The sequence below is a fragment of the Pseudophryne corroboree genome, chromosome 2 (assembly GCF_028390025.1).
Source record: "Pseudophryne corroboree isolate aPseCor3 chromosome 2, aPseCor3.hap2, whole genome shotgun sequence".
Lineage (NCBI taxonomy): Eukaryota > Metazoa > Chordata > Amphibia > Anura > Myobatrachidae > Pseudophryne > Pseudophryne corroboree.
The window spans coordinates 423,019,079-423,163,257 of NC_086445.1; positions in this window are offsets into that span (position 1 = coordinate 423,019,079).

Sequence of the window (144,179 nt, forward strand, 5' to 3'; positions counted from 1 at the left end):
GTGGTCACTGGTCAGCAAAACTCTGCACTGTACTCCTATAATACTGCTGGTCCCCAGAATAAAGATATTTGCACTGCAGCCCCCTGAAACAAAGTGAGAGGATGCCAGCCACGTCCTCTCACTATCATTTCCAATGCACGAGTGAAAAATGGCGGCGACGCGCGGCTCCTTATATAGAATCCGAATCTCACGAGAATCCGACAGCGGGATGATGACGTTCGGGCGCGCTCGGGTTAACCGAGCAAGGCGGGAGGATCCGAGTTTGCCTCGGACCCGTGTAAAAAGGGTGAAGTTCGGGGGGGTTCGGATTCCGAGGAACCGAACCCGCTCATCACTACTAATAATTTGTACTAAGGATTAGTAGTATCTCTCAGTTTTAAACCAATACTTTGTAATATGTCTCGCTCAGATAATCACTAGTATTACTGGTACAGGGCTGATATGTACCAATTCTTAAAACTGTTATTCTCACTTAATTATGGTCAGCTATTTTCCATATCTGTCCAAAATGTTGCCTTCACAGTTCCTGAATAATCCAATAAATTATAAATCAAAAAGACAGTCATTTAACATTTTACTCCAAAAATTGTATGTTGACCGCTCAGTTCACCATGGTTTTTTTTCCCTACTAGTTCTTTATACAATATCTCAACTTTCCTCTCTTTTTTATTGGTAATACCAATTTAGTTAACTTAAGTATTACTCAAGCTATAATAGAAAATATAAATCGCGAGAGGCAGACGAATGGTCCTCAATTTATTCTAGGGTGGCCTCTAGTTCTGTGTGTGTGAGATTGAAGGAGAACGCCTATAAACTTTTTTATAGGTGGTATTAACAAAATGTATCCTGAGATTTCCCCACTGTGCTGGAGATGTAAAAATATGGACGGCGCATTCTTTCATATATGGTGGACATGCCCAATTCTTCCTCCCTTGTGGAGGGAGGTGGCGACATTGGCCTCTGCAGTCCTATCTGTTCCAATTCCTTTTAAGGCTGGCTGTTTCCTTCTGTCAATGAACATCCCCGAGATTACATGCCACCAGCACAAATTATTCACTCACATGGTCCTTGTAACCAGATGTTGTATAGCAGCACAGTAGCGGTCCTCGGGGGTCCCCAAGATAGATGAGATAATAGCTAAAATATGGCATATTTACTCAATGGAACATGTTTCAAGTATCCTGAAGAACTCTTCTGCTTCATTTATAAAGGTTTGGAACCCATGGTCTTTATTTTTTAACTCCCCTCTCGCCTTTACTTAAAGTGATGGCAAACTATTTAGAGTATATGGACCAGTTTTCAGTATCCAATTCACCGAGCTAATCGGTTGGAACCTTGGATGACCTGTCGGATCGTTCCCTCCCATCCCATTACCTCCCCTACGCTTTACCTTCTCCTCTCTTTGGTCTTTTCTGTCTTTTTTTTTTTTTTCTAACTGTCATCGTCACCTTGAGTTTTAGTTTCTCTAGTGACTCCTTTTCTTTAACTGTTTTTTATAATATTAAAACAAAATGTGAGAGCGACTTTAAAAAGTATTACCTACAAGTTTTTTTATTGGATCTGATATAATTTGAGTTCTGTGCCCAATTGGCCTACTAGATTATTCCATTTAGGCTTTGCTGTAAGCTGTTTGTTTGCATTTTCAATGGCCTCTGTGTAGGTCATGTGTGTTTTTCAGTTCTGTACATGTCCTCTCACGAATAAAACTTATATTTAAAAAAAGAATAGAAAATATAAATATTACAGAAAATAAAACTATTTTTAACTCTTATGAAGGTAACAGAGATCAGTTTAATTCCTGTGCAGGGGCTTCAAAAGGTGGGGTAAGCCCAGGATAGCCAAGGAGAAATATTTGTTGGCCACAACCCCTCAGGAGTCATGTCACCGCTTCAGCAGGCATAATGGGGCAGATGCAGGGGCGTAGCCAAAACTTTTTGGGCCCCATAGCAACAATTTGTAGGGGCCCCCGTCCCAATGCTTTTAGTGAAACAATTCTCTGCAGCAGTTGTTAATTGTATGCCCTATATTAGTTACCTAGTTCATTGTCTGAACCATAATAGAGCCTTATTTAATGTTATGCCCCATAGTAGTGCCCTAGTTTCTTTTATGTATCGTAGTAGTGCTTAAGTTCACCCTATGTCACATTTCAGAGCTGCCAGTACACATTATGCAGCACAGTACCCCCAATTATATAGTGCTCCCCGTTCATATTGTGCCTCATTACAGTGCCCCAATTAATATTATATAACATTAAAATTCCCTCCAGTTCATTTTATACCACACTACAATGAGCAGGTCTAGGGACATACCTAGATATATTGCAGGCCCCAAGGAAAAAGTTTGAAAGGACCCCTATGTACCACCCAATGACGAAAAATGTATATAACACATGTAACTGTGACAGGGAAGGTGACCCCTCTCAGCTCTGGGCCCCATAGCAGCTACACTCCCTGCATCTATGGTAGCTATGCTCCTGGGCAGATGTATTAATCTAGAGAAGGGATAAAGAAGTGATATAACCAGTGATAAGTGCAAGGTGATAACACACCAGCCAATCATTATGGATTTGAAAAATGACAGTTAGGAGCTGCTGGCTGGTGCGTTATCACCTTGCACTTTATCACTTCTTTATCCGTTCTCCAGGCTTAATACATCTCTACCCCAATGTCTCCATGGAGGCCTTACAGTTACAGTTGACTATGCCCATTGAATACAATAAGACCCAGAACTTGTCATAGCATCCTGCTACTGTGCCCACATTTCACTTAATTTTATTCATTTTATTAGAAACGAAACTAGGATTTTCATCACCCAGGGCAAGACAGTAATTCGACACCCCCCCCCCCCCCCAAAAAAAAAAGAAAGAAAAAAGAAAAGACAAACCGCAAACAAAGAAACCCTGTCAGACTAAAATATTCAGATTTTCAAAAATTTTGCAAAAAAGGGATACTATTAGACAATTTTCCCCTACATGCCCCAAATGCCCTAACCGTCACATCCCCCCCCCCCCCCCCCCCGGCAGCGTGTTCCACTACATGCCCCCCTGTGTGTCCCCATACATTGCACTATATCATAACACTTCATCACTGCACTACATTTCCCTATCCACTGCACTCATAGGCATCGGAATCAGGGGGGTGGGGCAAGGAGGCAGCATGCCCCCCCAAAACATGACGGAGGCGCAGGCGTGGGGAGTGCTTACCCCCCAGATCACAGCGGAAACTGTGACTTCAAAACTCGGCGCCTCAGCGTGCTGCCCCGTGTCCTGTCCAGCCGGCTCTTCACAGAGGCATTACTGGGAGGAGGCGGGGATGTCCTAGCAAGCCTAGCATGGCCACGTCTCCTCCCAGTAATGCATCTGAGAGCCAGCTAGGACAGGAGGACGCGGGGCAACATGCCGTGGCGCCGGAGTTTTGAAGTCAGAGTCTGGGCGGTAAGTGCTCCCCGCATGGGGTGGGGTGGGGGTGGATAATCATGGGGGGAAAGCGCAATTTTTTTTTTTATATATATATGCCCATCCCCCCACCACAACACGTTTTGGCACCCCTGACTGCACTACATCACTATACTACATCCCCTACATGCTGAACTACATCACTACACTACATATCCCTATACACTGCACTACATACCCTAAGGGGTGTATTCAATTCCTGTTGGATCCTTTCCAACGGAAAGGATCCGGCATGTGAGTATTCAATGCCTGGCCAAACCCGACAGGTCTGGCCCATTCCCTACAATGCCAATCCGACTTTTTTTAAAATCGCATTGAAATTGTCGGAAATGGGGCTAAAGCCTGTTGGGTTTGACCACGCTTCCGACAATACACGTGGAACGGCGGCCGCGTGCTTTCCAACAAGTCGGATTTCCCGACTTGTCGGAAAAAAAAAAGGGGCATTGAATAGGTCTGAACCCCTTTCCGACCTAAACCTGTCGGAAACTGCTGTCTTTCCGACAAGACGGCAGTTTCCGACCAAAATGTAATATCCCCCTATATGCTACACTACATCATTATATTACATCCCCTTATATGCTACACTACATCAGTGCACTACATGCCCCTATATACTGCAATACATTACTACACTACATAACCTGTATGGTACACTACATCACTACACTACACCCCCCTATAATATAAGCTACACCAAATCCCCCCCCCCCCCCCCCCCCATCTGGGAGGTAAAGCGGAGGTTGATACTGCTAACTGGGCGCACAGTGCAGATAATAAATTCTGTCTTTTAAACTCATCACAAAGCTGCTGTAGTGACACTCAGTGAGAGTTGGAGGCTGTCCAGGCTCATAGTTTCCACTGTCAAGTGGATAGCTAGCAAAGTGAGCCTTCCAGTTCTGTAACATCGGTGACTGCACCTTTTAACAAGCAAAAGCCTGGGGCAGAGTGTCCTCTCAATGGTGTGTGGCCGGCAGCTTGTTATCAGTTGGTGCTAGGCAGCCGGGATCATAGCCTGCTAAAAAACACAGCACCAACAGCTCGCTTCTATAGTTGCATGGTGCACCGCACGCTAGTCGCAGCACTGCATGGCAAAAAAGAGAGTTTAAGACAGTAGCCGACATAGGAGAGATCCCAGGTACTGGAGCTCACCCGCACAGTGTCGGAGCCAGCTGCGGGCAGACAGGTGGGTCAGAGACACTGCCACGGGAGCTGTCTGCTGTCTCACTGGAACAGCACAGCACTGCCGGTGAAAAAACACTGCTCCTGTGTATCTCCTTGGCACCCCCTCAAATCTTGCACCCTGGGCGAATGCCTTTCTTAGCACACACCACCACCACACACACACACACGCACACACACCAGTTGCGGCCCTGATTTTATTCCCCTTTGACTCCCATACAGTATATAATACTACTGGTGGTCATATACCATTATACCCTACTCCTGTAATCCATTCATTATATTCTTAAAATCAGGCCCGGTGCTACACGCTCAGCAAAGGGATGCAGTGCAAGTAGGCGCCAGGCTGGGAGGGGCGCTGTCCCTTCTCTGCATCCCTGTGCTGTGCCTGTCCCCCTGCTGCTGCCATACTGCCCCCCCTACTCCGCACCACTGCTGCCATACTGCTCCCCCTGCTCCGCACCACTGCTCCCATACTGCCCCCCCTGCTCTGCACCACTGCTCCCATACTGCACCCCCTGCTCCGCACCACTGCTCCCATACTGCCACCCCTGCTCCGCACCACTGCTCTCATACTGCCCCCCTTGCTCTGTACCACTGCTCCCATACTGCCCCCCTGCTCCACACCACTGCTCCCATACTGCCCTGAACTACTGCTCCCATCCTGTGCTATAATGCTATACCATGTGCGATAATGTGAATTTTGCCTCATTCTATGTGCTATAATGTGAATTTCAGCTCATTTTATGTGCTATAATGTAAATTTCGGCTCATTCCATGTGCTATAATGTAAATTTTGGCTCATTCTGTGTGCTATAATGTGAATTTCGGCTCATACCGTGTGGCATAATGTGAATTTCGGCTCATACCATGAGGTATAATGTGAATTTCGGCTCATACCGTGTGGTATAATGTGAATTTTGGCTCATTCTGTGTGCTGTAATGTGAATTTCGGCTCATACCGTGTGCTATAATGTGAATTTCGGCTCATACCGTGTGCTATAATGTGAACTTCGGCTCATACCGTGTGCTATAATGTGAATTTCGGCTCATACCATGTGCTGTAATGTGAATTTCAGCTCATACTGTGTGCTATAATGTGAATTTCGGCTCATTCTGTGTGGTATAATGTGAATTTCGGCTCATTCTGTGTGGTATAATGTGAATTTCAAAATTTCCACTTCGACCACTGGGGCATTATATGTAACCGGCGCTACTATAGGGGCTATTATGTGTATAACCAGCGCTACTACAGGGGCTATTATGTGTATAAGTAGCGCTACTACGGGGGCTATTATGTGTATACGCCGTACTGCTACAGGGGGTATTATATGTATAAGCGGTGCTACTAAAGGGGCTATTATGTTTATAAGCGGCACTACTACAGGGGCTATTATGTGTATAAGCGGCACTACTACAGGGGCTATTATGTGTATAAGCAGCGCTACTACAGGGGGTAGTATGTGTATAACCGACGCCACTACTGGGGACATTATGTGTATAAACAGCACTGCTATGTACGGGGTAATGTGAATAAGATTGTGCTTCTATGTGGCGTAATTTGAAATGGGGGTACTATTGTGTGGCCATGCCCCTTCCTTGTGAAACCACATCCCTTTTTGCCGCACACTGTCCCTTTGTAAAATATGGGAAGGCGCAAATTTATAGTTTGCAGGGGGGCGCCGAACACTCTAGCACCGGCCCTGCTTAAAATATTTGGATATTTATATATACATGCTTTTATTAATAATAATAAAACTAATAATAATAATAATGATCATTATTTCTCATACGTCCTAGAGGATGCTGGGGACCACATCAAGACCATGGGGTATAGGCAGTTCCGCAGGAGCCATGGGCACTCTTAAGACTTTTCAATGGGTGTGAACTGGCTCCTCCCCCTATGCCCCTCCTCCAGACCTCAGTTTTAGAAATGTGCCCAGGCAGACTGGATGCACTCTGAGGAGCTCTACTGAGTTTCTCTGAAAAGACTTATGTTAGGTTTTTTATTTTCAGGGAGATCTGCTGGCAGCAGACTCCCTGCTTCGTGGGACTGAGGGGGCAGAAGCAGAACCAACTTCCTAAAGAGTTTCATGGCTCTGCTTCTGGCTGACAGGACACCAATAGCTCCTGAAGGGTACTGAACGCTAGCCGTGTCTAGATGCTCACTCCCACAGCACGCCGTCACCCCCCTCGCAGAGCCAGAAGTCAGAAGACAGGTGAGTATAAGAAGAATGAACTTCTATCAAGTAAGTGACGGCTGAGGTACGGCGCTGCTGGCGGGAGCGCAGCACGCCATTGCTGCCCACACACACAGGCACTGCAGGGTGCAGGGCGCGGGGGGGGGGGCGCCTGGGTAGCAAAAATATACCTCAAAACTGGCTAAAAGGGAGCATAAGGTGCCACTGGCACAGTCCTACTCCCGTCCAAGTATAAATATTACAATGATTACTGAGTGTAAGGACGCGCCATTGCAGGGGCGGAGCTTCTTCCTCAGGCAGCCAGCAAACTGCTCAGCGCCATTTTCTCTCTCTCCTCAGGCTGCAGAGAACACGCTGGTCCTCTCCTCCACTTCTGACAAGTACAGGGTGATATTTGGGGGGGCACAAGGCGTTGTGGTGCATTTTATAGTGTGATTATCTGTATAAAAGCACTATTTGGCTGTGGGCATTCTGTGTTCACACTCATTACATATTGGCGCTGTGATTGTGAACTGGCTGCTCCTATACTGTGTCCCTCTGACAGATTTTACTGTGGGTCTGTCCCCAAATAAGTCCCAGTGTGTCTGTGAGTGTGCTGTACATGTGTGAGGCATGTCTGAGGCAGGGAGTTCCTCCCCGGAGGAAGCCATTTTAGGGACACAGAGTTGTAATGTGGTGGCGCTGCCGGCACAACAAGAGCCTGCATGGGTGAAAGAGATACGTGACAGTATGCATCTGATTAACCAAAGATTAGATAAGTCTGAATCTAAGGCTGCATGCTGGAGAAAATCTGTGGAAGATGTGATTTTTCAGGATTCTGTTATTCCTTATGCAGGCGGCCCCTCTGGGTCACATAAGAGACCATTTGCGAATGTTGTAAACACTGATACCGACACGGACTCTGATTCTTGTGTCGAGGATATTGACTCCAGAGAGATAGATCATAAATTGGCGAAAAGTATACAATATATGATTGTGGCTATAAGGGACGTGTTGGAGGTTACAGAAACCACTCCTGTACCTCAGGAGAAGGCTTATTTTTATAAGGAAAAGAAATCCAAAGTCACGTTCCCTCCTTCCCACGAACTAAATGCTCTCTTTGAAGGGATGTGGGTGAATCCTGATAAGAAATTTTGTATTCCCAAAAGGATTCAGATAGCTTACCCTTTCCCGGCTGAGGACAGGGAAAAATGGGAATCACCCCCTGTGTTAGACAGTGTACTTTCCAGGTTGACAAAGAAGGTAATTCTCCCTGCACCTGGCACGGCTTCACTTAAGGAGCCGGCAGACCGTAAAATGGAAACGACATTGAAATCCCTTTATGTAGCCAATGGTACACTGCTCAGGCCCACTATTGCCTGCGCGTGGGTGAGTCGCGCTATTGAAAAATGGTCAGAAAGCGTGTCATCAGAAATTGACACGATTGATAAAGATGAGATACTCCTTAAGTTAGGGAATATCAAGGACGCTGCCGCCTACATGCTAGAAGCAATGATGGATATTGGACTCTTGAGTTTACAAGCTGCTACCATGGCAGTATCGGCTAGGCGGGCGTTGTGGATTCGCCAGTGGAACGCGGATGCAGATTCCAAAAGAAACATGGAGGCTCTCCCATATAAGGGTGAGGCCTTATTTGGCGATGGCCTGGATGCGTTAGTCTCGGCGGCTACCGCAGGTAAATCAACATTTTTGCCCTCTGCGCCTACACCGGCAAAAAAGACCTATCACCCGCACAGGCAGACCTTTCGGCCCAATAAATACAAAAAGACGAGAGGTTCCCCCCTTCTTTGCAGGTAGGGGAAGGGGAAAGGGAAAGAAGTCCGCAGCGGCTTCCGGTTCCCAAGAGCAGAAGTCTACCCCTACTTCTGCCAAATCTTCAGCATGACGCTGGAGCTCCCTTGCGGGAGGCCGCTCGGGTGGGGGCACGTCTCAAATGTTCAGCCAAGGTTGGATTCTGTCTGGCCTGGATCCCTGGGTATTGCAAATAGTATCCCAGGGATACAAGCTGGAGTTTCAAGACGTTCCCCCATGACGATTTTTCAAATCGACCTTGCCAGTTTCTCCGCCAGAGAGAGAAGCAGTAATAGCGGCAATCCAAAAATTATGTCAGGACCAGGTCATAGTCCTGGTACCGTTGTCACAACAAGGGCGGGGTTTTTATTCAAGTCTCTTTGTTGTTCCGAAGCCGGACGGCTCGGTCAGACCGATCCTAAACCTAAAAGATCTGAATTGCTACCTGAAAAGGTTCAAGTTCAAGATGGAATCACTTCAGGCGGTGATTTCCAGTCTGGAGGAGGGGGACTACATGGTGTCGGTGGACATAAAGGATGCTTAGCTGCATGTTCCCATTTATCCTCCTCACCAGGCTTATCTGAGATTCGCGGTTCAGGATTGCCAGTACCAATTCCAGACGTTACCTGTTGGCCTCTCCACAGCGCCGAGGGTATTCACCAAGGTGATGGCGGAGATGATGGTCCTCCTTCGTCAGAAAGGAGTCAATATAATTCCTTATCTGGACGATCTCCTGATAAAGGCGAGATCCAGGGAGCAGTTGTTACAAAACATCTCTCTCTCTATGTCAATACTCCAACAACACGGGTGGATCATAAATTATCCAAAGTCACAGTTGGAACCGATGACAAGGTTGTCTTTCCTCGGGATGATTCTGGACACAGAAGTTCAGAGATTATTTTTGCCGTTGGAAAAGGCTTTGGAAATACAGAAAATGGTAAAACAGATACTGAAACCATACTGTGTGTCGATCCATCAGTGCATTCGGTTGTTGGGGAAGATGGTGGCAGCCTATGAGGCCATACAGTTTGGCAGGTTCCATGCCAGAGTATTCCAGTGGGACCTGTGGGACAAGTGGTCGGGGTCACACCTGCACATGCACCGAAAGATAATCCTGTCGTCAAAAACCAGGATTTCGCTCCTGTGGTTGTTACACAGCTCTCACCTACTAGATGAACGCAGGTTCGGGATTCAGGACTGGGTCCTGGTAACCACGGATGCAAGTCTCCGAGGCTGGGGAGCAGTCACTCAACAAGTGGTACATCTTCTTCAAGACCGTCCCGTGCAGATCCAGGGGCACAATGTAACAGCAGTCGCGTACATAAACAGGCAGGGCGGAACGAAAAGCAGAGCGGCAATGGCAGAGGCGGCAAAAATCCTCCGCTGGGCAGAAAAATATCTACAAGCTCTGTCGGCAATATTTATTCCGGGAGTAGACAACTGGGAAGCAGACTTCCTCAGCAGACACGATCTCCATCCAGGAGAGTGGGGCCTCCACCAAGAAGTCTTCGCAGAGGTGACAAGTCTTTGGGGAGTTCCTGAAGTAGACATGATGGCATCTCGCCTCAACAAGAAGCTTCAGAGATACTGTTCCAGGTCGAGAGACCCTCAAGCAATAGCGGTGGATGCGCTAGTGACCCAATGGGTTATCCCGTCAGTGTATGTCTTCCCTCCACTTCCGCTGATCCCAAAGGTACTCAGGATCATAAGAAAAACAAGGGTTCGAGCAATCTTCATTGCCCCAGACTGGCCAAGGAGGTCTTGGTGCCCAGATCTTCAGCAGTTGCTCATAGAAGATCCTCGGCCTCTTCCTCCTCGCGAGGACCTGCTGCAGCAGGGGCCATGCGTGTATCAAGACTTACCACGGCTACGTTTGATGGCATGGCTGTTGAGCGCCGGATCCTAGCCAGGAAGGGTATTCCCAAGGAAGTCATCCCCACTCTTATTCAGGCCAGAAAGGGAGTAACGTCGAAACATTACCACCGTATTTGGAGAAAATATGTGTCTTGGTGTGAATCCAAGAGAGCTCCTAAGGAAGAGTTTCACTTTGGACGTGTCCTCCATTTTCTACAGGCTGCTGTGGAAGCGGGCCTCCGATTGGGATCAATCAAGGTCCAGATTTCGGCCTTGTCAGTGTTCTTCCAAAAACAATTGGCCTCTCTTCCAGAGGTTCAGACCTTCGTGTAAGGGGTTCTGCACATCCAGCCTCCATTCGTGCCTCCAGTGGCACCATGGGACCTTAACATGGTGTTGCAGTTCCTTCAATCGGATTGGTTTGAGCCTCTACAAGAGATAGAGTTGAAGTTTCTCACTTGGAAAGTGGTGATGCTTTTGACTTTGGCATCTGCAAGACGGGTGTCTGAATTGGGGGCTTTGTCTCACAAGAGCCCTTACCTGATCTTCCATGAAGATAGGGCAGAGTTGAGAACTCGACAACATTTTCTTCCGAGGTGGTTTCATCTTTCCACATAAACCAACCTATTGTAGTGCCAGTAGTTACTGACACATTCACTGAATCAAAGTCTCTAGATGTGGTTAGAGCTTTGAAAATCTATGTTGCTAGAACGGCTCGTATACGGAAAACAGAGGCCCTGTTTGTCCTGTATGCTCACAACAAAATTGGGTGTCCTGCTTCCAATCAGACTATTGCACGTTGGATCAGAAATACGATTCAGCAAGCTCATACTACGGCTGGATTGCCATTTCCGACGTCCGTAAAGGCCCACTCCACTAGGAAGGTGGGCTCATCCTGGGCGGCTGCCCGGGGGGTCTCGGCATTACAACTGTGCCGAGCAGCTACTTGGTCAGGGTCAAACACATTTGCAAAGTTCTACAAGTTTGACACCTTGACCGATGAGGACCTAAAGTTTGGTCAATCGGTGCTGCAGGGTCATCCGCACTCTCCCGCCCGTACTGGACCTTTGGTATAAACCCCATGGTCTTGATGTGGTCCCCAGCATCCTCTAGGACGTATGAGAATTCAGGATTTTAATACCTACCGGTAAATCCTTTTCTCCTAGTCCATAGAGGGTGCTGGGCGCCCGTCCCAGTGCGTACTTTACCTGCAGTTTAGTTATTAGAGTTACACAAGTTGTGTTATCTTAGTTCAGCATGTTGCTGCAATTGGTTCATGCCTGTTGGCGTGTGTTATGTTGAATGCCATGTGTGCGGCATGGTTGAGGGTGTGAGTTGGTATGTATAGCACCACATAGTATTAAAGTAAGTCCTTCCCTCGAAATGTCCGTCTCCCTGGGCACAGTTCCTATAACTGAGGTCTGGGGGAGAGGCATAGGGGGAGGAGCCAGTTCACACCCATTGAAATGTCTTAAGAGTGCCCATGGCTCCTGCGGAACCGCCTATACCACATGGTCTTGATGTGGTCCCCAGCATCCTCTACGGACTAGGAGAAAAGGATTTACCGGTAGGTATTAAAATCCTGTTATTCCATTATAAATTGATTTATCACAACTGTGAACTCTCATTAAAAAATACATAACTTGCTCACCATTGCTCCTTGTTTGATCTAACTAACATACTGTATGGAGGAGGTCATTCTCTCAGCTCTTTTCTGTTCCATACAGGTCACTTCGCTTGTGTCTCCCAGTCTTACAATATATATATATTATTTTTTTTGAATTAGAGTCATATTTTATTGTTTTTCTACTAAGACAAAATACATACATTAAAAATTACATACAATCATAGTTACATGTATATATTCAACAAGCCAGTATACTTTATTGTATATTCTTACTTAAAGCTACAAATTGCTTGGGCTACATGCTTGGGCGCCACTGTCACCGACCCCGTCCACACCGATCACTCCTCATTTATACATCGTAACGCATTACTATCCCATCTTATTGATTTTATTTGTTTAATTGCCTCATCTTTTTACTTTCTTTAGTGACATCAATTACTTCCATTCTTCCAGTGTATATATGTCTATCTTTTTACTTTTTTTTTAATTTTTTTTATTATAATATAGATTGTAAGCTTGCGAGCAGGGCCTTCCTACCTCTATGACTGTTATCACCCAGTTTGTTATTGTTATTTCAAATTGTAAAGCGCAACGGAATTTGCTGCGCTATATAAGAAACTGTTAATAAATAAATAAATATAATGTGATACATGTGAATTCCACCCTGTGCCTATGTCCTTTTTTGTTTAATGAAGTGTCTCATGTAGGTCGCTGCCAGTGACAGCGGGCGCCCCCGCACTCACTAATATCTGCTCGACTATTTTGATTTTTATCTATTTAAATCTACCAACTTTTATACATTAACCATTACATACATACATACATAAATACATACATACATAAATACAAAATATAATATGCAACTGTCAGGAATCGGCGGTCAGCTGCGTCTCACCTACCAGCGCGCTGGTGTGCAGGTCTCCGGAGGTCATGGCCCCAGTCGCGGCTGCATGGATGCGCTGACCGCGAGCGTCATCTCCCGTGTCGCTGAGTACCCCTGAGTCTGGTCCTGCGTTTGTGTTCCGCTGTGTGCCGGCATCTGGTCTGTATGGATGCTGCTATGACACCTGCACTCAGCTAATCCCGGCATCTAATCCAGCCCTGTGTTTCCAGCCAGAACACTGCGACCAATCACTGCAGAGCAAGGGGTATAAGTTCCTGTCCGGGGCTCACTCTCATCGCCTCGGACAACGAGTCACATACCCTGTGTCTAGTTCTCCCAGTTCCTGCGTTCCTGTTTCCAGCGTTCCCCTGTGGTTACCTCATTTGTTCCAGTTTCCATTTCTACAGCTCTCCTGTTACTCCGGACTTCAGCTACATCCAGCTTCAAACCCATCAGCAGTAAGAGACTCTCCTCAGGTGTTCTTTCTCATTACTTACCTGTGCACTAATTGTCAGCATACCATCTGTGCAACTCAGCCGTATAATATCTACTGGCTTAGAGACTGTCTCCTGCTTTAGCCTAAGTGTGGCTATATGGACTTGTGCTTTACAGCGACTGTGAGTTGCTTATATATCCCGGAGTTCTGCTTTCCTAACCATTATCAGTTTACCCTGTGTTATTCCGAGACTGTTTATTTCCAAATACTACTGGAGTTCTGTTATTTCACCTGCATTCATTATCAAGTTATTTTACGTTCTGCTGCAAGAGACTTTTATGTTGTTTGGATTCAGTTACCTGTCATAGTTTTCCACATTACCGGTTTCCATTGTATTCAGTATTACACCATCTGCTTTGCATTAATAAATATCAGCACTTATGCGCAGGACTTTCATATTGCCTCCCCGCTTTGTACATCGCACCAACACTGACCCACTAGCGTCCCCGCCGGGGACAGACAAAACCAGGGACCTGACAGATTGTACGAGGCCCATGGACCCGAACGGTGGTCAGAGTGTGGGGTCAGGGACACTCCAAGGCTTAGTGTCACGACTAGATGGTCAAGAGGCTGCGCAGCAGCAGATTATACAATACCTGCAGGAAATGTCTTCTTGCTTAGATACTCTGCAACAGTCATTTCCAACTTCAGCTCCTCCAGTGTCCCCATCAGTTTCTGCTCCTGTTCCTAGTTCCATAGTTTCTAGCTCTCCAGTTGCTTCTATTCCAATGTCTCGCATCCATCTTCCTACACCAAGTAAATTTGATGGTAATCCTAAAATGTGTCGTGGATTTTCAGAGCCGGCTCTAACCAATATGATGCCCTAAGCAAGATTTTAGCTGGTGCCCCCTAGCACCACCGCTGGTTCCGCCTCTGACCTTGCACCTCTATCCCAGCACCATCACCCCTCACCCATAGCAGTCCTTATTTTGGTGTTTGTACCGCCCAAAAAGGGGTGTGTTTTGCTGGCAAGCGGCATGGCCACACAATAGTAACCCCAATTCCAATTATGCCACACAGTACTGCAACTTTATTCACATTTTATCATGCGATAGTGTCCCTTATTCACATTACATCACACAGTAGTACCACTTTACCTTATAAACGTTACTCCTCACAGTAGAGCCCCTTATTTATATTACATCACACTGAATTGCTCCTTATTCACATAACACCACACCATATTGCTCTTTATTCACATTAGACGACACAGTAGTGCCTTTTCTATATGCAACGCCACATAGTAGAGCACCTTATACACATAATGCCACACATTAGTAATGCATTTATTCACAATTTCACACAGTAATGCCCCTTACACATATGAGACACATTATTAATGTCCTTATAAACATAATGCACCTTACACATTATGACAACCTTTATTAATGCCCTTTTACACATAATGTCCCTTACACATATGCCGCACATTATTAATGCCCTTATACACATGACAGACATAGTGCCCCCTACACATTTGCTGCACATTATTAGTGCCCCTATACACATAATGACACACATACAGTAGTACCCTGTTACATATATGCCGCTCATTATTAATGCCCTTATACACATAATGACACACATATTGCCCCTGAACACATATGTTGCACATTATTAATGCATTTTTACATGACACACATAATGCTCCTTACACATATTCCGAACACTACTGCACAACTAACCCACTCACATGCACTCAGCACTCACATTGCCACTAACACTGTGACCTCTGCCTCTGCTTGGATACAGATGTGTCCTCATAAATCTTGCCTCAATGCTAACGCCAGGCATACCTTTTTTTTATGAAAATGCATCTTATTTGCATTGCTATGTGGCTAGGATACACAAGCAGCTTCTGCTGATTAAAATTATATGCAGCATGCCTATATACTGTGTGAGACTGTGGCTGTATCTGCATATGAAATGCTACACACAGAATATAGGCATGCCGCATATCATTTTAATCAGCAGAAGCTGCTGATGCCCCCAGGCATATCAAATGCCCTAGGCAATTGCCTAGTTTGCCTATGGCCGGCTCTGTGGATTTTTGAATCAATGCGAAGTCCACTTTGAATTGCAACCACAGAACTTTCCAACACCTAGAGCAAAGGTTGCATATATTGTCTCTCTTTTAGCTGGTTCTGCTCTGAATTGGGTCTCTCTGCTGTGGGAGCGAGCAGATGCATTGCTGAATAATTATACAGAGTTTGTTGCCGCATTCCGACGCATCTTTGACGAGCCTGGGCGTACGACTTCTGCTTCCTCAGATCCGCCAGGGAACACGTACTGTGGGTCAGTACGTCATTCAGTTCCAGACATTGGCATCAGAGGTGAAGTGGAACAACCAGGCATTGGTTGCCGCCTTCTGGCATGGTCTGTCTGACCGCATAAAGGATGAATTGACTACCCGAGATCTACCATAGCAACTGGAGGCCCTAATCTCTCTGTGTCAAGTTGGATCTACGTTTACGCGAGCGAGCCTGTGAACGCTCTCGGGGTAATCTTCGCAAGCACCGAGTTATGCCTTCTGTACAGGCTCCACCTATTACTGCTAACGAACCTATGCAGGTAAACAAATTTCGTTTAACACCTGAGGAGCGGTCCAGAAGATTAAAGGTAAGACTGTCTCTATTGTGCTGCTGATGGTCATCTAATTGGTTCCTGCCCTGCTCGGTCGGGAAACGCCAGGTCCTAACTTGCAAAGGAGGGGTCAAGTTAGGGACCTTGAATAAAGCTCCTTCATCTCAAGACCTAATATTGCCTGTCACTTTGGAAATGCCAGATGGACTCCAGTCTTTGTCCGATTTAGTGGATTGTGGTGCTGCTGGGAATTTTATCACACAAGCTACAGTGGATAGACTTTTTCTCCCAGTGTCAAAGCTGTCTCATCCGGTTTATCTTACTGCCGTAGACGGAAGCCGTATTGCTGAAGGATCCATCACTCAGCAGACCAAGTCGGTAGTTCTGGGAGTGGGCTTCCTGCATTCTGAGCTCATCAAATTCCTGGTCATACCAAAAGCTACCTATGAGATTGTACTGGGTATGCCTTGGCTTCAATTGCACAATCCACAATTTGACTGGTCTACCTTACAGTTGACGGTGTGGAGTCCCTCCTGTCTCCATTCATGCTTAGCTCAAGTATGTCAAATAAAATCCACAAGTGTAAAACCTCAGTCTGGCCTTCCAGAGGCCTATCAGGAATTCACTGACGTCTTCAGTGAGAAAGCTGCTGATGTCTTGCCGCCTCATCGAGAATGGGACTGTCCCATCGATTTGGTTCCAGGGAGCAAGCCACCCTCTTTCAGTTCCAGAGACTCAAGCAATGAGCGAATATATAAAGGAGAATTTACAGAAAGGGTTTATCCGTCCATCTTCTTCCCCGGCCGGTGCGGGATTCTTCTTCGTTAAGAAGAAGGATGGAGGACTACGCCCCTGTATTGATTATCGGGGTTTAAATGACATTACGATTAAAAACAGCTACCCGTTACCTCTCATCACAGAGCTGTTTGACAGAGTCAGAGGTGCCTCCATCTTCACGAAACTGGATCTTCGCGGGGCTTACAATCTTATCAGGTATTCGAAGTGGTGTTGAGTGGAAAACCGCCTTCAATACTCGTGATGGCCACTACGAATATCTAGTGATGTCCTTCAGTTTGAGTAATGCCCCGGCTGTGTTTCAAAACTTTGTCAACAAAGTATTTAGAGATCTCCTGTATAAGTGTGTGGTAGTTTACCTCGATGACATCCTGATATTTTCCCGTGATTTAGTTTCTCATCGCCAACAGGTAAAAGAGGTTCTTCGACGTCTTCGACAGAATCATCTGTATGGCAAACTATCTAAATGCACGTTTGAAGCTTCTTCAATATCTTTCCTGGGATGCATCATTTCCGGAACAGACCTTCAAGTGGACCCGGCTAAACTAGAAGCCATAGAGAACTGGTCTCTTCCAACAACACTCAAGTCAGTTCAACGTTTTATTGGCTTCACTAACTACTACAGGAAGTTTATTAAGGGCTTTTCCACATTAATAGCCCCAATTACCTGCCTAACCCGAAAAGGGGGAAATCCTTCCCAATGGTTTGATGAAGCGCTGTCTGCTTTTCATAAAATAAAACAGGCTTTTATTTCAGCTCCCGTGTTACAACAGCCAGATGTCAATAAGGCCTTCATCTTGGAAGTAGACGCCTCAACGGTTGGCGTGGGCGCAGCCCTGTCCCAGGTGGGCGTTGATGGTAAGACTCACCCTTGCGGGTTTTTCTCTCGTAGATTCTTGCCCGCAGAAATGAACTATACCATCGGTGACCAGGAGTTGTTGGCAATCAAATTGGCCCTTGAAGAATGGAGATATCTGCTGGAGGGTGCGAGATTCCCTATTACCATCTACACGGATCACAAGAACCTTCTTTACTTGAAGGCAGCACAGTGTCTGAATCCCCGACAAGCAAGGTGGGCCCTATTCTTTTCTCGTTTTGATTTTAAGTTGATGTTTAGACCTGGCTCACAAAATGTTAAGGCAGATGCATTATCTCGCTCTATGAGTTCAACTGAGGAATCATCAGAACAAGCTGCTCGACCTGTATTAAATCCTGTGGTGTTCACAGCTACAGGGGTATCCCAAGTTCCACCTTCAGGCAAGATGTTTGTCTCTCCTGAGCTTCGTCCAAATCTCCTGTCCTGGGTTCATACGTCTAAATTTACTGTTCACCCTGGAGTCCTAAAAACTTTCAAGTTTCTGTCCCAAACTTATTGGTGGCCTCATATGAAAGTAGATGTTCAAGAATTCATAGCTTCATGTCCCAAATGTGCTCAGCACAAAGTTCCTTGTCAGGCTCCTGCAGGCCAATTGCTACCAAATTCCATTCCCAAGCGCCCCTGGTCTCATTTATCAATGGACTTTATTTCAGACCTTCCTCCCTCTAATGGATATGATACCATCTGGGTAGTGGTTGATAGGTTTAAAAATGGCACACTTCATCCCACTCATGGGGTTACCCTCTGCTCCAAAGCTGGCACAGTTATTTCTTCATGAAATCTTTAGGTTACATGGACTTCCAACAGGAATAATATCTGACCGTGGTGTACAGTTTGTGGCAAAGTTTTGGAGGGCTCTGTGTTCTGCGCTACAAGTCAAACTTAAATTCTCTATGGCCTATCACCCTCAAACAAATGGGCAGACGGAGAGGGTAAATCAAGAGCTTGAGACCTATCTAAGACTGTATATTTCCTCTTCACAGGATGACTGGGTAGATTTATTGCCTTGGGCGGAGTTTGCTCATAATTGAAGTTATCATACTTCTACAGATACAACTCCTTTTTTCGCAGTTTGTGGTCAACATCCTAGAGTACCGGATTTCCAAGATTTACCCGTCATAGACATGCCTGCAGCTGCTTCTGCTCTTCAGTGGTTCTCTCAAATTTGGAAGAAGATTCATCTATCTCTTAAAAGGTTTCTCAACGGTATAAAATGTTTGCTGATCGAAAGAGACGAGCAATTCCTAGTTTAAAGCCAGGTGACAAAGTCTGGTTATCTACTCGGAATCTCCGTCTCAGAGTTCCTTCGATGAGATTTGCTCCACGGTTTATTGGACCATTTCCAGTAGAAAGTGTTATTAATCCGGTGGCTTATAAGTTAAAACTGCCTTCCTATTTGAAAGTTCCCAACTCATTCCATATTTCTCTCCTCAGACCACTAATTCTTAATCGTTTCCAGAGAGCGCTTCCAGTAGCCCCAAAGGTACAAACTCATCGGGGCGTGGAATACGAGGTGGAAAAGATCTTGGACTCTCGTCATCGCTACGGTCATTTGCAATACCTAATTGACTGGTCTGGATATGGTCCTGAAGAGAGGAGTTGGGTAAACGCTACGGATGTGCATGCTCCACGGTTGGTACAAGCCTTCCACAGACTCTTCCCTGCCAAGACTCGTGGCTGTTCGGTGCCCACCCATAAAGGAGGGGGTACTGTCTGGAATCGGCGGTCAGCTGCGTCTCTCCTACCAGCGCGCTGGTGTGCAAGCCTCCGGAGGTCATGGCCCCAGTCGCGGCTGCATGGATGCGCTGACCGCGAGCGCCATCTCCCGTGTCGCTGAGTACCCCTGAGTCTGGTCCTGCGTTTCTGTTCCGCTGTGTGCCGGCATCCGGTCTGTATGGATGCTGCTATGACACCTGCACTCAGCTAATCCCGGCATCTAATCCAGCCCTGTGTTTCCAGCCAGAACACTGCGACCAATCACTGCAGAGCAAGGGGTATAAGTTCCTGTCCGGGGCTCACTCTCATCGCCTCGGACAACGAGTCACATACCCTGTGTCTAGTTCTCCCAGTTCCTGCGTTCCTGTTTCCAGCGTTCCCCTGTGGTTACCTCATTTGTTCCAGTTTCCATTTCTACAGCTCTCCTGTTACTCCGGACTTCAGCTACATCCAGCTTCAAACCCATCAGCAGTAAGAGACTCTCCTCAGGTGTTCTTTCTCATTACTTACCTGTGCACTAACTGTCAGCATACCACCTGTGCACTCAGCCGTATAATGGGGGTAATTCCAAGTTGATCGCAGCAGGAATTTTGATAGCAGTTGGGCAAAACCATGTGCACTGCAGGGGAGGCAGATATAACATGTGCAGAGAGAGTTAGATTTGGGTGTGGTGTGTTCAATCTGCAATCTAATTTGCAGTGTAAAAATAAAGCAGCCAGTATTTACCCTGCACAGAAACAAAATAACCCACCCAAATCTAACTCTCTCTGCAAATGTTATATCTGCCCCCCCCCCCTGCAGTGCACATGGTTTTGCCCAACTGCTAAAAATTTTCCTGCTGCGATCAACTTGGAATTACCCCCAATATCTACTGGCTTAGAGACTGTCTCCTGCTTTAGCCTAAGTGTGGCTATATGGACTTGTGCTTTACAGAGACTGTGAGTTACTTATATATCCCGGAGTTCTGCTTTCCTAACCATTATCAGTTTACCCTGTGTTATTCAGAGACTGTGTATTTCCAAATACTACTGGAGTTCTGTTATTTCACCTGCATTCATTATCAAGTTATTTTACGTTCTGCTGCAAGAGACTTTTAAGTTGTTTGGATTCAGTTACCTGTCATAGTCTTCCACATTACCGGTTTCCATTGTATTCAGTATTATACCATCTGCTTTGCATTAATAAATATCAGCGCTTATGCGCAGGACTTTCATATTGCCTCCCCGCTTTGTACATCGCACCAACACTGACCCACTAGCGCCCCCGCCGGCAGTGGCGCACGCATGGGGGGTTTCCAAGTACCTGGAAACCCCCCCCCCCCTGATGAGTTGAATCTTCTGTTCTTGAGATGGAGAAACAGCCACCATAGCTCTCTACTATAAACAGTCCGGAGGGGTGAAGGGGGAGCTGCTGGCTGCGCAAGTTCCCTCCGTCCTCACACTGCTGCTAGCGCCTGGCGGAAGGGTAATCACATACTGTAACTGTTTGTATTTGTAGTAATTTATGTATGTATGTGTGTATGTATGTGATTGTTTGTGTATGTATGTTTGGGTGTGTGTTTGTGTGTCACTCTGTGTGTATATGGTGCAATACAGCACGTCCCTGGTGCAGTAGTTCCCTGGGTGGAGACTGGCATGCACCCCTCCGTGCAGTGGAAACCAGGTGGCACTTAGTAGTCTTTGTGAGTAAATCAATGTATTAAAGTACAAAAGGCATAGTGTACCGATCTTACAATGGGCGTTTTTTTCAAGGTGCTTTACTGTAGGCTTGAAGGGAAAAAAAAACGCTTTATGTGGCGTTGAAACATCTGTACACTATGCCTTTTGTACTGTAATACATTGATTTACTCACAGAGACCGCTGAGTGCCGCCTGGTTTCGACTGCATGGGAAGGGGGGGGGGGGGGGGGGGCATGCCACCTATTACATATAAGGAGGGCACCTCGGTATTAAGCAACATCTACAGTGAGTGCCTACTTTTTGTCATTAGATATATATATATATATATATATATATATATTATACACACACACACACACGTACGTGCACACGTACGTACGTACGTACGTACGTACGTACATACATACATACATACATACATACATACATACATACACACCCACATGGAAACCCCCCTCACTAAATCCTGCGTTTGCCCCTGGCCGGGGACAGACAAAACAGGGACCTGACACAACAGGCCAGTACTCCTTATTATTTACACTTATTTATAACCACAAAATTACATTGCAGGTCTGCTTACCTACTGTACCTGGCAATTACAATCACCAGCACCGTCCACACCAACAATTCCTAAGTTATATTCTATATCGTGTTACTAACCTTACCCTACTATATTAATTACAATTCCTGTTTTATAACACATCTTACTTTATACTTCAACATAGTGTGCACAAATCTAACCCTTTACTTGTGTGATCCTCAATTTAATTTGAATGTATCGTGTGAGACGGTAGCAGTAGCTGCAACTCCCCAGGATTTCACGGTCCCCATCCTGACCTGTTTAGTTATTTTCCCAGATGTTTCCTCATTCTCCCTCAGTGCGACGTGCTACAGTACTTTCCCCCCTTTTTATACGTAATCGTATTAATATAAATCGCCTAACCAAAATATCTATTAATTTGCCTCCACCACCATGTCATACTATCTTGACTGGAGCCATTTATTCCATATCATACCATATCTAGTCTCTGCATTTCTAGACAGGTATATATATTTCTCATGGGCAACGCTTGTATTTACCAAAATTTTCCAGAACCTGAATTCAGGGCCCTCCGTAGCCATCCATGCCCTAGCGATAATCACTTTTGCTATCGAACATGTATTGACCAGATATTCTTTGGTATATCTATCAACCCCAGTCCCTTCATTTATACCTAGCAAGAGATATTCTTAATGAATCATAGAACTTGTTTTATAAACATTACTAAAATACAAATTAACCCTCGTAACTGTGGCAGCGATAAGCCTACTGTAATATATATATATATATATATATATATATATATAAAGTTGCACTTATAAGATTTAAATAATCCACAACAGCTGGGGTGCTTGTATTGAGAGACTTTCCAGCGAGGTCCCACTAAGTAAAATATATATATATATATATATATATAGAAAGAAAGTGGAATGGCTGGCACTCTTAGCTGTTACCAGTTAGGCCCAGGTGCACACCCCGATGTAAAGACACCAAAGTATACTGTAGAGGCGGCGGGCGGCACTCACAGGACTTCATAACAGCCGGATCACAGATCAACGTTTCGATTTTAATAAATCGTCATCAGGATCAAACATGAACAAGACAATACATTACATACCTTTATACCTCACCACAAGTGCCAGATCAACATCTCCTACCGTCGCCAGGTCTCGTGGACCGGCCGCCTTCTGATGACGTCACCACCAGGGTGTCTCGGCCGCACTGCTCCCCGTCACCTAGCAACGCTAGGACACAAATGAACAAATGTGCATTACAATTAAAATACAAAAGCGGACCTTGGTACCGACAAGAAATAAGTGAATATACACTTCAACAATACAAGTAATTTAGCAGCATATGGCCAAACACAGTTTGACACATAACAGATTATATTATATAACAGGATATAGTATGATTACAAATAAAACGCTCTTATCAATAGCTTAGAGAACCAGCGATAGGACCATTCTTCATAACTTTAAAGCCCTATTGCAGAAAATTATTATAGAAAACAATTTAGCCCAACATTCTCATTAAATCCGTGCGGGGATACAGAATTAAGGCGATGTATCCACCTTGCCTCACATTGTAACAGGGCTCTATCCCTGTTGTTACCCCATAATCTATTCTCCACCTGCTCAATGATTTTGTAACGTAATGTCGCCAATCCATGCTTATATTCTCTAAAGTAGCGTGCCACCAGTTGTTCCTGTGCAGTCACCTGACCCTCTATGGCTTTACGAATTGACGACCTGTGCATATATATGCGTTCCTTAAACTGCCTTGTGGTCTTTCCTAAATAGAAAAGACCACAAGGTAATAGAAAATAGAAATAAATAGTAAATAAATAGTAAATAGAAAAGGACCACAGCAGATAAAATATGACACATGAGTACTTGTACAGATGAGAGCCTGGAGTATGGGGATCTGTTTACCCATATGAGGATGGGCAAATGAATCTCCACTCTCAAGAAAGCTACAAGTGGTGCAACCAATACATCGGTAGCACCCAGTTTTCTGCCTCAAAAAGTTCTCAGAAGGGAGTACCGACTTATAGCCAGAAATATCATTTCTGACAAGCCAGTCTTTCAGGTTTTTATTCCCTGTAAAACTAGGCACTCCTGACGTGTTCTCAAATTTTTTTAATCTGGATATGTCGAAACCAATGGCCACAATTGTTTGGTGTTTCTCACCAACTGGTCACTGTTGGAATTAAATCTCTGCACATAAGTAATTATGTTAGTTACAGCTAATTGGTTTGATTTAATGGGATTCAATGTCTCAGCTGTAGGGATGGCAAGTACCCTCTCCTTGATCTTCAAAAGATCCAGATAATTATAGCCCCAGGCAACAAATTGTTTAATCATTATATCAATATCTCTCCTTGTTACATCGATGTTATCTGAGATCCGATGTACCCTCCGAAACTGCAAGAAAGGAAGACTTTTCTTAGTAGCCACAGGATGCTGACTAGAGAAATGTAAGACATTGTTTCTGTCTGTAGCTTTTTTATACAGAGAGGTATGTATTCCATCAAACTCAAGTGAAATTGAAACATTCAAGTAGTTCACCCATTCACTACTAATCAAGTATGTGAACTTAATGTACTCATTGGATCGGTTGGCTGATGACATAAGATCATGAAATTCAGACTCCACCCCTAGCCAAATGACCAACAGGACATCAATATAGCTCAAAAACAACAACATTTTTGACACAATATTGGAGCCAGAGAAAAAGATGTTATACTCTACATCAAACATATAGCAATTAGAAAATGCTGGGGCCACACAGGACCCCATAGCACAACCTTGCTGTTGTAGGTACCAGCGACTATGAAACAGAAAATAATTCCTCTTTAGAGTTAATTCAAGCAATTGAACAAAGAAAGATACATCTGGACCAGTATATTATGTGCTCGACAGTAATAATCTTTTTGTAGCCAGTAATCCCGCTTCAGGCGGAATACTAGTTTATAAATTCACCACATCCAGTGTGCATAAAAGACAGGTAGGTAATGGTGATGGCAGCATCTCCAATTTACGCAGTAGGGTTGTCGTATCCTTAAGGTAATTACTTTGAGCTTGAATCACAGGCTGAAAAAATGTATCCAAATATTTGGACACCTTGTAATATATGGAGTCCCGGCAGCAATAATAGGACGGCCAGGTGGCCGTATGGCATCCTTATGTACTTTTGGGAGGGTGTATAGCACAGGTGCCACTGGGTAATCTTGCATCAAGGTATTCTTAACAGTGACGGTGATGATATTCTCATTCACAGCATGCGCCAATACACCTTTCAACTCTTTCTTAAAAACAGATGTGGGGTCAGTCTGCAATTCCCAATATACCATGGGATCTCCAAGCTGTCTGTAAACTTCGGTCCGGTATTGCTCTACGTCCTGAATCACAATACCACCCCCTTTATCCGTGGGGCGGATGACTATAGTTTGATCTTTACTCAATCGATCTAAAATAGCAAATTCCTCTTTGGACATGTTCACACCTCTTGATATATCAGAGCATATTTCCTGTTGATCCAGGCATCGCTGGAAACATTTAGGAGACGCATTTGTGGTATAAGGGTCGAATTTTGAACGTGGTTTAATAGAAGATGGTAACATATCAGGGCCCGATACTTGTGGACTAGATTGAAAAAATTCTTTCAAGTTCCTATTGAACTTGTAGGAATCTATTTTCCACTGAAGTTATCCATTGCACGCAAGGGAACAAAGGAGAGTCCTTTATTTAAAATGGCCAATTTACTGCTTGTCAGCTGTCTTTGTGATAGGTTGAATACTAAGTCTTTTTGGACTTGTTTGTATTCCCTTTTGATGATACGGGACCACTGTCTCCCTCTTCTCATCAGGAATTGCCTCTGGCACCGCGCTGAGCGCAGGTGCTCACCCCTAAAGGGTGTTTCCCAGTAGTAGCAGTGCTGGCTTCCTCAGACTCACTCCGTGTGGATGCCCCTCCACTTGAGGTATCCCTATCGCCCAGAAATATTTTAAACTTTCTCTGTTTAGGACGAAAAGAGCGTTTGTTTGCAGAGTTGTATGCCCAGACATAGACTCTATTTTCAGCATAATCACGCTGCACTGTAACCAATTTTTCTCTTTTAAATTTTACCAAGTTGCGTCTGTATGTGTCAATTTGTGTGGAAAGTTTTTCAATCCACTGATTGGAATCATCCAATGTCAATTTGGTGAGATGTAAATCCTCAAAGGTTTCAATCTTGGATTTTATAGATTGTAGCTCACGGACAGACTCCTCAATGACCAGGAGGATTAAGTCCAAACTACATTTGTTTAAAATAGTAGCCCATTTGGGCAGAAGTCAGTACTGAATTTTCCAATTGTTGGGGAATTCCTGATCTGAAATCCCCTAGGAATATGACCACTGCGATGGTAGTTGGATAAGGTGGCTCCATGCAGGAGATAATCCACCTCCTTTTTCTTAAGCCGCAATAGCTGAACAAATAGTTGCTCATTAGATTTGTCCCCGCCCGTGACTAACAAATTTTCCTAGAATCTTATTGACTCAGCGTCCATGTCTGAAAACTCCAGGTCTCTCCCACAGGGAGTGTAATATTTCTGAAGCCACTTGATTCAGCCATATCGTCCCTGTATATAGTAAATCCAAGTGGAATAAATTGTCAGTGTACTGTCCACAAAAGATAAATAAAATCAATGCTGGAATACTTCCAACACAAATATCTGGTCACTGAGAAGATAAGTTAATATCTTACTGTTGTAGCAGATGCCATACCCAAGTCACAAGACAACCGTCTTCCTCAAGAGGTGATCTGAGTCAGTGTCCTATAATATAGAAAGTGGAATGGCCGGCACTCTTAGCTGTTACCAGTTAGGCCCAGGTGCACACCCTGATGTAAAGACACCAAAGTATACTGTAGATCGACGGACGGCACTCACAGGACTTCACAACAGCCGGATCACAGATCAACGTTTTGATTTTAATAAATCATCATCAGGATCAAACATGAACAAGACAATACATTACATACCTTTATACCTCACCACAAGTACCAGATCAGCGTCTCCTCTCGCTTTTGTATTTCAATTGTAATGCACATTTGTTTATTTGTGTCCTAGCGTTGATAGGTGACGGGGACGCTGGTGTGCGTGCTTCGCCAGTGGTGACGTCATCCGAAGGCGGCCAGCCCCGGGACCTTGCGGCGAGAGGAGACGCTGATTTGGGCACTTGTGGTGAGGTATAAAGGTATGTAATGTATTGTTTTGTTCATGTTTGATCCTGACGACAATTTATTAAAATTGAAATGTTGATCTGTGATCCGGCTGTTGTGAAGTCCTGTGAGTGCCGGCCGCCGCCTCTACAATGTATATATATATATATATATATATACCTATGACTAAACTCAGGTCCCCTCCCCTTCTTTATAAGTGACTGTAAACAAAGATTGAGGACCCCCTCCAAAAATCAATGAACACGTGTTTCATATGTACTAATGTCTAATTGTTCTTATTCCAAAATCTAAGGATCTCATGGAAACTATACTACAGTATACGGCGGCTCCTAATTGTTGTTTCCAATGATATTAAATCCATGAAATCCTTTGACTGGCTAGCCTTGTGGTATTAATATCACTTGGCACTATTTTGTTTGCTCATTCTTCTTAGAATAATTGTGTATTATCATCTCTTGACAGCATCAATGTGTTTTATAATGTTACTAATAGAGATGAGCAGGTCCGGGTCTCCAAGAACCAGCTCCACCCAAACATTGCGATCTGACCCAGGATCCTTGTCCGGCCTGGGTTTTCCACCGTACTCAGATCCATAATCGAGGCAAAACGTAATCCTCCCGTTAACGGATTCTTGCGGGTTTGGATTCTATATAAGGCCCCTGGTGATCGCGCCATTTTACTCCATCAGTGGAGGTTGTAGTGAACGGACATGTCACTGCTGTGTCCGTCCAGGGGTGCTCTGTTTTGTCCATAAAGGGGCTGGGGTACCTGTGTCCTCCAGGGGTGCTGTGTTCCATCAAGCAGCTGGGGCTGCTGTGTTCTCCGGGGCTGCTGTACAATCATCAGTGTACAGTGTACTATAATACACGTATTATGAGTGACACTGTAGACACGCCATGCTTTGTTGTACATAAAGGGGTCCTCTGCCAATCTAGGGGTACTCTGCACCAGTTAAATAATATACCAATTTAAAAATACATATAGATTTTTTTTTTTGTGCTAAACCCCAATGTACTATACTATTATTGTTCTGTGACACTGACGGGCTGCTCTGTCAATCTAGGGGTGTTTAAACAAAATAAAAGCTAAACATATAATTAAAATATATATATATATATATATATATATATACAAATATATATATATATATATATATATATATATAATTTTTTTTGTTGCTAAACAGGAGTGTACTATACTATTTTTTATTTTTCTGTGACACTGTCGGTCAGACCGCAATGTATAATCATACACGTATTGTGACACTGTCGGTGGTCCGTACTTTGCAGTACATAAAGGGGTACTGTGTCCATCCGTCAATGGGCTGCTCTGTCAATCTAGGGAAGCTTTGCCAATCTAGAGGTGCTCTGCACCAGTTTAAACAAAATTAAAGCTATTTTTGGTGCCATAGCCCAGTGTACTGTACTATTATTTATTTATCATAAACCTACGGATAAAAACACTCTTCTCCGAGCCAACAGCCATAACCCCCGGTCTTTGAAGCAGGGACTCCCTAGGTCCCAAATGATCAGGGTAGCTCGCATACACAGCCAATTGGAAAACTTGGAGGGCGAACTTGACAAGATGATCCTTGAGTTCATCGCCAGGGGCTACGAGTGTTCCTCTCTAGAGGCCACCAAGAGAGAGGTGTTAAAGATGACTCGCAGTGCTCTAATGCATGGGTCTTCAACCTGCGGCCCTCCAGCTGCTGTGAAACTACACATCCCAGCATGCACTGCCTCAGTTTTAGCATACCTTAATAGCAAAACTGTGGCAGGGCATGCTGGGATGTGTAGTTTCACAGCAGCTGGAGGGCCGCAGGTTGAAGACCCATGCTCTAATGCAATCCAAGTCCAGAACATTGGAGAACAGAATTCCTTGGATTACGTCTTTTGACACCTCCAGTCCTGTATTGAATCGTGCAAATAGGGCCCTTTGGCCCCTAGTCTCTACAGATTCGCAACTTCCCTTTAGGCACAAAACCCCTATGATGAGCTACAGGAGGGGCCGTAATATGCGAGACATGCTGGTACATACCGACATCTCAAATTTTCCTAAAGTTCCTGATATGCCCCCGATGGACACGTTTATCACTAAGAAACCCGGCTGCTACCGCTGTCTGGGTTGCACAACGTGCACCCACATGTTGACAAGTTCAGTGTTCACACTACCTTTATCCGACACGAAGGTTCGCATTTGTCACACGGTGACTTGTACATCTACGTACATCATTTATCTGATAGTATGCCCGTGTGGCCTGTGCTACGTAGGCAAGACCATCAGATCTCTACGTGAACGCATGGCCCTGCACCGTTCCGCGATAAAGGCGGCGATAGCTGGCAAGGTATCTGACCAACCAGTGGCCAGACATTTTTATGAAGCCCACCATACTTTGTCTGGTCTTAAACACATAATAATTGACCATGTTCCCAAATCTTTGCGAGGGGGCGACAGGGAGGGCCAGCTTCTTAGGAAAGAAGCGACTTGAATTTTCAACCTTGGCACTATCCATCCCTCTGGCCTGAACGAGAGGATCGCATGGAGCACCTTTGGCTAATTTACATCCGAGCCTTAATGATGTCAGCCTTAATGACTTTATTTTGAATAGTGCGATGTTCCTACCAGATTTGATCATATTGGTCATTATCGTCAGCTATTGGTTCTATCTAAATTCAGCCTCTAAACTGTAGTTCTTGTTTTCTTCCTCACTATGCTGGCTTTTGATACCCTGTAGGCACTGCCCCCCCCCCCCCCCCCACCCACTACACGAGTAGGAGGGCTCTCCATCTATGTCACCTATCTGGGTTCGAACCAAACACAGTTTATATGCTTCAGTATATTGCATGTTTCTGGTACCTCAGGTCCCCACTGTCACCTTCATACAGTATAACTATATGCCTGTAACCTGTTTTTGTTTCTGTGGCTCTATCGCACTTATTTTTTCTATTTCCAGACGCACGATCCCGGGTGTTGATATCTCCCGGCGTTGCTTAACAACAAGCCGGCTCTGACACTGCACAGACGCGCTTATGCGTCATCATTCAGCGCGGCACAGCGTCCACGGCGGGTTCCTGAGCGGCTGCACGCTTTCTGTTTTTCAGGTCTCCTTCTTCTTAAGGTGAGATGTTTTACCCTTACACATTTGCACACATCTTGACAAAGGGGTTGAAGTCCCCAAAACGTCGATGGACATTATGTTGATGTTTTAATACAAACTACGCTTTCACAAGACCTTGAGTGCCGCAGACTTTCTGTTCATTGTTTGATCTCACACTGAGGGCACCGTGGCATTTTGGACATCTAGAAGAGTGCCGGGCTGTTCCCATTCGTTATATATATATATATATATATATATATATACATGTACAGAGAGGCGGCACTCACGGCTGGTAGTTTCAAGGACAAAAAACGCCACACAGAGGGCTTGTTTCAACGTTTCAATTCGACAGAATTTTCGTCAGGATACATCGTTGAAACAAGCCCTCTGTGTGGCGTTTTTTGTCCTTGAAACTACCAGCCGTGAGTGCCGCCTCTCTGTACATGTGTGTTTACTTTATTGTAGTGGAGGGCACCGGGCCCATTGAAATGCTTATACGAGTGCCGGTCCATTTTCTCATTCTATATATATATATATAATTTTTTTTGCTGCTAAACAGGAGTGTACTATACTATTTTTTATTTTTCTGTGACACTGTCGATCAGACCGCAATGTATAATTATACACGTATTGTGACGCTGTCGGTGGTCCGTACTTTGCTGTACATAAAGGGGTACTATGTCCATCCGTCAATGGGCTGCTCTGTCAATCTAGGGGAGCTTTGCCAATCTAGAGGTGCTCTGCACCAGTTTAAACAAAATTAAAGCTATTTTTGGTGCCATAGCCCAGTGTACTGTACTATTATTTATTTTTCTGTGACACTGCCAGTCAGACTGCAGGGTATAATCTCATTGTATTGTGGGCCTAATTCAGACCTGATTGCAGCAGCAAATTTGTTCTCTAATGGGCAAAACCATGTGCACGCCGGGGAAGGGGGGTTTGGGGAGGGGTCAGGCAGATATAACATGCAGAGTTAGATTTGGGTGGGTCATATTGTTGCTGTACAGGGTAAATACTGGCAGCTTTATTTTTATTTTTACACTGCAATTTAGAGTTCAGTTTGAACACGCCCCACCAAAATCTAACTCTCTCTGCACATGTTATATCTGCCCCCCCCCCCTGCAGTGCACATGGTTTTGCCCATCTGCTAACAAATTTGCTGCTGCGATCAACTCTAAATTGCCCCCTGTGTGGCACTGTGGGTAAAAGTGGTACCACAGTAATATATTTTATATCGTACTCATACACGTATTGTGCGACACTGTTGGTGGTATTAAACAGCAGTGTTCGACTACTATTTCTGGCTAATTCACATATTGTGTGACACTGTGGGTGACGGTGGTACCACAGTAATATATTTTATTTTGTACTTATACACGTATTGTGTGACACTTGGTGAAATTAAACGGCAGTGTTATATTACTATTTCTGACTCATACACATATTGTGTGACACTTTAGGTGGTACATTTTTTCGTGTTTGTTGATAGATATGGAGGATAAACAATTAAGAGGAGAGCAGAAGGCACATACTAGTGCTGCAGGTGCTGCCACCAGTCATGATGATACAAGTCCGTCAATGTCATATAGTAAGGCCGATGCACAAGGGCATAGTGGGCTTAAGTCAGGGCATGTAAAATTAATTCAATTAATTAATTCATTCAATTCAAGCTTCTCACACTCACCTACAAAGCCCTCATCCACTCTTCTCACTCTTAAATCTCTGACCTTATCTCTCTTTACATTCCCACCCGTCCTCTTCGCTCTGCTAATGCACGCCGTCTCTCCTGCCAACTGATTACCTCCTACCACTCCTACCTACAAGATCCTGCACGTGCTGCTCCCTATCTCTGGAATGCTCTACCTCTCCCCATCTGACTCTCCATCTCTCTACAAAACTACAAACTGGCTCTTAAGACCCACTTCTTCACAAAACCCAGCCAACTCTCCTCCTAACCCTCTTGTCTATGCTCACTGTCTACCCCTTCTGTGTCACCCCGGTCTGTTAGCCCTTCACCTTTTAGATTGTAAGCTCGCAAGAGCAGGGACTTCTTTCCTCATGTGCCTTTTCTTACTTACACTATCTTATACTCCATACTCTCTCTGATGGCACCTAACCCCGGGTTTTCTATACCTGTCCTACATTGTCTTGAACTGCAAGTGCTGTTTTCTTGTTTGCTCATTTGATTGTGTACTGTGTAATGGGTGCTGCGGATCCCTTGTGGCGCCATATAAATAAAGGATAATAATAATAATAGTGGTAAAGAAAAAAAACATCAAAAGGAAAGTTAGCTGCAGAGAAACATGAAAGTGACAAGGAAAGTCTCAGGTCTTGGCCTTTAAGTGGTGGTTCTCTAACTGTCAGTGAGGCATCTTCTTCTACATCTCATGATGATGCAAGAACTTTACACCCAGAGTCTAGAAGAGGTGTCAAAAAAATGAAAACCACTAAGGCAGTAGCACAAACTGTGTGTTCAGAAGTGCCACACATTCCTGAGGAACGTTTAAGGGTGTCCACATCAACTATGTGTGAGTCTCAAATTTCTCACACTGTCCTCCTAGAGAAGCCTTCTTTCACCTCATTCCACCATTTTTACAACAACTACACATGTGGGTAGCAGTACAAGTAAGGATGCTGATAATGAGGGCATAATAGAAATTGAGGATTTGTGTGTGGAAGTGGGACAGGATGAGGGGGATATGTGTGTACTGCTACTATCTGATGATGATGATGATGATGATGATGTTGTTTGTGTAAGTCAGCCACCAATGGCTGCAGTTCTTGCCCGTGATTTGTGATGCCTGGGCATTAGACCAAAAAAGCCACCTCTTCGGTGTGGGATTATGTTTATCTAAAGCCTGACAATGTTTGTGAAGGCATCTGCTCCATTTTTTAGGCCAAAGTTCGTAGAGGTAGGGACATCAGCTATCTAGGAACTCCTCCATGTTGCGTCATTTGCAGCGAATTCATGAAATTTATTGTACAAGATTATAATGTAATTAACACCCTCATCATCATATTTAAATATGTAAATCATTTTGTATTTAAATTCTTATTTAGTAAATCTGTTGCTTCCAAGTATATACTGTATATTACATCAATTTCAAAGTTCTGTTGCTAAATATATTGGGGGTGCTTTCTGATAACCTGTGATGCAAGTAGAAATATTTTCTTAGTGATACTGAGTGTGCCAAAAAATGGGCGGTGCTATGTGTCATGAGGGGGTATGACCACATGACACTAGGGGGAGTGGATGCATTACACTAGGGGTGTGGCCATACAGCATAGTCCCTTTTCTTTGCACTCTGGGGGCAAGGCTAGAAATATATAGTACTGCCTCCAGTCAGTGGCAAATTTCCCATTAGGCACGTAACTGCAAAATATTTCCACTGTACTGTACCATGTGCCATCTTGATTGGCGTGTAAATGGGTAGGACATGCACATACTGCCCCTGTAAGCTGTCCTACTTAGTAAATATGTATACATACAGTAAAGAAAATAAAAAAATGTCATAGTGGCTTTTTTATTATTCTATTAAATTGAATATCATCAAATGAGAGCTTCTAACCAATCAATGAAAATAATAAAATTAGGCAAAAAGGGTGATGGTAAGGGGAGGGGGGCCGGCTGTTACTGTTGTGCCTAGGGACGCCCTCACACCTAAATCCACCCTTGCCTCCAGCATAATAGAAATATATAGTAATAACCCCAGTATAATAGAAATAATAAGAATTTACTCACCGGTAATTCTATTTCTCGTAGTCCGTAGTGGATGCTGGGAACTCCGTAAGGACCATGGGGAATAGCGGGCTCCGAAGGAGGCTGGGCACTCTAGAAAGATTTCAGACTACCTGGTGTGCACTGGCTCCTCCCACTATGACCCTCCTCCAAGCCTCAGTTAGGATACTGTGCCCGGACGAGCGTACACAATAAGGAAGGATTTTGAATCCCGGGTAAGACTCATACCAGCCACACCAATCACACCGTACAACTCGTGATATGAAACCCAGTTAACAGTATGAAACAACTGAGCCTCTCAACAGATGGCTCAACAATAACCCGATTTAGTTAACAATAACTATGTACAAGTATTGCAGATAAACCGCACTTGGGATGGGCGCCCAGCATCCACTACGGACTACGAGAAATAGCATTACCGGTGAGTAAATTCTTATTTTCTCTGACGTCCTAGTGGATGCTGGGAACTCCGTAAGGACCATGGGGATTATACCAAAGCTCCCAAATGGGCGGGAGAGTGCGGATGACTCTGCAACACCGAATGAGAGAACTCCAGGTCCTCCTCAGCCAGGGTATCAAATTTATAGAATTTTGCAAACGTGTTTGCCCCTGACCAAGTAGCAGCTCGGCAAAGTTGTAAAGCCGAGACCCCTCGGGCAGCCGCCCAAGATGAGCCCACCTTCCTTGTGGAATGGGCATTGACAGATTTTGGCTGTGGCAGGCCTGCCACAGAATGTGCAAGTTGAATTGTACTACAAATCCAACGAGCAATAGTCTGCTTAGAAGCAGGAGCACCCAGCTTGTTGGGTGCATATAGGATAAACAGCGAGTCAGATTTTCTGACTCCAGCCGTCCTGGAAACATATATTTTCAGGGCCCTGACCACGTCTAACAACTTGGAGTCCTCCAAGTCCCTAGTGGCCGCAGGCACCACAATAGGCTGGTTCAAATGAAACGCTGACACCACCTTAGGGAGAAACTGGGGACGAGTCCTCAATTCTGCCCTATCCATATGGAAAATCAGATAAGGGCTTTTATAAGACAAAGCCGCCAATTCTGATACTCGCCTGGCAGAAGCCAAGGCCAATAACATGACCACCTTCCACGTGAGATATTTCAGATCCACGGTTTTTAGTGGTTCAAACCAATGTGATTTTAAGAAACTCAACACCACGTTGAGATCCCAAGGTGCCACAGGAGGCACATATGGGGGCTGAATATGCAGCACTTCCTTTGCAAATGTCTGAACTTCAGGTACTGAAGCTAGTTCTTTCTGAAAGAAAATCGATAGAGCCGAGATCTGTGCCTTAATGGAACCCAGTTTTAGGCCCCTATTCACTCCTGCTTGCAGGAAATGCAGAAATCGACCTAGTTGAAATTCCTCAGTTGGGGCCTTTTCGGCCTCACACCATGCAACATATTTCCGCCATATGCGGTGATAATGATGCAACATATTTCCGCCATATGCGGTGATAATGATTTGCTGTAACCTCTTTCCTGGCTTTAATAAGCGTAGGAATGACTTCCTCCGGAATGCCCTTTTCTTTCAGGATCCGGCGTTCAACCGCCATGCCGTCAAACGCAGCCGCGGTAAGTCTTGGAACAGACAGGGCCCCTGCTGTAGCAGGTCTTGTCTTAGCGGCAGAGGCCACGGGTCCTCTGAGATCATCTCTTGAAGTTCTGGGTACCATGTTCTTCTTGGCCAATCCGGAACCACGAGAATTGTGTTTACTCCTCGCTTTTTTATTATTCTCAATACCTTTGGTATGAGAGGCAACGGAGGGAACACATAAACTGACTGGTACACCCACGGTGTCACCAGAGCGTCCACAGCTATCGCTTGAGGGTCTCTTGACCTGGCGCAATACCTCTCTAGTTTTTTGTTTAGGCGGGACGCCATCATGTCCACCTGTGGACGACCCCACTGATGTACAATCATTTGGAAGACTTCTGGATGAAGTCCCCACTCTCCCGGGTGGAGGTCGTGTCTGCTGAGGAAGTCTGCTTCCCAGTTGTCCACTCCCGGAATGAACACTGCTGACAGTGCTAGTACATGATTTTCCGCCCATCGGAGAATTCTTGTGGCTTCTGTCATTGCCATCCTGCTTCTTGTGCCGCCCTGTCGATTCACATGGGCGACTGCCGTGATGTTGTCTGACTGGATCAGCACCGGCTGGTGTAGGAGCAGGGATTTTGCTTGACTTAGGGCATTGTAGATGGCCCTTAGTTCCAGAATATTTATGTGAAGGGAAGTCTCCTGACTTGTCCATAGTCCTTGGAAGTTTCTTCCCTTTGTGACTGCCCCCCAGCCTCGCAGGCTGGCATCCGTGGTCACCAGGACCCAGTCCTGAATGCCGAATCTGCGACCCTCCAGAAGATGAGCACTCTGCAGCCACCACAGAAGAGACACCCTGGTTCTTGCAGACAGGGTTATCAAGCGATGCATCTGAAGATGCGATCCGGACCACTTGTCCAACAGGTCCCACTGAAAGATTCTGGCATGGAACCTGCCGAATGGAATTGCTTCGTAAGAAGCTACCATCTTTCCCAAGACCCGCGTGCAGTGATGCACCGATACCTGTTTTGGTTTCAGGAGGTCTCTGACTAGAGAAGACAACTCCCTGGCTTTCTCCTCCGGGAGAAACACTTTTTTCTGGACTGTGTCCAGAATCATCCCCAGGAACAGTAGACGTGTTGTCGGGACCAGCTGTGACTTTGGGATATTCAGAATCCAGCCGTGCTGGTTCAGCACTTCCTGAGATAGTGCTACTCCCACCAACAACTGTTCTTTGGACCGTGCCTTTATTAGGAGATCGTCCAAGTACGGGATAATTAAAACTCCCTTTCTTCGAAGGAGTATCATCATTTCCGCCATAACCTTGGTAAATACCCTTGGTGCCGTGAAGAGTCCAAACGGCAGCGTCTGGAATTGGTAATGGCAATCCTGTACCACAAATCTGAGGTACTCCTGGTGAGGATGGTAAATGGGGACATGCAGGTAAGCATCCTTGATGTCCAGGGAAACCATGTAATCCCCCTCGTCCAGACTTGCAATAACCGCCCTGAGCGATTCCATCTTGAACTTGAATTTTTTTTAATGTACATGTTCAAGGATTTCAAATTTAAAATGGGTCTCACCGAACCGTCCGGCTTCGGTACCACAAATAGTGTGGAATAGTAACCCCGGCCTTGTTGAAGTAGGGGTACCTTGATTATCACCTGCTGGGAATACAGCTTGTGAATTGCCGCTAGCACCGCCTCCCTGTCTGAGGGAGCAATCGGCAAGGCAGATTTTAGGAACCGGTGGGGTGGAGCCGCCTCGAATTCCAGCATGTATCCCTGAGATACTACTTGAAGGATCCAGGGATCCACCTGTGAGCGAGCCCACTGATCGCTGAAATTTCTGAGGCGGGCCCCCACCGTACCTGGCTCCACCTGTGGAGCCCCACCGTCATGCGGCGGACTTGGAAGAGGAAGCGGGGGAGGACTTTTGTTCCTGGGAACCTGCTGTCTGTTGCAGCCTTTTTCCCCTACCTCTGCCTCTAGACAGAAAAGACCCTCCTTTTCCACGCTTGCTTTTCTGGGTCCGAAAGGACTGAACCTGATAAAATGGCGCCTTCTTAGGCTGTGAGGGAACATGGGGTAAAAATGCTGACTTCCCAGACGTTGCTGTGGAAACTAGGTCGGAGAGACCATCCCCAAATAATTCCTCCCCTTTATAAGGCAAAACTTCCATGTGCCTCTTGGAATCTGCATCTCCCGTCCACTGACGAGTCCATAAGCATCTCCTAGCAGAGATAGACAATGCACTTACTTTAGATGCCAGCCGGCAAATTTCCCTCTGTGCATCTCTCATATATAAGACTGAATCTTTTATATAGTCAATCGTTAGCAGAATAGTGTCTCTGTCTAGTGTGTCAATATTTTCTGACAGTTTTTCTGACCATGCAGCGGCAGCACTGCACATCCAAGCTGACGCAATAGCTGGTCTAAGTATAATGCCTGAGTGTGTGTATACAGACTTCAGGATTGCCTCCTGCTTTCTATCAGCAGGCTCCTTAAGGGCGGCCGTATCCTGAGAGGGTAGTGCCACCTTTTTTGACAAACGTGTGAGCGCTTTATCCACCCTAGGTGGTGTTTCCCAACGTGACCTATCCTCTGGCGGGAAAGGGAACGCCATTAGTACCTTCTTAGGAATTACAAATTTTTTATCAGGGAAAAGCCACGCTTCTTCACACACTTCATTTAGTTCATCTGATGGGGGAAAAACTACGGGTAGTTTTTTCTCCCCAAACATAATATATAATACCCTTTTTTGTGGTACCTGGATGTAAATCAGAAATGTTTAACACCTCTTTCATTGCCTCAATCATACAGTGAATGGCCCTGACAGGCATTAGGTTTGACTCATCGTCGTCGACACTGTTATCAGTATCCGTGTCGACATCCGGGTCTGCAAACTGAGGTAGCGGGCGTTTTAGAGCCCCTGACGACCTCTGAGGCACCTGGACAGGCACGAGCTGAGATCCTGGCTGTCCCACATTTGGCATGTCATCAAATTTCTTATGTAAAGAATCTATACGTGCACTCATTTCTTTCCATAAGTTCATCCACTCGGGTGTCTGCCCCGCAGGGGGTGACGTCCCTTCAAAATGCATCTGCTCCGCCTCCACCTCATTATCCTCATCAAACATGTCGACACAGCCGTACCGACACACCCCACACACACAGGGAATGCTCAACAGAGGACAGGACCCACAAAAAGCCCTTTGGGGGGACAGAGTGAGAGTATGCCAGCACACACCAGAGCGCTATATATATACAGGGACTAACTGAGTTATGTCCCTAATAGCTGCTTTTCATATAATATATGTATATATACTGCCAAATTTAATGCCCCCCCTCTCTTTTCCCTCTTACTGTTACTGTATATTGCAGGGAAGAGCCAGGGAGCTTCCTTCCAGCCGAGCTGTGAGGGAAAAATGGCGCCAGTGTGCTGAGGAGATAGGCTCCGCCCCTTTTTCGCGGCCTATTCTCCCGCTTTTTATGGAATGCTGGCAGGGGTATTTACCTCATATATAGGCTCTGGGGCTATATATTGAGGTATTTTAGCCAGCCAAGGTGTTATTATTGCTGCCTCAGGGCGCCCCCCCCCCCAGCGCCCTGCACCCTCAGTGACCGGAGTGTGAAGTGTGAGAGGAGCAATGGGGCACAGCTGCAGTGCTGTGCGCTACCTTGGTGAAGACAGAGTCTTCATGCCGCCGATTTTCCGGACCATCTTCTTGCTTCTGGCTCTGTAAGGGGGACGGCGGCGCGGCTCCGGGACCGAACACCAAGGACTGGGCCTGCGGTCGATCCCTCTGGAGCTAATGGTGTCCAGTAGCCTAAGAAGCCCAATCCGGCTGCAAGCAGGCGAGTTCGCTTCTTCTCCCCTTAGCCCCTCGCTGCAGTGAGCCTGTTGCCAGCAGGTCTCACTGAAAATAAAAAACCTAAGTCTATTCTTTCTAAGAGCTCAGGAGAGCCCCTAGTGTGCATCCAACCTCGGCCGGGCACGAATTCTAACTGAGGCTTGGAGGAGGGTCATAGTGGGAGGAGCCAGTGCACACCAGGTAGTCTGAAATCTTTCTAGAGTGCCCAGCCTCCTTCGGAGCCCGCTATTCCCCATGGTCCTTACGGAGTTCCCAGCATCCACTAGGACGTCAGAGAAATATTGTAATGGCCCCAATTTAATAAAAATACATAGTAATGTCCCCATTATAACAGGAATATATACTGTAGTAGTGCCCCCAGTATAATAGAGATATATAGTATGTCCCACATTACAATATAAATATATAGTAATGCCCCATAATAATAGACATATATAGTAGTGTCCCACATTACAATAGAAATACATAGCAATGCCCCTGTAATAATAGAAATATATATTAGTCTCAACATTACAATAGAAATACATAGTAATGCCCCATAATGATAAAAATATATATTAGTGTCCACATTATATAAAAAAAAATGGGATCCGGTCTGAAGATCGATACTGTCTAGGTCGACAATGTTTAGGTTGACCACTATAGGTCGACAGTTACTAGGTCGACAGGGTTGGAAGGTCGACAGTGTTTCTAGGTCGACATGTGCTAGGTCGACAGGTCAAAAGGTCGACATGAGTTTTTCACAATTTTTTTTCTTTTTTTGAACTCTTTCATACTTAACGATCCAGGTGGACTACGACTGAAATGGTAATCTGCCCACGAGGGGACACAGTGCACTAATTGGGGTTCCCAGTCACTCTACGAAGAAAGCGATAAAAAAACCTCATGTCGACCTTTTGACCTGTCGACCTAGCATATGTCGATCTAGAAACTCTGTTGACCTTCCAACCCTGTCGACCTAGTGACTGTCGACCTATAGTGGTCGCCCTAAACATTGTTGACCTACACACTGTCGATCTAATGATCCACACCCTAAAAAAAAAAAATTACCACAGTAAAGCAAGAAACATACCCAGCAGCCCAGCCTGTGAAGGACAAAAGCCGCTCAGTGCCGATGCGTCACTCAAGCCGAGTGAAGGGAAACAACTGGACACTGCGGGAAAAGGCACCCAGCCCAGTCCCCAGGCTCCTCTTTTCGTGCCAGCCGTGGCTGCCAGGCGAAAGTGAAAGAAAGTGGGAGATGCCGTCATGCTGCCGAACACTGTGGTCCTGTTGCTCGACAGCGCATTATAATTGCGGTAATGGCAGTCACAGGTGCAAAGTGTGCAGTGGGTGGTACTGCGTACCTGCTGCCAAATTCTTAAGGGTACTCCATACCCGTGTGTACCTGCATACTTGCACCACTGCTGGTAACATGATAACATTTTTACTCTTCCTAACTCCTCACTGTTCTGTCTATGCAAATGTTTTATTATCATCCTCAAATTCTAACATCTTGCTCCTTACACCCATGGTACAGGGTTAGGTTAAACACTGCTCAGTGAACGTTATGTGTAATATAAATGTACTCCTCTGTGCATTTATTTAGCCTTGGTTATATGTAATAAGCGATTTAATTATTATATTTTGTAAGCAATGTCACCAGTAGAGGGCGCTAAATGAATAAAGTTCATAAATTGAGATTCAGTTACTTAGAATGGAAACATTTGTTATATAGAATATATATTTATTTAGTAGCAACAAATTCACTCCAGGTAAAGGATTTTAATCCCAGAGAGAATTAAAAAAAACAGCATGTCCAAGGAAGGTTACAACCTAAAATTGCGTGTTTGCGCAGTCCAATACATACTGGTAGGTTAATCGGCTTTTTGCAAAAATGGAACCTAATGTGTGGGTGTATGTGGTTTTGGGAAATTAGAATGTAAGCTCTACTGGAGCAGGGACTGATGTGTATGATTAGATATTCTCTGGAAAGTGCTGCGCAATATGGTGGCACTATACTAAAAACCTTAGTAAATAGAAAATGCATAGAAAAATTGTTATTGCATGTAGACAATTGTATGTGGTGAAGGTAATATAGTTTTGCTTTAAATATATAAATAGGAAAAAGAATATGAGAGGCGGTATGAAGAGAATTTTATGTTTTGTGTAAGTATATTGATGCAGTTGTTGTTATTATTATTATTATTATTATTATTATTATTATTATTATTATCTTTCACTTATACGGTGCCGCAAAGTGTTCGCAGAATCACAGCGATAGGAAGTTGTCAGTGACAAGAGGACTCAACAAGAGCAGTGATATTTGTGTTTTCCTTATTTTCTGACAAGCTCTCTGGAATGTATTTAATCAAATCATTGAAAAAGGAAGTTGTTTCTGAATGTTACTGTCTCTTTGAAAGCCTACTTCAGTGTCAGAACTCCCAAAGGTACATCAACAAAGTACTGAGCAAAGGCTGTGAATACTTATGTACATGTGATTTCTTAGTCTTTTATTTTTAATAAACTTGCAAAAAAACAAAACAAAAAACTTTTGTTGCATTGTCATTAAAGGGTATTTTGTGTAGAAGTTTGAGGGGGAAAAATTAATTTATTGCAGTTTGGAACAAGGCTGTAAAATAACAAAATGTGGAAAAAGTGAAGCGCTGTGAATACTTTCCGAATGCACCGTATAGTACAATTTTCTTTATGTTATTAAATGTACCAACTACGAACATCCTCCCTTATTCTCCTTTATAGTAATATATCAATTATTATGCAAAAGTCACTTGTGTAGCAGATATCCTTAAAAAGGACAAAAGGATTTTTTTATTTTTACATTTTTTCCTGTCTTCCTATCCTGAATAATCTTAAGAATTATCACGTGAATAAATATATCAAAGCATTTGTGAAATGTAAATTGTGCATTGCAAGAGATTCAGTTGTATTATAGCAGTATTATTGTGCTTTTGAGGACTACATGAATTTGCATTGACTTGTAGTCAATGAGTTTAGTCTCTTTTCTTTTACAACATGCAACAACAATGGCATTTCCTGTATCTGTTATCTCAGGTATATCAAAAAGGCATTTCATCTCTCCCATGACTGCATTCTCGGGCGAGGGGTTTTCTGTCTGTTGTGGGAAGAAATTCTTGCTTTTACATGTTCTACATCAAGGACTCCTTGGTCAGAAGAGACAAGAATCTGTAATAATCTAACAATAGTGAAACAGTATGAATTGTACCTACAGTATGCTGTATATCATAGTTTATTTCCAGGTTATATTAACTCTGGTATAAACTGTGAATACTTATGAGGAAATACTGATCTTATAGTGACCAACATACTGTATATATTTAAAAACTTTTTTTTAAATTACTTCTCCCACTACTCCATACTTATACCCATTTTAAGTACACCTAATTTAATGCTAGCACTTATTTTGCTGAAATACAACAGCTTTATATCATTTTTTTAACATTGTATTAACAAAATGCATATAACAACCATTTGACCCAATTTAAGTACACCAAATAGTTTTAGTATGGCCACTAACAGACTTCTATAATGCTTTCCTATATTAGTTTTGCTTTTTTGGGGGTGCATGGAGATTTCCCCGTTTTCTCCTATGCTTATATAGAGTTTCTCCTATACTTATATAGATTTACAAAGTTTTTATACAGAGTTTTGCTGGCTAGAATTAGTGAGCAAATCCCAATTTCGTATTTTTGCAATAGGAATTAGGATAGGTGCAAAAAACGGGAGCACACATACCTGTAATAAGCCATTTTTGCAGTACTTTTCATGTGATAGCCGCCATAAGTGCAATCACGGTGAATTACTGTGTTTTTGCTGCTAATTGGATAATCCCATAATCATTATACAGGTTGACTATCCCGAATCCAAAATGCTTGGGACCAAAAGTATTTTGGATATGGGATTTTTCCGTATTTTGGAATAATTGCATACCATAATGAGATATCATGGTGATGGGACCCGAGTCTAAGCACAGAATGCATTTATGTTTCATATACACCTTATACACACAGTCCTGAAGGTCATTTTTGCCAATATTTTTAATAACTTTGTGCATTAAACAAAGTTTGTGTACATTTACACAATTCATTTATGTTTCCTATACACCATATACACACAACCTGAAGGTCATTTAATACAATATTTTTTATAACTTTGTGTATTAAACAAAGTTTGTGTACATTGAGCCATCAGAAAACAAAGGTTTCACTATCTTACTCTCACTCAAAAAAATCCATATTTCGGAATATTTGGATATGGGATACTCAACCTGTAGTTTTATTATATCATAAGTACTCACCTTCTTTATTGGATATTTGGAAAATATTCTTTAGGAACAATTACAGATGTGAGTCTAACTAAGTTACAAATGGACTCTGCAAAATTTACCATTTCTTCTTTTCAGTATTGGGCAAGTGCCATTGGGTTGCATTGGGGTAGTTGGGGAACAGGAATATTCATTCCACAAATTCTCAATGGAATTGAGCCCCGGAACTTGCTAGAATTCCTCCCAGATATTGAGGTTTTTCCAAATTAGAACCAGTAAAAAATAAGATTTTAAACCTACCGATAAATCTTTTTTTCCTAGTCCGTAGAGGATGCTGGGGACTCCGTAAGGACCATGGGGAATAGACGGGCACCGCAGGAGACATGGGCACTAAAAAGAACTTTAGATATGGGTGTGCACTGGCTCCTCACTCTATGCCCCTCCTCCAGACCTCAGTTAGAGAAACTGTGCCCAGAGGAGACGGACAGTACGAGGAAAGGATTTTTGTTAATCTAAGGGCAAGATTCATACCAGCCCACACCATCCACACCGTATAACATGGATATACGAACCAGTCAACAGTATGAAACAAAACAGCATCATCCCGAGACTGTAACATAACCTTTATGTAAGCAGAAACTATATACAAGTCTTGCAGAATTTAGTCCGCACTGGGACGGCGCCCAGCATCCTCTACGGACTAGGAGAAAAAGATTTACCGGTAGGTTTAAAATCATATTTTCTCTTACGACTCTGCAGCACCAACTGAGCAAACATGAGGTCCTCATCAGCCAGGGTATCAAACTTGTAGAACTTTGCAAAGGTGTTTGAACCCGACCAAGTCGCCGCTCGGCAAAGCTGTAATGCCGAGACACCTCGGGCAGCCGCCCAAGAAGAGCCCACCTTCCTAGTGGAATGGGCCTTTACAGAATTTGGTAACGGCAATCCAGCCGTAGAATGAGCCTGCTGAATCGTGTTACAGATTCAGCGAGTAATAGTCTGCTTAGAAGCAGGAGCGCCAACCTTGTTGGCTGCATACAAGACAAACAGTGCCTCTGTTTTTCTAACCCGAGCCGTTCTGGCCACATAAATTTTCAATGCCCTGACCACATCAAGGGACTCGGAATCCTCCAAGTCCCGCGTAGCCACAGGCACCACAATAGGTTGGTTCATATGAAAAGATGAAACCACCTTGGGAAAAAATTGAGGACGAGTCCGCAACTCCGCTCTATCCACATGGAAAACCAGATAGGGGCTTCTGTGAGATAAAGCCGCCAATTCCGACACTCGCCTTGCCGATGCCAAGGCCATCAACATGACCACTTTCCAAGTGAGATACTTTAATTCCACCATTTTAAGAGGCTCAAACCAGTGAAACTTAAGGAACCGCAACACCACGTTAAGGTCCCAGGGTGCCACTGGAGGTACAAAAGCAGGCTGGATATGCAGCACTCCCTTCACAAAAGTCTGTACTTCCGGAAGAGAAGCCAATTCCTTCTGAAAGAAAATGGATAGGGCCGAATCTGAACCTTAATGGAGCCTAATTTTAGGCCCAAATTCACTACAGTCTGTAGGAAGTGAAGGAAACGGCCCAGATGGAATTCTTCCGGAGAAGCATTCCTGGACTCACACCAAGATACATACTTCCGCCATATACGGTGATAATGTTTTGCTGTCACGTCCTTCCTAGCCTTTATCAGAGTAGGAATGACCTCATCCGGAATGCCCTTTTCCGCTAGGATCCGGCGCTCGACCGCCATGCCGTCAAACGCAGCCGTGGTAAGTCTTGGAACAGATAGGGCCCCTGTTGTAACGGGTCCTCTCTGAGAGGAAGAGGCCACGGATCTTCTGTGAGCATTTCCTGCAGATCCGGATACCAGGCCCTTCGAGGCCAATCTGGAACAATGAGAATTGTCTATACTCCTCTTCATCTTATAATTCTCAATATCTTGGAGATGAGAGGAAGAGGAGGAAACACATAGACCGACTGGAACACCCACGGTGTCACCAGGGCGTCCACTGCTACCGCCTGAGGGTCCCTTGACCTGGCGCAATACCTCGGTAGTTTTTTGTTGAGACGGGACGCCATCATGTCTATCTGAGGCAGTCCCCACTGACTTGCAATCTCTGCGAAGACTTCCTGATGAAGTCCCCACTCTCCTGGATGTAGATCGTGTCTGCTGAGGAAGTCTGCTCCCCAGTTGTCCACTCCCGGAATGAAGACTGCTGTCAGAGTGCTTACATGATTTTCCGCCCAGCGAAGAATCCTGGTGGTTTCTGCCATTGCCACTTTGCTCTTTGTTCCGCCTTGGCAGTTTACATGAGCCACTGCTGTGATGTTGTCTGACTGAATCAGAACCGGTAGGTCGCGAAGCAAAGTCTCCGCTTGGCGAAGGCCGTTGTATATGGCCCTTAATTCCAGTATGTTGATGTGAAGACAAGCCTCCTGGCTTGACCAGAGACCTTGGAAGTTTCTTCCCTGTGTGACTGCTCCCCAACCTCGGAGGCTCACGTCCGTGGTTATCAAAACCCAGTCCTAAATGCCGAACCTGCGACCCTCTAGAAGGTGAGCACTCTGCAGCCACCACAGGAGATATACCCTGGCCCTGGGGGACAGGCTGATCATCTGATGAATCTGTAGATGTGACCCGGACCACTTGTCCAGAAGGTCCCACTGAAAAGTCCTCGCATGGAACCTGCCGAATGGAATGGCCTCGAAAGACGCCACCATCTTTCCCAGAACTCAAATGCAGTGATGCACCGACACCCTTTTTGGCTTCAAGAGGTCCCTGACTAAATTCATGAGTTCTTGGGCCTTTTCCATCGGGAGATAAACCCTTTTCTGGTCTGTATCCAGAATCATGCCTAAGAAAGGCAAACGAGTCGTCGGAAACCAACTGTGACTTCGGGATATTGAGACTCCAGCCGTGCTGCTGCAACACCCTCAGGGAAAGTGATACGCTGTTCAGCAACTGCTCTCTTGATCTCACTTTTATTAGTAGATCGTCCAAGTACGGGATAATTGTGACACCCTGCTTGCGCAGGAGCACCATCATTTCCGCCATTACCTTGGTGAAAATCCTCGAGGCCGTGGAAAGCCCAAACGGCAACAACAATCCTGTACAGCAAATCTCAGGAACGCCTGATGAGGTGGATATATGGGGACATGAAGGTATGCATCCTTTATGTCCAGGGACACCATATAATCCCCACCTTCCAGGCTGGCGATAACCGCTCTGAGCGATTCCATCTTGAACTTGAACCTTTTTAAGTATAGGTTTAAGAATTTTAAATTTAAAATGGGTCTGACCGAACCTTCCGGTTTCGGGACCACAAACAGGGTTGAGTAATACCCCATCCCCTGCTGAAGCAGGGGAACTTTGACCACCACTTGTTGAAGACACAATTTTTGAATTGCATTTAAAACTATCTCCCTCTCTGGGGAAGAAGCCGGTAGGGCCGATTTGAAAAACCGGCGAGGAGGCACCTCTTCGAATTCCAGCTTGTAACCCTGGGAAACAATTTCTGTTGCCCAGGGATCCACCTGTGAGTGAACCCAGACGTGGCTGAAAAGTCGAAGACGTGCCCCCACTGGGGAGGACTCCCTCAGCGGTGCCCCAGCGTCATGCGGTGGATTTTGTAGAGGACGGGGAGGACTTCTGCTCCTGGGAACTAGCTGTAGTTGGCAGCTTTTTTTCCCCTGCCCTTACCTCTGGCAAGAGAGGAAGATCCCCGTACTCTCTTGGGTTTATGCGACCGAAAGGACTGCATCTGATAATGTGGCGTTTTCTTAGGCTGTGAGGAAACATAAGGCAAAAAAGTTGATTTACCTGCAGTAGCTGTGGAAACCAGGTCCATGAGACCTTCCCCAAACAAGGTCCCTGCGACATAGTAAAAGGCAGGGCTAGACTCCCTGTGCATTCCCTGGACTCTGATTTGTCCAACCTCTTGTGTAATAAATTCACATTTGCATTTAAGACATTCCGCATATCCACCCAGTTAGGTGTCGGCGTTGCCGACGGAGACACCACACTCATTTGCTCCACCTCCTCCCTAGAAGAGCCTTCCGCTTCAGACATGCAGACACACGTGTACCGACACCCCACACACTCAGGGAAATCTCTAATCTGGAGACAGTTCCCCCACAAGGCGCTTAGGAGAGACAGAGAGAGAGTATGCCAGCACACACCCAGCGCCAATGACTTTGGAAAAAATTCCCAGATAGCGCTTTTTATATATATATTGATTGCGTCAAATTATGTGCCCCCCCCCTTCTTTAAACCCCTCTGTCACCGTGTTCAGCAGGGGGGAGTCTGGGGAGCCAGCTTCTCAGCGTGTGCTGTGGAGAAAATGGCGCTGGTGAGTGCTGAGGGATCAAGCTCTGCCCCCTCAGCGGCAGACTTCAGTCCCGCTCGAATCCATTCATAAACTGGCGGGGGATACTCATATACAGCCAACAGAGCCAATATATCTATTTTTACCAGTCCTAGAGGTGTAAATTGCTGCCCAGGGCGCCCCCCCCCCCCTTCCTGCGCCCTGCACCCTCAGTGCCTGCCGTGTCTTCTGTGTGGGAGCAATGGCGCGCAGCGTTACCTCAGTGAAGATCTGTAAGTCTTCTGCCGCCTCTGAAGTCTTCTTATCTTCTTATACTCGCCCGGCTTCTATCTTCCAGCTCTGTGAGGAGGACGGCGGCGCGGCTCCGGGACGTACAGCGAGGAGAGACCTGCGTTCCGACTCCCTCTGGAGCTAATGGTGTCCAGTAGCCTAAGAAGCAGAGCCTAGCATTTAAGTAGGTCTGCTTCTCTCTCCTCAGTCCCTCGATGCACGGAGCCTGTTGCCAGCAGGCTCCCTGAAAATAAAAAAACTAACAAAATACTTTCTTTCAGGAAACTCAGGAGAGCTCCCTGTAGTGCACCCAGTCTCCTCTGGGCACAGTATCAAACTGAGGTCTGGAGGAGGGGCATAGAGGGAGGAGCCAGTGCACACCCATATCTAAAGTTCTTTTTAGTGCCAATGTCTCCTGCGGAGCCTGTCTATTCCCCATGGTCCTTACGAAGTCCCCAGCATCATCTAGGACGTAAGAGAAAAAACATTTACCTGAATGCTTTGGCTCCTTGTCCAGCTGGAATGTAACGCTTCCCCTAAGCTGTAGACTGCAGCAGGTTTATTGCAATATATGTTTCTATGTTTCTCCATTCATGTTGACCTCTATTTTGAAAATTTTCCCAAAGCTTCACCCACCATACCTTATGGTAGTAATAATGGGGGTGATTCCGAGTTGTTCGCTCGCTAGCTGCTTTTAACAGCATTGCACACGCTAAGCCGCCGCCATCTGGGAGTGTATCTTAGCTTAGCAGAATTGCGAACGAAAGATTAGCAGAATTGCCAATAGAAATTTCCTAGCAGTTTCTGAGTAGCTCCAGACTTACTCAGCCATTGCGACCAGCTCAGTCCTTTTCGTTCCTGGTTTGACGTCACAAACACACCCAGCGTTTGCCCAACCACTCCCCCGTTTCACCAGCCACTCCTGCGTTTTGCAACTCGAACGCCTGCGTTTTTCCGCACACTCCCATAAAACGGCCAGTTTCCGCCCAGAAACACCCACTTCCTGTCAATCACACTCCGATCAGCACAGCGATGAAAAAGCTTTGTTATGCCGTGAGTAAAATACCTAACTTTTGTGTTAAATAACTAAGCGCATGCGCTCTGCAAACCTTGCGCATGCGCAGTAAGCGACTAATCGCAGTATAGCGAATATCGGCAACGAGCGAACAACTCGGAATGACCCCCCATGTTTTTGGATTAATGTGCAGAGATAGACTTTGGTGAAATATATCTCCCAGCTTTAGAGGCCACAAAGCTCTCAGCTGATTAGTTCAGTAAAATCATAAAATTATGGCAAATTTTCATCTGCATCAGGCCCCTGTTCTGAGAGGGCAGTTTAAATGTGTGGTCTGATACAAGAGCGGCTTCACCCGTGCTTCTGGATGTAGTATGGTTATTTCTGAGGTGTAAAGAGGACACTTCATTATGATAAGACATGACAAATGGCTGTCTTAGGAACACTTTTATGTTGCACTTGTGCACACGGAGATTGAAAACTTGGACTTTTTGTAAATAAAAAGTAAAAATGGAAATTACATTTGAGTGTACCCATTTGTCAAAGTGATGGATGAGATATGTAAAATCTTTTTAAAACCTTTTCCAAGGGGAAAATTAACTCTACTGAAAAAAATGTTCCAAATATGCTATTTTTACAGTATGTCTGTGTCTTCAAAGATTTTATCCATCTCAGCCCCTTTATGTTAATGCATCATAATAGTAAACAGTACAGAATACAAATGGAGGAACTCTAGTTTAGGCAGAGGCGGATTGTCCATAGAATGCCGGGGGGGAGTGTGAGAAGATCCCTGGTGGGCCGATGCACATGTGGGGCCTGTTTTGTTTGTTGACATGTGAGGGGTGGTGCTGCCGCCATGGTTACATGGTATAGCTCTGGTGCTGCCCATGTGAGGCCACTTATACAATTTTTTCCTAGTGTACTATCAGTCCCCAATCTGCCCGTACCCAACTTTGAAAGTGCAATGGAATATGCTGGCGCTACATAAATGTTAATAAATTAATTAATACCGGTATATAGATGTTACAGCCAAGAATTATAAAACCTTTTGGTGTGACTGGGCATTCCAAACAGCAATGGCAATTTGAAACAATTTGTAATACCAAAAGCTATATTATACATTTATTTATTTTTTCCCTGTGGGAGCCAATTTATTTTGTTTTCTATGGGAGCCAATGTGTGTGTTTTTCCTGTGGGGCCCATTAGGGCTGCTTCCATAAATTTCCCGGGCTGGTTTTCCATCCCAATCCACCCCTGAGTTGAAGACATACATTTGCTTTTGTCTCTATCAATATATTATCAAACATGAATCAATAAAATAATACAAAATAAAATGGTGAACACATACTGTATGACCATATGTAATTATTTTCTGTAGTACTCTTTAGGAATGAAAGCACACATAGTTGCAGGTATTTTCAGAATCAAGCAGAATTACTCCTAATGCTAAACCATTATACATATTAACTGGGCTTTCTTATCTTCAGCGTCTGGTAGTGCTTTATATGATCTCTATGTGTTACTTTTCCTTATATTTATTTATTTTGAAAACCATTTTAGTGCCACGTTTCCTTACATCCTCTCCTCATGGTACATCTTTGTTGTGCAGAAAGCATGCAGTTTGCCTAAAAGAGGTAGGGTACATTGTGTGCAGATGTTCTCAAATATAAGCTATAGTAAAGGGCCCCATACACTAGTACGATATGTCTAGAGCAGTGGCGGAACTAGCGAGCAGTGGGCACAGGTGCGACAAAATGTTTTGCCCCCCCCTCTACCCCTCATCCCATCCAAGTCCACTTCCTCACCCCTGGAGAGGATCTGGTGAGGGGGACCTGCTCAGGGCCAGGGAAATGGATACCTAGCAACAGTGCCGTAACTAGACATTTTAGCGCTGTGTGCAAGAAATGGCATTGGAGTCCCCCCCTTCTATGCAAAACAGGGACAGTGCGCGCTATAGGTGCATGCAAAAAATATAGGGGCATGGCTTCGTGGGGAAGGGATGTGGCCACAAAATAATACCAATTAATATAACGGTGCACAGTAGTCTCCATTATTCAAATTACGCCGCACAGTAGCACCACTACACCAGGTAGAGCCCCTTTTACACCTTACGGCGGACAGATTCCCCTTTTTACACATTACGGCAGACAGCGTCCACCTTTTACCCATTATGGCAGACAGCGTCCCCTTTTTACACATTACGGCAGACAGCGTCCCATTTTTACACATTACGGCAGACAGCGTCCCCTTTTTACACATTACGGCAGACAGAGTTCCACTTTTTTACACATTACGGCAAACAGCGTCCTCTTTTTTACACACAACGGCAGACAGCGTCCCTTTTTTACACATAATGGCAGACAGCATACCCCTTTTTACACATTACGGCAGACAGTGTCCTCCTTTTTACACATTAAAGCATATAGATAGATAGATAGATAGATAGATAGATAGATAGATAGATAGATAGATAGATAGATAGATAGAAAGAAAGAATAGATTATACTTACTGTCTCCGCTGGCAGTCAGGCTCCTCGGTGCTGGCAGATCCCGGACAGGGGAGAAGGAGGAGGGAGGGGGACTCGGGAGCCGTAGCAGCGCTATGTAATTGGTGGAGGCGCTGCTGCAGCTGTCCCTCTCCTTCACCATAGGCTGTCCTCCGCCGCTGTGATGAGGGAAGCGCATCCCAGCATTCACAACGGTGGAGGACAGCCTATGGTAAAGGAGAGGGACAGCTGCAGCAGCGCCTCCACCAATTACATAGCGCTGCTGCGGCTCCCTCCTCCACCTCCCTCCTCCTACTCCCCCCCTCTCCCCCGTGGCCACTGTGCTCCTCCCCTCGGCGGGCGGCGGTGGCCCGCAGCACACAGCGGCATGTAATGAGTCAGTTTGACTCATTACATGCCATGCTGCTTTGGGCCCCTTGACAGTGGCGGGCCCCAGTGCAAGGCACAGCTTGCACTGGCGGTAGTTCCACCACTGGTCTAGAGGCTGAAGTCAGGGCGATTTCCCTTGAACTCTCCCGGGAACTTCCCGGGAGTGGTTCCATACGATTCCAAACGATTTGGAACATGTGTGACCTCTTTGCATGCGATATATCACCTGCGATATGTCACACGGCAACATATCACAGGCGATTTATCGCAATGCATTCACAAGTACCATAAGATATATTTGATGGGCTGGATTAGGGTGCTAGGGGGGCTGGGCCAAAGGCAAACTAACTAGCAGCAGCCATTAGCTATGTGGACACTGCACCTATCCAATATGTGATTGGCTGGATTGGTGCTAGGGGGGTGGGCCGAATAGGCATATAAATAGCAGCAGCCATTTTAGACATGTGCACACTGCTGCTCTGTGATAATTGAGGCTGGTTTATACCTTCCGAGCGTTCCACATTGCTAGTTTACTTTGCTTTGTTTCGCTTGTTTCAACAAAGTGCTATACCCTATTTTGTGATGGATTCCGACAGGTATCAACCTCTGTTAGCCTATGGCTATCTGAAGCGTGACAGGGATCTGAAATGGAAGAGAGTTTGGAGCAAGGAGTGGCTGTTGAAGAGGGGGACTCTCTCTCACATGTCGCTCCTGACCGAGATTAAGGATAATAACCCAGGAGATTATCTGAACTACCTGCGAATGGATGATGCTACCTTACAGGAGTTGCTGGGCCTTGTGACTCCCTACATCGAGAGGCAGGACCCCAAGATGTGGAGAGCCATCACTGCTGAGGAGAGGCTGACTGCTACGCTGAGGTTCCTGGCTACAGGGCGGTCATTGGAGGACATGAAGTTTTTGACCCTCATCACCCCCCAGGCTTTGGGCCGGATAATCCCTGACACCTGCAAGGCCATTGTGAATGTGCTGCAGGACCAGTATTTAAAGGTAAAGAAAAGACACCACACCTGTTTAGTTACTTAAACTGATTATAGAAAAAAAGTTGTGTTTTTTGTTTTTTTTTTTTTTTTACCAACTGTGCAAATTTATGCAATTATTTGCCAACATGGCACATAGAACTTTATGCAAATAGTTGCCAACATGGCACATAAAAATGTAAAAAAAACAGCATATCACAATTTAGATATATTTATAAAATGAAATAATTAAAGGGATTAAATAATAGATTATTTTACTTTTCATTCCCAATAAATATGGTGCAGTACTTTAATGGAGGGCTATATGGTGTTTTGGGCACAGATTGGATTGGGTGAATAATACCCACATACTGTAAAGTGCAGAATGAATGGTCCCGGCACCATTATTATGCACCTACAGCATGCGTGTATCCTATCCCAAAAATCTGGGCCCAAAACACTGTATAGCCTACACCGCACCATATTTATTGGGAATTACAAATCTTCAAATATGGACATGTCCTCCTCTGCCTCCAACATAGCAGAGTATATGGCTGTGGAGCAGGTGGGTGGGGAAGTAGGCTGTGGGTGAGTGGGCAGAATGAGATGGGGTTGAGTGGGCAGAATGAGATGGGGTTGAGTGGGCGGAATAAGATGGGGTTGGCTGGGAGGAAGAGAGAGAGAGTACAGCGGTCAAATAGAACTAAATCTTGATGTAGCTTCGATTGGCGTGCTTTGTTAATCACTTTAAGGTTTAGCCTCTCAATGTACTCTGCTTGACCTGGGGGTTGCTGGCGCATAGAAGACGCCAAAAACTCTACAAAATTGGGGTAGTGGTCGGGGGGGGGGGGGGGGAGGGAGTTGGGGCAAGTCTTGCCTCAATCTCCTCAAAGAGAGTGTCTTCACCCTCCTGTGTGGTTTTCTTTCTTTTTTGGGCTCTCTTCCGGGGGCGTGGCGAAGGAGCTGTTGATGCAGGGGTATCCGGGGTAGCAGGTGTTTCAGGGGTAGGAACTTGGGGCTGGGATTCCTCTGTATCGTGGATGATGCTGAGGTCTGGGGTGGCGGGAAACTCCACACTTCCAGTCTGTAGTAGATTTTCTTTTTTTTTTAAAACACTGTCAAAATACATGTTTTATTATTTTTTATTTCTATTTTTTTATAGGCCCCTACAAGTACATCTGAATGGCAAGCCATGGCAGAGGAGTTTGCCACCACCTGGCATCTCCCAAACTGTGGTGGAGCGATAGATGGCACGCACGTCCGCATCAATCCTCCTGCAAACAGCGGCCCCCTTTATTATAATTATAAAGGGTATTTCAGCATCGTGCTGATGGCAGTGGTGAATGCCAACTATGAATTAATCTTCATTGGCGTTGGCAAAAACGGACGTGCATCAGACGGTGGGTCGCTGAAGAATACCACCTTCTACGAGTGGCTCACCACAAAGACCCTGAATTAGCCATCTAGGGAGCAAACCCAGCACGGCCTCAATTTTGTTTTTGTGGCTGATGAGGCATTCGCACTCCACGAGAACATTATGAAGCTGTACCCCCAAAGGCACCTGACAAGGGAGAAGCGCATCTACAATTTTAGGCCATCCCAGGCACAGTGAATTGTAGAGAACACTTTTGGGATCCTTTCTAGCCGCCTCTGCATATTCTTTACGGCTATCAATGTGCAGGTGGAGAAGATTGATTGGGTGGTGACTGCATGCTGTATCCTGCATAACTATTTGCGCAGCAAAACTACCCAGCATAGGACACAGCCCAGGGGAGCGCCAGGAGACCCAGACCCAGAACACCCAGAGGAGACTTCACCATTTCCCTCTGTGGAACCACCTCCACTCCAGTCGAGTGTATGGGCAAAACAGGTCAGGGACAAGTACTTGGCCTGTTTTAATGGGGTGGGTGCAGTCGATTGGCAGGAGGCCCACATTTAATTAGTGTACTGTGTGTGTACTGTGTTGGACTGATGGTGGAACTTTGATAAACTTAAAAACAAATTTAAAAAAATATACTTACATATGCCGAGAGAGAGAGAGAGGCCACCGTCTTCAGTCTCTGGTGTGGCAGTCCGAGGGAGGGAGGTGAAACCTGTTCGGATATGCTCCTGGTCCAGGACAAACTCCAGCATGCTGCAGTACCAGAGCGAGGTTTTGTAAATCTGGGCTGAAGCTGCTCCAGACTTTTTAGACTGCTCCATTTTTTTGTGTTCTTTCAGGAACACCGTGCAAAGGTTCTGGATCTTTTTCTTGACCCATTCTTTGTCAGCAGTGGACACAGAGGGCCTGCAGTAGTCCACTAACTCCTCCAATGCCGCATTATCGAAATACCTCTTGGCCTCAACCTTCCAGAGACATTCATGCATACCTCCCAACTGTCCCGATTTTCGCGGGACAGTCTCGGTTTTTGGGGACTGTCCCGCTGTCCCACGCGCGGGCCGCAGTGTCCCACAGTGGGGGGGGGGGCAGTCGGGAGGCTCCTGTCATCGCTGCCCTGCTTAGCAGAGCAGCGGTGAATAGACGCTGTGCGCGTGCGCACAGCGTCTATTCACTTGAGACAGGAGGAGAGGGGGCATGCCAGCAGCTCACGGAGCGCTGGGCATGCCCCCTCCAAAACGGGGGCGTGGCTTGCGATTGCGGGTCCTCCGCAAAGCCACGCCCCCTTCCCAATAAACCACACCACTTTTCGGGAGCGCGCGCGTCTTTGCCGCGCGTGCGTCCCTCTTTCAAGATTTAGAAAGTTGGGAGGTATGTTCATGTCCACGGTACATCTCCAGTAGGCCGGTGATAAAGTCGATGTCACTATCTAGAAACATATCTGTAATGATAAAAAAGTGGTGCACATATTTAGTGTGTTACAAATGGTTTATGGTTAAATGTTTTTATGGTTAAATGGTTTTTAAAATAATTTGTATTATTTTTTTTTTAAATAAAGTTGTTTTTTTTAGTAAATACAGTACACTACTTTCCTCATTACACAAACATCAATAGAACATCATGGGGGTACAGTGGCGGTGAAAACACATGGCTATAAGGGGGTTAAAATGACTTTGGGCACACAGAAACACATGGTACAGCATTGGGGTACAGTGGCGGGGAAAACACGTGTCCATAAGGGGGTTAAAATGACTTTGGGCCCACATGAAAATACTAAAATGTGAACAATTATTTATAATACATTAGAGGTCAGTGTGATTACATTGGTGGTCAGTGTGATAGGTGGACATTGATTGGTGGTCAGTGTGGAAATACATACTTGGGGCAATGAGAAATCCAATCAAATCAGATATATCTGTGTGCTCTCCTCCTGCTGCGTCGCTGCTGCTGCTGCCGCTGATGGGAGTGTCCTGAGAATGGCAGTCAAACTTCCTACGGCATATCGCAGGCGATATATCGCGGGCACAAAAAAACACATCTTTTTTCATACGATTCCAGGCAATCACGATATATCACGAGTGCAGCACTAGCGACCTGGAGGATCCGATCCCACGCTCATGGGGCCGCGCATCGGATCGGATCGGAGAGACACACCCAAAATGCCCGATTTCACCCAATATATCGGCCCGAATGGCTGAAATCGGGCATAATCGCTCTAGTGTATGGACCCTTTACAGGGAATGATGATTAAATCTGATTTTATTTATAAATCTTAGTTTACATGACAAGTCAATGCTGAACCTATTCATTCAGGTACACTGGGTTATTGCAAAAGAATCAGCCACATCTACGGAAAAATATTACAGCTTTCCTGTGTAAATCAATAATACTATAAACAAACCAGAAGTAATATTTCAAAGGGTTCTCATTAATTCAGGAAGGAATAGTGATGAAGGGAACATTAGCTAAGCCACTCCACCCAATGTAATTTTCAGGAAGTCACCGCGCCTCACAGAACAGAACAATGATTGAAATTAAGAAAGGTACAAGACCTTGAATTACGTCATTTCTTTTAGGTAATTTTCAGATTTTTAATCCACTTACAGCTACTTAGTTGGTCTTTTTAGTAATATCCGCAAGAAAAATATTTTAATGTCCTCACTTCTCTTATTAGTAGTTTTAAATCTCATCTTGAATGTTGTTTTAGTAATCTTGGTGGTGGGACCAGCTATTTATTAAGTTCCTGCTCTGATTCCAGGGTTTCGGGTAGTTTAGTGCACCTGGGAGTGCAGAGCCAAACTGTGTTCAAGTGCAAATTTAGAATCAGATCCATTTAAATGTCTATGACTATGATTATTGTTGTAGCAACATTTTATTGTGGCCTGGGGCTAATTACTTTTATCAAATGTGATTGCACTTTGTCTGCTTGCTCACCAATTTACTAACTGATTGTTAAGGGCAGTACACACGGGGAGCGATGTGTGCTGAGTGATCTGTCACAGATCGCTCAGCAGACATCTCTCCCCCCGCTCAGCACAGCGCGATGTGTGCTGAGCGAGGGGGGGGGGACACAGGGGGGGGGGGGGTGAAATGGTGAAATGAGCGATGTGCTAGATTGTGCCTGCATGCAGACCAATCTAGCACCGGCGATAGCAACCTCGCTGTGGGGCATACATACTGAGAGATCCATGCTTAGAATCTAAGCAATCTAGTCAGATTGCTTAGATTTTAAGCATGGATCTCTCCATGTGTACTCCCCTTTACTGTGGCACCACTTTACTAGAGGCCAGTAGAATCTGAGATAAAGCAGGGCAGAATTAGCCTCAGGGGTTTTAACTAGAAGTAGTGCCAGAAGGATAGAACTATACCCGACTGTCAGAAGGGCACCCAACATAATTTTCTACCATAATTATACAAGAAATAAAAGAAGCGTTGGCTGTCTGAAATATAGTTTAATAAAAAGATAAAAATAAATAACAATGAACAACACACAGCCGGTGTAATTAAAACTTAACTAAATATAATACTGACACAAAATAGTCACACAATCACTGCAGTTTAATATTAACAGATAACTATCCATGCACAGGAACGTTAGGTACAGTAGATCATGAAACGGGTTAATTCCACTAGCTGGAATACCCGGCATTGCCCAGGTTGAAGAATAGACCTTGAAATATATCTACAGCCTTCAGTTTATTATATTGTCCTCACCTATAATCCCATTCCATTGAACCTACAAAGGACCCCATTGATGGTAAAGTGGTCCTCATTGATGCAGATGGTTAAAACTTGTTGATGTTATCATTAACCTATAGGCATAGAAATGCATTAATGCAAGCTTGTGACCCCAATAACCTGAAAATTGTACCCATCCTCTCCCTGTCAAAAAAAAACAAAAAAAAACAATGGATATTGCAGTGCATCATATGCTCTGTTAGTTTCTGCAATTGAAATACATCCCCTACATGTCTTTTGGAGTACGACGTCCCTGCTTTGACACTCTTGGCCAACAGTACCGATTGCTACCTTATTGGTTATTGGGGCATTGAATTGACCTTGATGTTCACAAGCCGGTGTCCTGTCAGCAAGAAGATCACTGTAAGGTCATCTGATGGCATGTTTTCGACGGCACTCTTAAAGCTCTTGATGTAGTTATTGGTAGCATGCAATATTCCCTGCAAGTTAAAGACTATGGGGTATATTCAATTCAAGTCGGATCCTTTCCGACAAGCATTTTCAGAAAGGATCCGACAATGTGAGTGACAATTCAGTGAGCGGCCAAAACCGACTGTCGGATTTGAGCCAAATCTAACTGTCGGATTTGCCCGTTCCCGATGTCCTGTCCGTGCTGCTACTGTCAGCAGTCAACTGCTGTCAGCTGCTGTCCCGTCCTCCTCCCAGCTCGTCCTCATCCGTCCCCGTGTGTGCCGGGAGAGAGGAGCCTGACCAGGGGGATGCCCATTGCTGCCGGGAGAGAGGAGCCTGTCCAGGGGAACACCCATTGCTGCCAGGAGAGAAGAGCCTGGCTGGGGGGATGCCCATCTATCTGTAGAGGCATGTGTCTATTATGTGCCCTGTTGCACCTATAGCCCGCCACCCAGCTCCCCAGTCTTATCTCCTCAATCCAACTTTTGTAAAAGTCGGATTGAGATTGTCGGTAACGGGGCCAAAACCTGTCAGATTTGGCCTACGTTTCCGACAAAAGCACGTGGATCCGTGGCTATTCCGCCAATCCACGTGTTTTTCCGACAAGTCAGATATTCCCGACTTGTCGGGAAAAAACAGCCCCTATTGAATAGGTCGGAACCCCTTCCGACCTAAATCGGTCGGAAACTGCCGTCTTGTCAACAGCATTTGAATATACCTCTATGAGGAAATCAATGTCAGGAATTTTCACATTGTCTTTTAGCTTCCTGGTTCCCATCTCCAATTAAGTACATTTGAAGGAAATGATGATTCTCATTGGGAAGTGGCAGCAGTGATCCTACTCGAGGGTAGACTTGACCCTGAACTTTAACTTTTCCATAAATGTATGTTGAATCATCCACTGGACCTATTGTTTCAAAGGATGTCATTTGGAGAGCAGAGTTACAGTATATTTTCAAATATCTGAGCAAAACACTTTTGATTTATTGCATGTTACAGCAACCAGAGTCTAAAGTGACTCAGGTGGGTCCAAGAGTGGTGGTAGGTTCACCTTGCCTCCACAGCAACACATACTTGGTGCTACTCTGTCCCATGGCTTAGCACTGCAGTGCATGCTTTGCCTGGACATGTTCCCAATATTAACCTTAGGGTGCATCTCCTACTGGATATTTGCATCATAGCGAAATGCAGCATGTTTAAAGTCTTGCCATGGTTTTAATCGAACTGCGTTCTTGCAGCATTAGCAGATTGTCAAATTTGTGTTTCTACTGGAGACTCCATAGCTCTGGATTCTGCGGTTGTACAGCATTAGCTGATTGGCAGGCTTGTCTTGCAGCTGGGGACTCCATGGCCCCGTATGTATCAGTTTGTGCAGCCTCAGCTGACTGACATGTTTGTCTTGCAGCTGCCAACTCCATGTCCCTTAAGGCTGCATGTCTAGCAGCATCGGCTAACTGACATGTTTGTCTTGCAGCTCGGGACTCCATGGCCCTGGACACTGTGTGCATCAGACGCAGCATCAGCAGATTGGCGAGCCAGCCTTGCATTGAATGATTCTCTCTCTCGAGTGGCTGTTTGTCTGTCTTGTCGAGCTGCCAAGTGTGATTGCACTTCCTCTGAAGTCTCCTCATGTCTTGCCACTCTTTTACTTCTAGCAGCTAGGAGATGCGACCTGGAATGGATCGTTTTTTTTTGTGGCATGGCTTTTATGAAACCTAGTCTATGGTTGTGCTTTGACACTGCATGATCCTGAAAAGAACCACACTTTTTAAGGGTGCAATGTGAAAAGGTACACATTTAGTTTGAATGTGGTATACTAAAGGGGGGAAGCTTTGAGAAGGAACACAAATATCATTCACACCTGGATAACAATACAAATTAGGAGTAAATGACAGTGCAGGCATGCATATTCTCTGACCGGAATGGGGTATATCAGGAGAACAGAAATCAGTATAGTTTCCAAAATCACTGCGGTTTCAGAAATCGCTGCAGAACAGAAATCACTGCCAAGCAGAAATCTCTGCAGCCTACATTGGAGACAAAGGGGGTCATTCCGAGTTGATCGTTCGCTGCCGATTTTCACAGCGCAGCGATCAGGTACAAAAATGGCAAAACTGCGCATGCGTATGCACCGCAATGCGCAGGTGCGTCGTATGTGTACAAAGAGGATCGGTGCTGGGCGAAAGGATTTAACAAAGAATCCATTCGCACAGCCGATCGCAAGGTGATTGACAGAAAGAGGGCGTTTATGGGTGTCAACTGACCGTTTTCTGGGAGTGTTTGGGAAAACGCAGGCGTGCCCAGGCGTTTGCTGACGTCAATTCCGGCAACAAAAAGACTGAAGTGATCGCAAGGGCTGAGTAAGTCCAGAGCTACTCAGAAACTGCACAAAATGTTTTTGCAGAGCTTGGCACACTTTGCACGCTTACAAAGTGAAAATACACTCCCTCGTGGATGGCGACTATGCGTTTGCACAGCTGCTAAAAGTAGCTAGCGAGCGATCAACTCGGAATGAGGGCCAATGGCTAGTAACTTTCAGTGCAGGTGCAGTGTGACAGTTGATCATCCGATTCACTGGTCTTCTGTTGGAGCTCTGCCTGCCCTCACTGGTATATATCAGCCTGTGCCTTCAGATCAGTGCATTTTTCGGCACACTAATTAGCCAGTAAAAGGGGACAATCTAAAAATCCCTGGAGTATAGACATAAGAGATGTTTTGTTTTATTTTCCTTTTGTCATAATGGTTTTATATTTATATGCAATCTTATTGTGATCTTTTATAGGATTATACATTGAACTAATAGCAACCAGTTGCAAACTTTATATTGTTATATTGTGCAATAAATAATTTTGTATATATATATATATATATATATATATAATTATTTTAGAGTATTTGAGTGTTCAGTTCACATGCCAGACCTCTTAATATATAGCACAAAAACTAATATATATTTATGAACTACACCACCATGCCAAATTTGGCACTGCTAGGTACAAAACTGTTCAAATAGAAAAATAGTGGTACTTTCAAATGAGCGCAGTAAGTAATAAAATGCTGCCCAGGTTCAAAAACAAAGGAGATAAACACAAATCTCCAAACATGGAATTCAAACAAAGAGAAGAGAAGATGTGATTGAACCCCTGGCGCACTGTGTTACTAGATGCCTTTCTTAAAATAAAATAATGGATGTGCTGGTGGTAGTACAACACTGACGATATTTATTAAAACGCAGTCCCCCGCTGGGAATCAACAAAAAACAAACAATCAATCAACATATACACAAATGTGGTGGGTGGAAAGGAATACCAGTATTTTCATAAAGTGCTTTCGTGCTCAAGGTTCTTCGTGAATGCAGAAGAAATCTCTCACCATATTGCGTAGCCGCGGTGGGCTAGCTTTTTGAAGAGGTAGCTATGGTCCTAGGCTGAATTGCCCAGCACCACCGCAGCGAGAAAGGCCAATAAAAGACCGAAACGCGTTATTTGGATAAAGGAAAGAAGTGGTGGAGATCTGGGAACCAGTGAATAAGCTGATACGCTCGCTGCGGTGGTGCTGGGCAATTCAGCCTAGGACCATAGCTACCTCTTCAAAAAGCTAGCCCACCGCGGCTACGCAATATGGTGAGAGATTTCTTCTGCATTCACGAAGAACCTTGAGCACGAAAGCACTTTATGAAAATACTGGTATTCCTTTCCACCCACCACATTTGTGTATATGTTGATTGATTGTTTGTTTTTTGTTGATTCCCAGCTGGGGACTGCGTTTTAATAAATATCGTCAGTGTTGTACTACCACCAGCACATCCATTATTTTATTTTAAGAAAGGCATCTAGTAACACAGTGCGCCAGGGGTTCAATCACATCTTCTCTTCTCTTTGTTTGAGGTACAAAACTGTGGCAGTGCATAAAGGACAAACAGGCAGACAGACACACACACACACACACACACACACACACACACACACACACACTCTCTCTTTTTCGCTTATTATATAGATATTAGTAGATTATAATGTTTTTAGTTACTTACATCCACCATAATAACGGCCAGTTAACTATTACGGATCATTTTCCCTATTCAGAGCTGTTTGTAGCTAACAACCAGAATGTCACCAGATTTGGTAGGGAGACTAGGAGTCAGACATGGGAATCAGGATTCCACAGGAATAAAAAAAAGAAGAAAGGGGGCATGGTCACCCAATAGTATCCCCAATTCAAATTATGCCACACGGTAGCACAATCTTATTAACATTACACCACACATTAGTGCCCCTTATACACAAAGCCCACAGTAGTAGCACCCCAAATACACATAATGCCCACAGCAATAGTGCCCCTTATACAATGCCCTCAGTAGTAGTGCCTCCTATGTCCCCAGGAGTGATGCCCCTTATAAAGTGCCCCGTATGCAATGCCCTTATTAGTAGTGCCCCTAGTAGTAATGCCCCCAGTGGTAATGCCCCGTGTAGTGTTGCCCCCAGTAGTAATGCCCCCTGTAGTTATGCTCCCAGTCAGTAGTTGTGCCCCCAGTAGATATGCCCCCCTGTAGTTATGTCCCCTGTAGTTATGCCCCCAGTCAGTAGATATGCCCCTAGTAGTTATGCCCCCTGTAGTTATGCACCCAGTAGATATGCCCCCAGTCAGACATTATGCCCCCAGTAGTTGTGCCCCAGTAGACGTGACCCAGTAGTTGTGCCCCCAGTAGGTGTACCCCCAGTAGACGTGCCCCCTGTAGTTATGCCCAAAGTCACAAGTTATGCCCCTAGTAGATGTGACCCCAGCAGTTGTGCCCCCAGTAGATGTGACCCCAGTAGTTGTGCCCCCCAGCAGATGTGCCCCCCAGCAGATGTGCCCCCAGCCATTGTGCCCCCAGTAGATGTAGATGTGCCTTGCGGCCTTCACTCTAAAGACAATGTAAATAAAACTTTGTTTCAGCTGTCTTACAAGCAGACAATGAACATGATTCAGCAATGGACGCAGTTCACTGCATACGCAGCCAGATCTGCGTCCATCTCCGCACATGCTGGGGGCCGCCCAGCACAGGGCAAGGCCGCCCAGCATGTGTTGTGCCGTCTCCCGATGAGTCTGCAATTACATTGTGGATGCATCGAATTAAGGTTGACCCCTGGCAACACAGCCTGGCTGCGCAGTCAGGCGGGCTGCCACCATTTTTTTTAATTGGTGCGGCTGCGTGTGATGTCGCGCAGCTGCCCTGAAAACGCATGGCACACCCCTGTTCATCCCGTCCCGTGAAGCACTGCATCAATTCCGACCCGACAGACGCCACTGTCAATCACCTTGCAGCTGCAGCCGCAAAGTGTAGGGTCGTGCATGCGCACTGTGGCCGGTGCGCATGCACAGACTACCCGAATGCAGCCGCTGCGTACAGACGTGTGGCTGCATTTGGATCTGAATGACCCCCAATGTTTGCAGCAACACAAACAAAACCTAAGGAACTCTGCTTTATTAGCATGTGAGATTTACCAGGGGCAAACAATGATATAGGAAAATGCAGCTACTGCTGCAAGGAAGAGAGCAGTAATCCCTTCTTACTCCCTAGTATGTCAGTATGTAGTTGCTGTCCCACTCGCCTTTTCCTCTATCTCCCTCACCTTACCGAGCACCGAGGTACAGAGCCCGCTGTGCCTGAGGGGCACATTTATTAAGCCTGGTGAAGTGATAAAGTGGAAGGTGATAAAGCACAAGCCAGTCAGCTCCTAACTGTCATTTTTCAAACCCAGCCTATGACATGGTAGTTAGGAGGTGATTGGCTGGTACTTTATCACCGTGCAATTTATCACTTCACTAGGCTTAATAAATCTGCCCCTGTGTGAGGAGCTCTCCGTGCCGTCCCATCCTCCACCTCCCGTGAGAGGAGCAGAAGCCCCAACCACTGTGTGGTGATGCTGCCGCCGGCGCAGCTGCTGTGTAATTGTGCTGCGAAGGTGAGTGCGGTGCAGGTCACGGCTGGCCTCTGCTCTGCACAGTGCTACACAGCTGCCTGTAGAGTCATTAGGTAGGTGGGTGCAGGAGCTGTGTGTTACGGGGGGCGATCGCCCTTATGCCCCTGCTGGATCCGCCAGAGGGAGGAGTATGGCACTGTACAATGTAAAATCTAATATCTAGAGTTACTGTTCTTAGCTAAATAAAATGTTTTATTGCTGTGTAATCATTAGTGTAATAATACAGGTAACATAATAGTAATCATTTATTAAAGTCTAGCCTTGGTTTTATTAATTTGTCTGTCCATTTTCATGCTGCCCACTGTCCCTAATTTCTGGAGACAATAAACGTCATGAATTCCGAAATTACTGAAATCTGCTTCATCATATTTCCCAATGTCCGAATTTCAGTGGGAGAGTTCCTATTTGGGGTCACTGTCCCACTGTCATGTCAGGACTGCATTAAGCCTCATACATACTAGATGAGAAAGTAAAAGATCTCGCTCAGAAGGGCCAATCTTTTACAATCTCGTCCAGTGTGTACACTTAGGGGGAGATTCAAATGTTTGAAAAGTCAGTTGGGAGTCTATTTCTTCCTGTCTATTAGATAGGAAAATATAGACTCCCAACTGACTTTTCAAACATTTGAATCTCCCCCTTAATGTTGTTAACGATGCACACTCCCGTGCATCGTTAACGACCCCCTCCCTCATCTGAACATGTATGAACATGTACAGACAAGGGAGGTCCTCGTTTAACGACAGCCATGCTGCAGATGCAGCATGGCTATCATTCCCCACGCCGCCCCCCTGCCGTTGCACCCTTCCCCGCTGGCATCGGCAAGTGTGTATGCACTCGCAGATGCCGGCACACTGCAGGATCCCCACCGTTGCCAATATCAGCGTCGGCAGAGGCTCGGCTAGTGTGTACTGGCCATTCAGTCTGCATAGCAGAGTAGCAGTGAATGGGTGCCACATGCATCTGAAACTAGTGTGTGTGGTAATAAGAGGGGGATAAGAGTGGTATAAGGGGCAGCCTTTCAGCAGTATTCATGCCCCCAGTGAGCCTCCTCCATGAAGCAGACACACCCCTCCATGAAGCAGTCATACCCCTCCTTGATGTTGACATGCCCCTCCATGATAAGGCACGCCCCTCCTTGATGGGGTCTCTATTAGATCACACTCTAATACACACTCTTTGTTCTCATTTGTCCTCAAATTTTATAAGTTATGTGACTGTCAAAGTATGTATTTGTCACACCTTACCAGGCACACATAACTTTTACAATGCCCAAATCCATGCATTTTTTGTTATTTATACCATTATAGAGTTCTGTAAATAAGTAGATATTTGATATAGGGTTTTTTTCAGGGACTAGGTTTTTGTTCCAGATCACAAATACACATACAACAATATTCAAAGGAAGGTAAGAAGGAAGATAAAGGAGCTACAAATAATCACACAAGTGTACAATAAGTCAATGAAATACAATGCGCAGTTTCATGTTTTGTTGTGCATTTTCCAACCATAGATCAAAAGACCATGACCAAGGCCCATAAGTCATGCCGTATTCAGCAAAAAAATAAAAATCCTTCAATGCACACATCTCAGTTTTCTCATATTTATACTTTAGATACATTGGTAATGAAAGTATATATTCTATAATAACCTAAATCACAATAAGTGTATCCTCAGAAAAGATGGAAACACTATCACTCACAAAACTTTTCCTCTGTGTCTATTGTAATGGTAAATATTAAAGGTACTCTTTACCTATAATAACATGGCTCCATATTTATTGTTAGGGACTTCAGTCTTCATGGAGGGCACTTTCAAATAATAAAATTGATGGTAAATTGGTAATGCTAATGTCAGGACTCTGATTTAGTATGTCCCCGGAGGGGGCACTAGTGGGTCAGTGTAGGAGTGATAAAGGAAACTGGGAAACTGACAAAAAGTTCCGCGCATGTGCGCTTGATATTTATTATCACACAGGGATAACCGAAGACAGGAACAATGAATAATAACTTAATCCGATAACTGAATATTTCAAAAGTCACTGAGGAAAGTCTCTACTGCAGATTGGTGTAGCAGACTGTGGCTGGAGTTTGTAGCAAACTGGAACACAGGAACAGGGAAACAACTTGGAGATGCCAGAAATAGGAGATTGCTGGAAACAAAGAATTGAAGACTGGAACCTGGAACTGGAAACTGGAACGGAACTGGAACTGCTGGGACCTGTAGTTCCACAGGTCCAATACACAGGGGTATCTCTGCAGACAGAGGACTGCAAACAGGAGACGCCTGTTCACAGAATGTGACGTGTTGTCCAAGGCTGGAACCTGGAACTGGAACGGAACTGGAACTGCTGGGACCTGTAGTTCCACAGGTCCAATACACAGGGGTATCTCTGCAGACAGAGGACTGCAAACAGGAGACGCCTGTTCACAGAATGTGACATGTTGTCCAAGGCTGGAACCTGAAACTGGAACGGAACTGGAACTGCTGGGACCTGTAGTTCCACAGGTCCAATACACAGGGGTATCTCTGCAGACAGAGGACTGCAAACAGGAGACGCCTGTTCACAGAATATGACGTGCAAGAGAGCTGGAACCTGGAACTGGAACTGCTGGGACCTGTAGTTCCACAGGTCCAATACACAGGGGTATCTCTGCAGACAGAGGACTGCAAACAGGAGACGCCTGTTCACAGAATATGACGTGCAAGAGAGCTGGAACCTGGAACTGGAACTGCTGGGACCTGTAGTTCCACAGGTCCAATACACAGGGGTATCTCTGCAGACAGAGGACTGCAAACAGGAGACTTTTTTTTTTTTTTTTTTTTTTATTAAACCATTTAGGTTAGTAAACATAGTCATCTACAATGCAGATTTAGACAGTAAACAAAACATCAGCATGGATTTTTTTTAAAAACAACAATTATTAATATTAACAAAAAAAAACACCTGTTCATAATCAAAAAACAATATACAACTTAACACATACCCACACTATTAGGCTATCAATCTTCGTTAACATATCTAACCACATGCCTCCATTTTTTAACTTTCCAAACTCCCTCAGCATCAAGCTCTTTTCTTCCTTTCCTATCTCTCAGATAATAGACATATAACTTACCCAATACCATTCTAACACACTCATTCACAGACCAGCACTCACTCCTAAACACACACAGATTCCTTGCATTCCACAAAACTTCCATCACACAGCTCATGATCAAACACAAAAGTCTCTCTTTTCCTCTATCACATGCTCCCATACCAAATAATGCCACCTTCCATCCAATATACCTAACACCAGTAATCTCTCTACACAAGCCACCCAAACACTTCCATACATCATTTGCAAAACCACAATTCCACATTACATGCATCACTGTTTCAGTATTATAACAATTGTCTCTCGGACAGACATCTGAAGCTACCAAGTCTCTTTTTTTCATAAACACTCTCACTGGCAACCCCTCATGCATACACAACCATACAATCTCCATTTGTGTATTTGACATGCCATACGAACATAGCCTCTTCCATATAATGAAGGAAAAAACAATGGTTCCCTAATGCACACTGAGTGAATAATATTCCTACATAATAGTCAGATAATACGGAGATCTTGGTTGCGTATATCTGCAGATATAGGGTTAAGCCCCCAGGCCGATCGACAAGGCCTCTCCGTCACTGGGGGTCCCTAATATTAGGTATGGGTCCGGGGTGCAGGACCCCATAATGTCGGCACAGGTCGGCTACCCCAGGTCAGCACACAGGTGAGAGTTAATAGGGTTAATAAGAAGCACAGAAGTGCTATGTGAGTGGTGTGATTAAAATAATACAAAAATATATACAAAGTGATAGGGAAACTCATAAGTGTTAATAAAGTGTTAGGGTGTGCCGACCTGAAGCAGCCCAGCGATACCGACACAGGGGCCACCACACCCCACACCCACCCCATAAATAATTCCAAATATGTCTGGGTTGAATTCCCAGTGTAAGGCCACATGGTAATGGCTCCTACAGCATCTGAGAGCCAGCTTACCTGGGGATACCCCTGACTTCCCCCTATGGCAGTCTAGAGTCAGCAATCCCTCCTAATGCTGACCTGTTCATGCCTCTCAATACAATGCAAAAAAATGGTGAACTGCTCAATCAGATAGTGATGTCACTCAGGTGCTAAAAGGGAGGGGTAATTCTGTGAAGGAAAAAACAATGGTTCCCTAATGCACACTGAGTGAATAATATTCCTACATAATAGTCAGATAATACGGAGATCTTGGTTGCGTATATCTGCAGATATAGGGTTAAGCCCCCAGGCCGATCGACAAGGCCTCTCCGTCACTGGGGGTCCCTAATATTAGGTATGGGTCCGGGGTGCAGGACCCCATAATGTCGGCACAGGTCGGCTACCCCAGGTCAGCACACAGGTGAGAGTTAATAGGGTTAATAAGAAGCACAGAAGTGCTATGTGAGTGGTGTGATTAAAATAATACAAAAATATATACAAAGTGATAGGGAAACTCATAAGTGTTAATAAAGTGTTAGGGTGTGCCGACCTGAAGCAGCCCAGCGATACCGACACAGGGGCCACCACACCCCACACCCACCCCATAAATAATTCCAAATATGTCTGGGTTGAATTCCCAGTGTAAGGCCACATGGTAATGGCTCCTACAGCATCTGAGAGCCAGCTTACCTGGGGATACCCCTGACTTCCCCCTATGGCAGTCTAGAGTCAGCAATCCCTCCTAATGCTGACCCGTTCATGCCTCTCAATACAATGCAAAAAAATGGTGAACTGCTCAATCAGATAGTGATGTCACTCAGGTGCTAAAAGGGAGGGGTAATTCTGTGAAGGAAAAAACAATGGTTCCCTAATGCACACTGAGTGAATAATATTCCTACATAATAGTCAGATAATACGGAGATCTTGGTTGCGTATATCTGCAGATATAGGGTTAAGCCCCCAGGCCGATCGACAAGGCCTCTCCGTCACTGGGGGTCCCTAATATTAGGTATGGGTCCGGGGTGCAGGACCCCATAATGTCGGCACAGGTCGGCTACCCCAGGTCAGCACACAGGTGAGAGTTAATAGGGTTAATAAGAAGCACAGAAGTGCTATGTGAGTGGTGTGATTAAAATAATACAAAAATATATACAAAGTGATAGGGAAACTCATAAGTGTTAATAAAGTGTTAGGGTGTGCCGACCTGAAGCAGCCCAGCGATACCGACACAGGGGCCACCACACCCCACACCCACCCCATAAATAATTCCAAATATGTCTGGGTTGAATTCCCAGTGTAAGGCCACATGGTAATGGCTCCTACAGCATCTGAGAGCCAGCTTACCTGGGGATACCCCTGACTTCCCCCTATGGCAGTCTAGAGTCAGCAATCCCTCCTAATGCTGACCCGTTCATGCCTCTCAATACAATGCAAAAAAATGGTGAACTGCTCAATCAGATAGTGATGTCACTCAGGTGCTAAAAGGGAGGGGTAATTCTGTGAAGGAAAAAACAATGGTTCCCTAATGCACACTGAGTGAATAATATTCCTACATAATAGTCAGATAATACGGAGATCTTGGTTGCGTATATCTGCAGATATAGGGTTAAGCCCCCAGGCCGATCGACAAGGCCTCTCCGTCACTGGGGGTCCCTAATATTAGGTATGGGTCCGGGGTGCAGGACCCCATAATGTCGGCACAGGTCGGCTACCCCAGGTCAGCACACAGGTGAGAGTTAATAGGGTTAATAAGAAGCACAGAAGTGCTATGTGAGTGGTGTGATTAAAATAATACAAAAATATATACAAAGTGATAGGGAAACTCATAAGTGTTAATAAAGTGTTAGGGTGTGCCGACCTGAAGCAGCCCAGCGATACCGACACAGGGGCCACCACACCCCACACCCACCCCATAAATAATTCCAAATATGTCTGGGTTGAATTCCCAGTGTAAGGCCACATGGTAATGGCTCCTACAGCATCTGAGAGCCAGCTTACCTGGGGATACCCCTGACTTCCCCCTATGGCAGTCTAGAGTCAGCAATCCCTCCTAATGCTGACCCGTTCATGCCTCTCAATACAATGCAAAAAAATGGTGAACTGCTCAATCAGATAGTGATGTCACTCAGGTGCTAAAAGGGAGGGGTAATTCTGTGAAGGAAAAAACAATGGTTCCCTAATGCACACTGAGTGAATAATATTCCTACATAATAGTCAGATAATACGGAGATCTTGGTTGCGTATATCTGCAGATATAGGGTTAAGCCCCCAGGCCGATCGACAAGGCCTCTCCGTCACTGGGGGTCCCTAATATTAGGTATGGGTCCGGGGTGCAGGACCCCATAATGTCGGCACAGGTCGGCTACCCCAGGTCAGCACACAGGTGAGAGTTAATAGGGTTAATAAGAAGCACAGAAGTGCTATGTGAGTGGTGTGATTAAAATAATACAAAAATATATACAAAGTGATAGGGAAACTCATAAGTGTTAATAAAGTGTTAGGGTGTGCCGACCTGAAGCAGCCCAGCGATACCGACACAGGGGCCACCACACCCCACACCCACCCCATAAATAATTCCAAATATGTCTGGGTTGAATTCCCAGTGTAAGGCCACATGGTAATGGCTCCTACAGCATCTGAGAGCCAGCTTACCTGGGGATACCCCTGACTTCCCCCTATGGCAGTCTAGAGTCAGCAATCCCTCCTAATGCTGACCCGTTCATGCCTCTCAATACAATGCAAAAAAATGGTGAACTGCTCAATCAGATAGTGATGTCACTCAGGTGCTAAAAGGGAGGGGTAATTCTGTGAAGGAAAAAACAATGGTTCCCTAATGCACACTGAGTGAATAATATTCCTACATAATAGTCAGATAATACGGAGATCTTGGTTGCGTATATCTGCAGATATAGGGTTAAGCCCCCAGGCCGATCGACAAGGCCTCTCCGTCACTGGGGGTCCCTAATATTAGGTATGGGTCCGGGGTGCAGGACCCCATAATGTCGGCACAGGTCGGCTACCCCAGGTCAGCACACAGGTGAGAGTTAATAGGGTTAATAAGAAGCACAGAAGTGCTATGTGAGTGGTGTGATTAAAATAATACAAAAATATATACAAAGTGATAGGGAAACTCATAAGTGTTAATAAAGTGTTAGGGTGTGCCGACCTGAAGCAGCCCAGCGATACCGACACAGGGGCCACCACACCCCACACCCACCCCATAAATAATTCCAAATATGTCTGGGTTGAATTCCCAGTGTAAGGCCACATGGTAATGGCTCCTACAGCATCTGAGAGCCAGCTTACCTGGGGATACCCCTGACTTCCCCCTATGGCAGTCTAGAGTCAGCAATCCCTCCTAATGCTGACCCGTTCATGCCTCTCAATACAATGCAAAAAAATGGTGAACTGCTCAATCAGATAGTGATGTCACTCAGGTGCTAAAAGGGAGGGGTAATTCTGTGAAGGAAAAAACAATGGTTCCCTAATGCACACTGAGTGAATAATATTCCTACATAATAGTCAGATAATACGGAGATCTTGGTTGCGTATATCTGCAGATATAGGGTTAAGCCCCCAGGCCGATCGACAAGGCCTCTCCGTCACTGGGGGTCCCTAATATTAGGTATGGGTCCGGGGTGCAGGACCCCATAATGTCGGCACAGGTCGGCTACCCCAGGTCAGCACACAGGTGAGAGTTAATAGGGTTAATAAGAAGCACAGAAGTGCTATGTGAGTGGTGTGATTAAAATAATACAAAAATATATACAAAGTGATAGGGAAACTCATAAGTGTTAATAAAGTGTTAGGGTGTGCCGACCTGAAGCAGCCCAGCGATACCGACACAGGGGCCACCACACCCCACACCCACCCCATAAATAATTCCAAATATGTCTGGGTTGAATTCCCAGTGTAAGGCCACATGGTAATGGCTCCTACAGCATCTGAGAGCCAGCTTACCTGGGGATACCCCTGACTTCCCCCTATGGCAGTCTAGAGTCAGCAATCCCTCCTAATGCTGACCCGTTCATGCCTCTCAATACAATGCAAAAAAATGGTGAACTGCTCAATCAGATAGTGATGTCACTCAGGTGCTAAAAGGGAGGGGTAATTCTGTGAAGGAAAAAACAATGGTTCCCTAATGCACACTGAGTGAATAATATTCCTACATAATAGTCAGATAATACGGAGATCTTGGTTGCGTATATCTGCAGATATAGGGTTAAGCCCCCAGGCCGATCGACAAGGCCTCTCCGTCACTGGGGGTCCCTAATATTAGGTATGGGTCCGGGGTGCAGGACCCCATAATGTCGGCACAGGTCGGCTACCCCAGGTCAGCACACAGGTGAGAGTTAATAGGGTTAATAAGAAGCACAGAAGTGCTATGTGAGTGGTGTGATTAAAATAATACAAAAATATATACAAAGTGATAGGGAAACTCATAAGTGTTAATAAAGTATTAGGGTGTGCCGACCTGAAGCAGCCCAGCGATACCGACACAGGGGCCACCACACCCCACACCCACCCCATAAATAATTCCAAATATGTCTGGGTTGAATTCCCAGTGTAAGGCCACATGGTAATGGCTCCTACAGCATCTGAGAGCCAGCTTACCTGGGGATACCCCTGACTTCCCCCTATGGCAGTCTAGAGTCAGCAATCCCTCCTAATGCTGACCCGTTCATGCCTCTCAATACAATGCAAAAAAATGGTGAACTGCTCAATCAGATAGTGATGTCACTCAGGTGCTAAAAGGGAGGGGTAATTCTGTGAAGGAAAAAACAATGGTTCCCTAATGCACACTGAGTGAATAATATTCCTACATAATAGTCAGATAATACGGAGATCTTGGTTGCGTATATCTGCAGATATAGGGTTAAGCCCCCAGGCCGATCGACAAGGCCTCTCCGTCACTGGGGGTCCCTAATATTAGGTATGGGTCCGGGGTGCAGGACCCCATAATGTCGGCACAGGTCGGCTACCCCAGGTCAGCACACAGGTGAGAGTTAATAGGGTTAATAAGAAGCACAGAAGTGCTATGTGAGTGGTGTGATTAAAATAATACAAAAATATATACAAAGTGATAGGGAAACTCATAAGTGTTAATAAAGTGTTAGGGTGTGCCGACCTGAAGCAGCCCAGCGATACCGACACAGGGGCCACCACACCCCACACCCACCCCATAAATAATTCCAAATATGTCTGGGTTGAATTCCCAGTGTAAGGCCACATGGTAATGGCTCCTACAGCATCTGAGAGCCAGCTTACCTGGGGATACCCCTGACTTCCCCCTATGGCAGTCTAGAGTCAGCAATCCCTCCTAATGCTGACCCGTTCATGCCTCTCAATACAATGCAAAAAAATGGTGAACTGCTCAATCAGATAGTGATGTCACTCAGGTGCTAAAAGGGAGGGGTAATTCTGTGAAGGAAAAAACAATGGTTCCCTAATGCACACTGAGTGAATAATATTCCTACATAATAGTCAGATAATACGGAGATCTTGGTTGCGTATATCTGCAGATATAGGGTTAAGCCCCCAGGCCGATCGACAAGGCCTCTCCGTCACTGGGGGTCCCTAATATTAGGTATGGGTCCGGGGTGCAGGACCCCATAATGTCGGCACTGGTCGGCTACCCCAGGTCAGCACACAGGTGAGAGTTAATAGGGTTAATAAGAAGCACAGAAGTGCTATGTGAGTGGTGTGATTAAAATAATACAAAAATATATACAAAGTGATAGGGAAACTCATAAGTGTTAATAAAGTGTTAGGGTGTGCCGACCTGAAGCAGCCCAGCGATACCGACACAGGGGCCACCACACCCCACACCCACCCCATAAATAATTCCAAATATGTCTGGGTTGAATTCCCAGTGTAAGGCCACATGGTAATGGCTCCTACAGCATCTGAGAGCCAGCTTACCTGGGGATACCCCTGACTTCCCCCTATGGCAGTCTAGAGTCAGCAATCCCTCCTAATGCTGACCCGTTCATGCCTCTCAATACAATGCAAAAAAATGGTGAACTGCTCAATCAGATAGTGATGTCACTCAGGTGCTAAAAGGGAGGGGTAATTCTGTGAAGGAAAAAACAATGGTTCCCTAATGCACACTGAGTGAATAATATTCCTACATAATAGTCAGATAATACGGAGATCTTGGTTGCGTATATCTGCAGATATAGGGTTAAGCCCCCAGGCCGATCGACAAGGCCTCTCCGTCACTGGGGGTCCCTAATATTAGGTATGGGTCCGGGGTGCAGGACCCCATAATGTCGGCACAGGTCGGCTACCCCAGGTCAGCACACAGGTGAGAGTTAATAGGGTTAATAAGAAGCACAGAAGTGCTATGTGAGTGGTGTGATTAAAATAATACAAAAATATATACAAAGTGATAGGGAAACTCATAAGTGTTAATAAAGTGTTAGGGTGTGCCGACCTGAAGCAGCCCAGCGATACCGACACAGGGGCCACCACACCCCACACCCACCCCATAAATAATTCCAAATATGTCTGGGTTGAATTCCCAGTGTAAGGCCACATGGTAATGGCTCCTACAGCATCTGAGAGCCAGCTTACCTGGGGATACCCCTGACTTCCCCCTATGGCAGTCTAGAGTCAGCAATCCCTCCTAATGCTGACCCGTTCATGCCTCTCAATACAATGCAAAAAAATGGTGAACTGCTCAATCAGATAGTGATGTCACTCAGGTGCTAAAAGGGAGGGGTAATTCTGTGAAGGAAAAAACAATGGTTCCCTAATGCACACTGAGTGAATAATATTCCTACATAATAGTCAGATAATACGGAGATCTTGGTTGCGTATATCTGCAGATATAGGGTTAAGCCCCCAGGCCGATCGACAAGGCCTCTCCGTCACTGGGGGTCCCTAATATTAGGTATGGGTCCGGGGTGCAGGACCCCATAATGTCGGCACAGGTCGGCTACCCCAGGTCAGCACACAGGTGAGAGTTAATAGGGTTAATAAGAAGCACAGAAGTGCTATGTGAGTGGTGTGATTAAAATAATACAAAAATATATACAAAGTGATAGGGAAACTCATAAGTGTTAATAAAGTGTTAGGGTGTGCCGACCTGAAGCAGCCCAGCGATACCGACACAGGGGCCACCACACCCCACACCCACCCCATAAATAATTCCAAATATGTCTGGGTTGAATTCCCAGTGTAAGGCCACATGGTAATGGCTCCTACAGCATCTGAGAGCCAGCTTACCTGGGGATACCCCTGACTTCCCCCTATGGCAGTCTAGAGTCAGCAATCCCTCCTAATGCTGACCCGTTCATGCCTCTCAATACAATGCAAAAAAATGGTGAACTGCTCAATCAGATAGTAGAGATGAGCGGGTTCGGTTCCTCGGAATCCGAACCCGCCCGAACTTTATGTTTTTTTTCACGGGTCCGAGCGACTCGGATCTTCCCGCCTTGCTCGGTTAACCCGAGCGCGCCCGAACGTCATCATGACGCTGTCGGATTCTCGCGAGGCTCGGATTCTATCGCGAGACTCGGATTCTATATAAGGAGCCGCGCGTCGCCGCCATTTTCACTCGTGCATTGAGATTGATAGGGAGAGGACGTGTCTGGCGTCCTCTCCATTAGAATAGAGATAGATTAGATAGAGAGAGAGAGATTGTGCAGAGTCGCAGACAGAGTTAGTTTACCACAGTCAGTGACCAGTGCAGTTGCTAGTTAACTTTTATTTAATATAATATATCCGTTCACTTCTCTCTGCTATATCCGTTCTCTGCCTGAAAAAAAAAACGATACACAGCACAGTCAGTCACACAGTGTGACTCAGTCTGTGTGCACTCAGCTCAGCCCAGTGTGCTGCACAGTCATCAATGTATAAATTAAAAGCTTATAATTAATTGTGGGGGAGACTGGGGAGCACTGCAGGTTGTTAGCAGGAGCCAGGAGTACAATTATATTAATTAACAGTGCACACTTTTGCTGCAGGAGTGGTGACCAGTGCCTGACCACCAGTATAGTATTGTTGTATACTACTAATATCTCTTTAAATATCAACCAGTCTATATTAGCAGCAGACACAGTACAGTGCGGTAGTTCACGGCTGTGGCTACCTCTGTGTCGGCACACGGCAGGCAGTCCGTCCGACCAGAATTGTATTATTTATTATTATATACCTACCACCTAACCGTGGTTTTTTTTTCATTCTTTATACCGTCATAGTGTCATCCTAATTGTTACGAGTATACTACTATCTCTTTATCAACCAGTGTACAGTGCGGTAGTTCACGGCTGTGGCTACCTCTGTGTCGGCACACGGCAGGCAGTCCGTCCGACCAGAATTGTATTATTTATTATTATATACCTACCACCTAACCGTGGTTTTTTTTTTCATTCTTTATACCGTCATAGTGTCATCCTAATTGTTACGAGTATACTACTATCTCTTTATCAACCAGTGTACAGTGCGGTAGTTCACGGCTGTGGCTACCTCTGTGTCGGCACACGGCAGGCAGTCCGTCCGACCAGAATTGTATTATTTATTATTATATACCTACCACCTAACCGTGGTTTTTTTTTTCATTCTTTATACCGTCATAGTGTCATCCTAATTGTTACGAGTATACTACTATCTCTTTAATCAACCAGTGTACAGTGCGGTAGTTCACGGCTGTGGCTACCTCTGTGTCGGCACACGGCAGGCAGTCCGTCCGACCAGAATTGTATTATTTATTATTATATACCTACCACCTAACCGTGGTTTTTTTTTCATTCTTTATACCGTCATAGTGTCATCCTAATTGTTACGAGTATACTACTATCTCTTTATCAACCAGTGTACAGTGCGGTAGTTCACGGCTGTGGCTACCTCTGTGTCGGCACACGGCAGGCAGTCCGTCCGACCAGAATTGTATTATTTATTATTATATACCTACCACCTAACCGTGGTTTTTTTTTTCATTCTTTATACCGTCATAGTGTCATCCTAATTGTTACGAGTATACTACTATCTCTTTATCAACCAGTGTACAGTGCGGTAGTTCACGGCTGTGGCTACCTCTGTGTCGGCACACGGCAGGCAGTCCGTCCGACCAGAATTGTATTATTTATTATTATATACCTACCACCTAACCGTGGTTTTTTTTTTCATTCTTTATACCGTCATAGTGTCATCCTAATTGTTACGAGTATACTACTATCTCTTTATCAACCAGTGTACAGTGCGGTAGTTCACGGCTGTGGCTACCTCTGTGTCGGCACACGGCAGGCAGTCCGTCCGACCAGAATTGTATTATTTATTATTATATACCTACCACCTAACCGTGGTTTTTTTTTTCATTCTTTATACCGTCATAGTGTCATCCTAATTGTTACGAGTATACTACTATCTCTTTATCAACCAGTGTACAGTGCGGTAGTTCACGGCTGTGGCTACCTCTGTGTCGGCACACGGCAGGCAGTCCGTCCGACCAGAATTGTATTATTTATTATTATATACCTACCACCTAACCGTGGTTTTTTTTTTCATTCTTTATACCGTCATAGTGTCATCCTAATTGTTACGAGTATACTACTATCTCTTTATCAACCAGTGTACAGTGCGGTAGTTCACGGCTGTGGCTACCTCTGTGTCGGCAGTCGGCAGGCAGTCCGTCCATCCATAATTGTATTATTATTATAATATATACCACCTAACCGTGGTTTTTTTTTCATTCTTTATACCGTCGTCATAGTGTCATACTAGTTGTTACGAGTATACTACTATCTCTTTATCAACCAGTGTACAGTGCGGTAGTTCACGGCTGTGGCTACCTCTGTGTCGGCAGTCGGCAGGCAGTCCGTCCATCCATAATTGTATTATTATTATAATATATACCACCTAACCGTGGTTTTTTTTTCATTCTTTATACCGTCGTCATAGTGTCATACTAGTTGTTACGAGTATACTACTATCTCTTTATCAACCAGTGTACAGTGCGGTAGTTCACGGCTGTGGCTACCTCTGTGTCGGCAGTCGGCAGGCAGTCCGTCCATCCATAATTGTATTATTATTATAATATATACCACCTAACCGTGGTTTTTTTTCCATTCTTTATACCGTCGTCATAGTGTCATACTAGTTGTTACGAGTATACTACTATCTCTTTATCAACCAGTGTACAGTGCGGTAGTTCACGGCTGTGGCTACCTCTGTGTCGGCAGTCGGCAGGCAGTCCGTCCATCCATAATTGTATTATTATTATAATATATACCACCTAACCGTGGTTTTTTTATACCACCTAACCGTGGCAGTCCGTCCATAATTGTATACTAGTATCCAATCCATCCATCTCCATTGTTTACCTGAGGTGCCTTTTAGTTCTGCCTATAAAATATGGAGAACAAAAAAGTTGAGGTTCCAAAATTAGGGAAAGATCAAGATCCACTTCCACCTCGTGCTGAAGCTGCTGCCACTAGTCATGGCCGAGACGATGAAATGCCAGCAACGTCGTCTGCCAAGGCCGATGCCCAATGTCATAGTACAGAGCATGTCAAATCCAAAACACCAAATATCAGAAAAAAAAGGACTCCAAAACCTAAAATAAAATTGTCGGAGGAGAAGCGTAAACTTGCCAATATGCCATTTACCACACGGAGTGGCAAGGAACGGCTGAGGCCCTGGCCTATGTTCATGGCTAGTGGTTCAGCTTCACATGAGGATGGAAGCACTCAGCCTCTCGCTAGAAAACTGAAAAGACTCAAGCTGGCAAAAGCACCGCAAAGAACTGTGCGTTCTTTGAAATCCCAAATCCACAAGGAGAGTCCAATTGTGTCGTTTGCGATGCCTGACCTTCCCAACACTGGACGTGAAGAGCATGCGCCTTCCACTATTTGCATGCCCCCTGCAAGTGCTGGAAGGAGCACCCGCAGTCCAGTTCCTGATAGTCAGATTGAAGATGTCAGTGTTGAAGTACACCAGGATGAGGAGGATATGGGTGTTGCTGGCGCTGGGGAGGAAATTGACCAGGAGGATTCTGATGGTGAGGTGGTTTGTTTAAGTCAGGCACCCGGGGAGACACCTGTTGTCCGTGGGAGGAATATGGCCGTTGACATGCCAGGTGAAAATACCAAAAAAAATCAGCTCTTCGGTGTGGAGGTATTTCACCAGAAATGCGGACAACAGGTGTCAAGCCGTGTGTTCCCTTTGTCAAGCTGTAATAAGTAGGGGTAAGGACGTTAACCACCTCGGAACATCCTCCCTTATACGTCACCTGCAGCGCATTCATAATAAGTCAGTGACAAGTTCAAAAACTTTGGGTGACAGCGGAAGCAGTCCACTGACCAGTAAATCCCTTCCTCTTGTAACCAAGCTCACGCAAACCACCCCACCAACTCCCTCAGTGTCAATTTCCTCCTTCCCCAGGAATGCCAATAGTCCTGCAGGCCATGTCACTGGCAAGTCTGACGAGTCCTTTCCTGCCTGGGATTCCTCCGATGCATCCTTGCGTGTAACGCCTACTGCTGCTGGCGCTGCTGTTGTTGCCGCTGGGAGTCGATGGTCATCCCAGAGGGGAAGTCGTAAGCCCACTTGTACTACTTCCAGTAAGCAATTGACTGTTCAACAGTCCTTTGCGAGGAAGATGAAATATCACAGCAGTCATCCTACTGCAAAGCGGATAACTGAGTCCTTGACAACTATGTTGGTGTTAGACGTGCGTCCGGTATCCGCCGTTAGTTCACAGGGAACTAGACAATTTATTGAGGCAGTGTGCCCCCGTTACCAAATACCATCTAGGTTCCACTTCTCTAGGCAGGCGATACCGAGAATGTACACGGACGTCAGAAAAAGACTCACCAGTGTCCTAAAAAATGCAGTTGTACCCAATGTCCACTTAACCACGGACATGTGGACAAGTGGAGCAGGGCAGGGTCAGGACTATATGACTGTGACAGCCCACTGGGTAGATGTATGGACTCCCGCCGCAAGAACAGCAGCGGCGGCACCAGTAGCAGCATCTCGCAAACGCCAACTCTTTCCTAGGCAGGCTACGCTTTGTATCACCGCTTTCCAGAATACGCACACAGCTGAAAACCTCTTACGGCAACTGAGGAAGATCATCGCGGAATGGCTTACCCCAATTGGACTCTCCTGTGGATTTGTGGCATCGGACAACGCCAGCAATATTGTGTGTGCATTAAATATGGGCAAATTCCAGCACGTCCCATGTTTTGCACATACCTTGAATTTGGTGGTGCAGAATTTTTTAAAAAACGACAGGGGCGTGCAAGAGATGCTGTCGGTGGCCAGAAAAATTGCGGGACACTTTCGGCGTACAGGCACCACGTACAGAAGACTGGAGCACCACCAAAAACTACTGAACCTGCCCTGCCATCATCTGAAGCAAGAAGTGGTAACGAGGTGGAATTCAACCCTCTATATGCTTCAGAGGTTGGAGGAGCAGCAAAAGGCCATTCAAGCCTATACAATTGAGCACGATATAGGAGATGGAATGCACCTGTCTCAAGTGCAGTGGAGAATGATTTCAACGTTGTGCAAGGTTCTGATGCCCTTTGAACTTGCCACACGTGAAGTCAGTTCAGACACTGCCAGCCTGAGTCAGGTCATTCCCCTCATCAGGCTTTTGCAGAAGAAGCTGGAGGCATTGAAGAAGGAGCTAACACGGAGCGATTCCGCTAGGCATGTGGGACTTGTGGATGCAGCCCTTAATTCGCTTAACAAGGATTCACGGGTGGTCAATCTGTTGAAATCAGAGCACTACATTTTGGCCACCGTGCTCGATCCTAGATTTAAAGCCTACCTTGGATCTCTCTTTCCGGCAGACACAGGTCTGCTGGGGTTGAAAGACCTGCTGGTGACAAAATTGTCAAGTCAAGCGGAACGCGACCTGTCAACATCTCCTCCTTCACATTCTCCCGCAACTGGGGGTGCGAGGAAAAGGCTCAGAATTCCGAGCCCACCCGCTGGCGGTGATGCAGGGCAGTCTGGAGCGACTGCTGATGCTGACATCTGGTCCGGACTGAAGGACCTGACAACGATTACGGACATGTCGTCTACTGTCACTGCATATGATTCTCTCAACATTGATAGAATGGTGGAGGATTATATGAGTGACCGCATCCAAGTAGGCACGTCACACAGTCCGTACTTATACTGGCAGGAAAAAGAGGCAATTTGGAGGCCCTTGCACAAACTGGCTTTATTCTACCTAAGTTGCCCTCCCACAAGTGTGTACTCCGAAAGAGTGTTTAGTGCCGCCGCTCACCTTGTCAGCAATCGGCGTACGAGGTTACATCCAGAAAATGTGGAGAAGATGATGTTCATTAAAATGAATTATAATCAATTCCTCCGCGGAGACATTGACCAGCAGCAATTGCCTCCACAAAGTACACAGGGAGCTGAGATGGTGGATTCCAGTGGGGACGAATTGATAATCTGTGAGGAGGGGGATGTACACGGTGATATATCGGAGGGTGAAGATGAGGTGGACATCTTGCCTCTGTAGAGCCAGTTTGTGCAAGGAGAGATTAATTGCTTCTTTTTTGGGGGGGGTCCAAACCAACCCGTCATATCAGTCACAGTCGTGTGGCAGACCCTGTCACTGAAATGATGGGTTGGTTAAAGTGTGCATGTCCTGTTTTGTTTATACAACATAAGGGTGGGTGGGAGGGCCCAAGGATAATTCCATCTTGCACCTCTTTTTTCTTTTCTTTTTCTTTGCATCATGTGCTGATTGGGGAGGGTTTTTTGGAAGGGACATCCTGCGTGACACTGCAGTGCCACTCCTAGATGGGCCCGGTGTTTGTGTCGGCCACTAGGGTCGCTAATCTTACTCACACAGTCAGCTACCTCATTGCGCCTCTTTTTTTCTTTGCGTCATGTGCTGTTTGGGGAGGGTTTTTTGGAAGGGACATCCTGCGTGACACTGCAGTGCCACTCCTAGATGGGCCCGGTGTTTGTGTCGGCCACTAGGGTCGCTAATCTTACTCACACAGTCAGCTACCTCATTGCGCCTCTTTTTTTCTTTGCGTCATGTGCTGTTTGGGGAGGGTTTTTTGGAAGGGACATCCTGCGTGACACTGCAGTGCCACTCCTAGATGTGCCCGGTGTTTGTGTCGGCCACTAGGGTCGCTAATCTTACTCACACAGTCAGCTACCTCATTGCGCCTCTTTTTTTCTTTGCGTCATGTGCTGTTTGGGGAGGGTTTTTTGGAAGGGCCATCCTGCGTGACACTGCAGTGCCACTCCTAGATGGGCCCGGTGTTTGTGTCGGCCACTAGGGTCGCTTATCTTACTCACACAGCGACCTCGGTGCAAATTTTAGGACTAAAAATAATATTGTGAGGTGTGATGTGTTCAGAATAGGCTGAAAATGAGTGTAAATTATGTTTTTTGAGGTTAATAATACTTTGGGATCAAAATTACCCCCAAATTCTATGATTTAAGCTGTTTTTTAGGGTTTTTTGAAAAAAACACCCGAATCCAAAACACACCCGAATCCGACAAAAAAAATTCGGTGAGGTTTTGCCAAAACGCGGTCGAACCCAAAACACGGCCGCGGAACCGAACCCAAAACCAAAACACAAAACCCGAAAAATTTCCGGCGCTCATCTCTATCAGATAGTGATGTCACTCAGGTGCTAAAAGGGAGGGGTAATTCTGTGAAGGAAAAAACAATGGTTCCCTAATGCACACTGAGTGAATAATATTCCTACATAATAGTCAGATAATACGGAGATCTTGGTTGCGTATATCTGCAGATATAGGGTTAAGCCCCCAGGCCGATCGACAAGGCCTCTCCGTCACTGGGGGTCCCTAATATTAGGTATGGGTCCGGGGTGCAGGACCCTATAATGTCGGCACAGGTCGGCTACCCCAGGTCAGCACACAGGTGAGAGTTAATAGGGTTAATAAGAAGCACAGAAGTGCTATGTGAGTGGTGTGATTAAAATAATACAAAAATATATACAAAGTGATAGGGAAACTCATAAGTGTTAATAAAGTGTTAGGGTGTGCCGACCTGAAGCAGCCCAGCGATACCGACACAGGGGCCACCACACCCCACACCCACCCCATAAATAATTCCAAATATGTCTGGGTTGAATTCCCAGTGTAAGGCCACATGGTAATGGCTCCTACAGCATCTGAGAGCCAGCTTACCTGGGGATACCCCTGACTTCCCCCTATGGCAGTCTAGAGTCAGCAATCCCTCCTAATGCTGACCCGTTCATGCCTCTCAATACAATGCAAAAAAATGGTGAACTGCTCAATCAGATAGTGATGTCACTCAGGTGCTAAAAGGGAGGGGTAATTCTGTGAAGGAAAAAAACAATGGTTCCCTAATGCACACTGAGTGAATAATATTCCTACATAATAGTCAGATAATACGGAGATCTTGGTTGCGTATATCTGCAGATATAGGGTTAAGCCCCCAGGCCGATCGACAAGGCCTCTCCGTCACTGGGGGTCCCTAATATTAGGTATGGGTCCGGGGTGCAGGACCCCATAATGTCGGCACAGGTCGGCTACCCCAGGTCAGCACACAGGTGAGAGTTAATAGGGTTAATAAGAAGCACAGAAGTGCTATGTGAGTGGTGTGATTAAAATAATACAAAAATATATACAAAGTGATAGGGAAACTCATAAGTGTTAATAAAGTGTTAGGGTGTGCCGACCTGAAGCAGCCCAGCGATACCGACACAGGGGCCACCACACCCCACACCCACCCCATAAATAATTCCAAATATGTCTGGGTTGAATTCCCAGTGTAAGGCCACATGGTAATGGCTCCTACAGCATCTGAGAGCCAGCTTACCTGGGGATACCCCTGACTTCCCCCTATGGCAGTCTAGAGTCAGCAATCCCTCCTAATGCTGACCCGTTCATGCCTCTCAATACAATGCAAAAAAATGGTGAACTGCTCAATCAGATAGTGATGTCACTCAGGTGCTAAAAGGGAGGGGTAATTCTGTGAAGGAAAAAACAATGGTTCCCTAATGCACACTGAGTGAATAATATTCCTACATAATAGTCAGATAATACGGAGATCTTGGTTGCGTATATCTGCAGATATAGGGTTAAGCCCCCAGGCCGATCGACAAGGCCTCTCCGTCACTGGGGGTCCCTAATATTAGGTATGGGTCCGGGGTGCAGGACCCCATAATGTCGGCACAGGTCGGCTACCCCAGGTCAGCACACAGGTGAGAGTTAATAGGGTTAATAAGAAGCACAGAAGTGCTATGTGAGTGGTGTGATTAAAATAATACAAAAATATATACAAAGTGATAGGGAAACTCATAAGTGTTAATAAAGTGTTAGGGTGTGCCGACCTGAAGCAGCCCAGCGATACCGACACAGGGGCCACCACACCCCACACCCACCCCATAAATAATTCCAAATATGTCTGGGTTGAATTCCCAGTGTAAGGCCACATGGTAATGGCTCCTACAGCATCTGAGAGCCAGCTTACCTGGGGATACCCCTGACTTCCCCCTATGGCTGTCTAGAGTCAGCAATCCCTCCTAATGCTGACCCGTTCATGCCTCTCAATACAATGCAAAAAAATGGTGAACTGCTCAATCAGATAGTGATGTCACTCAGGTGCTAAAAGGGAGGGGTAATTCTGTGAAGGAAAAAACAATGGTTCCCTAATGCACACTGAGTGAATAATATTCCTACATAATAGTCAGATAATACGGAGATCTTGGTTGCGTATATCTGCAGATATAGGGTTAAGCCCCCAGGCCGATCGACAAGGCCTCTCCGTCACTGGGGGTCCCTAATATTAGGTATGGGTCCGGGGTGCAGGACCCCATAATGTCGGCACAGGTCGGCTACCCCAGGTCAGCACACAGGTGAGAGTTAATAGGGTTAATAAGAAGCACAGAAGTGCTATGTGAGTGGTGTGATTAAAATAATACAAAAATATATACAAAGTGATAGGGAAACTCATAAGTGTTAATAAAGTGTTAGGGTGTGCCGACCTGAAGCAGCCCAGCGATACCGACACAGGGGCCACCACACCCCACACCCACCCCATAAATAATTCCAAATATGTCTGGGTTGAATTCCCAGTGTAAGGCCACATGGTAATGGCTCCTACAGCATCTGAGAGCCAGCTTACCTGGGGATACCCCTGACTTCCCCCTATGGCAGTCTAGAGTCAGCAATCCCTCCTAATGCTGACCCGTTCATGCCTCTCAATACAATGCAAAAAAATGGTGAACTGCTCAATCAGATAGTGATGTCACTCAGGTGCTAAAAGGGAGGGGTAATTCTGTGAAGGAAAAAACAATGGTTCCCTAATGCACACTGAGTGAATAATATTCCTACATAATAGTCAGATAATACGGAGATCTTGGTTGCGTATATCTGCAGATATAGGGTTAAGCCCCCAGGCCGATCGACAAGGCCTCTCCGTCACTGGGGGTCCCTAATATTAGGTATGGGTCCGGGGTGCAGGACCCCATAATGTCGGCTACCCCAGGTCAGCACACAGGTGAGAGTTAATAGGGTTAATAAGAAGCACAGAAGTGCTATGTGAGTGGTGTGATTAAAATAATACAAAAATATATACAAAGTGATAGGGAAACTCATAAGTGTTAATAAAGTGTTAGGGTGTGCCGACCTGAAGCAGCCCAGCGATACCGACACAGGGGCCACCACACCCCACACCCACCCCATAAATAATTCCAAATATGTCTGGGTTGAATTCCCAGTGTAAGGCCACATGGTAATGGCTCCTACAGCATCTGAGAGCCAGCTTACCTGGGGATACCCCTGACTTCCCCCTATGGCAGTCTAGAGTCAGCAATCCCTCCTAATGCTGACCCGTTCATGCCTCTCAATACAATGCAAAAAAATGGTGAACTGCTCAATCAGATAGTGATGTCACTCAGGTGCTAAAAGGGAGGGGTAATTCTGTGAAGGAAAAAACAATGGTTCCCTAATGCACACTGAGTGAATAATATTCCTACATAATAGTCAGATAATACGGAGATCTTGGTTGCGTATATCTGCAGATATAGGGTTAAGCCCCCAGGCCGATCGACAAGGCCTCTCCGTCACTGGGGGTCCCTAATATTAGGTATGGGTCCGGGGTGCAGGACCCCATAATGTCGGCACAGTTCGGCTACCCCAGGTCAGCACACAGGTGAGAGTTAATAGGGTTAATAAGAAGCACAGAAGTGCTATGTGAGTGGTGTGATTAAAATAATACAAAAATATATACAAAGTGATAGGGAAACTCATAAGTGTTAATAAAGTGTTAGGGTGTGCCGACCTGAAGCAGCCCAGCGATACCGACACAGGGGCCACCACACCCCACACCCACCCCATAAATAATTCCAAATATGTCTGGGTTGAATTCCCAGTGTAAGGCCACATGGTAATGGCTCCTACAGCATGAGAGCCAGCTTACCTGGGGATACCCCTGACTTCCCCCTATGGCAGTCTAGAGTCAGCAATCCCTCCTAATGCTGACCCGTTCATGCCTCTCAATACAATGCAAAAAAATGGTGAACTGCTCAATCAGATAGTGATGTCACTCAGGTGCTAAAAGGGAGGGGTAATTCTGTGAAGGAAAAAACAATGGTTCCCTAATGCACACTGAGTGAATAATATTCCTACATAATAGTCAGATAATACGGAGATCTTGGTTGCGTATATCTGCAGATATAGGGTTAAGCCCCCAGGCCGATCGACAAGGCCTCTCCGTCACTGGGGGTCCCTAATATTAGGTATGGGTCCGGGGTGCAGGACCCCATAATGTCGGCACAGGTCGGCTACCCCAGGTCAGCACACAGGTGAGAGTTAATAGGGTTAATAAGAAGCACAGAAGTGCTATGTGAGTGGTGTGATTAAAATAATACAAAAATATATACAAAGTGATAGGGAAACTCATAAGTGTTAATAAAGTGTTAGGGTGTGCCGACCTGAAGCAGCCCAGCGATACCGACACAGGGGCCACCACACCCCACACCCACCCCATAAATAATTCCAAATATGTCTGGGTTGAATTCCCAGTGTAAGGCCACATGGTAATGGCTCCTACAGCATCTGAGAGCCAGCTTACCTGGGGATACCCCTGACTTCCCCCTATGGCAGTCTAGAGTCAGCAATCCCTCCTAATGCTGACCCGTTCATGCCTCTCAATACAATGCAAAAAAATGGTGAACTGCTCAATCAGATAGTGATGTCACTCAGGTGCTAAAAGGGAGGGGTAATTCTGTGAAGGAAAAAACAATGGTTCCCTAATGCACACTGAGTGAATAATATTCCTACATAATAGTCAGATAATACGGAGATCTTGGTTGCGTATATCTGCAGATATAGGGTTAAGCCCCCAGGCCGATCGACAAGGCCTCTCCGTCACTGGGGGTCCCTAATATTAGGTATGGGTCCGGGGTGCAGGACCCTATAATGTCGGCACAGGTCGGCTACCCCAGGTCAGCACACAGGTGAGAGTTAATAGGGTTAATAAGAAGCACAGAAGTGCTATGTGAGTGGTGTGATTAAAATAATACAAAAATATATACAAAGTGATAGGGAAACTCATAAGTGTTAATAAAGTGTTAGGGTGTGCCGACCTGAAGCAGCCCAGCGATACCGACACAGGGGCCACCACACCCCACACCCACCCCATAAATAATTCCAAATATGTCTGGGTTGAATTCCCAGTGTAAGGCCACATGGTAATGGCTCCTACAGCATCTGAGAGCCAGCTTACCTGGGGATACCCCTGACTTCCCCCTATGGCAGTCTAGAGTCAGCAATCCCTCCTAATGCTGACCCGTTCATGCCTCTCAATACAATGCAAAAAAATGGTGAACTGCTCAATCAGATAGTGATGTCACTCAGGTGCTAAAAGGGAGGGGTAATTCTGTGAAGGAAAAAAACAATGGTTCCCTAATGCACACTGAGTGAATAATATTCCTACATAATAGTCAGATAATACGGAGATCTTGGTTGCGTATATCTGCAGATATAGGGTTAAGCCCCCAGGCCGATCGACAAGGCCTCTCCGTCACTGGGGGTCCCTAATATTAGGTATGGGTCCGGGGTGCAGGACCCCATAATGTCGGCACAGGTCGGCTACCCCAGGTCAGCACACAGGTGAGAGTTAATAGGGTTAATAAGAAGCACAGAAGTGCTATGTGAGTGGTGTGATTAAAATAATACAAAAATATATACAAAGTGATAGGGAAACTCATAAGTGTTAATAAAGTGTTAGGGTGTGCCTACCTGAAGCAGCCCAGCGATACCGACACAGGGGCCACCACACCCCACACCCACCCCATAAATAATTCCAAATATGTCTGGGTTGAATTCCCAGTGTAAGGCCACATGGTAATGGCTCCTACAGCATCTGAGAGCCAGCTTACCTGGGGATACCCCTGACTTCCCCCTATGGCAGTCTAGAGTCAGCAATCCCTCCTAATGCTGACCCGTTCATGCCTCTCAATACAATGCAAAAAAATGGTGAACTGCTCAATCAGATAGTGATGTCACTCAGGTGCTAAAAGGGAGGGGTAATTCTGTGAAGGAAAAAACAATGGTTCCCTAATGCACACTGAGTGAATAATATTCCTACATAATAGTCAGATAATACGGAGATCTTGGTTGCGTATATCTGCAGATATAGGGTTAAGCCCCCAGGCCGATCGACAAGGCCTCTCCGTCACTGGGGGTCCCTAATATTAGGTATGGGTCCGGGGTGCAGGACCCCATAATGTCGGCACAGGTCGGCTACCCCAGGTCAGCACACAGGTGAGAGTTAATAGGGTTAATAAGAAGCACAGAAGTGCTATGTGAGTGGTGTGATTAAAATAATACAAAAATATATACAAAGTGATAGGGAAACTCATAAGTGTTAATAAAGTGTTAGGGTGTGCCGACCTGAAGCAGCCCAGCGATACCGACACAGGGGCCACCACACCCCACACCCACCCCATAAATAATTCCAAATATGTCTGGGTTGAATTCCCAGTGTAAGGCCACATGGTAATGGCTCCTACAGCATCTGAGAGCCAGCTTACCTGGGGATACCCCTGACTTCCCCCTATGGCAGTCTAGAGTCAGCAATCCCTCCTAATGCTGACCCGTTCATGCCTCTCAATACAATGCAAAAAAATGGTGAACTGCTCAATCAGATAGTGATGTCACTCAGGTGCTAAAAGGGAGGGGTAATTCTGTGAAGGAAAAAACAATGGTTCCCTAATGCACACTGAGTGAATAATATTCCTACATAATAGTCAGATAATACGGAGATCTTGGTTGCGTATATCTGCAGATATAGGGTTAAGCCCCCAGGCCGATCGACAAGGCCTCTCCGTCACTGGGGGTCCCTAATATTAGGTATGGGTCCGGGGTGCAGGACCCCATAATGTCGGCACAGGTCGGCTACCCCAGGTCAGCACACAGGTGAGAGTTAATAGGGTTAATAAGAAGCACAGAAGTGCTATGTGAGTGGTGTGATTAAAATAATACAAAAATATATACAAAGTGATAGGGAAACTCATAAGTGTTAATAAAGTGTTAGGGTGTGCCGACCTGAAGCAGCCCAGCGATACCGACACAGGGGCCACCACACCCCACACCCACCCCATAAATAATTCCAAATATGTCTGGGTTGAATTCCCAGTGTAAGGCCACATGGTAATGGCTCCTACAGCATCTGAGAGCCAGCTTACCTGGGGATACCCCTGACTTCCCCCTATGGCAGTCTAGAGTCAGCAATCCCTCCTAATGCTGACCCGTTCATGCCTCTCAATACAATGCAAAAAAATGGTGAACTGCTCAATCAGATAGTGATGTCACTCAGGTGCTAAAAGGGAGGGGTAATTCTGTGAAGGAAAAAACAATGGTTCCCTAATGCACACTGAGTGAATAATATTCCTACATAATAGTCAGATAATACGGAGATCTTGGTTGCGTATATCTGCAGATATAGGGTTAAGCCCCCAGGCCGATCGACAAGGCCTCTCCGTCACTGGGGGTCCCTAATATTAGGTATGGGTCCGGGGTGCAGGACCCCATAATGTCGGCACAGGTCGGCTACCCCAGGTCAGCACACAGGTGAGAGTTAATAGGGTTAATAAGAAGCACAGAAGTGCTATGTGAGTGGTGTGATTAAAATAATACAAAAATATATACAAAGTGATAGGGAAACTCATAAGTGTTAATAAAGTGTTAGGGTGTGCCGACCTGAAGCAGCCCAGCGATACCGACACAGGGGCCACCACACCCCACACCCACCCCATAAATAATTCCAAATATGTCTGGGTTGAATTCCCAGTGTAAGGCCACATGGTAATGGCTCCTACAGCATCTGAGAGCCAGCTTACCTGGGGATACCCCTGACTTCCCCCTATGGCAGTCTAGAGTCAGCAATCCCTCCTAATGCTGACCCGTTCATGCCTCTCAATACAATGCAAAAAAATGGTGAACTGCTCAATCAGATAGTGATGTCACTCAGGTGCTAAAAGGGAGGGGTAATTCTGTGAAGGAAAAAACAATGGTTCCCTAATGCACACTGAGTGAATAATATTCCTACATAATAGTCAGATAATACGGAGATCTTGGTTGCGTATATCTGCAGATATAGGGTTAAGCCCCCAGGCCGATCGACAAGGCCTCTCCGTCACTGGGGGTCCCTAATATTAGGTATGGGTCCGGGGTGCAGGACCCCATAATGTCGGCACAGGTCGGCTACCCCAGGTCAGCACACAGGTGAGAGTTAATAGGGTTAATAAGAAGCACAGAAGTGCTATGTGAGTGGTGTGATTAAAATAATACAAAAATATATGCAAAGTGATAGGGAAACTCATAAGTGTTAATAAAGTGTTAGGGTGTGCCGACCTGAAGCAGCCCAGCGATACCGACACAGGGGCCACCACACCCCACACCCACCCCATAAATAATTCCAAATATGTCTGGGTTGAATTCCCAGTGTAAGGCCACATGGTAATGGCTCCTACAGCATCTGAGAGCCAGCTTACCTGGGGATACCCCTGACTTCCCCCTATGGCAGTCTAGAGTCAGCAATCCCTCCTAATGCTGACCCGTTCATGCCTCTCAATACAATGCAAAAAAATGGTGAACTGCTCAATCAGATAGTGATGTCACTCAGGTGCTAAAAGGGAGGGGTAATTCTGTGAAGGAAAAAACAATGGTTCCCTAATGCACACTGAGTGAATAATATTCCTACATAATAGTCAGATAATACGGAGATCTTGGTTGCGTATATCTGCAGATATAGGGTTAAGCCCCCAGGCCGATCGACAAGGCCTCTCCGTCACTGGGGGTCCCTAATATTAGGTATGGGTCCGGGGTGCAGGACCCCATAATGTCGGCTACCCCAGGTCAGCACACAGGTGAGAGTTAATAGGGTTAATAAGAAGCACAGAAGTGCTATGTGAGTGGTGTGATTAAAATAATACAAAAATATATACAAAGTGATAGGGAAACTCATAAGTGTTAATAAAGTGTTAGGGTGTGCCGACCTGAAGCAGCCCAGCGATACCGACACAGGGGCCACCACACCCCACACCCACCCCATAAATAATTCCAAATATGTCTGGGTTGAATTCCCAGTGTAAGGCCACATGGTAATGGCTCCTACAGCATCTGAGAGCCAGCTTACCTGGGGATACCCCTGACTTCCCCCTATGGCAGTCTAGAGTCAGCAATCCCTCCTAATGCTGACCCGTTCATGCCTCTCAATACAATGCAAAAAAATGGTGAACTGCTCAATCAGATAGTGATGTCACTCAGGTGCTAAAAGGGAGGGGTAATTCTGTGAAGGAAAAAACAATGGTTCCCTAATGCACACTGAGTGAATAATATTCCTACATAATAGTCAGATAATACGGAGATCTTGGTTGCGTATATCTGCAGATATAGGGTTAAGCCCCCAGGCCGATCGACAAGGCCTCTCCGTCACTGGGGGTCCCTAATATTAGGTATGGGTCCGGGGTGCAGGACCCCATAATGTCGGCACAGTTCGGCTACCCCAGGTCAGCACACAGGTGAGAGTTAATAGGGTTAATAAGAAGCACAGAAGTGCTATGTGAGTGGTGTGATTAAAATAATACAAAAATATATACAAAGTGATAGGGAAACTCATAAGTGTTAATAAAGTGTTAGGGTGTGCCGACCTGAAGCAGCCCAGCGATACCGACACAGGGGCCACCACACCCCACACCCACCCCATAAATAATTCCAAATATGTCTGGGTTGAATTCCCAGTGTAAGGCCACATGGTAATGGCTCCTACAGCATCTGAGAGCCAGCTTACCTGGGGATACCCCTGACTTCCCCCTATGGCAGTCTAGAGTCAGCAATCCCTCCTAATGCTGACCCGTTCATGCCTCTCAATACAATGCAAAAAAATGGTGAACTGCTCAATCAGATAGTGATGTCACTCAGGTGCTAAAAGGGAGGGGTAATTCTGTGAAGGAAAAAACAATGGTTCCCTAATGCACACTGAGTGAATAATATTCCTACATAATAGTCAGATAATACGGAGATCTTGGTTGCGTATATCTGCAGATATAGGGTTAAGCCCCCAGGCCGATCGACAAGGCCTCTCCGTCACTGGGGGTCCCTAATATTAGGTATGGGTCCGGGGTGCAGGACCCCATAATGTCGGCACAGTTCGGCTACCCCAGGTCAGCACACAGGTGAGAGTTAATAGGGTTAATAAGAAGCACAGAAGTGCTATGTGAGTGGTGTGATTAAAATAATACAAAAATATATACAAAGTGATAGGGAAACTCATAAGTGTTAATAAAGTGTTAGGGTGTGCCGACCTGAAGCAGCCCAGCGATACCGACACAGGGGCCACCACACCCCACACCCACCCCATAAATAATTCCAAATATGTCTGGGTTGAATTCCCAGTGTAAGGCCACATGGTAATGGCTCCTACAGCATCTGAGAGCCAGCTTACCTGGGGATACCCCTGACTTCCCCCTATGGCAGTCTAGAGTCAGCAATCCCTCCTAATGCTGACCCGTTCATGCCTCTCAATACAATGCAAAAAAATGGTGAACTGCTCAATCAGATAGTGATGTCACTCAGGTGCTAAAAGGGAGGGGTAATTCTGTGAAGGAAAAAACAATGGTTCCCTAATGCACACTGAGTGAATAATATTCCTACATAATAGTCAGATAATACGGAGATCTTGGTTGCGTATATCTGCAGATATAGGGTTAAGCCCCCAGGCCGATCGACAAGGCCTCTCCGTCACTGGGGGTCCCTAATATTAGGTATGGGTCCGGGGTGCAGGACCCCATAATGTCGGCACAGGTCGGCTACCCCAGGTCAGCACACAGGTGAGAGTTAATAGGGTTAATAAGAAGCACAGAAGTGCTATGTGAGTGGTGTGATTAAAATAATACAAAAATATATACAAAGTGATAGGGAAACTCATAAGTGTTAATAAAGTGTTAGGGTGTGCCGACCTGAAGCAGCCCAGCGATACCGACACAGGGGCCACCACACCCCACACCCACCCCATAAATAATTCCAAATATGTCTGGGTTGAATTCCCAGTGTAAGGCCACATGGTAATGGCTCCTACAGCATCTGAGAGCCAGCTTACCTGGGGATACCCCTGACTTCCCCCTATGGCAGTCTAGAGTCAGCAATCCCTCCTAATGCTGACCCGTTCATGCCTCTCAATACAATGCAAAAAAATGGTGAACTGCTCAATCAGATAGTGATGTCACTCAGGTGCTAAAAGGGAGGGGTAATTCTGTGAAGGAAAAAACAATGGTTCCCTAATGCACACTGAGTGAATAATATTCCTACATAATAGTCAGATAATACGGAGATCTTGGTTGCGTATATCTGCAGATATAGGGTTAAGCCCCCAGGCCGATCGACAAGGCCTCTCCGTCACTGGGGGTCCCTAATATTAGGTATGGGTCCGGGGTGCAGGACCCCATAATGTCGGCACAGGTCGGCTACCCCAGGTCAGCACACAGGTGAGAGTTAATAGGGTTAATAAGAAGCACAGAAGTGCTATGTGAGTGGTGTGATTAAAATAATACAAAAATATATACAAAGTGATAGGGAAACTCATAAGTGTTAATAAAGTGTTAGGGTGTGCCGACCTGAAGCAGCCCAGCGATACCGACACAGGGGCCACCACACCCCACACCCACCCCATAAATAATTCCAAATATGTCTGGGTTGAATTCCCAGTGTAAGGCCACATGGTAATGGCTCCTACAGCATCTGAGAGCCAGCTTACCTGGGGATACCCCTGACTTCCCCCTATGGCAGTCTAGAGTCAGCAATCCCTCCTAATGCTGACCCGTTCATGCCTCTCAATACAATGCAAAAAAATGGTGAACTGCTCAATCAGATAGTGATGTCACTCAGGTGCTAAAAGGGAGGGGTAATTCTGTGAAGGAAAAAAACAATGGTTCCCTAATGCACACTGAGTGAATAATATTCCTACATAATAGTCAGATAATACGGAGATCTTGGTTGCGTATATCTGCAGATATAGGGTTAAGCCCCCAGGCCGATCGACAAGGCCTCTCCGTCACTGGGGGTCCCTAATATTAGGTATGGGTCCGGGGTGCAGGACCCCATAATGTCGGCACAGGTCGGCTACCCCAGGTCAGCACACAGGTGAGAGTTAATAGGGTTAATAAGAAGCACAGAAGTGCTATGTGAGTGGTGTGATTAAAATAATACAAAAATATATACAAAGTGATAGGGAAACTCATAAGTGTTAATAAAGTGTTAGGGTGTGCCTACCTGAAGCAGCCCAGCGATACCGACACAGGGGCCACCACACCCCACACCCACCCCATAAATAATTCCAAATATGTCTGGGTTGAATTCCCAGTGTAAGGCCACATGGTAATGGCTCCTACAGCATCTGAGAGCCAGCTTACCTGGGGATACCCCTGACTTCCCCCTATGGCAGTCTAGAGTCAGCAATCCCTCCTAATGCTGACCCGTTCATGCCTCTCAATACAATGCAAAAAAATGGTGAACTGCTCAATCAGATAGTGATGTCACTCAGGTGCTAAAAGGGAGGGGTAATTCTGTGAAGGAAAAAACAATGGTTCCCTAATGCACACTGAGTGAATAATATTCCTACATAATAGTCAGATAATACGGAGATCTTGGTTGCGTATATCTGCAGATATAGGGTTAAGCCCCCAGGCCGATCGACAAGGCCTCTCCGTCACTGGGGGTCCCTAATATTAGGTATGGGTCCGGGGTGCAGGACCCCATAATGTCGGCACAGGTCGGCTACCCCAGGTCAGCACACAGGTGAGAGTTAATAGGGTTAATAAGAAGCACAGAAGTGCTATGTGAGTGGTGTGATTAAAATAATACAAAAATATATACAAAGTGATAGGGAAACTCATAAGTGTTAATAAAGTGTTAGGGTGTGCCGACCTGAAGCAGCCCAGCGATACCGACACAGGGGCCACCACACCCCACACCCACCCCATAAATAATTCCAAATATGTCTGGGTTGAATTCCCAGTGTAAGGCCACATGGTAATGGCTCCTACAGCATCTGAGAGCCAGCTTACCTGGGGATACCCCTGACTTCCCCCTATGGCAGTCTAGAGTCAGCAATCCCTCCTAATGCTGACCCGTTCATGCCTCTCAATACAATGCAAAAAAATGGTGAACTGCTCAATCAGATAGTGATGTCACTCAGGTGCTAAAAGGGAGGGGTAATTCTGTGAAGGAAAAAACAATGGTTCCCTAATGCACACTGAGTGAATAATATTCCTACATAATAGTCAGATAATACGGAGATCTTGGTTGCGTATATCTGCAGATATAGGGTTAAGCCCCCAGGCCGATCGACAAGGCCTCTCCGTCACTGGGGGTCCCTAATATTAGGTATGGGTCCGGGGTGCAGGACCCCATAATGTCGGCACAGGTCGGCTACCCCAGGTCAGCACACAGGTGAGAGTTAATAGGGTTAATAAGAAGCACAGAAGTGCTATGTGAGTGGTGTGATTAAAATAATACAAAAATATATACAAAGTGATAGGGAAACTCATAAGTGTTAATAAAGTGTTAGGGTGTGCCGACCTGAAGCAGCCCAGCGATACCGACACAGGGGCCACCACACCCCACACCCACCCCATAAATAATTCCAAATATGTCTGGGTTGAATTCCCAGTGTAAGGCCACATGGTAATGGCTCCTACAGCATCTGAGAGCCAGCTTACCTGGGGATACCCCTGACTTCCCCCTATGGCAGTCTAGAGTCAGCAATCCCTCCTAATGCTGACCCGTTCATGCCTCTCAATACAATGCAAAAAAATGGTGAACTGCTCAATCAGATAGTGATGTCACTCAGGTGCTAAAAGGGAGGGGTAATTCTGTGAAGGAAAAAACAATGGTTCCCTAATGCACACTGAGTGAATAATATTCCTACATAATAGTCAGATAATACGGAGATCTTGGTTGCGTATATCTGCAGATATAGGGTTAAGCCCCCAGGCCGATCGACAAGGCCTCTCCGTCACTGGGGGTCCCTAATATTAGGTATGGGTCCGGGGTGCAGGACCCCATAATGTCGGCACAGGTCGGCTACCCCAGGTCAGCACACAGGTGAGAGTTAATAGGGTTAATAAGAAGCACAGAAGTGCTATGTGAGTGGTGTGATTAAAATAATACAAAAATATATACAAAGTGATAGGGAAACTCATAAGTGTTAATAAAGTGTTAGGGTGTGCCGACCTGAAGCAGCCCAGCGATACCGACACAGGGGCCACCACACCCCACACCCACCCCATAAATAATTCCAAATATGTCTGGGTTGAATTCCCAGTGTAAGGCCACATGGTAATGGCTCCTACAGCATCTGAGAGCCAGCTTACCTGGGGATACCCCTGACTTCCCCCTATGGCAGTCTAGAGTCAGCAATCCCTCCTAATGCTGACCCGTTCATGCCTCTCAATACAATGCAAAAAAATGGTGAACTGCTCAATCAGATAGTGATGTCACTCAGGTGCTAAAAGGGAGGGGTAATTCTGTGAAGGAAAAAACAATGGTTCCCTAATGCACACTGAGTGAATAATATTCCTACATAATAGTCAGATAATACGGAGATCTTGGTTGCGTATATCTGCAGATATAGGGTTAAGCCCCCAGGCCGATCGACAAGGCCTCTCCGTCACTGGGGGTCCCTAATATTAGGTATGGGTCCGGGGTGCAGGACCCCATAATGTCGGCACAGGTCGGCTACCCCAGGTCAGCACACAGGTGAGAGTTAATAGGGTTAATAAGAAGCACAGAAGTGCTATGTGAGTGGTGTGATTAAAATAATACAAAAATATATACAAAGTGATAGGGAAACTCATAAGTGTTAATAAAGTGTTAGGGTGTGCCGACCTGAAGCAGCCCAGCGATACCGACACAGGGGCCACCACACCCCACACCCACCCCATAAATAATTCCAAATATGTCTGGGTTGAATTCCCAGTGTAAGGCCACATGGTAATGGCTCCTACAGCATCTGAGAGCCAGCTTACCTGGGGATACCCCTGACTTCCCCCTATGGCAGTCTAGAGTCAGCAATCCCTCCTAATGCTGACCCGTTCATGCCTCTCAATACAATGCAAAAAAATGGTGAACTGCTCAATCAGATAGTGATGTCACTCAGGTGCTAAAAGGGAGGGGTAATTCTGTGAAGGAAAAAACAATGGTTCCCTAATGCACACTGAGTGAATAATATTCCTACATAATAGTCAGATAATACGGAGATCTTGGTTGCGTATATCTGCAGATATAGGGTTAAGCCCCCAGGCCGATCGACAAGGCCTCTCCGTCACTGGGGGTCCCTAATATTAGGTATGGGTCCGGGGTGCAGGACCCCATAATGTCGGCACAGGTCGGCTACCCCAGGTCAGCACACAGGTGAGAGTTAATAGGGTTAATAAGAAGCACAGAAGTGCTATGTGAGTGGTGTGATTAAAATAATACAAAAATATATGCAAAGTGATAGGGAAACTCATAAGTGTTAATAAAGTGTTAGGGTGTGCCGACCTGAAGCAGCCCAGCGATACCGACACAGGGGCCACCACACCCCACACCCACCCCATAAATAATTCCAAATATGTCTGGGTTGAATTCCCAGTGTAAGGCCACATGGTAATGGCTCCTACAGCATCTGAGAGCCAGCTTACCTGGGGATACCCCTGACTTCCCCCTATGGCAGTCTAGAGTCAGCAATCCCTCCTAATGCTGACCCGTTCATGCCTCTCAATACAATGCAAAAAAATGGTGAACTGCTCAATCAGTGCTCAACTGCTCAATTTTCACTCAGTGTGCATTAGGGAACCATTGTTTTTTCCTTCACAGAATTACCCCTCCCTTTTAGCACCTGAGTGACATCACTATCTGATTGAGCAGTTCACCATTTTTTTGCATTGTATTGAGAGGCATGAACGGGTCAGCATTAGGAGGGATTGCTGACTCTAGACTGCCATAGGGGGAAGTCAGGGGTATCCCCAGGTAAGCTGGCTCTCAGATGCTGTAGGAGCCATTACCATGTGGCCTTACACTGGGAATTCAACCCAGACATATTTGAAATTATTTATGGGGTGGGTGTGGGGTGTGGTGGCCCCTGTGTCGGTATCGCTGGGCTGCTTCAGGTCGGCACACCCTAACACTTTATTAACACTTATGAGTTTCCCTATCACTTTGTATATATTTTTGTATTATTTTAATCACACCACTCACATAGCACTTCTGTGCTTCTTATTAACCCTATTAACTCTCACCTGTGTGCTGACCTGGGGTAGCCGACCTGTGCCGACATTATGGGGTCCTGCACCCCGGACCCATACCTAATATTAGGGACCCCCAGTGACGGAGAGGCCTTGTCGATCGGCCTGGGGGCTTAACCCTATATCTGCAGATATACGCAACCAAGATCTCCGTATTATCTGACTATTATGTAGGAATATTATTCACTCAGTGTGCATTAGGGAACCATTGTTTTTTCCTTCACAGAATTACCCCTCCCTTTTAGCACCTGAGTGACATCACTATCTGATTGAGCAGTTCACCATTTTTTTGCATTGTATTGAGAGGCATGAACGGGTCAGCATTAGGAGGGATTGCTGACTCTAGACTGCCATAGGGGGAAGTCAGGGGTATCCCCAGGTAAGCTGGCTCTCAGATGCTGTAGGAGCCATTACCATGTGGCCTTACACTGGGAATTCAACCCAGACATATTTGGAATTATTTATGGGGTGGGTGTGGGGTGTGGTGGCCCCTGTGTCGGTATCGCTGGGCTGCTTCAGGTCGGCACACCCTAACACTTTATTAACACTTATGAGTTTCCCTATCACTTTGTATATATTTTTGTATTATTTTAATCACACCACTCACATAGCACTTCTGTGCTTCTTATTAACCCTATTAACTCTCACCTGTGTGCTGACCTGGGGTAGCCGACATTATGGGGTCCTGCACCCCGGACCCATACCTAATATTAGGGACCCCCAGTGACGGAGAGGCCTTGTCGATCGGCCTGGGGGCTTAACCCTATATCTGCAGATATACGCAACCAAGATCTCCGTATTATCTGACTATTATGTAGGAATATTATTCACTCAGTGTGCATTAGGGAACCATTGTTTTTTCCTTCACAGAATTACCCCTCCCTTTTAGCACCTGAGTGACATCACTATCTGATTGAGCAGTTCACCATTTTTTTGCACTCTTCTATATAATCACAGCTTCACTTGAGCGCATATAATTGATATTACAAACTATCTCTCTATCTTTTATAACTTTCATAACCTTCTTTCTGTCTTTAAACCCACTTAAAGAAATATTCAAAAGATCTTTCTTTTTAATGAAAACTTCAATTACATTGTACCACCACGGACTTCTAAACGCCACAGGTACCTTCAGGTCCCTTTTGATCCACCCTAAACCATACCAAGTCCACCCAGCCATATATCTCACCATACAGGCAGTTTTACTCCCCTTCCCCATTAACTCTACTATAACACGAATATAATTAACATACAAAAAGATTTCAATATCAGGGAAATCCAAGCCACCCTTCTCTCTTGCCTTTATCAACACTTCACGTTTCAAACGTTCCATCTTCCCACCCCAAACAAACATGAAAAGAACTCTGTTTATTTTCTTGATCTCCAGCACAGACGGAGGAAAAACACATGCCAGAAACAATAAAATAGGTAACACCACACTTTTAATCACCAACACTTTCCCAAACACTGTCATCTGTCTCATCTCCCAAAAATCCACCTTCTTCTGCACCCTCTTACTACATTCTTCCCAACTCACTCTCCCTTTCAAATCATCCTCAAACACCACACCTAATATTTTAATCCCTTCACTCACGCTCATAATCCCTTCCACACTGCAACTTTCATCCCCAAAGCACTTCAATTTTGTTTTACACCAATTAACTTTAAATGCAGAAGCACTGCAAAAGAAACTAACCAGTAATTTAACTCTTCTCAATTCTGCAACACTCTTACTCACAACCGCAACATCATCCATATACCCCAATACTTTCACCATCCTACCTCCACTACCTGGTACCAACACCCCCCCTACAACTTTATCTCTCCTAATCATCTGCAATAATGGTTCAATAACACAAATAAACAAAATAGCTGACAATGGACATCCTTGTCGTACTCCTGACCTAATCACTACATTCTTACTTATATTCCCATTCACCAAAAACTTACTCACAACAGAATCATATAACCCTCTCACACATCTTACAAATTCCACCGGGAACCCCATACGTACCAATACTTTAAACATAAAATTGTGAGACACGCGGTCATACGCTTTTTCAAAATCTAAAGCCAGTAACATACATACTCTCTTCCTTTCTCTGCAGTCACCCAACACATCTCTCAGCAAAATCAAATTATCTGTTATCCTTCTACCAGGCACACCACACACTTGATCATCACCCACCACCTGATCCACCACATCCCGCATCCTATTTGCCAATATTTTTGCCAGAATTTTATAATCTGAATTTAAAAGCGTAATAGGTCTCCAATTTTCTAACAAGCCCCTATCACCTTTTTTATGCACTAACACCACAATACCTTCTTTCATACTATCACATAATCTTGCATTTCCAAACATAAAAGCACACAAATCACACACATCCTTCCCTATGACATCCCAAAAACAACTATAAAACTCAATCGGCAACCCATCCATACCAGGAGTTTTATTCCTTTTAGCACTATCCACAGCTCTTTTCACTTCATCACCTGTTACCTTATCCATCAAAACCGGCAAATTTCCCTCATACACTCTCTCAGACAAACCACACAATACTTCTTCTTCCATATCACTATCTACTTCCTTCCTATCATACAACTTTTCATAAAATTCTGTAATCACATCCATCATTCTTTCACCACTCACTTCCTCTCCATCTTTATCTAACACATACTTTATCACATGCTTATTTTTCAAGCTTTTTTTGAAAAAAAACCTTGTACATCTTTCATTTTCCTCTAATACCTCCACCCTAGACCTAAAAATAATTTCTTTACCTCTATTATTCAAACATTTACTAACCTCAGATCTTGCTTTAATAATATGATCATTCACATCCACACCTTCCTCTCTTAATTTATAAAGAAAACTAAGCCTGCTATTCCACAGCTGATACTTATTCCTCTCTCTCACAGCTTTCCTATATCCTGCTCTCTGATAGAACTTCTTAACCCTTTCCTTAACCCAGTCCCACCATTCCAATATATTGACAAACTCATTTTTCCTACTTTGCCAGAAACTATATTTCTTACAGAAATCTTTGAATAACACCTCATCTTCTAAAAGCTTAACATTTAGTCTCCACAATCCTTTCCCATATATTGTACTAGACTCACAACAAACATTGCAACATAAAGAATCATGATCTGTAAAAGGCACTTTCTCCTGTACAAACTCTCCAAACATCACATCTTTAGAACAAAGTAAATAGTCTATACGAGACATTACCCCTCCTCTGTCCGCAAAAAAGGTATTTGGGACAGGCTTACCCATACTTGTCTCTGCAATATCAACAAAACCAAAATCCAGAATAATATCCTTCAGGATTTTCCCAGTAATATCAACAACTACCTCCCCTCTCCCACTCCTACCTTCCTTCTCTAGAATACAATTCATATCACCTACAAGCAATGTAGGAATTCTTCCAGACAAAAAAACCTTTAATTTTTCAAAAAAACATTTCCTCTCTTTCTTCTCTGCTGGAGCATAAACACAAAACACCCTAAATCTCCAGCCTCTATATTTAGCACTCACAGAGATAGCTCTCCCCTCTTCTATCACCAAATAACTTTCTATATTAATTTCTTTATTTTTAAACAAAATACCTACCCCTGCATTCCTGTTACAGCTAGAACCAGACCATATAGCCTCCCCATAGCCCCATTCCTCTTTTTTCGGTATATGAGACAATCCACATTCCTGCAAACAAATAATATCAGCATTTCTTGCTGCCACATATTCTAATACTGCCGATCTTCTGGCTTTACTTGTGATTAATCTCACATTCAGCGAGAATATTTTTAAATTAAACATTTGAAACAAAATAAAACAAACAGACAACAAAAAAAATAATAATAAACTTTGTAAAACAAAAACATTAGACATCCACTATGCACTGTTAGCATCACAGCACGTAAACAAAAGTTCACCCTAAAAAACATCAGGGAACTAATTAAGCAGCCCAAGGTACAGCACAAAAAATAGCTATTTTTGACCACCATCTCTTTAGCTGAGATCTAAAGCAGTTCTTCCTCAACAGCTTTGCAGTCCTCCTCACCCTATACCTTGCGGCCCCTTGTAAGAGGCACACTTCTTTACATTTGGGATAACATTTCCCCCATCTAAAAAATAAGCCGATGCCTCTTGTGATCTATCGCCATCCTCCTCAGCAGAGGACACATCTTCTATACCTTCAGTATTATGTCCTGTTGTATTCTCCATCCGTGGCTTCTTAGCTCTGCGCACCTGTCGTTCAGCTTTCCTAGCCACTGAGCCAGACTCCTCAGGCCCACTGCTGAACTCCTCCACTCTAGTAGAGTCCACCGATGGTACAGGACTCTGACAGTCATCTATTACCAGACTAAGAGCTGGACTCTCCACACAGTCACTTGATGCTTCCACCACATCCTCCATTACATCAGCAAACTCCTCTTGCTGTCCCTCATCTGCAGCCACACATGCAGGCTCATCAGACCGAACAAGCTGTTCCTCGTTATCAGCACTGGGTCCAGACCTAGCCTGCTCTTCACTAGTGGAATTCCCACCAGGCACAGACTGTTGTATATTAACCCCACGATCTGCAAAGTTTTTTGCTCTCATCTCAGCATCAAGCTCTTTAAACATTTGCCTTCGCATACTGACTTTAGCAGCAGGACAGTTTCGGACACTGTGTCCTACCTCTCCACAGATATCACAGCTTTTTGCCATTGGGCAATTGCCAGCCTCATGATCTTTTTGCTTGCAATTCCTACAAACTTTGCCTGTGGAACATTCCTCCTTAGTGTGTCCATACATAAAGCACAGTCTGCAGAAGCTTGGCTGTCCAAAATAGTACAAGAATCCCCTATTACCACCAATGCAGAAACTAGCAGGGGGATGCTTAGTACCACCCACATTATCTGGGTCAGGTTTTAGTCTCACCCAGAACCGTATTTTGCCATTGAAAATACCCAGGGCATTTTTTTGTTTTACTCCACCCCGCACATTAGAACAGGATTGCAGTAGGAAGGCTTTTAACAAGCTCACCTCTGTGTATGGGTTATAAACATGAACAGTAATTGAAATTTCTTCAAGGGCAAAAAGAGGTTTCATTCTCACCAACCTCATTGCAGGCTCATGTTCCTTGCCCCTCAAAACCTCATACACATTGAGGCAGAAGCCATTTGAATGAAATGTCACGTCATAAATACCTTGTTTAGGGAAGTCTTGAATACAATAAAGGTCACTCAGAGTCACTTTCCCCAGCTTCTCCAGTATCTCATGGAAGACAAATTTCAGATCATTCTGCGATGAATCCTTTTCCAACTCCAAACGAATAGTATTCTTTACGCCAGACATTTCCAATCAGGGAAGATGTACCCAAGGTACTAATGCAGAAGTGTGCACCGGTGTGCGATCACCACTCAAAGCCAGGGGCTCCCCGCAAGGGGAAGACCCCAAAAGGCCCCTGCCCCAGACCAGGCAAGCCGGTCGTTCAGGCAGGAAAGTTGTATAATATCACCATCCATACAGGAGACTTTTTTTTTTTTTTTTTTTTATTAAACCATTTAGGTTAGTAAACATAGTCATCTACAATACAGATTTAGACAGTAAACAAATCATCAGCATGAATTTTTTTGAAAAACAACAATTATTATTATTAAAAAAAACACCTGTTCATAATCAAAAAACAATATACAACTTAACACATACCCACAATATTAGGCTATCAATCTTCGTTAACATATCTAACCACATGCCTCCATTTCTTAACTTTCCAAACTCCCTCAGCATCAAGCTCTTTTCTTCCTTTCCTATCTCTCAGATAATAGACATATAACTTACCCAATACCATTCTAACACACTCATTCACAGACCAGCACTCACTCCTAAACACACACAGATTCCTTGCATTCCACAAAACTTCCATCACACAGCTCATGATCAACCACTAAAGTCTCTCTTTTCCTCTATCACATGCTCCCATACCAAATAATGCCACCTTCCATCCAATATACCTAACACCAGTAATCTCTCTACACAAGCCACCCAAACACTTCCATACATCATTTGCAAAACCACAATTCCACATTACATGCATCACTGTTTCAGTATTATAACAATTGTCTCTCGGACAGACATCTGAAGCTACCAAGTCTCTTTTTTTCATAAACACTCTCACTGGCAACCCCTCATGCATACAAAACCATACAATCTCCTTTTGTGTATTTGACATGCCATACGAACATAGCCTCTTCCATATAATCACAGCTTCACTTGAGCGCATATAATTGATATTACAAACTATCTCTCTATCTTTTATAACTTTCATAACCTTCTTTCTGTCTTTAAACCCACTTAAAGAAATATTCAAAAGATCTTTCTTTTTAATGAAAACTTCAATTACATTGTACCACCACGGACTTCTAAACGCCACAGGTACCTTCAGGTCCCTTTTGATCCACCCTAAACCATACCAAGTCCACCCAGCCATATATCTCACCATACAGGCAGTTTTACTCCCCTTCCCTATTAACTCTACTATAACACGAATATAATTAACATACAAAAAGATTTCAATATCAGGGAAATCCAACCCACCCTTCTCTCTTGCCTTTATCAACACTTCACGTTTCAAACGTTCCATCTTCCCACCCCAAACAAACATGAAAAGAACTCGGTTTATTTTCTTGATCTCCAGCACAGACGGAGGAAAAACACATGCCAGAAACAATAAAATAGGTAACACCACACTTTTAATCACCAACACTTTCCCAAACACTGTCATCTGTCTCATCTTCCAAAAATCCACCTTCTTCTGTACCCTCTTACTACATTCTTCCCAACTCACACTCCCTTTCAAATCATCCTCAAACACCACACCTAATATTTTAATCCCTTCACTCACGCTCATAATCCCTTCCACACTGCAACTTTCATCCCCAAAGCACTTCAATTTTGTTTTACACCAATTAACTTTAAATGCAGAAGCACTGCAAAAGAAACTAACCAGTAATTTAACTCTTCTCAATTCTGCAACACTCTTACTCACAACCGCAACATCATCCATATACCCCAATACTTTCACCATCCTACCTCCACTACCTGGTACCAACACCCCCCCTACAACTTTATCTCTCCTAATCATCTGTAATAATGGTTCAATAACACAAATAAACAAAATAGCTGACAATGGACATCCTTGTCGTACTCCTGACCTAATCACTACATTCTTACTTATATTCCCATTCACCAAAAACTTACTCACAACAGAATCATATAACCCTCTCACACATCTTACAAATTCCACCGGGAACCCCATACGTACCAATACTTTAAATATAAAATTGTGAGACACGCGGTCATACGCTTTTTCAAAATCTAAAGCTAATAACATACATACTCTCTTCCTTTCTCTGCAGTCACCCAACACATCTCTCAGCAAAATCAGATTATCTGTTATCCTTCTACCAGGCACACCACACACTTGATCATCACCCACCACCTGATCCACCACATCCCGCATCCTATTTGCCAATATTTTTGCCAGAATTTTATAATCTGAATTTAAAAGCGTAATAGGTCTCCAATTTTCTAACAAACCCCTATCACCTTTTTTATGCACTAACACCACAATACCTTCTTTCATACTATCACATAATCTTGCATTTCCAAACATAAAAGCACACAAATCACACACATCCTTCCCTATGACATCCCAAAAACAACTATAAAACTCAATCGGCAACCCATCCATACCTGGAGTTTTATTCCTTTTAGCACTATCCACAGCTCTTTTCACTTCATCACCTGTTACCTTATCCATCAAAACCGGCAAATTTCCCTCATACACTCTCTCAGACAAACCACACAATACTTCTTCTTCCATATCACTATCTACTTCCTTCCTATCATACAACTTTTCATAAAATTCTGTAATCACATCCATCATTCTTTCACCACTCACTTCCTCTCCATCTTTATCTAACACATACTTTATCACATGCTTATTTTTCAAGCTTTTTTTGAAAAAAAACCTTGTACATCTTTCATTTTCCTCTAATACCTCCACCCTAGACCTAAAAATAATTTCTTTACCTCTATTATTCAAACATTTACTAACCTCAGATCTTGCTTTAATAATATCATCATTCACATCCACACCTTCCTCTCTTAATTTATAAAGAAAACTAAGCCTGCTATTCCACAGCTGATACTTATTCCTCTCTCTCACAGCTTTTCTATATCCTGCTCTCTGATAGAACTTCTTAACCCTTTCCTTAACCCAGTCCCACCATTCCAATATATTGACAAACTCATTTTTCCTACTTTGCCAGAAACTATATTTCTTACAGAAATCTTTGAATAACACCTCATCTTCTAAAAGCTTAACATTTAGTCTCCACAATCCTTTCCCATATATTGTACTAGACTCACAACAAACATTGCAACATAAAGAAACATGATCTGTTAAAGGCACTTTCTCCTGTACAAACTCTCCAAACATCACATCTTTAGAACATAGTAAATAGTCTATACGAGACATTACCCCTCCTCTGTCCGCAAAAAAGGTATTTGGGACAGGCTTACCCATACTTGTCTCTGCAATATCAACAAAACCAAAATCCAGAATAATATCCTTCAGGATTTTCCCAGTAATATCAACAACTACCTCCCCTCTCCCACTCCTACCTTCCTTCTCTAGAATACAATTCATATCACCTACAAGCAATGTAGGAATTCTTCCAGACAAAAAAAAACTTTAATTTTTCAAAAAAACATTTCCTCTCTTTCTTCTCTGCTGGAGCATAAACACAAAACACCCTAAATATCCAGCCTCTATATTTAGCACTTACAGAGATAGCTCTCCCCTCTTCTATCACCAAATAACTTTCTATATTAATTTCTTTATTTTTAAACAAAATACCCACCCCTGCATTCCTGTTACAGCTAGAACCAGACCATATAGCCTCCCCATAGCCCCATTCCTCTTTTTCCGGTATATGAGACAATCCACATTCCTGCAAACAAATAATATCAGCATTTCTTGCTGCCACATATTCTAATACTGCCGATCTTCTGGCTTTACTTGTGATTAATCTCACATTCAGCGAGAATATTTTTAAATTAAACATTTGAAACAAAATAAAACAGACAACAAAAAAAATAATAATAAACTTTGTAAAACAAAAACATTAGACATCCACTATGCACTGTTAGCATCACAGCACGTAAACAGAAGTTCACCCTAAAAAACATCAGGGAACTAATTAAGCAGCCCAAGGTACAGCACAAAAAATAGCTATTTTTGACCACCATCTCTTTAGCTGAGATCTAAAGCAGTTCTTCCTCAACAGCTTTGCAGTCCTCCTCACCCTATACCTTGCGGCCCCTTGTAAGAGGCACACTTCTTTACATTTGGGATAACATTTCCCCCATCTAAAAAATAAGCCGATGCCTCTTGTGATCTATCGCCATCCTCCTCAGCAGAGGACACATCTTCTATACCTTCAGTATTATGTCCTGTTGTATTCTCCATCCGTGGCTTCTTAGCTCTGCGCACCTGTCGTTCAGCTTTCCTAGCCACTGAGCCAGACTCCTCAGGCCCACTGCTGAACTCCTCCACTCTAGTAGAGTCCACCGATGGTACAGGATTCTGACAGTCATCTATTACCAGACTAAGAGCTGGACTCTCCACACAGTCACTTGATGCTTCCACCACATCCTCCATTACATCAGCAAACTCCTCTTGCTGTCCCTCATCTGCAGCCACACATGCAGGCTCATCAGACCGAACAAGCTGTTCCTCGTTATCAGCACTGGGTCCAGACCTAGCCTGCTCTTCACTAGTGGAATTCCCACCAGGCACAGACTGTTGTATATTAACCCCACGATCTGCAAAGTTTTTTGCTCTCATCTCAGCATCAAGCTCTTTAAACATTTGCCTTCGCATACTGACTTTAGCAGCAGGACAGTTTCGGACACTGTGTCCTACCTCTCCACAGATATCACAGCTTTTTGCCATTGGGCAATTGCCAGCCTCATGATCTTTTTGCTTGCAATTCCTACAAACTTTGCCTGTGGAACATTCCTCCTTAGTGTGTCCATACATAAAGCACAGTCTGCAGAAGCTTGGCTGTCCAAAATAGTACAAGAATCCCCTATTACTACCAATGCAGAAACTAGCAGGGGGATGCTTAGTACCACCCACATTATCTGGGTCAGGTTTTAGTCTCACCCAGAACCGTATTTTGCCATTGAAAATTCCCAGGACATTTTTTTGTTTTACTCCACCCCGCACATTAGAACAGGATTGCAGTAGGAAGGCTTTTAACAAGCTCACCTCTGTGTATGGGTTATAAACATGAACAGTAATTGAAATTTCTTCAAGGGCAAAAAGAGGTTTCATTCTCACCAACCTCATTGCAGGCTCATGTTCCTTGCCCCTCAAAACCTCATACACATTGAGGCAGAAGCCATTTGAATGAAATGTCACGTCATAAATACCTTGTTTAGGGAAGTCTTGAATACAATAAAGGTCACTCAGAGTCACTTTCCCTAGCTTCTCCAGTATCTCATGGAAGACAAATTTCAGATCATTCTGCGATGAATCCTTTTCCAACTCCAAACGAATAGTATTCTTTACGCCAGACATTTCCAATCAGGGAAGATGTACCCAAGGTACTAATGCAGAAGTGTGCACCGGTGTGCGATCACCACTCAAAGCCAGGGGCTCCCCGCAAGGGGAAGACCCCAAAAGGCCCCTGCCCCAGACCAGGCAAGCCGGTCGTTCAGGCAGGAAAGTTGTATAATATCACCATCCATACAGGAGACTTTTTTTTTTTTTTTTTATTAAACCATTTAGGTTAGTAAACATAGTCATCTACAATGCAGATTTAGACAGTAAACAAAACATCAGCATGGATTTTTTTTAAAAACAACAATTATTAATATTAACAAAAAAAAAACACCTGTTCATAATCAAAAAACAATATACAACTTAACACATACCCACACTATTAGGCTATCAATCTTCGTTAACATATCTAACCACATGCCTCCATTTTTTAACTTTCCAAACTCCCTCAGCATCAAGCTCTTTTCTTCCTTTCCTATCTCTCAGATAATAGACATATAACTTACCCAATACCATTCTAACACACTCATTCACAGACCAGCACTCACTCCTAAACACACACAGATTCCTTGCATTCCACAAAACTTCCATCACACAGCTCATGATCAAACACAAAAGTCTCTCTTTTCCTCTATCACATGCTCCCATACCAAATAATGCCACCTTCCATCCAATATACCTAACACCAGTAATCTCTCTACACAAGCCACCCAAACACTTCCATACATCATTTGCAAAACCACAATTCCACATTACATGCATCACTGTTTCAGTATTATAACAATTGTCTCTCGGACAGACATCTGAAGCTACCAAGTCTCTTTTTTTCATAAACACTCTCACTGGCAACCCCTCATGCATACACAACCATACAATCTCCTTTTGTGTATTTGACATGCCATACGAACATAGCCTCTTCCATATAATCACAGCTTCACTTGAGCGCATATAATTGATATTACAAACTATCTCTCTATCTTTTATAACTTTCATAACCTTCTTTCTGTCTTTAAACCCACTTAAAGAAATATTCAAAAGATCTTTCTTTTTAATGAAAACTTCAATTACATTGTACCACCACGGACTTCTAAACGCCACAGGTACCTTCAGGTCCCTTTTGATCCACCCTAAACCATACCAAGTCCACCCAGCCATATATCTCACCATACAGGCAGTTTTACTCCCCTTCCCCATTAACTCTACTATAACACGAATATAATTAACATACAAAAAGATTTCAATATCAGGGAAATCCAACCCACCCTTCTCTCTTGCCTTTATCAACACTTCACGTTTCAAACGTTCCATCTTCCCACCCCAAACAAACATGAAAAGAACTCTGTTTATTTTCTTGATCTCCAGCACAGACGGAGGAAAAACACATGCCAGAAACAATAAAATAGGTAACACCACACTTTTAATCACCAACACTTTCCCAAACACTGTCATCTGTCTCATCTTCCAAAAATCCACCTTCTTCTGTACCCTCTTACTACATTCTTCCCAGCTCACTCTCCCTTTCAAATCATCCTCAAACACCACACCTAATATTTTAATCCCTTCACTCACGCTCATAATCCCTTCCACACTGCAACTTTCATCCCCAAAGCACTTCAATTTTGTTTTACACCAATTAACTTTAAATGCAGAAGCACTGCAAAAGAAACTAACCAGTAATTTAACTTTTCTCAATTCTGCAACACTCTTACTCACAACCGCAACATCATCCATATACCCCAATACTTTCACCATCCTACCTCCACTACCTGGTACCAACACCCCCCCTACAACTTTATCTCTCCTAATCATCTGCAATAATGGTTCAATAACACAAATAAACAAAATAGCTGACAATGGACATCCTTGTCGTACTCCTGACCTAATCACTACATTCTTACTTATATTCCCATTCACCAAAAACTTACTCACAACAGAATCATATAACCCTCTCACACATCTTACAAATTCCACCGGGAACCCCATACGTACCAATACTTTAAACATAAAATTGTGAGACACGCGGTCATACGCTTTTTCAAAATCTAAAGCTAATAACATACATACTCTCTTCCTTTCTCTGCAGTCACCCAACACATCTCTCAGCAAAATCAAATTATCTGTTATCCTTCTACCAGGCACACCACACACTTGATCATCACCCACCACCTGATCCACCACATCCCGCATCCTATTTGCCAATATTTTTGCCAGAATTTTATAATCTGAATTTAAAAGCGTAATAGGTCTCCAATTTTCTAACAAGCCCCTATCACCTTTTTTATGCACTAACACCACAATACCTTCTTTCATACTATCACATAATCTTGCATTTCCAAACATAAGAGCACACAAATCACACACATCCTTCCCTATGACATCCCAAAAACAACTATAAAACTCAATCGGCAACCCATCCATACCTGGAGTTTTATTCCTTTTAGCACTATCCACAGCTCTTTTCACTTCATCACCTGTTACCTTATCCATCAAAACCGGCAAATTTCCCTCATACACTCTCTCAGACAAACCACACAATACTTCTTCTTCCATATCACTATCTACTTCCTTCCTATCATACAACTTTTCATAAAATTCTGTAATCACATCCATCATTCTTTCACCACTCACTTCCTCTCCATCTTTATCTAACACATACTTTATCACATGCTTATTTTTCAAGCTTTTTTTGAAAAAAAACCTTGTACATCTTTCATTTTCCTCTAATACCTCCACCCTAGACCTAAAAATAATTTCTTTACCTCTATTATTCAAACATTTACTAACCTCAGATCTTGCTTTAATAATATCATCATTCACATCCACACCTTCCTCTCTTAATTTATAAAGAAAACTAAGCCTGCTATTCCACAGCTGATACTTATTCCTCTCTCTCACAGCTTTCCTATATCATGCTCTCTGATAGAACTTCTTAACCCTTTCCTTAACCCAGTCCCACCATTCCAATATATTGACAAACTCATTTTTCCTACTTTGCCAGAAACTATATTTCTTACAGAAATCTTTGAATAACACCTCATCTTCTAAAAGCTTAACATTTAGTCTCCACAATCCTTTCCCATATATTGTACTAGACTTACAACAAACATTGCAACATAAAGAATCATGATCTGTAAAAGGCACTTTCTCCTGTACAAACTCTCCAAACATCACATCTTTAGAACAAAGTAAATAGTCTATACGAGACATTACCCCTCCTCTGTCCGCAAAAAAGGTATTTGGGACAGGCTTACCCATACTTGTCTCTGCAATATCAACAAAACCAAAATCCAGAATAATATCCTTCAGGATTTTCCCAGTAATATCAACAACTACCTCCCCTCTCCCACTCCTACCTTCCTTCTCTAGAATACAATTCATATCACCTACAAGCAATGTAGGAATTCTTCCAGACAAAAAAAACTTTAATTTTTCAAAAAAACATTTCCTCTCTTTCTTCTCTGCTGGAGCATAAACACAAAACCCTAAATCTCCAGCCTCTATATTTAGCACTTACAGAGATAGCTCTCCCCTCTTCTATCACCAAATAACTTTCTATATTAATTTCTTTATTTTTAAACAAAATACCCGACTTCCGGTTCCGGCTTGATGCTGTGAGGTGTGCTCCCAGCATCGCTCCGTGCATCGGGACACCATATAGCTTTTAAAAGCCGTTTTCACGGCTTCCACAGAGACCTCCTCGCTACACTATCAGTGGCCGCCACAGTATGGATAAATACCTGGCCTCCGGGCCGCACCGAAGCCCTCTGCTCTCCCGCAGCCGACCAAACAGGAGAAGAAACGTGCCAACCCCAATATGGCGCCGAGTAACAGCACCCCGCCGGCGTCTCCCGCGGCTAAGAAAACGGCCACTGAACTGTTCCAGAAGGACCCTCCTCAGGTCAGTCACACATCAGACGCCCCTATCACACACTCTGATCTGGCAGCCGCAATCACAAGCACCATGGGCCCCTTGTTATCTAAAGCTGTGGCTGACATTACACAGCAGCTGCAGCACCTCACTCACAAGGTGTCTGTACATGACAATCAGATTGGGGTCTTAAGCCATGATATGGCGTCAACCCAGTGCTCCATTCTCCGCTTACAAAAAGAAAATCATCAGTTATGGAACCGGCTAGAGGACGCGGAAAATCGCTCGCGACGGAACAATATTAGATTAGTTGGTCTGCCTGAGTCTATTAAAGGAGCTGAGTTAGTTGCATTCGTGCAGACCACCCTGCCGTCCCTTTTAGATATCTCTGACACCTGCAAGGATCTCGTAATCGAGAGGGTACATAGAGTGGGCCCCCCCCCCACGCACCCCCGACAGTCGCCCGCGGGTCACATTATTTCGCTGCCTTAACTATCTGCACAAGACGGCTTTCTGGACAGCCTCCCGAAAACAAAGATCCGTGATGTGGGAAAACTCACGTTTGTTTATATTCCAGGATTTCTCTGCTGAGCTGACCAGGGCTAGAAAAGCTTTTAATCCAGTGTGCTCTAAATTAGTTCAGGACAAACGCAAATTCTCATTGATGTACCCTGCAAAGCTCAGAATTTACGGGGGAGATAAACCAATGGATTTCACCTCTCCTGATGATGCCATGGCCTATCTTCATGATGAAGCCTCAGGAATTCAAGAGGACATCTCAGACGCTCCTCCCCTAACTCCTTCTACATAAATCTACTTTCCCTGACGAAGTTTATGATAGATGGTCGATTTGAGATTCCCCGACTGTATAACTCACTGCAGGACAGATTTTCCACTGCGATGTGACAAGCGCTAGATGCCCACGACGCAATCCTACTATCACATTTTCTTGTATCGCAGGACTATATCTGGAAGGGATCTGTCTGCCTTAATGATAATATAACCTATCTGCATTTTGCCCCTATTATAGTTGGCTGCTGCTTTATGTTTATACACACAAGCCTGACATAAATGTCCTTTTACAATTTTGATGTTATGGCTACGGCCCTTTAACTATTGGTCTCTATTCATATAACTATTGATACATGGTGGTGTTGCCGGCAGGAGCACTATGTCGACACTCCACAGTACTAGTGTTTAATGTTATTAGCAATTTGTTTACCGGATTTCGGTCTGTATTATACAGACATCATTCATTGCCTGTCTTGGTCTACCTTTATTTTGTTTTGTTTTACCTATGTCCCTCCCCCTCCTCTCCCCACTCCATGTAGATATGCATGTACTAGTTTTTCGCTTACTGATTGCTCTCAACTACTCATTATTACTAAGTTTTATATCCTAAATGACTGAAATCACAATAGGTTCCCTTAATGTTGGGGGGATAAACTCTCCACAGAAGAGACGTAAAATCCTTCACTATTTGAACAAACAAAATATAGATATTATCTTCCTACAAGAATCACATCTCACCCATATAGAAACGCTTAAACTTCAAATGCTTCAGTGGTCCCTGATTGCGGACGCACCATTTACCTCCAAAGCACGTGGAGTAGTCATACTTGCTAAACGCAATATACCAGTCGTGGTAACACGAATTGATGCAGACCCTGATGGTAGATTTCTCCTTGTCGAACTCACTTTATATAATATCCCATACACCCTTTGCAATGTATACGCACCCAACGCTTATAGCAAAGCATTTTTCCAACAGTTGATTTCTAAACTCGTTCCTCATGCTCATAATAACCTGGTAATGTGTGGGGATTTCAACTTGATCACATCTCCCCATTTAGACCGCTCATACTCCTCTGGAACCCCTCCTCACCCCCCCAAAATAGGTATCTCGCACCTATGTTCGTCTCTAACTTTAGTAGATATTTGGAGAGCCCTACACCCTACGGAAAAAAATTATACTTGCCTTTCTGCTGCACACGGTACTCTGTCACGTATTGATTACACTTTTATTTCCCACCAATTATTCCCAAACGTCACGGACTCGGATATTGAATCAATAGCGATTTCCGACCATGCCTTGATTTGGTTCTCATTACTCATAAGACCTGCATTCAGAACACCCCCCCAATGGAGATTCCCATCTCACTTGATGACGTCCTCCAAATTTGGTGATATGTTGGATGCTGCCTGGGATAATTACTCTCATAATAATGAGTCACACGCAAATTCTGACCCGTCCCTCTTTTGGTTGGCCTCTAAGGCGGTTTTACGCGGGGAAATTCTCTCTTATACCTCAGCACTTAAAAGAAAATATGCACAGTCCTATATATCTGCTCAACAAGCCCTTACAAATGCATTCCAATCCTATACTCTGACTCCGTCCCCTGCTAACAAACATGTTTATCTCACACAAAAATTACACTTCAATGAACTATTAACATCTATGGGCGATAAATACAAATTTAAAATTGACTATAAATTCCACAAATTTGGCAATAAAACGGGCAAAATGCTCACGAATCTCTTAAAAGGTACTTTTACTCCCATGACAGTACACCCGCTATTGACAGCTGAAGGAACATTTACCACAGACCCTCAACAAATATCAGATATAATGAAAGTATACTATGAAAAACTGTATTCTCCACATCCTACCTTGACCTCATCTCCTTTCACCACTCAGTCCCTATCTTCGGCTTGGGAATTCCCGGTCCTCCCACAATTTTCAACAGATGATTTTCCATCTTTGATGTCCCCGATTACTTGTGAAGAAGTTCAACAGGTGATTTCTAAATTAAAACCCTCCAAGGCCCCTGGTCCCGATGGATTGTCAGGAGAATTTAATAAACACCTAGCTCCAAGAATAGCCACATATCTGACTGCCTTCTACAATCATATAATAACCACTAATACGATTCCCCTTCATTTTAATTCGGCCATCATCAAGGTACTCCCAAAACAAGGTAAAGACCTTTCTAACCCTGCATCATACCGTCCCATTTCCCTCCTAAATTTAGATTACAAAATTTTAACAAAAATTCTGGCCGACAGATTGAAGTTCTCTCTACCACATGTCATACATCCTGATCAAACAGGTTTCATTTGTGGACGTCACTCTGTCCGGAATGTTAGACGGGTGTTGGCTACAATTCAACATTTGTTGGTTACTGACACTCGAGATTCCCCTCACAATGTAGTTTTAACTTTAGATGCAGAAAAGGCCTTTGACCTTATAACATGGCCTCATCTATTTTTGACTCTAGAGAAATTTGGTTACCCTGCCTCATTTATTTTGCTACTAAAAACCTTACATACCTCCCCTAAATCCCAACTCATATGTAATGGTTACTCTTCTACTCCGTTCGCCATACATAAAGGCACAAGGCAGGGGTGTCCACTCTCTCCCTTGCTGTTTGCACTGGCAATTGAACCCCTTGTGGTTTCTATCCGCAACTCTTCACTGATTGAAGGCGTTCGAATTGGTGATGTTGTTTTAAAGACGGCTCTTTTCGCCGACGATATGTTACTATTTCTGTCCCGACCTGAAACTACAATCCCCAACGTAATGTCTCTGATACATTCTTTTGGGAGTGTGGCGGGCTTCAGAATTAACATTGCCAAGTCTGAACTACTTACTTTATCTAGTCCCCGATTGACCAACCCTCCTTCTTCCTTAACGCAATCCCATTTTACTACAGTTGACAGTATTAAATATCTGGGTGTCCACATTCCCTCTGACCTCTCTTCCTTATATAAACTGAATTTTTCCCCAATCCTAACGAAGATATCGACCCTATATGAGTCCTGGATGAATCTTCCCCTTTCCCTCCTTGGCCGTCTAGCAATTGTTAAAAGTATTATTTTTCCGAAAATTTTTTATGCCCTGCAAATGCTCCCCATTGGACTCTCCAAATCAGATTTCTCCAAATTTGATAGTCTTACTTCCCGCTTCTTATGGAAGCAAAAACGCTCTAGAATTGCTCTAGACAAACTTCAATCTTCCCGCTCCAAAGGAGGAATGAATGCTCCCAATCTTCATAGATACTTCCTCTCTGTTCAATTCAGGGTTATTAATGATTGGTTATTGAATTCTTCCACTTACACCGACCTAGCATTAGATTGCGCCATCTTCTCTCCATTTGCTCCTAGTGCCTTACTTCACTCTAAACAAGGAGACATCCCACCCACCATCCTACAGAACATAATGTTTCATGATGTTTATTTGGCATGGAAGTCCATTAACAAAAAATTACTCAGAAACCACCTCTCATCTCCCTATGTCCCACTATGGGGAAATCCCTCATTCCCTCCCTCGCTGACAAATGCTGAGTATCTGAATTGGAAACAGAAAGGTCTATTTTTAACTTCACAAATCTTTGACCCAGGAGGCCTCCTGCTTCCCTATTCAGAACTAAAACTTACATATCAACTTTCTGACCGGAACTTCTTTATGTATTTACAATCTAGACACTATGCAATGTCCCTGACTCCCTCCACGCGCTTTGTTCTTTCCACGGATCCTCTAAACAGTTTATTTAAGGCACTAAATTCTAGGCCTTACCATATTAGAATGCTTTATTCTCTTCTTTCCCCTAATTCTACCTCATTGGCATGGTCTAAGCTTTTGAAAGCATGGCAATCTGATATAGGGACAATACACACTTCCGATGATATTGTTATTCATTTCGAAACCACACTGAAGCATTTGAAATCCTCATATTTACAAGAAGTACATTTAAAAACTCTACACAGAGCATATGTTTCTCCATTTCAGAGGGCCCGCATGTTCCCTGAAAATGATGGCTCCTGTCTGAAATGCTGTGCCTCTAAGGCAGATTTCTTCCATTGTATGTGGTCTTGTGAGGAAGATTAAACGCTTTTGGTACAAATTAATTAATTACATAAACTCTCTGTTCAATCTCCACCTTCTTCCAAATCCCTCTGCTTGTCTTTTAGCTGATTTTAGGGGTTGGGCCCTGGGTACTCGTAAATTATTCATTTTGCCTTTACTATCGATTATAGTCACAGTAGCCAAGAAGATCATCTTAGTTCATTGGATATCCAAGTCTACTCCATCCATATTGGAAGTCAGACAAAAATTGCTTCAATCAATGTATTTTGATAGGAGGGATACCTTCCCAGATTTAAATAAGAATGTAGAGAAATTTCATTCGAAATGGGAATCTTTTATCTCTTCTTTGGATCTCCCCACTCAAAATACCATTATGGCGATTTTCGAAAACACAGAATGGCAACTCCTACGTAACCTCACTTAGATACAGCCACGTGACCTAATCCTTCAATCCTCTGACGGAGGCTACCCAATATGATAATATGTTTTGTATCGATCTAGGTTCAGGTCTAACAGAGAGCTTTCTTAAAGATATCTACCTGATGTCGTGAATATCTACTCCCCCTATCCCCCTTCCAAGCCCTCCCCATATCCTGGTTTGTAGTTTTACTCTGGTAATATTTTATCTGTTACTAGCTCTTACTCTTATTTTACCTTATTTATTTTAATTTATTTTTGTTTTATTTCTATATGTGTTTTTTGGGCTGGGAACAGCGATGTGGGCTTTTTATAATTAAGCTCAGTTAGACATGGTTACTTACAAAGGTATATGTTTCCAGACTTATTACACGTTCATTAGCTTTACTACGGATGAAGGGTTCATTCTGGTCAAATATCCCTTCCACATAGGAAAAGTTCTACCACATATTGATGGTTATGCTTAGTTACTATATTTCCTCTTTCTTTTGCCTTTGACTCCCTTAGGTGGGAACTACATTTTTCCCCGTCAAAACTGATATATTGATATATTGTTATACCTATTTACTTGTAATGTCTTCATCGGTGTACCCTTTGTACTTGTATACGCTGTCATGCCAATTTCTTAAAATAATAAAGAAATCGTTGTTTAAAAAAAAAAAAAAAATACCCACCCCTGCATTCCTGTTACAGCTAGAACCAGACCATATAGCCTCCCCATAGCCCCATTCCTCTTTTTTCGGTATATGAGACAATCCACATTCCTGCAAACAAATAATATCAGCATTTCTTGCTGCCACATATTCTAATACTGCCGATCTTCTGGCTTTACTTGTGATTAATCTCACATTCAGCGAGAATATTTTTAAATTAAACATTTGAAACAAAATAAAACAAACAGACAACAAAAAAAATAATAATAAACTTTGTAAAACAAAAACATTAGACATCCACTATGCACTGTTAGCATCACAGCACGTAAACAAAAGTTCACCCTAAAAAACATCAGGGAACTAATTAAGCAGCCCAAGGTACAGCACAAAAAATAGCTATTTTTGACCACCATCTCTTTAGCTGAGATCTAAAGCAGTTCTTCCTCAACAGCTTTGCAGTCCTCCTCACCCTATACCTTGCGGCCCCTTGTAAGAGGCACACTTCTTTACATTTGGGATAACATTTCCCCCATCTAAAAAATAAGCCGATGCCTCTTGTGATCTATCGCCATCCTCCTCAGCAGAGGACACATCTTCTATACCTTCAGTATTATGTCCTGTTGTATTCTCCATCCGTGGCTTCTTAGCTCTGCGCACCTGTCATTCAGCTTTCCTAGCCACTGAGCCAGACTCCTCAGGCCCACTGCTGAACTCCTCCACTCTAGTAGAGTCCACCGATGGTACAGGACTCTGACAGTCATCTATTACCAGACTAAGAGCTGGACTCTCCACACAGTCACTTGATGCTTCCACCACATCCTCCATTACATCAGCAAACTCCTCTTGCTGTCCCTCATCTGCAGCCACACATGCAGGCTCATCAGACCGAACAAGCTGTTCCTCGTTATCAGCACTGGGTCCAGACCTAGCCTGCTCTTCACTAGTGGAATTCCCACCAGGCACAGACTGTTGTATATTAACCCCACGATCTGCAAAGTTTTTTGCTCTCATCTCAGCTTCAAGCTCTTTAAACATTTGCCTTCGCATACTGACTTTAGCAGCAGGACAGTTTCGGACACTGTGTCCTACCTCTCCACAGATATCACAGCTTTTTGCCATTGGGCAATTGCCAGCCTCATGATCTTTTTGCTTGCAATTCCTACAAACTTTGCCTGTGGAACATTCCTCCTTAGTGTGTCCATACATAAAGCACAGTCTGCAGAAGCTTGGCTGTCCAAAATAGTACAAGAATCCCCTATTACCACCAATGCAGAAACTAGCAGGGGGATGCTTAGTACCACCCACATTATCTGGGTCAGGTTTTAGTCTCACCCAGAACCGTATTTTGCCATTGAAAATTCCCAGGGCATTTTTTTGTTTTACTCCACCCCGCACATTAGAACAGGATTGTAGTAGGAAGGCTTTTAACAAGCTCACCTCTGTGTATGGGTTATAAACATGAACAGTAATTGAAATTTCTTCAAGGGCAAAAAGAGGTTTCATTCTCACCAACCTCATTGCAGGCTCATGTTCCTTGCCCCTCAAAACCTCATACACATTGAGGCAGAAGCCATTTGAATGAAATGTCACGTCATAAATACCTTGTTTAGGGAAGTCTTGAATACAATAAAGGTCACTCAGAGTCACTTTCCCTAGCTTCTCCAGTATCTCATGGAAGACAAATTTCAGATCATTCTGCGATGAATCCTTTTCCAACTCCAAACGAATAGTATTCTTTACGCCAGACATTTCCAATCAGGGAAGATGTACCCAAGGTACTAATGCAGAAGTGTGCACCGGTGTGCGATCACCACTCAAAGCCAGGGGCTCCCCGCAAGGGGAAGACCCCAAAAGGCCCCTGCCCCAGACCAGGCAAGCCGGTCGTTCAGGCAGGAAAGTTGTATAATATCACCATCCATACAGGAGCCTTTTTTTTTTTTTTTTTTTTTTTTATTAAACCATTTAGGTTAGTAAACATAGTCATCTACAATGCAGATTTAGACAGTAAACAAAACATCAGCATGGATTTTTTTTAAAAACAACAATTATTAATATTAACAAAAAAAAAACACCTGTTCATAATCAAAAAACAATATACAACTTAACACATACCCACACTATTAGGCTATCAATCTTCGTTAACATATCTAACCACATGCCTCCATTTTTTAACTTTCCAAACTCCCTCAGCATCAAGCTCTTTTCTTCCTTTCCTATCTCTCAGATAATAGACATATAACTTACCCAATACCATTCTAACACACTCATTCACAGACCAGCACTCACTCCTAAACACACACAGATTCCTTGCATTCCACTAAACTTCCATCACACAGCTCATGATCAAACACAAAAGTCTCTCTTTTCCTCTATCACATGCTCCCATACCAAATAATGCCACCTTCCATCCAATATACCTAACACCAGTAATCTCTCTACACAAGCCACCCAAACACTTCCATACATCATTTGCAAAACCACAATTCCACATTACATGCATCACTGTTTCAGTATTATAACAATTGTCTCTCGGACAGACATCTGAAGCTACCAAGTCTCTTTTTTTCGTAAACACTCTCACTGGCAACCCCTCATGCATACACAACCATACAATCTCCTTTTGTGTATTTGACATGCCATACGAACATAGCCTCTTCCATATAATCACAGCTTCACTTGAGCGCATATAATTGATATTACAAACTATCTCTCTATCTTTTATAACTTTCATAACCTTCTTTCTGTCTTTAAACCCACTTAAAGAAATATTCAAAAGATCTTTCTTTTTAATGAAAACTTCAATTACATTGTACCACCACGGACTTCTAAACGCCACAGGTACCTTCAGGTCCCTTTTGATCCACCCTAAACCATACCAAGTCCACCCAGCCATATATCTCACCATACAGGCAGTTTTACTCCCCTTCCCCATTAACTCTACTATAACACGAATATAATTAACATACAAAAAGATTTCAATATCAGGGAAATCCAAGCCACCCTTCTCTCTTGCCTTTATCAACACTTCACGTTTCAAACGTTCCATCTTCCCACCCCAAACAAACATGAAAAGAACTCTGTTTATTTTCTTGATCTCCAGCACAGACGGAGGAAAAACACATGCCAGAAACAATAAAATAGGTAACACCACACTTTTAATCACCAACACTTTCCCAAACACTGTCATCTGTCTCATCTTCCAAAAATCCACCTTCTTCTGTACCCTCTTACTACATTCTTCCCAACTCACTCTCCCTTTCAAATCATCCTCAAACACCACACCTAATATTTTAATCCCTTCACTAACGCTCATAATCCCTTCCACACTGCAACTTTCATCCCCAAAGCACTTCAATTTTGTTTTACACCAATTAACTTTAAATGCAGAAGCACTGCAAAAGAAACTAACCAGTAATTTAACTCTTCTCAATTCTGCAACACTCTTACTCACAACCGCAACATCATCCATATACCCCAATACTTTCACCATCCTACCTCCACTACCTGGTACCAACACCCCCCCTACAACTTTATCTCTCCTAATCATCTGCAATAATGGTTCAATAACACAAATAAACAAAATAGCTGACAATGGACATCCTTGTCGTACTCCTGACCTAATCACTACATTCTTACTTATATTCCCATTCACCAAAAACTTACTCACAACAGAATCATATAAACCTCTCACACATCTTACAAATTCCACCGGGAACCCCATACGTACCAATACTTTAAACATAAAATTGTGAGACACGCGGTCATACGCTTTTTCAAAATCTAAAGCTAATAACATACATACTCTCTTCCTTTCTCTGCAGTCACCCAACACATCTCTCAGCAAAATCAAATTATCTGTTATCCTTCTACCAGGCACACCACACACTTGATCATCACCCACCACCTGATCCACCACATCCCGCATCCTATTTGCCAATATTTTTGCCAGAATTTTATAATCTGAATTTAAAAGCGTAATAGGTCTCCAATTTTCTAACAAGCCCCTATCACCTTTTTTATGCACTAACACCACAATACCTTCTTTCATACTATCACATAATCTTGCATTTCCAAACATAAAAGCACACAAATCACACACATCCTTCCCTATGACATCCCAAAAACAACTATAAAACTCAATCGGCAACCCATCCATACCTGGAGTTTTATTCCTTTTAGCACTATCCACAGCTCTTTTCACTTCATCACCTGTTACCTTATCCATCAAAACCGGCAAATTCCCCTCATACACTCTCTCAGACAAACCACACAATACTTCTTCTTCCATATCACTATCTACTTCCTTCCTATCATACAACTTTTCATAAAATTCTGTAATCACATCCATCATTCTTTCACCACTCACTTCCTCTCCATCTTTATCTAACACATACTTTATCACATGCTTATTTTTCAAGCTTTTTTTGAAAAAAAACCTTGTACATCTTTCATTTTCCTCTAATACCTCCACCTTAGACCTAAAAATAATTTCTTTACCTCTATTATTCAAACATTTACTAACCTCAGATCTTGCTTTAATAATATCATCATTCACATCCACACCTTCCTCTCTTAATTTATAAAGAAAACTAAGCCTGCTATTCCACAGCTGATACTTATTCCTCTCTCTCACAGCTTTCCTATATCCTGCTCTCTGATAGAACTTCTTAACCCTTTCCTTAACCCAGTCCCACCATTCCAATATATTGACAAACTCATTTTTCCTACTTTGCCAGAAACTATATTTCTTACAGAAATCTTTGAATAACACCTCATCTTCTAAAAGCTTAACATTTAGTCTCCACAATCCTTTCCCATATATTGTACTAGACTCACAACAAACATTACAACATAAAGAATCATGATCTGTAAAAGGCACTTTCTCCTGTACAAACTCTCCAAACATCACATCTTTAGAACAAAGTAAATAGTCTATACGAGACATTACCCCTCCTCTGTCCGCAAAAAAGGTATTTGGGACAGGCTTACCCATACTTGTCTCTGCAATATCAACAAAACCAAAATCCAGAATAATATCCTTCAGGATTTTCCCAGTAATATCAACAACTACCTCCCCTCTCCCACTCCTACCTTCCTTCTCTAGAATACAATTCATATCACCTACAAGCAATGTAGGAATTCTTCCAGACAAAAAAAACTTTAATTTTTCAAAAAAACATTTCCTCTCTTTCTTCTCTGCTGGAGCATAAACACAAAACACCCTAAATCTCCAGCCTCTATATTTAGCACTTACAGAGATAGCTCTCCCCTCTTCTATCACCAAATAACTTTCTATATTAATTTCTTTATTTTTAAACAAAATACCCACCCCTGCATTCCTGTTACAGCTAGAACCAGACCATATAGCCTCCCCATAGCCCCATTCCTCTTTTTTCGGTATATGAGACAATCCACATTCCTGCAAACAAATAATATCAGCATTTCTTGCTGCCACATATTCTAATACTGCCGATCTTCTGGCTTTACTTGTGATTAATCTCACATTCAGCGAGAATATTTTTAAATTAAACATTTGAAACAAAATAAAACAAACAGACAACAAAAATAATAATAATAAACTTTGTAAAACAAAAACATTAGACATCCACTATGCACTGTTAGCATCACAGCACGTAAACAAAAGTTCACCCTAAAAAACATCAGGGAACTAATTAAGCAGCCCAAGGTACAGCACAAAAAATAGCTATTTTTGACCACCATCTCTTTAGCTGAGATCTAAAGCAGTTCTTCCTCAACAGCTTAGCAGTCCTCCTCACCCTATACCTTGCGGCCCCTTGTAAGAGGCACACTTCTTTACATTTGGGATAACATTTCCCCCATCTAAAAAATAAGCCGATGCCTCTTGGGATCTATCGCCATCCTCCTCAGCAGAGGACACATCTTCTATACCTTCAGTATTATGTCCTGTTGTATTCTCCATCCGTGGCTTCTTAGCTCTGCGCACCTGTCGTTCAGCTTTCCTAGCCACTGAGCCAGACTCCTCAGGCCCACTGCTGAACTCCTCCACTCTAGTAGAGTCCACCGATGGTACAGGACTCTGACAGTCATCTATTACCAGACTAAGAGCTGGACTCTCCACACAGTCACTTGATGCTTCCACCACATCCTCCATTACATCAGCAAACTCCTCCTGCTGTCCCTCATCTGCAGCCACACATGCAGGCTCATCAGACCGAACAAGCTGTTCCTCGTTATCAGCACTGGGTCCAGACCTAGCCTGCTCTTCACTAGTGGAATTCCCACCAGGCACAGACTGTTGTATATTAACCCCACGATCTGCAAAGTTTTTTGCTCTCATCTCAGCATCAAGCTCTTTAAACATTTGCCTTCGCATACTGACTTTAGCAGCAGGACAGTTTCGGACACTGTGTCCTACCTCTCCACAGATATCACAGCTTTTTGCCATTGGGCAATTGCCAGCCTCATGATCTTTTTGCTTGCAATTCCTACAAACTTTGCCTGTGGAACATTCCTCCTTAGTGTGTCCATACATAAAGCACAGTCTGCAGAAGCTTGGCTGTCCAAAATAGTACAAGAATCCCCTATTACCACCAATGCAGAAACTAGCAGGGGGATGCTTAGTACCACCCACATTATCTGGGTCAGGTTTTAGTCTCACCCAGAACCGTATTTTGCCATTGAAAATTCCCAGGGCATTTTTTTGTTTTACTCCACCCCGCACATTAGAACAGGATTGCAGTAGGAAGGCTTTTAACAAGCTCACCTCTGTGTATGGGTTATAAACATGAACAGTAATTGAAATTTCTTCAAGGGCAAAAAGAGGTTTCATTCTCACCAACCTCATTGCAGGCTCATGTTCCTTGCCCCTCAAAACCTCATACACATTGAGGCAGAAGCCATTTGAATGAAATGTCACGTCATAAATACCTTGTTTAGGGAAGTCTTGAATACAATAAAGGTCACTCAGAGTCACTTTCCCTAGCTTCTCCAGTATCTCATGGAAGACAAATTTCAGATCATTCTGCGATGAATCCTTTTCCAACTCCAAACGAATAGTATTCTTTACGCCAGACATTTCCAATCAGGGAAGATGTACCCAAGGTACTAATGCAGAAGTGTGCACCGGTGTGCGATCACCACTCAAAGCCAGGGGCTCCCCGCAAGGGGAAGACCCCAAAAGGCCCCTGCCCCAGACCAGGCAAGCCGGTCGTTCAGGCAGGAAAGTTGTATAATATCACCATCCATACAGGAGCCGCCTGTTCACAGGATGTGACGTGTTGTCCAAGGCAATGAGACTGAGCCAGGAACTGGAGTTTATACCCCTTGGTCTGTGATGATTGGATGTTGCACCTCTGTGAGAGCACACCCTGCTGGATTAGGTGTTCAGATCAGCTGTGAGTTAGCTGAAGCACTGTGTACTCCAGGCTGCAGTAGACTGAAAACTAGAACTGGAACAGAAATGAACTGCTGGAACCTGTAGTTCCACAGTAGTGATGCGATGGAGAATGCAGATTCATGACAGTTAATTTGTGGTAACATAAATGAAACATACCAATCCTATATGGAGTTCACAAAAATAATATTACTCTTTAAACTATCACAATGAAAATAATATAGGCACAACATTTTTTTCACTTAACTCTGTTGGGAAGAGACCATGCTTGGCGTGGCTATTGAATCTATTGGTAAATGGAAATATTATTATTATTATTATTATTAATATACAGTAGTATTAATATATTAATATACAGTAGTATATACAGTAGTTAGCCTTATTTGGGTTGCATAATGCATTGACAGTATATTCTAATAAAGCAATCCTATAGATCATCCAATTTGCTATAAGAGCAGAAAATCGTTTCTGAATCTATATTGACCATCAATACCAACCAATATGGTTAGATGGCAGTACATGAAGGTGGTGCAGATAGGCCTTGTGTGAGGGGACACGAACACCACCACACTCATCTCCATATAAATAGCTGTGGGCTCACTGGTCATCCTTATCAATAGATAGGTTGAGCCGGGAAGGAATCTCACCGCGGGATGTAATGCTGCCCAAGTCCAATGGCTGTGCGGGTTGCCGGCCGAACTTGGATGTTTTTGTAAAGGAGCAATTACTTACAAGGCAAAACCATGCCTTGTAAGTGATTTCACCTTTAAAAAAACGTCTTGAGTTCGGCCGGCAACCCGCACAGCCGTCAGACAAGGGGTGGCATTACATCCAGCCGCTTGTCTCAATAATGAGAATTGTAAGGAAGAGAAGAACATACCTAACAATGAACCAAACTAGCTGTATGTCTCATGGTTCAGTTCAAGGATCAATCATCTGATACAATTATATTTGGAATATTTAATTAAAGTAGACTAATATATATGGGCAAATTAGTCAAAATTAGCTTTCTTTATTTTTTAGGTAGTAGGTGACCATTTCCATTCAACAGATGATGGAGGGTCATCTTTCCAATTTCTGTCTATCAAACATTTAGCTGCTGCCCAAAAACTTTTTTGGAAGTTGTTGCAAAGTCCTTGTAATGGATAGGCTAAGAGGAAGAGCCAAGGGTCAATATGAAGTAAGCATGGTATGGATCTTATCCTGGAAGGGGATGATTTACTGGCAACTCCACCATACACTTTTGCATATATATATATATATATATATATATGTATATATATATATATATATATATATATATATATTGTTAACAATGGTGTTTATTGAGTGTCTGTACACAGAAAAAATATGGTACAGAAAAATAAGGGGAAACAAAGGAGAAAAGGTGTCTGGCAGTACTTATCAGGAACATGAAAGGGAGGGGTCACAGCAAACATAAGACAAAAGGGAGCAGGGCTTTTCTCCACTTGTATCCCCCTGCACATTAAATAGTACTTCATAGATGCCGACATTCTGATTGTCTCCTTCGGGAGGAGTCAGCCAGGTTGGCTCAGCAGGGGGGCGTGACGCGGCAAAGGGTGACATAACAGGGAAGAGCAGGGCGCGTGGCCACGAGGACGCGTAATCGTGGCCACACCTCCGCTACACTATGCCAAGTTTACCGGCATAGTGGGGCAGGGGGCAGGGTCACGATGATGCGAAATACGCGTTGTTTTTCCCCAGAATGTGCAGGGGCTCGGCTGCCGGCCGGGACTCTTGCCAACTCTTCCGGGTGGCCAGGAGCACCACCCGGTTTTCGGGAGCCTCCCGGCCATTCCAGGAGAGTACTTACAGTAAGTATGTAGTACTTGCAACACTACTTGAAAACTACAGTATATGATAATAGAAATTCAGAGATATTTGTTGCATTGATTTGCAAATACATGGTAAGCTACCAAGCCGCCCCTAGGCTAATGGGAAATTCCCCATTGGCCAAACCTGCCTTCCATAATGATATCGGTAGTACTCTTTCTGCCTCAGAGTATGGCTCACCTGTCACCTCTGCAGAAGGCAGTTCCATTGTCCATTGCCTGTCTTCATAATGTGGCTACAGTCCATTGCGTTCTCCTAATGCTCCACACTGGCTTATTCACAGGGAACGCTTGGAGGCATTGATGTCCTTCCCAGCAGCACAGACAGCAGTATTTGTGTTTGGCAGAGTGACTAGGAGTAGGGGGGAAGCGGGCTTTGGGCGGGGCTCTGGGCAGGTAGCAATGGCATGGCATCCCCTGGACTCATGGTAATTATGCCTTCGAGACCAAAGTCTGAAAAGGCTAAGCTTTTAGGAGCTTTTTCAACAGGGCTTATTACAGACCCCACAGATAACTATGGGAACTGTTACCCATTTATTAAATATCACTGATATTAAAAAATGCAGTAATCCTACAAAAACAATCATTTTCAAAAGATGGAATGCAATTTTTACATTGATAATTAGGTTCCTAAATAACATTAGTGGCAATGATGTTACTTTTTCTCCACTTGCACCATATTTGCCTAGAGGGAAGTATACATATGGATATTCTGCTGTTTCCAGAGAGCCACCATATTTCATCTCTCACCATACAACTACTATCAAAAAAAGTGATAACTGATAGCTCATATCTGTGAATATAAACTCACAAAGCTTTCTATCAAGCAAAGATTTTCAGCATATGCAAGATCACGGATTATTGGTGAATCTCCCAATTTCGGATATTAACACACAGATCTGTTCATTATTCAATGGTTATTGGACACATTTTTACAGGCAGGTTTTCACCTAAATTGGTCTTGACTACACATGCACCAATAAGTGACCAATTAGACTGATCATATCGAGGCCTGTGTATCTTACCCGAGGATAAATGGAAGCCAGTTTCTTTAGGAATGGCTTTGTAAATCCTCTGTAACCCTCAAAATCAGTAATAAATACTTTCTTGAGTCACGTACTGTTACCAACAACACATTCAATGCTAGAACAATGTATTTAGTAAAGACATGACATTTTTTTTAAATGTAATGTGTTAAACAGAATGTGGCCAAAAAACCGACAGCCGGATTCTGACAGGCACTTCCCGACACATCCCAGAGGTAAGTAATGCAGATGGGGTTAGTGCTAGGCTGCGTGGGTTAGGGTTAGGCTGCCAGGGGTAAATTGTTAGGGCTAGGCTGCAGGAAGTGATGGTTAGAGTTATGCTGCAGGAGGGGGATGTTAGGGTTAAGGTTAAGGGTAGGGTAAAAATACTTATCGGGATGTGTCGGGATTCTGTCCGTCATGATCCCATTGTGGGATCTGCCCTGATTTTGTTTCCAACTCAGTTAAACATATTAACACTGCAACTATTTTAAACGTCAGCTCTGTTTTCTGTCTTTATTACTTGCGTATTATTTTTATTTAAACCATTTCTTCATTATTATTTTTTGTTTACAAAAAGATATCATCTGGAGACACTTTTATTTGCCAATTTTTATGCATGAAAAAATATACATTGTAACTGTGCAGATCTTGCACAGTAAAGGAAGCTCTGCTGTTGCATCAGGATTGTTCTCAAGCTACTCAGGATCGTCTTTTTCCCATATGTTCTGTAAAGAATATCTGTGTGATATGTCCAGTGGAATTTGTGGATCCACTGGTTCGGATGTGAGAGTACATCCTATGGGCACATGGTATTGATGATAAGCTCCCTTACGGTAACTTCATTACTTCTTGCCTGCCTGAGAAGAACTCAGAATGTGTTAAGCTGGGTACACACCAGGTGATATTATGTCCAATCCGACGAATCATACCGACGTATTGGGCACATTGCCTAGTGCTGCACGCCTGACGGGACGATCCTGGAACAACCAGATCCAGGGGAATGTGATGATGAAAGATATATTGGGGTATTGTGTGATTTATCATTCAGTGTGCCTGGCTCGGCCAATACATTGTTATATCGGCCATGCCATCAGCTGGGCACACACATCGTTCAGTGTGTACGTGACTTTATGCAAGCACTAGGAAGCTGAACAGTAGAATAACTGGAGACAGATCAAGGTTAGTGTGGATGGTGAATATGAAAGGTCAAGGAATAGTCTGAGGTCAGAGCTCATGGGCAGCAGCCAGTCAGTACCTGGTGATACAATAAAGCAGTTGTTCTCAAAATCTCCTCAAGGCATGAACTACTTGAAAAGCACTGCACTAAAGAGCGTTCAGGCAAAGCTACCTGCAAGAAGGGTTGGACTGGCCCACAGGGACCTAATGCAGACCTGATCGTAGATGTGCAGAAAAAAACGCACATCTACGATCAAACTCTTTGACATGTGGGGGAAAGCCCAGCAAAGGGCAAGTCCGCCCCGCATAACAGGTCCCCTCCCTGCAGACATGCAAAAGCATCACACGGCGGCAATGCTTTCGCATCTGCTGAGTAGCTCTCTGCCTACGCAGCCTAGCTCTGAAGGCAGACAGCTACCCGCCATGTGTTTGGCTGCAGCGGCTGCCTGTGAAGTCACGCAATGGTCCTCCCCAGCAATGGTCCGGACACGCCTCCATTGTCCATACCGTACCCCCCCCAATGCCGCCGCAATGCCATCAACACGCCCCAACCGCCCTGTGACCGCCTTTGCCTGTCAATCAGGCAGAGGCAATCGCACAAGTGAGATGCCGTTGCATCTCACTGTGTGCGCAAGTGCAGTGCGGCTTCTGCGCATGCGCACACTGCACTGGCCTTCAGCCTGCGTACGCTGCTGTGACCAGATCTGAATTAGGCCCCAGATTCCAGTCTGTGCACTTGAATAATACATTATACATATTTTACCTTATACTGCACAGGATTCTCTACAGTGCATTGCTGTTACATCTGGTACATTTTCATACATGCACTAGCAGTATTATTTACTGTATATATTATTAATAGGCCCAGTCCATGCACTCTCAGATGGTTAAGCAAACCAATGTGGTGGCTGGCCACACCCCCTATGGAGACTGGCAACACCCCTAAACATGCCCTTCATGCCCCAGTCCAACACTGCCTGCAAGCTATTGTGAAATCAAGGAGTAACTGACAAACCTGACATGGGGGGAGATGTATCAAACCTTTGAGTGAGATAAAGTGGAAAATTGCTCCCACTGTGCATTCACTGCTATGGGGCTGCTGGGTGATGCTAATGCACGTGGTCCCGCTACAGCACAGTGCTATACGCAGCAAAGCTGTAGTGGGACACATCTGTAGACGTTGATTAGTTGCTATGGGCAATGTCTCCGCTTTATCTGTCTCTTAGATTTAAAACATCTCCCCCATAATAGTATAATAAATAACTCCACCTTGGATAATCCTTAAGGTGCTTTACAAAATAAAATAAATCTTACAAGTTTTCTCAGTAGCTCATTAGTTGCACTCTAAGGGCCTGATTCATTATGGATCACATCCGCGATCCTCTTTGCAGATCCCCGCTGTTTGATGTGCAGAACGGGTTCTACGATCGTGGCGCAGATATGTGAATGCCTCTACCTGATTGACAGACAGAGGCGTTCGCGGGGAGGGATGGGGGCAAGTGGCAGCTGGCGTTGGGAAGATGGGGCGTGGCGAGGCCAAGGACTGCGTTGTGAGATGCAGTTTCCATGGCCCTGCAAGCCGCACTGCAATGGCAAAGCTGAGTAATCTGTAGCTGTAAGCTGTAGCCAGGCTTGGACTGGCCCACCGGGGTACAGGGGAAACCACCGGTGGGCCCTACTGCCTGGGGGCCCACCTTCAGCTCTAAGGATCAGGTTCCAGACTGTGCACTTGAATTATACATTATAGATATGTTACCTTATACTGGACTATGGTGTATTTTCTACAGTGCATTGCTGTTATTAATCTGGTATATTATCATGCATGCAGCAGCTGAATTACTGTATATATTTATGAAGGTGCCCAGACGTTGCACTCTCTAATGGTTAGTCAAACCAATGAGGTGGCAGGCCACACCCCCTCTGCAGACTGGCCACACCCCTAACATGGGCCCCTACCACTACATTCCCCCGGTGGGCCCTACATGCCCCAGTCCGACACTGGCTGTAGCTTACTCAGCCTGCCGTCACAGCTGAACATCGCGACCGATTGTCCCAATGTTCATCTGATTTGCTATTGCATAGTAAATGCAGGGAGGAGGTGGTATGTACCTGCTCCTGCATTTGCATTGCTAAGGACTGCAAATGCCAAGCTGCTGCTATCAGCTTTGCATTTGCAATTCTTAATGAATCAGGCCCCAAGTGCAAGTGTATCCAGTGGTCAAACTGTTTATTACAAATGCAAAGGAAAAGCTGAAGACACAATCTCCTCCACCTGTGTATCATTCCGCTAATGTCACTGCAAAACCCCAAGCATGAATAGAAATATTTATGCTGGCCACACATCTATCAATTATCATTCCAACCAGCCACCTCATTGGTAATGTTTGTGAGGAATCAACAATCGTCCGTTTGCTCCCAAACACTGGAAAATGGAAAAAAGACGATTTAACCAACTTGTATAAATGACTGTTTTTGTCCATTTTATGGCATTTGCTCACATACATTGCCAGATGTTCGTTTCAGTCAGCCAACCAGCCAATGATAATCTTTAGTTCCAGTGCCAACTTTAAGATCTAAATCTGTTAAACATATATAGTATAGTTCATCAAAGTGGTGTACGTTGTAAAACATTACTCAGATCAAAAAAAGGGTTACAATATATTTTAAAAAAAAATTAATGAAAAAATAAAGAATATAATAATTTTCAAATGAATACGTTTACCTCTCAATATGCATGACAAAAGAAGGACCCCGCATATCAGATACAACTGTCTCTTCAAACAAGGGTGCTGAGAAGAGGGGTTGGGTGTATTAATTATAAGCTCGGGCCAGCTGATGAGAGTGACATTTTCATTGTTGTTATGCGCTTAGTATATTACGGTGATTTTTTTCAGCAAGGGGTGTGGTCACATGTTCGATATTTAGTAATGCCCCTTAGTCATACTTACCTACTTTCAATTTCTCCCACTCCGGGAGAAGACCGGACAGGAGACAATTCAGGCGACTTCGCGGGCGGAAGTGGGCTGTGACATCATCAAGCCCCGCCCCCCAATAAAGAAAATGCTGCAATTTGTGGGTCCACGGGAAGGGTGCGGGGCTAAAATGACACGATTTGCATCATTTGAACCCCTTCCCCTCCCCACGGACCCACGAATATGGGAGAGTATGTCTCCATCCTGCCCGCATCACTAGGGTGTGAGCAGAATGTGTGAGACCTGCCTACTCTCCTGGGGGTGCGGGGGGGGCTACCCCAAAAAACGTGAGCCTCTTGCAGCTTCCAGGAGAGTAGGCAAGTATGCCCTTAGTACCTGGGCGGCTCCATAGAAATCTCAACTGCCCTGCCTTCACAATACATGCCTCCATATAAACCCGAATAGCCCCATAAAGCTAATATGCCTCCATATTGAAGATATTAAAGCCCAAGTCAGAGTGTTGGTGCTGGTTAGCTATCTGCTTTGGGAAGGGCATTGCAAGGTGCAGGGGCCACAGGTCTTCTTGGTAGTCCCGTCCCTTAGATGACAGAGACAACAGTATGTAGTTTATCAGTAAAGGAGGTGAAGAGAGGGGGAGGGGCTGCAGTGTGACCTATATCCCTTCTCAGAGCCACCTCTTTTTCTGGCTGCTCTTGGGGAAATTTGACAAACTTATGCTTCATACATCTGTAATACCCTGATATATAGGGGGCTTATTAGAGTGTAAGATAAGATTTGTGGAGTACATATCCACTCAGTTTGTGTTGTACTTGGAACATGTTATAAAAAAAAAAAAAAAACTATTAGTATAAATTATTAGACCCTCACAGAGGGCAAAAAGATCTGATTAAAGTTGATTAAAATTGGTCAGGACGGTGGAGAAGAAGAATTTCTCAGTAAGGACCCTCAGGGAGGAGAAATAGTACAGGCTGTAAACGGAGTTTAGCCTGGCTCGTGACTCTAGACTTTTTCACTGATTACAACGGAAGGAGAGATCCAAGCCTACCTAGGGCAGGATAAGGTAGCGCGAGGAGCAACGAACGGCGGGACAGATCCGGGAACCCGAGGAGAAAGGATAAAAGGGAGTCAACAAAGGACCGTTAAACAGTCTGAGGTGCGCAATAAGGACCGGCAGAGTGACGCGACGGGGCTGCACAATATTGAGAGAGAGAGGCTCCATTACAGACACCGGGAGACAGGGTTTAAGAAATCATACCTGATCAGTAGCTCCGGCATACTCAGCGGCATCCGAGACTCCCGTTCAGCCAGATCGCAGAGGAAGGACGGCCCCACCAGGCGGTGACGCGTTGTAAGGATGCCTGGAACAGGAGAGAGCTCCGTGGAAGGACGGCCTCCAGGAGGTGGTCACGGATTTCCCACCAACCCGGTGAATGAAAGGCGGACTTCAAAGCGTGAGTGATCACAGTGTGGGTGGGCTCCAGTCACACTAAGTAAGTCAGGGAAAAGTCTCAGTCGGTTATCTGAGACGCAGACACACCATATCTCACTAGAGGTGTCCTTGGACATACACAGACTCACAGTACCTCATAAGAGGTGTCCCCTGTCAAAAGCAGTACAAGTGTGAACTCCCTCAGACTAGGAGCAATATCCCTAAGTAGGGAAATGTTAAGAATTAGCCCCAACCTGCAAGCAGTACAAGTGTGAACTCCCTCAGACTAGGAGCAATCTATAATAATACAAGAGCCGGTCGTCCTGCATAAGCTAGAATAAGCCTGCAGTCAGAAACAGTTGTGATAAATTGGCAGCATAGAGCCGAAGGAATGGATAGTGAAAAGTCAGACAAGTGAGCCAAAAGTACAAATACCTTACCTTAATTAGTGCACTAATAAAGAAGACAGCTTATCCTCCGGTTTACTTGACAATCCCAGTATCCCTAGGCACGTCGTCACCCGGATGATGGGTAGAGTATAACATCGCAGACACCTGTGGATTACAAACCACACATAACGTCAGACTAATAATTCCGAACTGAATTTACAGAGATTAGTCTTATAACTCGTAACAGAGTGGCAAAGTAAACATCAGATATACACATGTAAAGACCAAGAACTGTATGTGCACCAACGATATGGCCATTAGAAATTGCGCAATATAGATAGTAATAATTGTTGGACAATATTATTTAAGCTAATAAGCCAGTCGTAGAAGGACTATAATTATTATTCAACGACTGTAATAAGTTGGAAGGTTAGAAAAGTGTCATTTAGTGGGTAATACATATGCTTTAACCTTTGCATTCCACAGGGAGAGAGAGTGAGACGACGTAGATGGGCGGTTGCTGTGGCTGAGAAATAAAATCTTAGTATCGTATTGTTGTATAATTAATGGGTCGGTTGAAATTGTATTGCATAATTAACTGTGGGTAAAACTTACTGTTATAAATTTGAAGTCGTTATTTAGTAAGTCTGTTAATAGAAATAAAACAGAGAATTCTATTGCTGGTTTGAACAGGAAAATACTTAAACCTTCGTTTTATAGTGTGTTCTTTTATACACCAGTATTGTGAGCATTATTAAAATTCCAATTAGGAGTGGGGTTCTACCATTGATCTCGAAGTTACCCTCAGAAGACGGGACTACCATAGACGATCGTCACAATAAAATTTACTGGCGTCACGAACAGGATTCGAAACTTAACCCGAGGAAGACTCCATATAGAAAACATGTCCAAAGAACCGGCTAAATCGACAGGCGCTTCTAACGGAGAGCAGAACAAAACCACTGCCGAAACCCCTAGTATGACAACCATAAACCCCATCACCTTACCCTATTATTTTGGGGCCCCTTGGCTTCCCACCTATCATGGGGATAGACAGCAGGCCGAAGGAAATACCCTTACTGATTTCAAGAATAAGATGAAATCCATGTTTCGTCTTTATCCATTAAATGATCAACAGAAAGTCGAAATCCTGATCGGACAGCTGAAAGGGTCCGCACATCGAGAGGTCCTATCGTGGCCCAACGAGGAACGAAAAACCATTGAACAAATCTTACAACGGCTAGCTACTACTTTCGAACTCCAAACTATTTCGGAGCTAAAGATGAAATTCTATGCAAGAAAACAGCGGGCAGGGGAAACATTGAGGGATTATGCCCTTAGCTTACAAGAGGCCTTGAAGGCCATCAGGACAGTGGATGAAAGTGAAATTGAAAATGGAGACGAGGCTCTGGTCGCTCAGTTAATAGAAGGGGCTGGCAGAGAGAGTGTAAGAGCTCAACTCAGACTACTAAGAATGCAAAAACCAGAACAGTCGTTTTTAGATTTTAAAGAGGCTGCAATTAAAGTAGTGGGCAAAGAATCCAGTCAGGAAGTTGAATTCCCAGAAATGCCCGGTTATCAAGAAAGATCGATATTAACGGAAGAGGGTCATGACGCTCCAGATAGGAGTAGGCGAATGGTAGACACAATTGGTCAGAGCTTACAAGTTCCCGCGGTGGATCCAATACGAGCTCTGAAAAGTCAGATGGAAGAACTAGCCGTAGGAATGGCAGAGATGTGTAAAGAAGTACAGAACTTGGCCCGGAAACAGAGTACCCGTTCCAATGACAGTAGGTGGCCGCGGGAGCGTAGGAGAGTAAGAAACGATTGGTGGGCCCCGCCACCGTCCAGGGGAAGAAGGAGTACAGATCAGTTCGACTCACAAGGCCGCCCGATTTGTCGGCAATGTCAACAGCCGGGTCATATAGAACGTAATTGTGAGCAGGGAGAGGAGTCTTTAAACTCCAATGCCCCGAGGTTGGGGACCGAGCCTCGGGGGGAAATGCCACATTAGGTTTAAGGTCTGAGGAGTGGTGGTCCCAATACGTGGGCCAATGCCCCCATATTCCTATCAATATTAATGGGGTAGAAATTATGGCTATGATTGACACTGGTTCACAAATAACTACCATTCAGCATTCAACATTTGTGCAACATTGGGGAAACCAACAAATTGTGATGCCCCCTCCTGCATGGTTACAACTGATTGCCAGCAATGGATCTAGTATATCATGCATATGATATTGGGAAGCCAATGTAAAAATCGGAGACACCGAGATACCTCGCCAAGGGTGTTTGATTACACATACGGATGAGACTAATGCCATTCCCATGATTTTAGGCATGAATATTTTACAAAACTGCCCGGAAGAACTTATTGCGATACTGAAACAAGCTTTGGAGGAGAAACCGGTAAATAAAAGATCCATACTACAGAAGGCTATTAAGACGTTACAGAGTCAACGAGCCTTTGTACATTGCGATGGCTTGGTGGGAAAAGTAAAGATTACAGATAGCAAGCCCATAAAGTTATTTCCCAATTCAGAAGTGATCGTTTGGGCCAAGGCTCCCGGGGGACCGGGAGGAAAAAGTTATGAAGCTTTGGTGGAACCGTGTGAGAAGAATAAGGAGGATGGCATTGTAGTGGCACATTGTTTAGTACATAGCCAGAAAGGAAGGGTTCCGGTACGAGTATTAAACCCAAGTAACCATATCGTGAGGTTATCCCGACAACGACCCATTGCTAATTTAACATGGATCACCTTCCAGGATGTGATCTATGCTCAAACAGAAGTTCCGCCTCAGAATGAGGATGTGGACACAGAAGAAGAGGGGAAAACAGCAGAATGGTGGCGAGAAGTCCACATAGGAGACGAAAATACTCCGACAGAACATAAAGAAGGAGCTTTACAAGTAGTAAAAGACAATTTCCGGACATTCAGTCAAGGTCCATTAGATTTCGGAACCGTAACAACCGTGAAGCATCACATTGTAACCGGAACTGCGATGCCTATTAGGGAGAAACATAGACCGCTAGCACCAGCATTGTACCAACCAGTACGGAAAATGCTGGAAGAGATGAAAGCAACCGGAGTCATTCAGGAGAGCCATAGCCCATGGGCTGCACCAATAGTACTAGTAAAAAAAAAGAACGGACAACTACGATTCTGTGTGGATTATAGGAAATTGAATGAGATTACTCATCGAGATGCGTACCCACTCCCCAGAATTGAAGAGTCTCTGGCTGCCCTGAAGTCGGCCAAGTATTTTTCCACCCTCGATCTAACAAGTGGCTACTGGCAAATTATGATGGCCCCTGAAGATCAGGAAAAGACAGCATTCACTACCCCTATGGGATTACATGAGTTTAAAAGAATGCCTTTCGGACTGTGTAACGCACCCGCCACTTTCCAACGAATGATGGAACATTGTTTGGGACATCGGAATTTCGACATGATATTACTATATCTCGATGATATAATAATTTTCTCCAAGTCATATTCAGAACATTTGCAACATCTGAACGAAGTTCTCCAGCGGTTAGCCCAATATGGATTAAAAGTGAACCCCGCTAAGTGTCACTTATTAAAACCACAAGTCCACTACTTAGGGCATTTAGTTAGTGCCGAGGGAATCGCCCCGGATCCAGAAAAAATTAGAGTGGTACAAGATTGGCCAATCCCCCAAAACGTCAAAGATGTGAGAAGGTTTCTGGGCTTTGTCGGGTATTATAGACGTTTTGTGAAAAACTTCGCGAAAATAGCTGCTCCACTCCATGAGCTATTACGCGATATACCGCAAGGGAGTCAAAGTCGACGACTATCCATTATCTGGACTGATCGACAACAGAAGGCATTTGAACATCTAAAATCGGTATTAACCCAAGCACCACTCTTAGCGTATCCGGATTATAGTAAACCCTTCATCCTTCAAACCGATGCGAGTCAACAAGGGCTGGGTGCCGTACTGGCACAATTACAAGATGGCCAAGAGAAAGTAATTGCCTATGCCAGTAGAGGCCTTCGGAAAACGGAACGAAACGATGCTAACTATAGTGCATTCAAGTTAGAATTCTTAGCGTTGGTATGGGCGATTACAGAGAAATTTCGAGATTACCTGGCTGCTACGCCGTTTGTGGCCTATACGGATTGCAATCCCCTGGCTCATTTGGCTACTGCCAAGATGGGAGCCCTAGAACAACGGTGGTACGCCCGCCTATCCAATTACCAGTTTACCATTCAATATCGGCCAGGACATAACAATGGCAATGCGGACGCATTATCACGACTTAACCATGTAGGAAATACAGAGGAAGAAGATCAATGGGAGTCAGTAGAACTACCCCCCTTCCAAGTCATTCAACACAACTGTGTACTCAAATCACAGAGAACTGAAGTCGAGAATTACTTAGCCGAAGAAAAATGGAGTGAATGGCGAGGGTGGCAAGAAGAGTACCCACCGTTTCGGCAGTTGAAGAAGCTGATACAACAAAAGACAAACCTATCCAAGACCGACAGACAGACCGCCTCACCGGAAGTAGTGAAATTATGGCGACAACGAGATCGGTTGGAAATCAGGCATAATGTTTTAACCAGGAAGAGTATTGACCCAAAAACTCATTTGATCCTAATGCAAATATTAGTGCCAGCGACTAAATCCCCCATCCTGTTAGAGGCCTATCATAATCAATCCGGACATTTCGGCAATAAAAAAACGGAGGCCAACCTGAGACAACGGTTCTACTGGATAGGATTAAGACGAACCGTGGAAGAATGGTGTAAAAATTGTCCTGCATGCAATCTCAGAAAACCCCCTCTCTCTACTGACAAGGCTCCACTCCATCCGATTATCAGTCATCAACCATTGGAGATAGTCACAATTGATCATGTAAAACTCGAAAAGAGTCGGCTCGGCTACGAGTATGCTATAATGATAGTGGATCATTTCACGAAATTCGCAGTGGCCTTACCAGTACGAGATATGACCGCCAAGTCTACGGCAGAAATTTTCTGGAGAGCCTTCGTAAGACCTTACGGGTTCCCTGACAAGATCCTGACTGATCAAGGACCGGCCTTCAACTCTAAACTATTCCGAGAACTATGTATCCTGTATAGATGTAAGAAAATTAAAACCACCCCATACCACCCTCAAGGGAATGGACTCTGTGAAAGGACCAATCAGACACTCATACAAATGTTGCGGACCCTACCGTCTCAAAAGCGAAATGAATGGCCGCTATTACTAACCGAACTCATGTTCATCTATAATAATACCATCCACAGTTCAACCGGTTATACACCCTATTACTTGCTTTTTGGACGTCCAGGGAAATTGCCTGTAGATGTAAGCTTAAACACGGCCATAGAACCGGAGCCAATGGTAGAAACCGAATGGGTCGTCGAACATCAGCGTCGCCTGAAAGCGGCCCAGGCATTGGTGGAACAACATAGGAAAGTAGCACAAGAACGACAAGAAAAATACTATAACAAGAAGGCACAAGCGGAACACTTACCGATTGGTAGCAGAGTGCTAAAAAGGAACAATCAACGAAAGAGTAAATTAGACCAACAATGGGAGTTGCTTCCCTACAAAGTGGTTGAACAACCAAATTCCGAAATTGCCGTATACCGGATTAAACAGGAAGGTGGAAACAAACAAAGTGTAGTTCACCGAGATCAATTGAAACTGTGCCCAGACTGGCCAGAACTAGAGAATACAGGTACCTCTTTTCAGGACGTAACTTCAAATGTCGTTCCGTTTCCAGATACCTTAATGAATATCTGTTGGCCAGTCTTGAACACCTTTGGTTCACTGACACAGCCAGAGGATACAGAACCAATGACTGAGAGTATAAATTACCTGGACGATAGCGAAGTAACGTCAGTGAGACGCTCCGAACGGAGCACAAAAGGGAAGTTACCCATTCGTTATCAGTAATCGGAGGTTAAAGAAATATAAAATTATAAGTAAAAATAGTAATGTAATAGTGCCGTTTGGATTAATCTGTAGTAAGAGGTGAATATTAAGCGTGAGGACACGCATAAAATTAAGTGGGGGAATATGTAATACCCTGATATATAGGGGGCTTATTAGAGTGTAAGATAAGATTTGTGGAGTACATATCCACTCAGTTTGTGTTGTACTTGGAACATGTTATAAAAAAAAAAAAAAAACTATTAGTATAAATTATTAGACCCTCACAGAGGGCAAAAAGATCTGATTAAAGTTGATTAAAATTGGTCAGGACGGTGGAGAAGAAGAATTTCTCAGTAAGGACCCTCAGGGAGGAGAAATAGTACAGGCTGTAAACGGAGTTTAGCCTGGCTCGTGACTCTAGACTTTTTCACTGATTACAACGGAAGGAGAGATCCAAGCCTACCTAGGGCAGGATAAGGTAGCGCGAGGAGCAACGAACGGCGGGACAGATCCGGGAACCCGAGGAGAAAGGATAAAAGGGAGTCAACAAAGGACCGTTAAACAGTCTGAGGTGCGCAATAAGGACCGGCAGAGTGACGCGACGGGGCTGCACAATATTGAGAGAGAGAGGCTCCATTACAGACACCGGGAGACAGGGTTTAAGAAATCCTACCTGATCAGTAGCTCCGGCATACTCAGCGGCATCCGAGACTCCCGTTCAGCCAGATCGCAGAGGAAGGACGGCCCCACCAGGCGGTGACGCGTTGTAAGGACGCCTGGAACAGGAGAGAGCTCCGTGGAAGGACGGCCTCCAGGAGGTGGTCACGGATTTCCCACCAACCCGGTGAATGAAAGGCGGACTTCAAAGCGTGAGTGATCACAGTGTGGGTGGGCTCCAGTCACACTAAGTAAGTCAGGGAAAAGTCTCAGTCGGTTATCTGAGACGCAGACACACCATATCTCACTAGAGGTGTCCTTGGACATACACAGACTCACAGTACCTCATAAGAGGTGTCCCCTGTCAAAAGCAGTACAAGTGTGAACTCCCTCAGACTAGGAGCAATATCCCTAAGTAGGGAAATGTTAAGAATTAGCCCCAACCTGCAAGCAGTACAAGTGTGAACTCCCTCAGACTAGGAGCAATCTATAATAATACAAGAGCCGGTCGTCCTGCATAAGCTAGAATAAGCCTGCAGTCAGAAACAGTTGTGATAAATTGGCAGCATAGAGCCGAAGGAATGGATAGTGAAAAGTCAGACAAGTGAGCCAAAAGTACAAATACCTTACCTTAATTAGTGCACTAATAAAGAAGACAGCTTATCCTCCGGTTTACTTGACAATCCCAGTATCCCTAGGCACGTCGTCACCCGGATGATGGGTAGAGTATAACATCGCAGACACCTGTGGATTACAAACCACACATAACGTCAGACTAATAATTCCGAACTGAATTTACAGAGATTAGTCTTATAACTCGTAACAGAGTGGCAAAGTAAACATCAGATATACACATGTAAAGACCAAGAACTGTATGTGCACCAACGATATGGCCATTAGAAATTGCGCAATATAGATAGTAATAATTGTTGGACAATATTATTTAAGCTAATAAGCCAGTCGTAGAAGGACTATAATTATTATTCAACGACTGTAATAAGTTGGAAGGTTAGAAAAGTGTCATTTAGTGGGTAATACATATGCTTTAACCTTTGCATTCCACAGGGAGAGAGAGTGAGACGACGTAGATGGGCGGTTGCTGTGGCTGAGAAATAAAATCTTAGTATCGTATTGTTGTATAATTAATGGGTCGGTTGAAATTGTATTGCATAATTAACTGTGGGTAAAACTTACTGTTATAAATTTGAAGTCGTTATTTAGTAAGTCTGTTAATAGAAATAAAACAGAGAATTCTATTGCTGGTTTGAACAGGAAAATACTTAAACCTTCGTTTTATAGTGTGTTCTTTTATACACCAGTATTGTGAGCATTATTAAAATTCCAATTAGGAGTGGGGTTCTACCATTGATCTCGAAGTTACCCTCAGAAGACGGGACTACCATAGACGATCGTCACACATCCTCTCCCAATTTGTATTGTTAAAATGGGTACACATTTGGGTGGCACTCTGACATTACCAGTAGTTTTCCCTTTCATACATTAGCAATTTTCAAATTGTTCAAACTTTGCAGAAAACCGGTAATTACTCGAGCCTGGTATAATTCCCTCTGAATGTAAGACTTTAAACTTCTCTCAAACGTTTTATATTAATAGCACCTATTGGTGTAAGGTTCACATTTGGCATTGCACTAGCAAGTTCTTTAGTTCTTTCAAAGCTATTATACATTTACAGTGTGTCTTGGAACTCTAAGTAAATTACCAAATAAATCACAGATATACAGCTGTGTCCTATGGCTTACAGACAACCAGTAACTGAGATATGACGAGAGGTGTAGCACAACTGATATGTAGCATAG